The sequence below is a fragment of the Aquarana catesbeiana genome, linkage group LG11 (genome assembly GCF_042186555.1).
Source record: "Aquarana catesbeiana isolate 2022-GZ linkage group LG11, ASM4218655v1, whole genome shotgun sequence".
Taxonomy (NCBI): domain Eukaryota; kingdom Metazoa; phylum Chordata; class Amphibia; order Anura; family Ranidae; genus Aquarana; species Aquarana catesbeiana.
Genome location: NC_133334.1, coordinates 24,304,814 through 24,448,992, shown reverse-complemented (window position 1 = coordinate 24,448,992; position 144,179 = coordinate 24,304,814).

Here is a 144,179-nt window from a genome sequence, read left to right as displayed (position 1 = left end):
CACACCCACACACCAGACACACAATAAACGATAGCCTGCCACCACCCAACAGTTTGTCCGCAGACTGGTCTGCTGAGCCACCACACACACAGATCTCCACCTGGAAGATCTGTTAGCTTACAATCTGCATGCAATCTGCCAACACACAGTGCAATTGCATACCGATTGGTACGTCACTTAAACCGAGTACTTAGGCACTAAAATACAACAACCTCTCCAGAGATATGAGTCCTAGCTTAGTACACAGAAGTCACTTATTAATTTTATCATTTAATATCCCGAAAGTGGGCAGTGCATATAAGATATACAAAGAAAAAGGAGTTACCAAAAAAGATACAAAAAATGCAGAAAGACACACCAATGGCAATTTGCTATGAAAATAAAAAGGGATAAAAACAGAAATAAACTTTACCAAGTAAATCTTTCCGTTAGTAGAAGCATACTGGAACATATGGGAACTCCCCAGTTTCGAACTGGCTTCGTGGAAGAACGATGTCCATATCTCAGGCTACCCAATTTATTGAAATATGGATGCGGGCTGGACTTTAGCCCTTGGCCAATCAACCCTGGGGGGGTGTTCCTGTCTCAGCCCACAAATGTTTTGTGTTCTGAAATGACCAGAGTCACATTGGCCCAGAACGGCGCTGATTGCTGGGTCATGGATAGGATTTCCGATACCAGCGCATCATGCCGATCGCAACAGTACCAATCACTGCCTGCCTGCCGCAATCAGGCGCCATATAACGGTTTTGGGTGGTTCTTTAGGATTCCACCTCTGCTAAACATGCAGAGTTACATGTACACGTAACCCATCAGGTGTACGATCCAAAGGAATTATTTTCATCTCTCTGCCGTTAATATTTTAGCTTTTATGAGAGATAAAAATGGTTCCTTAGATCTCTCGATATTAATCAAAGCTTACAGACTGTCCGGAGCCTTGTGAATGCCCCCTGCAGATCTGTGTGGCCAAGATGACTAGCTGTTTCCTTTGAGCCTCAGGAAGGTGGCAATCTATGTTTACTCTAATGGGAGCTTTTATTGGCATCTAGGTGTCACTTAGATCCTAGAAAAAACTAGCTCTGTCCTTTCAAATGCTAATGAAAGAACATATGTGCATGACTGACATAGAATACTATATTTCTAATAACCCAGAATTAAACTACATCTACAGATCACACCACATCTAGTTAAGGCAAAACTATCCTACGCTTATATTTTCGTCACAAGTACCTCTTGTTTTCAGCGTGGAACTTTCATTCCTGCCCTGGGGATCTCATCGTAAATTCCTTCTGACAGTGAGAGAGGACGTGGGTTTTCTTGTGGGCCACCGACTGTTCCAGAAAGCTTTGATTGCAGCTGACAACAGACTTCTAGAGGGATGGAAAAGCTAAATATTTTACTAAATCTTTGTGACGAGCTGCATATTGTGCTGCTGCTGCAGGTAAAAAAAAAAAAAAATTATTATGGGTTGCATTATGCTGCAAGGAGCCGGAGAGAATACAGAGTGCCTAGTGAGCATGGAGAACCAGCGCAACCTGCAGCTCTGAAATTGGTGGAGACTTCGGCCACATTTACACTTGTTAATGCGAGGTACAACGTAGTACAGCGATGTACTTTGGGGTGCATTGCCATACATTTTTAATGGCATCTTACTGAATGAATGATTTGTAAAGCGCTGCAAATGCGAACTGAATCGCCTCAAGGCGCTGGATGCATTCTTTGTTGCCAGCTTCTTAGAAAAGGAAGGTCTTTAGTTTTTTCCTGAAGGCCTGGTGGTTTGCTTCCATGCGGATGTTGGTTGGAAGAGCATTCCATAGTCGAGGTCCTTGGACTGCGAATCTTCGTTCTCCCTTTGCTTTGTAGCGGTATTTGGGAATGATAAGAAGGTTTTGGTTAGCTGATCGAAGACTGCGATTCGGTGTGTAGTGTTTTATTTTCTCACGGAGATATAGTGGAGCGTTTCCTTGTATGCATTTGTGGGTGAGGCAGAGGGTCTTGAATGTGATTCGATTCTTCACGGTTAGCCAGTGTAGGCTCTTTAGGGATGGGGAGATGGATTCCCAGGGTTTTTTTCCTGTTAACAGTCTTGCCGCCGTGTTTTGGATGAGTTGTAGGCGCGCAAGCTGATATTGGGGTAGTCCTACGTAGAGCGAATTTGCGTAGTCGAGTCGGAAATTGATGATTGTTCCCACAACTGCCGCTTTGTCCTCTTCTGGGATGAAGGGGATGAGTCTACGTAGCTGGCGGAGGAGATGGTGGGATCCACTCACCACTGATCCTATTTGTGCATCCATTGTCATTCCTGAGTCAAAAATGACTCCAAGACTCTTGGCTTTGGTGCTTGGAGAGATGGTCTGTCCGAGGATGGTGGGAGGTGTCCACGGAGTCTTTATTTTGGCATTTTTGTTAGCTTGTAGGAGAAGAAGTTCTGTTTTTGATCCGTTGAGTTTGAGGGAGCTAGTGGTCATCCAGTCATCTATTAAAGTGAGGCATTTCTGTAATTGCTGATGAAGGTCTTTTTGTCCGTTGATGCGAAGGTAGAGTTGGGTGTCGTCAGCGTATGAGTGGAAGCAGAGACCGGTTTTCCTGATGATATTGAAAAGTGGACGGATGTATATGTTGAATAGTACTGGTGACAAGGGTGAGCCTTGAGGGACTCCACCGGAGACTGCCCGGGTTTCCGAGGTGAATGTTCCTAGTTTCACTGTCTGGGAGCGATTCTCTAAGAAGGATGTAAACCATTTTAGAGCAGAATCTGTAGCTCCTGCAACTTCAGCGAGGCGGACAAGTAAAGTATTGTGGTCCAATGTATCGAATGCTGCGCTGAGGTCTAACAGTACCAGGAGACTCTGTTCTCCGTCGTCTGCTGCTTCAAGGGCGTCGTCCCATATTTTGAGAAGTGCTGTTTCTGTGCCATGGCCTGGGCGGAAGCCTGATTGCAGAGGGTCCAGGAGTTGGTGTGTGTCCAGGTGGTGTTGTAGCTGCTGTACTACTGCTTTCTCTATAATCTTGGAGATTGGGTTGAGGCTAGTTATTGGTCTGCGGCAGTTAGGGTCCTTAGGGTCGAGATTGGGTTTCTTTAGCAGGGGTTTGATGATGCCTTGCTTGAGGGAGGTTGGCACAGTCCCTTCTTTGAATGATTGATTTATGAGATGTGTTAGGGTAGGGGCCAAGATGTCGGAACATTCTTTAAACAGTTTAGTGGGGATGATGTTGTTCGGTGATGTGCTGTCTCGAAGGCTTCTGATGATGTTTTTAGTCGTGTCTGTGGTGATTGGGGACAAAAAGAAATTCGGTGGTTGAGTGATGTTCGTGTCGATATCCTCTTTTTGCTTTGGTTGAGTGAGGTTGGTTGTTATTTTCTGATGGATTGATTTCCGAATGTTGTCGATTTTGACGATGAAGAAATCTGATAACTCATTGCAGAATTCTTGAGTATCGTTTGCTGGGGGTCTAAGCAGGCCGGGTTCATTGACTGAGCAACTATTTTGAAAAGTTCCCGCGGACGGTTTAAGGCGGATGAGATGGTGTCTGAGAAATGTTCTTTTTTGGCTTTGAAGATTGCCTTGTGGTATTTCACAGTGAGTGCTTTGTAGTTAGCATGGTTTTCCTTGGTGGAATTTCTTCTCCATGCTCTTTCATGTCTTCTACATTCTTGCTTGAGTAGGGTGAGAGTACCATTAAACCAACTCGAGTTTTTTTTGCGGATGAGTGTTCTGCGTTTTGGCGCCATGGAGTCTGCTGTTTGTAGTAATACATTGTTTAGGGAGTTGAGTGTTTGTTCTGTTGAGAGGTTTGAGTTTAGCAAAAGAATTTTGCTTGATAATGTAGTTTTGAAGAGATCAGAGTGAAGTTTCTTCTGAGATCTATTCCAGTGTGTTGCTGTTGCGCGTTTCTGTTTTTGGAGGATGGTGTTAGTGGTGATTTTAAATTTAATAGCATGGTGGTCCGTCCATGGTAGTGGAGTGTTGTCAAATACGTTGATGTCCATATTCTGCTTGAAGATGAGATCTAGAGTGTGTCCTGACCCATGCGTGGGAGAATTTATCAATTGTTGAAGGCCAAGTTCTTCCATTTGGTTGAAGCAGGCGGTTGCGATGGAGTCTTGGGCAGAGTTTGCCCACAGGTTAAAATCCCCAAGTACCAGCAGGTTTTTGGTTTTCAAGGTGTGTATTGAGAAGAATTCAGTGAGCGGCATGAGGAGATTGGTCTTTGGTCCTGGTGGTCTGTAGCATAGTAGTATGTGAATGGTGTCTTGAGGTGTTGTTTGAAGATGCAGTGAGAGTGTTTCCATGAAAGGCACTGAGTTCTGTACGTTTGGTTTGGTGAACCCAAGATGTGATTTGAAAATCACTGCTAGGCCTCCTCCTTTTTTTCCGATTCTATGGTCGATTAGGATACTGTAGTTCTCGGGCACCAGTTCAGTTAGGATGGTGTTGCAATCGGATGTTAGCCAGCTTTCTGTAATGAAGAGGCAATCTATGTTGTTTTCAATGACGAAATCGTGGATTTCCAGCCTGTGCTTGACTGCAGATCTGGTGTTGATCAGGGCGCATGCTAGTTGTTGCAGTTGGATCGGTGTCTCCTTGCATTTCCTGGTTGATTGTGGGTTGGTCCTTAGTAATTGTTCTTTTTTTAGTCTTTTTTGAGTGGCGGTCAGTAAAGTTGCAGCAGTGTTTCTTAGCCTGTGGAGGGTGTCTGCTGTGTATTTGAAGTTGCACATGATGCAGGGGCGGATCCAGAGTCTAGTCTCGGGAGGGGCACTGCCAGAAAATATATTTTTTTGGGGTACATTTATCGGGGAAATGGCTGGTGTTGGCGCTTCAATCATCACGGCACCATGGTTGTTATGATGTCAGGATGATTGAAGCGCATTATTACTATAATTACATTGTTATAAAAAATTAAATAGTTTAACTCACCATAATGCAGAATCAGTGGGAGCCCCGAGTGTGTCACTTGCCACGTCACCTGTCACTAGATGCAGATTGTCACTTGCCACGTCGCCTGTCACCAGATGCAGATTGTCACTTGCCACGTCGCCTGCCACGTTGCAGATTGTCATTTGCCATGTCACTTGCCACGTCGCCTGCCACTGTGCGGATTGTTACTTGCCATGTCACTTGCCACGTCGCCTGCCACGTTGCGGATTGTTACTTGCCACGTCGCCTGTCACCAGATGCAGATTGTCACTTGCCACGTCGCCTGCCACGTTGCGGATTGTCACTTGCCATGTCACTTGCCACGTCGCCTGCCGCATGTTGCGGATTGTCACTTGCCACGTCACCTGTCACCAGATGCAGATTGTCACTTGCCACGTCGCCTGTCACCAGATGCAGATTGTTACTTGCCACGTTGCGGATTGTCACTTGCCATGTCACTTGCCACGTCGCCTGCCACATGTTGCGGATTGTCACTTGCCACGTCGCCTGTCACTTGCCACCTGCTAAGGTGGTCTCTTGTGTCCCAGAGACAGGCAGCAGAGAGATGATGTAATCTCTCTGCTGCCGCAGCTGCCTGCATGGAGGGGGGGAAGTTGAACTGCAGGGATGCAGGGCAGGGCCGGGCGGTGAGAGATGATGTCATCTCTCTGCTCCCCCACCCGCCGGCTCCCTGATTGGCCAGCAGGCAGCAGCCCGCCCACAAACACATTGAGCGGCGGCTCTCTCTCGCCTATGGAGCCGCCCGGCGGCTCCCTCACTTACGGAGCCGCCCAGCAGCTCCCTCAGTCACCGAGCCGCCCAGCGGCTCCCTCAGTCACCGAGCCGCCCAGGGGCTCCCTCAGTCACCGAGCCGCCCAGCGGCTCCCTCAGTCACCGAGCCGCCCAGCGGCTCTCTCAGTCACCGAGCCGCCCAGCGGCTCTCTCAGTCACCGAGCCGCCCAGCGGCTCCCTCAGTCACCGAGCCGCCCAGCGGCTCCCTCAGTCACCGAGCCGCCCAGCGGCTCCCTCAGTCACCGAGCCGCCCAGCGGCTCCCTCAGTCACCGAGCCGCCCAGCGGCTCCCTCAGTCACCGAGCCGCCCAGCGGCTCCCTCAGTCACCGAGCTGCCCAGCGGCTCTCTCAGTCATGGAGCCGCCTGGCTCCTCTTTCACTCACGGAGCCGCCCGGCGGCTCTCTCACACACCCTGCTCTCACAGTCACCTGCATTTCTCGGAAGGGGCAATTTCCCCGTTGCCCCCCCCCCTGGATCTGCCCCTGACATGATGAGGAAGACGGTGTTGCTATTAGGAAGGGTGTTCTGATGGTGGTACTGATGTGGTGATGATGCACTTGCGGGGGGATGGAGGGGTCTGATGGCTACCCACTGCTTCTGGAGTGGAGTGGCAATGGGCTAGTATAGGTGCGGAGGTACTTGAGGAGGTACGGCTGCCTACCCCCCTGTCGTTGATCCAGAGGAGGCGAAAAACTTACTGCACATGCATGCATAAAATAAACCTACCTAACTCACAACATGGGAAAAAAATAACACATGGGGCAGCTCTTCATTTCAATGGGTTGTCCTATGTGCAACAACCCCATCAAAGAAGCTCATTTACCTTTTTTGGGTGTTGAGCTTCAAGCGTGACACGCATTTTCCTTGCGTTTTGTGAAATTGTGCACTTTAATGTGCATTTTATGTGCGTTTTATGTGCGATCAATTGTTAATGGCACCCCAAAGGTGACATGCAGACGCTCACTTTTGCATCCAGCAACTAGCCTGACAAACGCGTCAAAACGCGTGGTTAAAAAATGCGCAAAGCTCATCACCCAAAAAGTTACACAAGCTACTTTGGTGCGAGTATTGCACATAGGGCAGCCCATTGAAATAATTGCAAAAGCACACTTAAAAACGCGCGTTTGGGTGCTAGGTGTGAATATCAGCTTTATGAAAATGTTTTGAGCCAATCTGGCTGTGCAATGAATTTGACATGTGATAGCCTATAGAATTCATAATGCAGTAACCCTATGTAAACATCCCTTGTAATAGAAAAAAAAAGCATGACAGGACCTCTCAAATATGAGATCTGGGGTCAAAAAGATTTACACTAAAATGCAAAAAAAAACCCCAAAAAAACAAAAACAAATGTCATTTAAAAAATTTTTTAAAAAAAAGGCCCTTTAAGAGCTATGGGCGGAAGTGATATTTTGACGTCGCTTCCGCCCTGCAATGATCTGGAGACGGGTTTGGGCCATCTTCCTCTCACTCCATGTCAGGCCAGGAGAAGGATTCGTACACCTCAGCGGCTGCCGACGGCTCCGGTAAGTGGCGTAGGGCACCGGAGAGCGGCGGAAGGGGGAGGCCCTCTCCCGCCGCTGAGACCACTTTTATCTTGAAGAGGACCGCTGGCTGAAGAAGGGGATCCCGGGGGTTATGGCAGCTGGCTGCTGCCATAACAACTATCATCCTCTTCAAAATACCAACATAACGAAGCTGTGCGGTGCGGAAGTGGTTAAAAGAAATTACCGGGGTTATGGTATCTAGCTGCAGCCATGACCAGGGTATTTAACGTCAAACTCATGACGTATACTGGATTTACCGTTAGGCAAGTGGAATAGCTTGCAGCTCTTTGAATTATGTTATTAAATGAGGATCTTTGCACCCATTAAACTTTCCCCGTGAAGTTTTCCTTTTTCTACAGACAATAAAGCTGCATCTTGCTCCTTATTTATTCTGAAATCTACTTTACTGCCCCTCCCCCCCCCTCTTTTGGTTTCTGTACTCTTCATTAAGTAAACTCGAAAAATATTCATCTGTATTCTTGCAGGCGATGTCGTCTTTTGTGGCTGCCGCTCGATTCATTATCACAAGTCAGCAATATCATATATTATTCAGCTCCCATACACGGCGGCAGAAGGCCTGACATTCCTTTTCAATCAGAAAATATTCATTGTCTTCGTACCGCTGTAAATCTTCATCTATGGCTGCTTCACTTCCTCCGCCGGTTATTTATTACTGACGAATTCTAAAGTATTCCCAGTCACTTTTTTTTGGGGGGGGGGGGGAGATGCTCCGACATTGGCGCCTTGTGGCCGGGTAGCTTGTCCCAATGTCACATCGATTTAACTCCTTATAGAACTTCGGGAACTTTTACCTCTCATTCCTGAAAATCTCATAAATAGTTACAATATTTGTTTATATGTATTTATCCATTTTACGGCCCATTTACCCAGTACTGTGCATGTTGGCGCACACAGCGATATATTTGCTTATATATTTTGTAGTGTTAATAAAGAAAGAAGCTACCCCCCCCCCCCCCAATGAACTGGGACTTTAACTGCAACTAAAGTACAAAGATATAAATATATTTTATTCAACAGAATGTACATATATACAAATGTTAAATATATAAACCAATAAAAATTGATAACAATGATGATGGAATTCCCATAAAGGTCCAAACAGCCCCATTTATGTCTATATATTTTGTAGTGTGGGTGTTGGAGAAGCCCATTTAAAGGGTTACTTCCTTTCTGTGGGAAAAAATAAAATCAAATAAAAAAAAAAAAAGATATATGTACTAAAAAAAATTTGAAGGATTGCTGCACCAACATTTATTAAAATAACATGCAAAAAAGTCCACTAAAGCGGAGTTCCACCCAAAAATGGAACTTCCGCTATAAGTGAAGCTGACCCCCTGACATGCCACATTTGGCATGTCATTTTTTTTAGGGGGGGGGGAGCGGATACCCAGTTTTTGTGGGCACACAGCTCCCACTTCCTCCCGGGGCTCTGTGGTGCCAGAAGAAAGTTCACCTCTCCCACCTCCCTCCCTGCAATCTTCTGGGACATGTCAAAGATCCCAGAAGATTGCTCGGCCAATCACAGCAAGCGGTGCGGCTCGCCCAGTCAGAATGCCGGCGCCGCAGAGAGGAGCGGGGCTTCGTTCGCCCGCATGGATGGACCGTGGGACAGGTGAGTGTCCGATTATTAAAAGTCAGCAGCGACACTTTTTGTCGCTGCTGACTTTTATATGGGTGAAACTCCGCTTTAGTGGTATTCCATCATTACAGTTTCGGGCCAGGGACATGGCCCGAGGGACTGACCGCAGACATTCCTGGCCCACGGCAACCATCTTCTTTGTGTCAGGCCGGGCCCCAGCGCGCAGGATGATCATATGGAGGGGGCCCCATCCCGACCCGGCTCCGGTAGAAGGAAGGAACTAGGAAGCGTTGAAGCAGGCCCAGTGCGCTCGGCACGCCCACGTAACGTCATTACAGTGTTCGCTCTTGGTGTTTGTTCCCTCACTCCTGATGAATGCAACCTAGGGGTAATGGGAGATCACATGCCCCCCAATACCCAGAAGTAATTTTCCTCAGGGCTTCCACAGATGAACAGAAAGGTGGAGAAGCATATCAATGGTAGGTAGGTGGGTTGGCCACGAGAGACTTGAGCATTCGCTCTGCACTGATAACCCACATCCAGTCCGGGCCTTTTCTGGCACTTCTTGTTTACATGTAACAATCAGGTTTTTTTGCCAGAAAATTGCTTAGAACCCCAAACATTATATATATCTTTAAAGCAGAGGCCCTAGAGAATAAATTGATGGGTTTTGCAATTTTTTATGTCACATGGTATTTATGCAGCGGTTTTTCAAACACAATTTATTTAAAAAAATACGCTTTTTGGAATCTTAATGCAAAAAAAACAAAAGTAAATAGATAGCAAACATGTTATGCTTTAAATTTGCGCATGGCCATGCAATGGAGACAAACGACTTACATTTTACTATCCATAGGCGATGCTTTAACCACTTCAGCCCCGGAAGGATTTACCCCCTTCCTGACCAGAGCACTTTTTACAATTTGGCACTGCGTCGCTTTAACTGCTAATTGCGCGGTCATGCAATGCTGTACCCAAACGAAATTTGCGTCCTTTTCTTCCCACAAATTGAGCTTTCTTTTGATGGTATTTGATCACCTCTGCCGTTTTTATTTTTTGCGCTATACACGGAAAAAGACCGAAAATTTTGAAAAAAATTGATATTTTCTACTTTTTGTTCTAAAAAAAATCTAATAAACTCAATTTTAGTCATACATTTAGGCCAAAATGTATTCGGCCACATGTCTTTGGTAAAAAAAATGTCAATAAGTGTATATTTATTGGTTTGCGCAAAAGTTATAGCGCCTACAAACTAGGGTACATTTTCTGGAATTTACACAGCCTTTAATTTATGACTGCCTATGTCATTTCTTGAGGTGCTAAAATGGCAGGGCAGTACAAAACCCCCACAAATGACCCCATTTTGGAAAGTAGACACCCCAAGGAAATTGCTGAGAGGCATGTTGAGCCCATTGAATATTAATTTTTTTTGTCCCAAGTGATTGAATAATGACAAAAAAAAAAAAAAAAATTACAAAAAGTTGTCACTAAATGATATATTGCTCACACAGGCCATGGGCATATGTTTAATTGCACCCCAAAATACATTTAGCTGCTTCTCCTGAGTATGGGGATACCACATGTGTGGGACTTTTTGGGAGCCTAGCCGCGTATGGGGCCCCGAAAACCAATCACTGCCTTTAGGATTTCTAAGGGCGTACATTTTTGATTTCACTCCTCACTACCTATCACAGTTTTGAATGCCATAAAATGCCCAGATGGCATAAACCCCCCCCAAATGACCCCATTTTGGAAAGTAGACACCCCAAGCTATTTGCTTTGAGGCATGTTGAGTCCATGGAATGTTTTATATTTTGACACAAGTTGCGGGAAAGTGCCAAATTTTTTTTTTTTTTTTGCACAAAGTTGTCACTAAATGATATATTGCTCACACAGGCCATGGGCATATGTGGAATTGCACCCCAAAATACATTTAGCTGCTTCTCCTGAGTATGGGGATACCACATGTGTGGGATTTTTTAGGAGCCTAGCCGCGTACGGGGCCCCGAAAACCAATCACCGCCTTCAGGATTTCTAAGGGCGTGAATTTTTGATTTCACTCTTCACTGCCTATCACAGTTTCGGAGGCCATGGAATGCCCAGGTGGCACAAACCCCCCCCCAAATGACCCCATTTTGGAAAGTAGACACCCCAAGCTATTTGCTGAGAGGCATGGTGAGTATTTTGCAGCTCTCATTTGTTTTTGAAAATAAAGAAAGACAAGAAAAAGAATTTTTTTTTTTTTCTTTTTTCAATTTTCAAAACTTTGTGACAAAAAGTGAGGTCTGCAAAATACTCACTATACCGCTCAGCAAATAGCTTGGGATGTCTACTTTCCAAAATGGGGTCATTTGGGGGGGGGTTGTGGCACCTGGGCATTCCATGGCCTCCGAAACTGTGAGAGACAGTGAAGAGTGAAATCAAAAATTTACGCCCTTAGAAAGCCTGAAGGCGGCGCTTGGTCTTCGGGGTCCCGTACGCAGCTAGGCTCCCAAAAAGTCCCACACATGTGGTATCCCCGTACTCAGGAGAAGCAGCAGAATGTATTTTGGGGTGTAATTTCACATATTCCCATGGCATATTTGAGCAATATATCATTTAGTGACAACTTTGTGCAAAAAAAAAAAAAAAAATTGTCTCTTTCCCGCAACTTGTGTCACAATATAAAATATTCCATGGACTCGACATGCCTCTCAGCAAATAGCTTGGGGTGTCTACTTTCCAAAATGGGGTCATTTGGGGGGTTTTGAACTGTCCTGGCATTTTATGCACAACATTTAGAAGCTTATGTCACACATAACCCACTCTTCTAACCACTTGAATACAAAGCCCTTTCTGACACTTTTTGATTACATGAAAAAATTATTTTTTTTGCAAGAAAATTACTTTGAACCCCCACACATTATATATTTTTTTAAAGCAAATGCTCTACAGATTAAAATGGTGGGTGTTTCATTTTTCTTTTTTCACACAGTATTTGCGCAGCGATTTTTCAAACGCGTTTTTTGGGGAAAAAACACACTTTTTTAAATTTTAATGCACTAAAACACACTATATTGCCCAAATGTTTGATGAAATAAAAAAGATGATCTTAGGCCGAGTACATGGATACCAAACATGACATGCTTTAAAATTGCGCACAAACGTGCAGTGGCGACAAACTAAATACATTTTTAAAAGCCTTTAAAAGCCTTTACAGGTTACCACTTTAGATTTACAGAGGAGGTCTACTGCTAAAATTACTGCCCTCGATCTGACCTTCGCGGTGATACCTCACATGCATGGTGCAATTGCTGTTTACATTTGACGCCAGACCGACGCTTGCGTTCGCCTTAGCGCGAGAGCAGGGGGGACAGGGGTGCTTTTTTTTTTTTTTTTTTTTTTCTTTATTATTTTTTTGCTTTTTTATCTTATTTTTAAACTGTTCCTTTCATATTTTTTTTTTTTTAAATCATTTTTATTGTTATCTCAGGGAATGTAAATATCCCCTATCATAGCAATAGGTGGTGACAGGTACTCTTTTTTGAAAAAATTGGGGTCTATTAGACCCTAGATTTCTCCTCTGCCCTCAAAGCATCTGACCACACCAAGATCGGTGTGATAAAATGCTTTCCCAATTTCCCAATGGCACTGTTTACATCCGGCAAAATCTAAGTCATAAAATGCTCGTAGCTTCCTGTTTCTTAGGCCATAGAGATGTTTGGAGCCACTCTGGTCTCTGATCAGCTCTATGGTCAGCTGGCTGAATCACCGGCTGCATTCTCAGGTTCCCTGTTGAGACAGGAGAGCCAGAGAAAAACACGGAAGACGGGGGGGGGGGGGCATTCCCTCCCACTGCTTGTAAAAGCAGTCTAGAGGCTAATTAGCCGCTAGGATTGCTTTTACATGAAAGCCGACCGCTGGCTGAAAAGAATGATACCAAGATGATACCTAAACCTGCAGGCATCATTCTGGTATAACCACTCAAAGTCGTGAATGGCGTACCTGAAGACAAAAAAATGGTTAACAATAAAGCACAGTAAACGGTAAAGTATAAAAAATTGCAGACCTGAAAAACAAACATGATAAAACATAATAACAATAAAACATTGCAGAATAGAATACAGTAAAAAAGAGCAGAACAATAGAGAGAATAGAGAGAGAGAGAACAATAAAACGACAACTATTTTTTTTTATTTTATATTTTTGTATGTGTTTTTTTTTTTTGTGTTTTTTTTTTTTGTAACTAACTTTTATAACTGTAACCGGTTCCAGGTTCGGGTCTCTCAAAATGTGATGTCATCTTTGGAGACCCTGTGAAAGTGTGTCTAGTCTGTGCAATGCTGTACCCTACGCTAATACTCAACTAGTGTATGGTAGCGTTCAAAACATTCACCAATGCAAAGACCAGGATTGTCAGGACAGGAGGGACAATAATAGCGGGTGTCACGCCTATATCCGCGCTTGCTGCAGACACGACATCTTTTTTGGGGGGGTTCGTTGGGTAGGGGTACTCGGGAGGACATAAAGAAAATGCCTCTCATGCAGCCGACTGCATTTGGTTGGGGATGTGAATGGGGGAAGTACGGGCGCTGCAGAAGTGGTGGGTTCCCAATTAGGATTGGCGAATGCAGCAGGAAGGGCACTATGGGCACGACGGGCCTGTGTTTGTCTTCTTGGTGGCAGCGGGACACTACTTGTGCTTGCCACCTCACCAGCTTGAACTGCACTTATGGGACTCGCCACGTCACCAAGTGTTACTGCAGTGCTGGTTTGACTATGACCAGGGTGTACTAGGCCGCTGGTGCTTGCCAGTTCACCAAAACGCTACCAAAAAAACTGTTAGCGATCGCAGGGATCAGGCCTGACTCTGCGAACGCTGCAGTTATGCGTTTAGTGTTTTGTAAGTGACAGTGATCGATCGATACTGCACTTGGGTGGGCTGGGCCGGGCTGGGCGGAGGGGCAAAACGCAGGTGCTAGCAGGTATCTGGGCTGATCCCGTTAACACTGCGTTTTTGGGAACCCTAAACTGCTGGGGACGCTAGTATAGATCTGATTGGATCAGGTATTGATCCGATCAGATACTATACCACTAAGGGAGGTGTACGGTGCGTGCGTGGGTGTTAGCGCGACTGGCGCTGACCTGATGCTGCCTGGGGCTTGCCAGTTCACCAAAACGCTACCAAAAAAACTGTTAGCGATCGCAGGGATCAGGCCTGACTCTGTGAACGCTGCAGTTATGTGTTTAGTATTTTGTAAGTGACAGTGATCGATCGATACTGCACTTGGGTGGGCTGGGCCGGGCCGGGCGGAGGGGCAAAACGCAGGTGCTAGCAGGTATCTGGGCTGATCCCGCTAACACTGCGTTTTTGGGAACCCTAAACTGCTGGGGACGCTAGTATAGATCTGATCGGATCAGATATTGATGTGTTCAGATACTATACCACTAAGGGAGGATACGGTGCGTGCGTGGGTGTTAGCGGTACTGGCGCTAATCTGACGCTGCCTGGGGCTGGTGCTTGCCAGTTCACCAAAACGCTACCAAGAAAACTGTTAGCGATCGCAGGGATCAGGCCTGACTCTGCGAACGCTGCAGTTATGCGTTTAGCGTTTTGTAAGTGACAGTGATCGATCGATACTGCACTTGGGTGGGCTGGGCCGGGCGGAGGGGCAAAACGCAGGTGCTAGCAGGTATCTGGGCTGATCCCGCTAACACTGCGTTTTTGGGAACCCTAAACTGCTGGGGACGCCAGTATAGATCTGATTGGATCAGATATTGATCCGTTCAGATACTATACCACTAAGGGAGGCGTATGCTGCGTGCGTGGGTGTTAGCGGTACTGGCGCTAATCTGACGCTGCCTGGGGCGACGCATATCACCGCCGGGCGATCAGGGGGCTAAACCTTTATTCGGTAATAAACGGCGGGTGCCCTGACACTATGAAAAATAAACAAACTAACCAGCGTCACCCGTAACGGTTATACGGTGATCAGTGGTGAAAGGGTTAACTAGGGGGCAATCAAGGGGTTAAAACATTTATTAGGTAGTATATGGGGGTCCCTGTCGCTATAAAATGCTGACGGCGAACCTAAATATTAAGTTCCTAACTAGCGTCACCAGTGACACTAATACAGCGATCAGAAAAATGATCGCTTAGCGACACTGGTGACAGGGGGTGATCAAGGGGTTAAAACTTTATTAGGGGGGGTTAGGGGGGTACCCTAGACCTAAAGGGGGGTAACACTCACTGTCCTACCACAGTAACTGTCACTAACTGACACCCTGCAGTAATCAGAAAAAGAAAAAAAAAATACTGCTTGGTGTCAGTGTTACAGGGAGGGGGGAGGGGTGATTGGGGGGGGATCGGGGGGCGATCGGGGGGGGGATCGGGGGTGTAAAGTATGCCTGGCATGTTCTACTGTGTGTGTGTGTGAGTGTTGGTGCACTTACATGTCTTCTCTCCTCGGCGCTAGAACGGAAACTGCCGAGCCGAGGAGAGATGACATCACATCCTCTGCCTGTGTGTACTATACACAGGCAGGGGATGTTCCTCATTGGCTGGGAGCGATCGCGAGGGGGGGGCCACGATCGGATGGTCTCCCCCTCGTCTCTCATCGCTCCTAGCCAAAAGCCGACCGCCGCTGGCACCGGGGGGGGGGGGGGGTCCGATCGGACCCCCCGCCCGCGGGAAGGCAATCACGTATGGGTACATGATTTTGCCTGTCCGTGCCATTCTGCTCACGTATATATGCGTGAGGTGGTCGGCAAGTGGTTAAAAGCCTTTACCGGTTACCACTTTAGATTTATAGAGGAGGTATAGTGGAACAATTTCTGCCCATGATCTGATGTTCGCGGTGATACCTTACATGTGTGGGACAATCGCTGTTTGCTTAAGTGCGGGACTGATGCGCGCGTTCACCTTTGCATGCGAGCCTGTGGGATGGGGGCACTTAATTTTTTTAAAATTATTAATGTATTTATTTTTATACTGTTGCTTTCATTTTTTTTAATCACTTTTATTGCTATCACAAGGAATGTAAGCATCCTTGGGACATAAATAGGCATGTGACAGGTACTCTTTATGGAGAGATTTGGCGTCTATAAGAATTATAAGCCGTTAAAAGCATTCAAAACACCAAGTACGGTGATTTTGAATGCTTTTGATTTTTTTTTTAAATGTCGCAGCTGACATCCGAGTAAAACCAGAAGTGATGAGGATGAGGAAAAATTCTGGACAGCCGCACTCCAAAAATGTGCCTTTATTTGTAGAAATTATGATAAAAAATACATGCCACAGCAGAACGGACAGAAGGGCTGGCGCGTTTCACACTATCAAACAGTGCTTAATCATAGCTATCATAGATCTATGATTAAGCACTGTTTGATAGTGTGAAACGCGTCAGCTCTTCTGTCCGTTCTGCTGTCCGTTCTGCTGTAGCATGTATTTTTGATCATATTTTCTGCGAATAAAGGTGAATTTTTGGAGTGCGGCTGTCCAGAATTTTTCCTCATCCTCATTGCTATATGCATTGCCAGCACCTGTGGCTTATAATTTAGAGGAGAGGTTCGTTCCAATCTGATCTACCTGGAGCGATGATATCCCTGTCCCTATAAAACCAGAAGTGATGATAGGTCATCACTTCCGGGTTACCACAGCGGAGAGGCGATCAAAGCCAATCCTGGCTTTTTCGGTATTCCAACCAGCCGGTGGACGCGCCAGCTGGTCGCTCGGGTCTCCCAGTGGGAAGGCAGCGAGAGGGGGGGGGGGGGCGTCCCCTCCTGCTGCTTGTAAAAGCAGTCCAGCAGCTATCTAGTCACTAAGATTGTATTTATCAGAGAGCCAACCGCCGGCTCTACAAAAACGGTACTGGGGTGATGCCTGCGTCTGCATCCTGTTATAACCACCCCAAATCCAGCGACATATGGGTATGTCGCTAGTCCGGAAGTGGTTACACCATCCCTATCTCTCACCAAATTGCACAACAGCAATCTCAAGTTTATAGGTTTTGAAGGAAGGGTATAACTCTGAAATGCATTGGCTGAATTTGTACACACAGTTGCCAAAAAAATTAAATATAAGGTTCAAGAAGAGTTTATTCTTCATGGTGCTTCTCATCCACCATTACCGATGTCAATTGTATGTACTCCCCCTTCCCTGCTAGTATAAGGAAGCAAAATGACATCCCCATTTATTCCTACAATGATGGACATCGCCCTTGCTCCATAACACTGGCAGACCTGTCTTTTCCATAAATCAGATAAATTCCTAAACAGTTAAAGGTGTTTTCATTTTGTATTCCCTGAAGCTTTACTGCCTGGTGAAACCACGTCTGAAAAATGGTCTTATGTGTTACAAATGAGGATGGAGGAATCAGAGATTATCTTTAATCATGTTGCAAGCTGAAGGTCATTCCTGAGCTGGACAGCTCATAGCCGCATGCAGAAAAATGTACTTGCAATCCCAGCAGAATTTCTGTGATTTGCCGCCATGGGCCAATTTTACAAAGGGCCGTCCTGTGGAGACCACTAATTTCCATCACTTGTGCCGGTGGCAGGTCGGAGTGGTTGTTTGTAAACAAGTTAATCTCAGCCATACCTGGTCTGTAAAAGGGCCCTCAATGTTTTTGTATCATTTACTTCCTTTTCATGAAGCAGGGTTATTTTATTTTATTTTTTCATTCAAAAGATGAAATCAGGCTTGCAATCGGAGTGCCTGTCTAATATGTTGATTGGAAGGAAGAAGAAGTGCACATTTGATCTTTCAGGAGGGAGAGAGCTAATGGTGATATTGATTACTAGAGATGAACTTGGGTTCAGTCTGAACCTAAGTTTGCCTGAATCTGAATTTAGCTGTCATGGCCAGGCCAATAAACTGTGAGCGGTAGATTTCCTGCCCCACATATGACATATACATAAAGGGGTGGATGCTCAAGACATCAATAACCTAATTATGGGCACATTTTATTTTGTGAACGAGTAGAGGTACTGTCAGGACCTGGATCACCTGCTAGCGGCACTGTGGTTCCCTGGAGGGAAGGTTGTAGTACCAGTGTCCACCAGCGGGTGTCTCCCAGATGCCAGTAATCAATCTCCATGTGATGCTGGCTGCTGGGAGGATATTTAGTTCCTCTACTACTCTTTTTTTTGCGCTTCAGTGTTTTGCCTGCAGGCGAGCCAAATGCATGCTTGCTTTTAAATCCTGAGCCTGATTCCTGCCTTGCATCTATGCCCTGCTAACTGATTTTTCTCTTGCTCTTCAGCCTGTACCCTTTTGCCTTTTACTTGTTCCCCTTGTTTCTGATCCCAGTCCTGGTTCCCCTTCCTTCCTTGCATCTCTAGTTTTACCGTTGTGATCTGTGTTCCTCATTTTATACATTGCAAATATTGTATTATAGTTAGGTTGTTAGGTATTTTGTCTTTGGGTTACAGTTCACTACACATGTGCAGAACTGAAAAATTTGTTTCGTTTTGGATAGATTAGTTGTGTTACTAATTTCATTTCATTGATTCGTTTTGGAAATTGGTTTAGTTTAGTTAAATTTCGTTATGTTTCCAAATTATGTAACGAATTCCAAATTTTCGGAATGATTTGTATTCAGAGCAGTCGAAAAATAATTGGCCAATTCGAATTCTGTGTGAAGAATAGCTGGTTGTTAAGAAGGGACCAGGAAGCCGGCCATTGTGTCCTTAACAAAGATGACTCATCAGCTGTCAGTGGGCTTCCCCGCTGAGAGCTTAAATGTAAACAAAAGGGCCCCCCTGCCCCAAAGTACCCCACCATGACATGTGGCCTGGTATGGTTTGGGGAGGGGGGGCACTCCCTCGCCCTCCCCCCTTTTTGGCTTGCTGGGCTGCATGCTCGGATAAGGGTCTGGTATGGATTTTCGTATGGGGCCCCTCTTAAAATCCGTACTAGACCTGAAGGACCTGGTATGCAGTGGGGGGGACCCCATGCCTTTTTTTTCTGACTTTTCTATTGTCGCCATTCTTTTGTCTACATTCCAGCTCTCAGTGGGGAAGCCCGCTGACAGCTGATGAGTCATCGTTTTTTAAGGACCGCTCCTTAACGACCAGCTATTCTTTACACAGAATTCAAATCGGTTGATCATTTTACGACCAATCTGAATTGGAATCGTTCCAAGGATTTGGAATTTGTTAGAAAATTTATAAACAAAATTAAATGAAACAAGACTAAAATTAATTCCCAAACTAATCAACTAAACACAATTAGTAATATAACAAATTTATCCGAAACAAAACAATTTTTTTCCCCGTTCTGCACATGTCTACTACCAGTTCCTCAGTACATGGCTTCTTCAAGTCCAAGTCCTTTTTCGCCTCCCCCTACTTCCTGTGGCATAATTTCCTGTCCTGAGCTTCACGAACCAGTCCAATAGGTTCATTAGCATATCAATAGGGGAATCTTAGCTTCTAAACAATACATGATCTTAAAATGTTATTCCATATTTATGCTATAAAAATCACTAAAATAGCCATGGCAACAAAAAAAAAAGGCCAGCAGGGAAATGCAATTTTTCAGCAATTTTAAACCATTTGACCTTTGTACATGTCAGTGCTTTACAAAAAAAAAAAAACACTGCTTCTGGCTGAACGGAATTAAAAAAAAAAATGTATCTTTGCATTGGTACATCTTCCCTAGGGCAGCAACCTGAATGCTTATATTTTGAATCTTTTCCTATTAGCTCAGAAGATGGGCATTTTTGATTTGACAGATTTGGCTCTTATTGACTTCAATGAGGTTGGGGTTCAGTTGAACCCTACTGGAACCGAACCGAGGGCAGTTTGGCTCATCCCCAAGAAAGACATGAAATAAATAAATAAATCTTTGAGAGGCTCCTGAAAAGTGGAAAAAAGTGAGATACAGGGCGCTCTAGGTAAAAACCATCCTGAGAGTCCAAAGGCTATGACTCAATGAAGACAAGGGGGCAGCGGACAGGTGTCTATGTGTGGCAATTGTCTACAGTGGTACACGTCAGCAGCACTTCATGAGAGAAGCAAACTCTGGTGAAAGATAAAGCAGAAAGAAGATGCTTCTAAGGGCAAGAAAAAAAGACTTTAATAGCCCATATCGGTTAAAAACACTTACAAGAGGAAATAGGTGTATAGGCTTATCATAAAATGGAAAGCGTACAGTGGGAGGTGCTCCCTCGGTTATCCCGCCAACGTGTCTCCTGTCTGGTCAGCGGTGTGGAGTTGCGTGTCAGGCACCCTGAATGATCCTCTGCGCTGCCGGAACCAGCGTGGAGCGCAGTAACCGGATGTGACATCAGGAGGGGCGGTGACGCGTTTTGGAGCATGCGCACTGGCTTCTCCTGACCCATGAAAATGGAGCCAGTGTGCATGCTCCGAAACGCATCACCGCCCCTCCTGACGTCACATTCAGGTTACTGCGTTCAACGCTCGAGGACTATTCAGGGTGCCTGACACGCGACTCCACAACGCTGGCCGTCCAGGAGACTCGTTGACCGGATTACCCAGGGAGCACCTCCCGCTGGATGCTTCCCATTATATGATGAGCCTATACACCTATTTCCTCTTGTAAGTGTTTTTAACCGCTATAGGCTATTAAAGTCTTGTTTTTATTGCACTTTGAAGCACCTTCTTTCTGCCTAATCCTGAAAAGTTGAGAATGCGGCAGCTCCATTACTTGGGTCACCATGACACACTTCATTACAAAATGTGTCTGATCATTAAAATGGATATTTTCCTGCTGACCATCTCAGCATCTTTAAAATCCCCCTTTGCCTTTGGGGAGCCACTTCCGAAGGCCACGTGTCCTCATTACGATGAGGGTTCCAGGGCAAATTCTCATTAGCCTGATACCTAGTTCACTTAGCGATCCGGAATGGTGTTCTGCGGCAGCAAAGTATTAATAGAATCCCCCCACCCCCCCACCCTCGTTTCCCGGTATCACGACTTTAACGGACGGCCTGTTACATAATCTTTTCCAGGATCCGTGCTGTCAGTTTAACGTTCATTGATATTAGGAACAGCTGGAGCTCTCTGAAGAGTGTTGATGCAATAAAATAATATAATATCGCCTGAGACATTTATCTTGTCATGTTTATATTGCTCCTGATACATTTAGGACATGCTTCATCCGAGCTGTGTCTGGTACCTTGCTGCAATGTAGTTTTTATTTCTGTACGAGGTATGAAATTTAACATCAAGCGTTGGCCTATTTAAAGGAAATGGGTTGTGGTTTTGTAGATATTTTATTTATTATGATCAGGACTAAAGGTTTATTTTTTTCTTTTTTTTTTTTTTAAGTCACACAAATATAAAAAAAATTGTATATGAATAGTTATGAGCTCAAGGTTGGGTTTGAACCAGGATGGATATAAATCAATGATTTTTTTTTAAATTTAAAAAAAAAAAAAGCAAAAAAAAACCAAACGTATTTTTTTTATTTAAATCAGATTTTTTTTATTTAAATCGATTTTTTTTTAAAGATTTTTATCAAATTTATTTTAATAAAATCCTTTAGGCGTAAAAATCTAAAGATAGTTTTCTTTTTATGATACATTAATTATTTAGTTTATTCAGCATGAAATGGAGATTAGTTATGTAGCATGAGGCTGTATATTCTTCATTATTTACATTTTTGGTAAACTCATTCAATGAATCCGAGCTCTGGAAGCTGAGATAACATGCACTGCATTCACATAATCTCACAGTAACCGTGAGATAAACAAAAGTTCAGGAATATTCCTTTATCCCATTGTTTTGCAAAGCTATGTACACTACAAACTGTATGACTGAATCGGTTCTGATATCACTGTTTTACTAACCTGAAAGCTTATTATTCTAAATAGGAAACCTTCATTTTGTTTGCAAATATTAAAGATACTAACTACCAGCAAAAATAAGTCCTGACATTTAAAGAGCACCTGTCATTTCAGATCCATCATGGCAGCGCCTGTTAGCGGGCATCCAATCATCCGCTGCCGCCACGTCCCTCACCTTGTTGTGTCACTGCCGCATCACCAGCCACCTGATTAAAGTGAATGGGACTGTCGGTGAGTCAACAGCGGGTCAGAGGAGGAGCCACTGCGGGACAGAGATGACAGTTGCTCTTTAAAAATTATGATTGAAATTAAGTTGATTTAAATCAAGCCTTTTTACTAGTGATTTAAATCATAATTTAAATTGTGATTTAAATCAACTTGATTTAAATCAAATCCGCCCCTGGTTTGAACACAAGTTCGGACTGAACCTTCACTATGTACATGTTCGAACGTTGAATGTCAAAATGTCAAATGTCAAATGTATAATAGAGGTATTTCTTCTGCTATTTTACATAACAGCTTCCCTCTGTCAATAGCTGTTAAAGAGGCTGATGGGTGCAAGCACCACCAAGTCCTTAATGATCTGTCACATCTCCACCCCCTTTCATCTACATAGCCTGGAGTCCCCAGCTTTATAAGCAAAATACTCTTCAGGGTTGGTATGATTTTTAAAGTGGTTGTAAACCGTAAAAAAAAAAACCTGCAAGACAAAGGCATAATGAGCTAGTATGCACAGCATACTAGCTCATTATGAATTACTTACCTGAGATCGAAGCCCCCGCAACGGTCCTCGTTCACCGCTCCAGGGGCCGACAGTGCTCCCGGAATTACTTCCTGGTATCGCGGGCTCCATTTGCTTCAGTGCACATGTGCCAATGATGTCTGCACATGCAAATACAGGGAATATCTCCTAAACCGTGCAGGTGTAGCTACAGGTAAGCCTAATTATAGGCTTACCTGTAGCAAAAAGTTGTTGTAAAGGGTATACAACCACTTTAAGGGTCACCTCACACATAAAAAAAGACCTTGTGAGGTCCCTTTACTCATTCACTTAAGGGAGACAGGATGGTATCAGGGTGACCCTAATTGTTAAAGAGGGCTTCCTCACCGGCTGACCCCCATAACCACTGGACCAGGGTTGTGGGGAAGAGGCCCTTGTCCTCATCAATATAGGGACAGGGTACTTTGGCAAGTGGTAATCCCCCCTGGCAAGGTACTTAAGGACATGTTGCCTGGTATGGAGAGGAGGGGAGGTACACACTTATCCTTTCCCCTTTGCTGGCCTGTCAGGCTGTATGCTCAGAAGAGGGTCTGATATGGATTTGTGGTTGGGATCTGATAATCTTCTTTATTTTTTGGTATTGGGTCCCTCTTAAAAATTAAAAATTCTTAAAATTCACATCAGACCTAAAGGGCCTGGTATTAAGTAGAACCCCATGCTTTTTTTTTTTTTTTGCAAGCCCTCCATTAAAATCCATACCAGACCCTCAACTTGGATTCAAAGCTGGTATTGATAAATGCAATCCCTGATCATTTGTTTGCAAACAGAACTAAGCAGCCAGGAGCTGTCATTTTATGAAATTGAATATGAAATCAAAGTGCCACACTGAAATACACTGCATGCCCAATACCAGGAATGACGCCAAGCTGCCTATTTACAGGAGAACAATTATATGTGCTAATCACTGGATGTTCCTCAGCTACCCCTGACCAATGTTCCTGCTCTTGTTGTCTGATCTCCTGTTGCTGACCCGGCCTGCTCCTGACCTTGCTTTGTGGATTCTGGACTCTAACCTTGGCTTGCCTCTGACCACACTCTGCTGTCTTCCTAATATCGACCTTAGCCTGCTGCTTGACTACTCTTACTCCTGCTCCTTGTTTATGACTCTGGTTTGGTTACTGACTATGTACTTGCTGACCCTGGGTTGCCATATATGACCATGTCCTTGATCTCAGCTGGTACCTGCATCTACCTCTGACTGTGCGTCCTCACAGTCTCTGTACCAAGCTTCCGAGGTCCAGTTTCCTGGTGCCTTCCTGAGGACCGCCATCCTTGGTCCTTCTCTTGGGTGCCTGCACTGATGTTGACTACAGTCCAGAGACTACTGCTACCCGCTACCTGATTACCGCACCTGTGCTTCTTTGTGCCCTATGCCCCTGTTCCCACACTCAGGGTAACTCAGACCAGAGCCGCAAGGGGAATTCCTTTCATCACTTCGGCCTTCAACCAAGGTACATTACTTCAAGCATCCAGGTTTTTATTGTTTTCGGTATTTCTGCTATGGAGATTCACTTCTGTAAGTTGTAATCCACACATGACAATTGTTAACAATGATGGAAAATCCAAAATTTTAGGTTTGCTCTAGAACAGGAATAGAGGGGAGACTTGTCCTGTTGTGTTTCCAAGACAGATAGTAAAAGAAAAATAACTCAACAAGAGTTTCAAGTATTCCCTACTTTATCCAAAACTGAAAACCAAAGTTTAGACTTTAGGTATACCCTAATGACTTGCATTCATATGCTAAATTTTTCAAAACATTTAGTTGACCGCCAATCTAACATTGGCCGCAAGATACCACGGTGAATATTACTGCACCCTGGAATTACCGATGAACAAAAATAGAAACTTAGATGTTGGATGAAAGGCAGTAAACGTTTTATAAAAGCAGCATATCTCTTAACAAGCGTTGGGCAGTGAAGAACCAGCGATTGATCGTCAAATCGAACGCTCGTCGCTTCATGTCCATGCCCGAGGAAGTTTCAGATCAACCCAGAAATAAGTCAATACGGCTACACGTTATTCTCCGCAGACTCGATGCTTTCATCTCCGAAAAAAGTCTTTGTTCTGAGAAAATACGAGTATTTTGTTGCTGGGGTGTCAGAGGTTAGTTGTCTAATGGCATGTTTGGAAAATAAATCAGGAAGGCGTAACATTTTGTAACACCCCCACCCTGTACCCAAATCCAAGCATTATTACAGAAACCCGAATTTCCGGCCTTCTTTCCTTTTGGAGCACGGTGTTACATCCCAAGCAGGAGACGCCTATTTCCCTAATGATATTAGCTTTAAATATCTCATGCCTTCAACCGTGTCACCCCGGCGGTTTGCGGCTTCTTTGGCTCGCTGACATCTGAGGCAAAGTGTATATTAATGCTTCCTTTTCCTTTGAGGGACCCTGACAGGCCAGCACGCTGTAATTACGGGCTGCGAGAAAGGCGTGAAAAGAAAATGGAGGAAAATATGTCAGCCGGATCAAAGGAACACCTGATGTTAATTATAACAAATGCTAATTTAAAGTAGAAGGTTGGTAAGAATAAGACTGAGGATTAAGGATGAGCCGAATACCCCCCCCCCCCCCAGTTCGGTTCGCACATGAACACCGTTAAAGTCTATGGGACACGAACATGATAAATCAAAAGTGCTAATTTTAAAGGATTATATGCAAGTTATTGTCATAAAAAGGGTTTGGGGACCCGGGTCCTGCCCCAGGGGACATGTATCAATGCAAAAAAAGTTTTAAAAAAGTTTATTCGGGAGCAGTGATTTTAATAATGCTTAAAATGAAACAATAAAAATGAAATATTCCTTTAAATATTGTGCCTGGGGGGTGTCTATAATATGCCTGTAAAGTGGCGCAGTTTTCCCGTATTTAGAACAATACCACAGTAAAATGACATTTCTAAAGGAAAAAAGTAATTTAAAACTGATCGCGGCTGTAATGAATTGATATTGATAAAACTCCTTGAAAAAAATGGCATGGGTTCCCCCCCAGTCCATTACCAGGCCCTTTGGGTCTGGTATGAATATTAAGGGGAAACCAGAACCAAACTGAAAAAAAATATGTGGGGGTGCCCCCAAAATCCATACCAGGACCTTATCCGAGCACGCAACCTGGCAGGCCGCAGGAAAAGAGGGGGGAGAGCGCCCCCCCCCTCCTGAACCGTACCAGACCACATGCCCTCAACATGGGGAGGGTGCTTTGGGGTCTGACCCCAAAGCACCTTGTCCCTATGTTGATGGGGATAAGGGCCTCATCCCCATAACCCTTGCCCGTTGGTTGTGGGGGTATGCGGGCAGGGGCTTATCGGAATCTGGAAGCCCCCTTTAACAAGGGGACCCGCAAATCCCGGCCCCCCCATGTGAATTGGTAATGGGATACATTGTCCCTACCATTTCACAAAAAAAAGTGTCAAAAATGGTAAAAAAGACAAGAGACAGCTTGGGACAAGTCCTTTATCAAAAGATAAAAAAATAAAAATGTCCCGCGATGTAAATCCACGCCGCACGATGGACCAAAAATGGAAAAAAAAAAAAGATGTAACAGTTCCGCCTCCATGGGAGGCTCCCGCCGAGTGACGCTTCTTCTTGGTGACAGCTGTTATATAGCTGAGGGCGGGGCCACCCGGGGACGTAAACTGGTAACCCCGCCTCCTCTGATGCCACGGGGGTGGTTTCATCTGTTTACCTCACCGAGTGTCCCCACCCTCAGCAATATAACAGCTGTCACCAAGAAGAAACGTCACTCTGCGGGAGCCTCCCATGGAGGCGGAACTGTTGCGGCTTTTTTTTTTTACAGTCCGTCGGGTGGCGTGGATTTACATTGCGGGACATTTTTAGTTTTTTATCTTTTAATAAAGGACTTGTTCCAAGCTGTCTCTTGTCTTTTTTTCCCTTTTTGACACTTTTTTTGTGACATGGTAGGGGTACAATGTACCCCATTACCAATTCACATCAGAGGGGACGGGTTCTGGGGGTCCCCTTGTTAAAGGGGACTTCCAGATTCCAATAAGCCCCCTGCCCGCATACCCCCACAATCAATGGGCAACGGTTGTGGGGATGAGGCCCTTGTCCCCAGCAACATGGGGACAAGGTGCTTTGGGGTCAGACCCCAAAGTACCCTCCCCATGTTGAAGGCATGTGGCCTGGTATGGTTCAGGAGGGGGGGGGGCATTCTCTCATCCCCTGATCTTTTCCTGTGGCCTGCCAGGTTGCGTGCTCGGATAAGGGTCTGGCATGGATTTTGGGGGGGACCCCTACGCCATTTAAAAAAAAATTTTGGAGCAGGGTTCCCCTTAAAATCCATACCAGACCCTCATGTTTGGTATGGATTTTGGGGGGGACTGCTACGCTTTTTTTTTTTAAATTTGGCGCAAGGTTCCTGTCAGGGCTGGCTCACCCCTTCCTTCTCTGAGCTGGCCGCTCAGCTATTGGCTAATTGCCAGCTCTCTTCTCTCTCCACAGTTATCAAGCTGTTGTGGATCTGCTCGTCAGTCCCGCCTACTTAAAGACGTCCAGCTCACTTCCTTCCTGCCTTCGCCTTGGTCACCTCACAAGAAACCATCTCCTGTGTTCCTATTTAAAGACTGGCTTTCTGACATTCCTTCTGGCTCCTTATCCTGCTTGCTGTTCCTCTACTTGGATCCCTGACTTCTGGCCTGGCTGATTACCCAATCTGGTTACTGGACTCTGGCTTGGCTGACTACCCGATATGGTTACTGGACTCTGGCTATGCTTGACTACGCTTAATCTATTTACCTTTTAATTTTTATTAATAAACAAGTGTGATTTAACTGTACTTCTGTCTCGGTCTGGTTCATGGTTTTTGACAGTTTCCCTTAATTTCCATACCAGACCTGAAGGGCCTGGTATGGATTTTGGGGGGACCCCCGTGCTATTTTTTTAAAAAAAATTTTAGTTCAGGGTTCCCCTTAATATTCATACCAGACCCAAAGGGCCTGGTAATGGACTGGGGGTGGAGGAACCCATGCTGTTTTTTTCAATGAGTTTTATCTATATTGCCGAGAACCGACAATTCATTACAGCCGCGATCAGTTTTAAACGACAGTTTTTCCTTTAGAAATGTCATTTTGCTGTGGTACTGTTCTAAACACGGGAAAAATGTGCCACTTTACAGGCATACTATAGACACCCCCCAGGCACAATATTAAAAGGAATATTTCATTTTTATTGTTTCACTTTAAGCATTAAAAAAATCACTGCTCCCGAAAAAACGTGCGTTTTTTAAAAAAAAATTTGCATTGATACATGTCCCCTGGGGCAGGACCCGGGTCCCCAAACACTGTTTATGACAATAACTTTCATATAAGCCTTTAAAATTAGCACTTTCGATTTTCTCATGTTAGTGTCCCATAGACTTTAACGGTGTTCCGATGGCTTTTGAATTTGCCCCGAACACTGCATATTGTTTTCGGTGTTCACCGAACATCTGAACAACCAAAGTTTGGCCCAAATTTATGCTCGGGCTGAACCGTTCGCCCATCCCTACTGAGAATACTGACTGTACAGTGCTATTAAAAACATTCAAATTTGTCTTCTTTCCAATTTTCTTTCTGCACATTTTTTTAGCGCCGTTGATTAGGATAGGTCCCCTGTTCTTTGCCTCAACCTTTTCCAGAAAACCTCAGCCCCTCTGGCACACCAGGTTGAGTTTACAAACATACAATATCACAGGAAATCACTGAAGTTAATACTTAGTATTCAGGAGTAGCACTATATCAAAGAAAACAGACATCAAACCTAATATATTCAGAACAATTCACAAAGAGTTAAATAACGCTGAAAAAAATGTGGTGGATTCATCAATCGGCGAACCTCCTGCATGCTCTTGCATGCTCTTGGCCTATGATGTCACAAGGGGGCGGGGCTCTTAGCTAATTACCCACTTGACCACTGGGCACTTAAACCTCCTTCCTAACCAGACCAATTTTCAGCTTTCGGTGCTCTCACATTTTGAACAACAATTAATAAGTTATGCAACACTGTACCTATATGAAATTTTTGTCCTTTTTTTTACACAAATAGAGATTTATTTTGGTGGTATTTAATCACCGCTGGGTGTTTTGTTTTTTGCGCTATAAAAGAAAAAAGCCAAAAAATTCTGTAAAAAAATGCATTTTTCTTTGTTTCTGTTATAAAATTTTGCAAATTAGTAATTTTTCTTCATATACTTTGGCCAAAATTTATACTGCTACAAATATTTGGTAAGAATAACCCAAATTGGTGTAAATTATTTGGTCTTTGTGAAAGTTATAGAGTCCACAAGCTATGGTGCCAATCTCTGAAAATTGATCACACCTGAAGTACTGACGGCCTATCTCATTTCTTGAGACCCTAACATGAAAAGAAAAGTACAAATACCCCCCAAATTACCCCTTTTTGGAAAGTAGGCATTTCAAGGTATTTAGTAAGAGGCATGGTGAGTTTTTTGAAGTTGTAATTTTTTTTCACAATTCTTTTTTTCTTTTTTTTTTTCCACAAAATTGTTATATTAGCAGGGTATTTCTCACACACAGCATATGCATAGCACAAATTACACCCCAAAACACATTCTGCTACTCCTCCTGAGTATGGCAATACCACATGTGTGAGACTTTTACACAGCATGGCCACATACAGAGGCCCAACATGCAGGGAGCGCCATCAGGCGTTCTTGGAGCATAAATTACACATATCATTTCTTGACTACCTCTAATGCCCCGTACACACGGTCGGACTTTGTTCGGACATTCCGACAACAAAATCCATGGATTTTTTCCGACGGATGTTGGCTCAAACTTGTCTTGCATACACACGGTCACACAAAGTTGTCGGAAAATCCGATCGTTCTGAACGCGGTGACGTAAAACACGTACGTCGGGACACTATACGGGGCAGTGGCCAATAGCTTTCATCTCTTTATTTATTCTAAGCATGCGTGGCACTTTGTCCGTCGGATTTGTGTACACGCGATCGGAATTTCCGACAACAGATTTTATATCCTGCTCTCAAACTTTGTGTGTCGGAAAATCCGATGGAAAATGTCCAATGGAGCCTACACACGGTCAGAATTTCCGACAACACGCTCCAATCGGACATTTTCCATCGGAAAATCCAACCATGTGTACGGGGCATTACACTTTTGAAGGCCCTGGAGAACCTTGACAATGGAAACGCCCCAAAAATGACCCCATTTTGGAAAGAAAACAACCCAATGTATAATCTATGAGGCATATCGAGTCTTTTGAACATGTAATTTTTTTCTACAGGTTTTTGGAAAATGTGTAAAGAAAATGAAAACGCTTTTTTTTTTACACAACGTTGTCCATTTACACAATATTTCTAACACATAGCATGTACATACCAAAAATTACACCCCAAAATAGATTCTCCTACTCCTCCCGAGTACGGCGAGGACTTTTCCACAGCATGGCCACATACAGAGGACCAACATGCAGGGAGCACCATCAGGTGTTCTAGGGACATAAGTTTCAAATCTAATTTGACTCCCTATTACACTTTTGTGAGGCACTGTAGTGGCATGGATGTGGCATGGATGATAACTGATGTGGCATGGATGAGTACGGATGGGTATGGCTGAGTATGGCTGGGTATAGATGGGATGGATGGGTACGGCTGAGTATGGATGGGTACGGCTGAGTATGGATGGGTACGGCTGAGTATGGCTGGGTATAGATGGTATGGCTGAGTATGGATGGGTACGACTGAGTACAGCTGGGTATGGCTGAGTACGGCTGGGTACGGCTGAATATTGCTGGGTATGGCTGAGTATGGATGGGTATGGCTAATTATGGATGGGGGTGGATGGGATGGCTGAGCATGGATGGATGGATGGATGAGTATTGCTGAGGATGGATGGATGGCTGAGCATGGATGGATGGATGAGTATGGATGAGGATGGATGGATGAGTATGCTGAGTATGGATGAGGATGGATGGATGAGTATGCTGAGTATGGATGGGTGAGCATGGATGGATGGATGGGTATGCTGAGTATGGATGGGTGAGCATTGATAGATGGATGAGTATGCAGAGTATGGATGGGTATGCTGAGTATGGATGGTTATGTTGAGTATGGATATCATGATTGACGTTGGATTTACTTCAGGGGAAATTTATTTTTTACATTTTATAATAAAGAAATTGTCATAAACTGTGTGTTTTTTTCTGTTTGACACTTTTTTGGTGAATGAGTAGGGGGTACAGATGTACCCCCTACTCATTCACATGGGGGGGCGGTTTCTGGGGGCCCCCTTGTTATGCCGAGTATGGATGGGTATGCCAAGGATGGATAGATGGATGGATGGGTATGCAGAGTATGGATGAGTATGCCGAGTATGGATGGGTATGCATGGCTGAGTATGCAGAGTATGGATGGGTATACATGGCTGAGAATGGATGGATGGATGGATTTGTCACTGAGCAGCGCTGTGGGCACTACACATCCAGCCCACAGCGCTGCGGCCACCGATCTCTCCCCTCTCTGCTCACACTGGACGGAGAGGGGAAAGAGGAACCGGATTTCACGCTGGTTTGTTTATGTGATTGCTCCGTCAGATCGCCGCAATCAGCGGCCGTTTACCATGATGCGCCGGGTCCAAAGGGATGTGCTCGGGTGCGCGCCCCAGGGGGCGGACGAGAGCGGGATTCTGGGAGGACGTCACTGTACGCAACCGCCCTGTAGCCGTCATTCGGCTATGGGCCGGTTGTTAAGTGGTTAAGAACTGTCAGATGGCGGAGCAGGCAGTTGTTTTGGCCGGAGGTTTTTTTTTCTCCTTCTTCGGGTCTGGCAGTGCGGCGGGCATCGTGATTGATGTTGCATCTACTTCAGGGGAAATTAATTTTTTACATTTTTTAATAAAGAAATTGTCATAAACTGTGTGTGTGTTTTTTTTTTTCTGTTTGACACTTTTTTGGTGAATGAGTAGGGGGTACAAATGTACCCCCTACTCATTCACATGGGGGGGGGGGGGGCAGGATCTGGGGGCCCCCTTGTTAAATTCCAGATTCTGCGGGTGAGCAGGAGTAAAGTTTAATCTATTGAGTGCTGGAACTACACTTTCTGGGTCCCACTTAGCTCTCACTAGTTACTCCTATTGACCTCCATGTCACTTCTATGTCCTGTAATTATGTGGGGGTTAACAGGAGAAACCAGTGAGAGCTCAGGGGGACCCAAGAGATTGCCACTTGGGTTCCCAGCAGATGATTTCTAATGAACAGGTGGCCAGAGAAAAGTGTATATCTCCTTTTACAGGTATTACTTTAGAAGATACCCTGTCACCATGATCCACATATTCTCACCTTCGCTGGTGGAGTGGGTTTTAAAGAAACCCGGTCACTGTTATATTGCTACATGTGGTGGGGAACAACTGTACACTTTACCTATTCCTGGTTGGTTCCTGTAGGCTCAATGAGACACTATAGACATAGTATCCTCCCCTAAATATTGGTTCAGTGGCCTAATCAGCACCTCCCATTAGCCTATTTCATACCTTCCTCAGGCTATACGACAATTGAACCCCAATAGCATTACCAATCCATGTTTATTCACAAGCACTAAGCCGATGATCACAGAACAAATTCCTCATCTATATGGTGCCCAGGATTAACCAAGAAAATCTATACCCAGCATGTTTCTTTCTGAGTCCCCTCAGCACTCTGTACTATCCCCTTTCAGTGATTTACATCCCACAGGAAGACTCCTTGTGAGGAGGACAGGAACCTTTTCAAATCTGTAGGTCACATACACACCCATTCCCCAGCCAGGTAACAAACCATGATAGCAAATGCCTTTCCAAAACACTGCAATGGCCTTAACAACACTTCAAAAGACACAATTCAAAGTTATTTATAAAGGTCACGCTCTGTGACACTGACACCATCAGTGCCAATGGTAACCAGGACTAATAAAGAGGGTGAAGCCCCCCGAGTGCAGACACAGACAGCAAAAAAAACATAAAGAAATCTCAGAGAGGCATTTGGAACAATGGAGGTAAGTGATACAGAACTGCCAATGGTCAATCAATCCAATTCAATTTCATAAGGCACAATGGTCCTGGTGGGGCTGCTCTTGCCAAACATGGTGCCCCAACTGGTGTATCTCTCTCTATCTCTCTCTCTCGGCAGAGTCTATTTAGGACCCTTGCTCACCCGTTTGTCAGGGACAGTACTTAAAGCAGGGAAAGGTTCAAGAGGAGTAGGGAAAGCGTAGAGACTATGCCAACCTTCCTGGAAAGCCTCCCCTTTGAGTATGGCCCAGTCAGGCTGCATTCTGCTCTTTTTGTCAGATGCTTTCGGCATCTCCGGGTCTCCAGTCTTCTGTTCCTTCACTGTTGCACTTTGTAAGTGGTCCCAGTCGGGTTGCCTGCCTGCCGGGCCTGTTGTGCACTATTAAAATTTTATTACAATATACTCCTGTTACTGCACATAGGCCCTCTGTTCTGGAGTCAAAAGGTTTAGGTCTCATTCCAGCTATCCTAAAACCCTGTTGAAGTAGATACTACAAAAGACCTAAATGTGTGGAGGTCTATCTTCTTTCTATATACCCTGAGACCTTCCCAAAGTATTTTTTTAGGCTCTTAATGTAAGAAGTGTGTTGGATGCCGAAGATTCTTCGGTTCTTGAAGAGAGAAAAGATCATAGTCACCACCCATTAGACCAGTAAGTATTAATATTCTACTTTTGCAGGGTGCCTTTTATTTTTTTTTGCTGCCAGCAGAGCCTCTTTAAAATAATTTTGCTCCTCAGCGTATTAAAATACAAGTAGCCTTGGACTTCATGCTATTTTATCACCTTCCGCCTGCATTAGAAATGAAATTTCACATTCCAGAATGGAAACTGATTTTGCTGTCAGTTGGTGCCGCGTCTCCTCCACAGCCTGAACTGCCCGATATTGTATTTGGATAATCACTGTATTTTCTGCTGTGACCGGTCCAGACGTCTCATCCTTCTTAAATAAACCCTTCTCTCACATTTCTTATGCTCTTTGAAATTCTTCAGCAGTTCCATTCAGGCTTCAGGCGGAGATGAGAGTCGGAGGATCAGAGAGAGGAATCACTGAGTCTGCAGCATGGAGATGTTATCATCCAAAGGAAGACATTTTAAAGCCCAACCTCAGGTTTTGTGTCCCCTTCCCTTGCCCCCAAACCCTTCCCCCCTTCCCCAGCCATATTTATTTTTTTTAAATATTTTTTGTATATGTACAAGAATTCTATGGGTCTTCAGGCTGTCGACATGGTCTTCTTCGTCCAGTGGTTGGTGGATTCTAAATAGTGGGTGCATTACGAATTGGTAGGTGGGTCCTGACTGGTACCACATCGTGACTTGGCACCATTCTCTGCAGTATTTTTCTGTAGGCCTTGGGTGGCTGAATGACTTACCCCCACGGGACGGATCCTTGAGGCTCACAGAAAAATTTCTTAATGACGGAAGGCACTAAGAAAAAATTAAACTCAAGAGAGGACCAACACTGGGTGACTGGAGAAAATAGTCTACAGGGGATAGTGTTAGGGATAGGGCAGGTACTGCAGTGAAGGTTGCTTTTTTGTTCAATAAATCCTGGGTTGGCTTTTTTTTAATCCTTATAGAAAACTGGAGTTGGACTTTAAAGTAGGACTCCAAAAAGCCCAATTGGCAACAACTCAAACAATTTATGTCCAGCTAGAGATGAACAAAATGGGAGTGGTGCAACTCTGGAAAAACTCTGGAATGAGTGGAGTTTAAACATTTTATTGATGTCTATATTCTCATTGGGATGATTCACCCCCTTCTATGTGTCCTACAATGTGCCCTGGGAGCCCCTAATACTGGAACTCTCTGATTTCGGCTTCATCTAGAAAGTTGGCACCTAATGCCCCGTACACACGGTCGGATTTTCCGATGGAAAATGTGTGATAGGACCTTGTTGTCGGAAATTCCGACCGGGCTCCATCACACATTTTCCATCGGATTTTCCGACACACAAAGTTTGAGAGCAGGCTATAAAATTTTCCGACAACAAAATCCGTTGTCGGAATTTCCGATCGTGTGTACACAGATCCGATGGACAAAGTGCCACGCATGCTCAGAATAAATAAAGAGATGAAAGCTATTGGCTACTGCCCCGTTTATAGTCCCGACGTACGTGTTTTACGTCACCGCGTTCAAAATGATCGGATTTTCCGACAACTTTGTGTGACCGTCGGAAAAAATCCTAGGATTTTGTTGTCTGAATGTCCGATCAATGTCCGACCGTGTGTACGGGGCATAACTCTACCTTCTCCCCCTTCCTGAGCTTTAATAATTGAGTAGCCAAATAATAAGAGGCAGGCGGAAAGGGTGGGATCTGCCTGACTAAAGTGATGATTACAAATAACGGTGTTATGTTCCATTAATGGGTTTGAATATTGCATGCACTTGGGAGAACTCTAAAATGGCACTGTTGCCAAAATTATTTTTTTTTGGAATCTGAAACGTGTCCTGGGCACATTCCATATACCAAATATTTAATTGTGGTACTGTAAAGGTGCCATTTTCGAGTCCTCCCAAGTACGTACCATATTTGAGAACTGAAGATAGGAGAGATCTTTGAGCCCTCATAATATGTTGGCTGTTGTATATTTCCATGTTTTGAATGAACACCGATATTAAAAGACATTGGGCTCTTGGTTTCTTGGTCTGGTGCTCTCATTATACTTTTTATACTTGTGTTCCAAACTTTGGGTCCTCTAGTTAAGAGATACCCCTGTTTGTGTGGAGAGCAGCCTCACTGGAGCTATTGCACCTCATATGAATTGACCTTCCTGATTGATGAGTCAAATCCATTGCCAGTGATATTATTGCTGGGTCTAAAATAAAGTATTCGGAAAAAAACAGGTTTTATTTAAAAATGTTATTAGCATAATTATGGGGGGGGGGGGTGGAGGAACCAGCGGAGGCAAAAATGTAAGAGGATTGAACTTCAGCTTTAAATTAATTTACTTTTGCTGCTGGCTGTGTTATTTGTCATTTAAGTTATTAAAAACCTGATTTGTGTCATCTATAACCCGTCAATCATTCCCCTTGTCAGAGGTCTGAGTGGGAGACGGTTGGAGTTCTCTCAGACTTAGCGATGTGACATTTTCCGCAGATTCCTCACAGCAGGGGGGGGCTGAATCGCGGCAAATACATCACTGTCTGCGCCCATGTGCTTCAAAATATACGCCATTGCTCATCGCTTATTAATTATTCGGCGACAGACGATGTGAACATCTGTAGGGATAGGGGTCACCACCGCGGCAGCTTTTCGAGAAATCACCTGTGTTTATCCCCGGCTAATCGACAGCGGCGCTGATAACGAGGGACGGGAACCAAGGTGGATTTAATTTAATTTTATGTAAAGCAGATGCTGTGACATACAAGGACACAATCGGTTATTGTCATACAATGGAATCAAAGTAAAAAAAAAAAAGAAATAGGTTTGAGTAGGTAAAATGGCCACAGTCTAGCTCTAGTAGTGATCAAAGCCACCAATGGGTCCTCGTGAAGGAACAGCTACTGCCCGAGTTCAAGCACACACTGTGTATAAGATACAGTGCTGTGAAAAAAGTATTTGCCCTTCCTGATTTTTTTTTTTTTTTTTTACCATATTTGTCACACTTAAATAATTCAGATCATCAAACAAATTATAATAGTACACAAAGATAACCTGAGTACAAAATGCAGTTTTTAACCACTTGCTTACTACTTGCTTAAACCCCCCTCCTGCCCAGGCCAATTTTCAGCTTTCAGCGCTGACGCACTTTGAATGACAATTGGGCGGTCATGCTACACGGTCATGCTGCACTGTACCCAAATGAAATTTTTATCATTTTTTTTCACACAAATAGAGCTTTCTTTTGGTGGTATTTAATCACAGCTGGGGTTTTTATTTTTTGCTAAACAAACAAAAAAAATGGAAAATTTTGAAAAAAAAAAAAAAATTGTTATAAAATTTTGCAAACAGGTAATTTTTTCCTTCATTGATATGCGCTGATAAGACAGCACTGGTGGGCACTAATAGGCTGCACTGATGGGCACTGATAGGCACAGATAGGGTGGCACTGATAGGCACAGATAAGGCGGCACTGATGGGCACAGATAAGATGGCACTGATGGGTGGCACTGAAGGGCACTGATAGGTGTTACTGATAGGTACCATTGATAGATGGCACTGATGGGCACTGATAGGTGGCACTGATGGGCACTGGTAGGTGACACTGGCAGCACTGTTGATGAGGCACCGATTGGTGACACTGATAGGTGGCACTGTGGGAATAGATGGGTGGCACTGTGGGCACTGATGAGTGGCACTGTGGGCACTGGTAGGTGGCAGAGTTGTGCACTGGTAGGTGGCACAGGTGGGCACAGATGAGCTGGCGGCAGCTCTCCTTGATCGGTACCAATGTCCCTCTGACAGCCGCCGGTGATCTGCTTTTTTTTTTCTCCTCACGCTGAAAAAATAGCCAATTACCGTCTCTGTTTACATCACATGATCAGCTGTCATTGGCTGACAGCTGATCACGTGGTAAGGGGTTCGGGATCGACCCCTCACTCCGATCTGTGATCAGCCGAGTCTCATAGACTCGCTGATCACAGAGCGCGCCGTGTGCGCCCTGCAGGGGGCGCGCAGGCTGCTCGAGCACGGGAGGACATCTATTGACGCTCCCCCGGCAAAGTAGGTTTGCGCTGTAGCCATCATTCGGCTATAGCGCGGTTCTGAAGAAGTTAAATGATGACTACATTTATTAAGGGGAAAAAAAGCTGTCCAAACCTGCCTGGCCCTATGTGAAAAAGTAATCGTCCCCCTCTTGCTAAATCATGAATGAACTGTGATTAACCACAATTTTTTGGAAAGCTGAGTTAATTTTCACTTGCCACACCCAGGCCTGATTACTGCCAGACCTGTTGAATCAAGAAATCACTTAAAGCGGAGTTCCACCCTGAAAAACATTTTTACATTTTCACAGTCCTTTACTAGTAATAAAAAACATTTGGATAGAAAAAAAAAAGTTTTACCCACCAGAAATGCCCTGTTGCTATGTGGTTGCTCCTAATCTGCCACTTCCGGGTCTGCGGCACTCCGCAACACTTCCTCCCTCGCCTGTGCTCCTGGGAAATGTGAGTCTTCATTTCCCAGGAGTCAGTGGGCAGTACTGTGAGAAAAAATCCCGTTATTTCCCGACAGGACATCACGTGATTTAAGGTGGATCTATCTATGTTGCCAAGACAACGGGGCGGGACCTTCCTCCGTCGCCGCCCGTTGTTATGGCAACTTGCTAACAATCGGGGCTACGGCCTCCTGCGCATCGCACATGCGCGAGATCGAGAGGTGCATGCTGGGTAACTAATCGCTTATCCAGGAATAGGATATATATACTTTATTTTGTTAATGCATTATGATGGGATGCGTTAATAAAAATAAAATTCTGTGGCTGGAACTCTGCTTTAAATAGAAGCTGTCTGATAAAGTCAAGCACGCTAAAAGATCTCAAAAAGCAACACATCATGTCGCGATCTAAAGAAATTCAAGAACAGATTAGAAACAAAGTAACTGTATCAGTCTGGAAAGGGTTACAAAGCCTATTCTAAAGATTTGGGACTCAAGCAAACCATGGGGAGAGCCAATATCCACAAATGGAGAAAACGTGGAACAATGGTGACCCTTCCAAGGAGTGGCCTACCAAAATTGCTCCAAGAGTAGGATGACAACTCATCCAGAAGGTCATAAAAGAGCCCAAACCAACATTTAAAGAACTGCAGGCCTCACTTGCCTCAGGTAAGATCAGTGTTCATGATTCAACGATAAGAAAGAGACTGGGCAAAAATGGCGTCCATGGGAGAGTTCCAAGGCCAAAGCTACTGCTGACCAAAAGGAACACAAAACCGCTTCTCACATTTGCCAAAAAACATCTTGATTATCCCCAAGACTTTTGGGCAAATATTCTGTGGACTGATGAGACAAAAGTTGAAGATTTTCTAAGGTGTACGTCCCGTTACATCTGGCATAAAACTAACACAGGATTTCATAAAAAGAACACCATACCAACGGTCACACATGGTGGTGGTGTGATGGTCTGGGGCTGCTTTGCAGCTTCAGGACTTGGACGACTTGCCATCATTGATGGAACCATAAATTCTTCCCTCCACCAGAAAATCCTGAAGGACAATGTCCGGCCATCATGATGTCCTAAATCCAAGTCTGTGTGACAGACCAAGGGGGTTTCCAGCATCTACCTGAGCCACGGCTAGTTTAAATGGGCCCCTAAGTCCTCGAGGACCCTTGGGCAGCTGCCTGGATGACTTGTCTGCCACTGCCTGCAGCGATTGCCACGCGATTGGGAATAGGCGGGCAAAACCGCGGCGATTCTGCACGTAATTCCAAAGCGTGAAGTGTGAATGGAGCCTTAAAAAGCAATGTGTCCGTTGTGTTAACACAAATGGGCCCTTGAGGACTCTGCACACCGTTCTGCAAGCAATCTCAATGGGGTCCTGATCTCTTTGCTGCCTGTTGTAGTAGGAGAAGTTCACCCCGCAGGAGGCCACCTACAACTGAAATATAATTTTTGGATAGACCAGTCCTTAAAAAAAAAACGTTTTAAATCCTCTAAATTTTAATTTGCTTCTGGCGACTTTTTATGGTTGATAATTTTTTTTATACAGTGCAGTTTAATAAGAGGGGAGAGGAAGTCATGTGTAATTAGGAGTCAGCGGGTGAGATGACATGGAACCTTCCTTGGGGGAATATCGGTGATACTAATAATGACACGATTTTACCGGGATCGGCACAAAAGTGGAAACGTTCGCTCTCCGGGGACGGCGGTTGTGCCCTCTCTCCGGGCGCACCGATCATTTCGGATCTGCCAGCTCTGTCTGCCGGGCATAAATAATGGAACGTATTAACCTTGGCTATTATTACCGCCGCTCATCCATGCGTTAACGCTTACGAGGATTGGGAAATGGGAATTCGCCTGTGGGAATCTTGTTTACAGCTGTTAGCTAAATTCCGAGCGGATGCTGACTTTATTTGCATGCATACTCCGCGGCTTTCAATTACGGCTAACTAACCCGGAATCTGTCGGAGCTCTGAAGAAAACTCCAACCATCTTCAGGCTCTTTGCTACACAAGAGTTTTATAGCCAACCTTAAAAATATAAAAAAAAAAAAAAATGGCCAAGATTAGCTGTTTAAAAAAAAAAAAAAAAGATGTGTATTTATATAATTATTTGCATAACTGCAAAACTGCAAGCACAATAGTTTTGTGTGAAAGAGTGCAAAATCGAATGTTAACAGGCTATTTTCTCTCCAAGTCAAATGTTATTCATTCCTACAGAATAGAGTGAATAGGGAAAATACCACTTTATGGCCACTAGATGGAGCTAATCTCAGGAAATAAGACCTATATATATATATATATATATATATATATATATATATATATATATATATATATACACATATATATATATATATATATATACACATATATATATATATATATATATATATATATATATATATATATATTTTTTTTTTTTAAAGTGGTTGTAAAGGCTGAAGGTATTTTACCCTTCTTGCGTTCTATGCATGAAGGTAAAAAATCTTCAAGGTGCAGCTCCCCTCGCAGCCCCCCAATACTAACCCGAGCCTGATCCAGCGATATGCACGAGAGCCAAGGTTCTCCCGGGACTCTCTACCCTGATTGGCTGAGACACAGCAGCGGGAGCCATTGGCAATAACAGCCTGTGAACCAATGAGGGGAGGGGGAGGAGCCGCAGCTTTGTGTGTGAATGGACACGCCTCCATTGCAAGCTGCTTGCTCTGGGGGCACTCGGCAGGAGGGAGGGGCCAAGAGGGACCCGAGAAGAGGAAGATCTGGGCTGCTCTGTGCAAAACTTTTTTTTTTCTTTTTGCCTTTTATAGGTTGAACCAGATGGACTTGTGTCTTTTTTTAACCTAACCATGTAACTTTCTTTCCTGTAGTAAATGTTGCTTGCAGGACAGTGTTCTCTGGAATTGTTACATTGTATCTCTTGATACAAAGATATATGCATTTTCTATGCTCCTCAGCTCCATCTAGTGGCCATAATGTGGTATTTTACTGCTGCCCATAGTGAAAAAACACCAAAAAATCATCGAAAAGTAGCGATGTTTTTCTATGTTTTGCTATTGAGGTCACGATTGCACAAGTGGCTGCATTATCTAACAAGTTCAAATACTTCAGCACAGATTTTTTTTTTATGTTTTTGAATGAAAAAGCATCACCTAAAGAACATTGGATTTTTGCCCAGTTCACACTGAATGGATGTGCATGCAGATTTACTGGATGAATGGCTGTGATTTTTTTTTTTAATAGACCACCTGGTGTCACTGCCCCGCCTCCTGTTGTTCTATTAACTAAATAGTAAAGCCCACATTGGGTTCTCCGTTCTGTTCTCTAAGTACCCCCCCAACTAATGTAAAGATTAGCCACTCCCACTGCAAGTCTAATTTATACTTTCATCTGGCAAATTTCAGCTTATTACAGTGGCTGAAATAGACAATAAAAAGTTACTATTTTTAACCACTTCCCACCCAAGGTACGTCATATGACATCATGGACTTTCAGTGGTGATATCTGAATGATGGGTGCATCTCCAGGCATCATCCAGATACAATTTTTTCCGCTAGCGATTCTGTGCACCGTAAGAAATATCATAGCGGCAGTTCAACCGCTTGATCGTTCTTACAGGCGGCGGGAGGGGATGCCCCCCCCCGCCGCCCTCCTGCCGCCCTCCGGTGCTTCTCCGGTCTCGCCCGTGCGATCGGTGATCCAGAGAACAAATTGGCCGGGGGACTCGGCTGGAAAGGCCGAGACAGTTTATTTATTTTTGATCTCAGTCTTTCCAGCCTGGAAGAGAGACCCCACATCTCTCCATAAAGAGGACCTGTCATGCACTATTTCTATGACAAGGGATGTTTACATTCCTTGTAATAGGAATTAAAGTGATCAAAAGAAAAAAAAAGAAAACATTTAACAGAAAGTGTAAAAATAAAAAAAACAAAAGTAAAATAAAGAATAAAAAAAATAGAATATTTAAAGCACCCCCGTCCCCGCGTGCTCGCGCACAGAAGCGAACGCATACGTAAATCGTGCCCACATATGTAAATGGCGGTCAAATCACACATGTGAGGTATCACCGCGAACGTTAGAGCGAGAGCAACAATTCTAGCACTAGACCTTCTCTGTAACTCTAAACAGGTAACCTGTAAAAAAATGTAAAGCGTCGCCTGTGGAGATTTTTTAAGTGCCAACGTTTGGTCTCATTCCACGAGTATGCGCAATTTTAAAGCGTGACATGCTAGGTATCGATTTACTTGGTGTAACATCCTCTTTCACATTATACAAAAAATGTGGATAACTTCACTGTTTTTTTTTTTTATTATTCATTTTTTTTTTTTTAAAATGCTGCGCAAATACCGTGTGACATAAAAAGTTGCAACAACCACCATTTTATTCCCTGCTAAAAAACATATAAAATGTTTGGGTGTTCTGAGTAATTTTCTAGTAAAAAAATGATGATTTTTACATGTAGGAGCGAAGTGCCAGAATTGGCCCGGATGGGAAGTGGTTAAAGAAATCCACCACTGAACTAAAAAGGGTGGTTCATATATTTCTTTAAGTTTTTTAATATAGTTGAATTGTAGAAAATAACAGCCAGGAAGAAGGTTGCGCTGAATTGTTATTACTGTTAATTGGAATGAAGTGCTTTTTCTTTGTCACGGCTTATTTGATATTCTGTTTGGGCCGGCCAAAATAAAGATAATTGAGATTGTGGTTCACAATGCCGGCTGACCTCAGATCAGATTAATTACTGCCGGTGTCATACACAGAAGCATTATAATTACTTTAATTACCAGCAGTTTATAGGTGCTGTTTGTTATCCACCCTTTGTTCCTACTTTTCTATACAGCCTCTTAGTTTAATAATAATAATAATAATGAGAATGAGAATAACAAAATATACATCATGAAAATAGGATTTTACCAAAAGCTGCAATCTACAGTAGCTCAGCCTGCAGCCCATTGTCACTCTATTGACATTCTTTTTGGCTCTTCACCTCCAGAGGGCGCTGTAGATGACATGGTCTGCTTATTCTATCCAATAGGGTACTAGTTTCCTGCCCATTGTCACTCTATTGACATCCTCTGTAGCTCTTTACCTCTAAAGGGCACTGTAGATGAGATGGTCTACTTATTCCATCCAATAGAGAACCGGTTCCCCACCTATTGTCACTCTATAGACATCCTGTTTGGATCTTCACCTCCAGAGGGTGCTGTATAAGAAATGATCTGAGCATTCTATCCAATAGAGAACCAGTTCCCCACCCATTGTCCTGTTTAGCTCTTCACCTCCAAAGGGCGTTGTAGAGGAGATGATATGATCGTTCCATCCAACAGAGAACCAGTTCCCTTTCCCATTCTCACTTTATTGACATCCTCTTTGGCTCTTCACATCCAGAGGGCACAATATAAGAAATGATCTGATCATTCCTTCCAATAGAGTTAGCACTTCCCAGCCCATTGTCACTCTATTGACATCCTCAATAGCTCTTTACCTCTAGAGGGCGCTGTGGATGAGATGATCTGCTTATTCCATTCAACAGAGAACTAGTTCACCACTAACTGTTACTCTATTGACATCCACTTTAGCTTTTTGCCTCCAGAGGGTGCTGTAGAGAAGATGATCTGGTTATTCCATCCAATGAAGAGTCAGTTTCCTGCCCAAGAGCAGCACCCTATCCAATAGAGAACCAATTCCCTGCAGATTGTCACTCCGTTGACATCCTCTTTGGCTCCTCGCCTCCAGAGGGTGCTGTAGATGAGATGATCTGCTTATTTCATCCAATAAAGAACCAGTTCCCCACCCTAGAGCAGCATCCCATCCAAAAGAGAACCAATTCCCAGCCCAATGTCACTCTATTGACACCCTGTTTGGCTCTTCACCTCCAGAGTGCGCTAAATAAGAAGTTATCTAATCATTCCATCCAACCGAGTACCAGTTCTCCACCCATTGTCACTCTATTGACATCTTTAGGGCCTCCCTTCCCTCCAGAGGGCGCTGTAGAGGTGATGATATGATCATTCCATCCAGTAGAGAACCAGTTTCCAGGGGCTTACTAAACAGCCAAAGAGGATGTAACAGGGGAGCAAATCTTCTCCACTCTATTCTAAACTAGAGAAAAAAAGGTTTCTCTTTAGTGATACTAGCTGGGCAGTTCAGTGATGTGTGCCGGAGCTGTGTAAGTCTCAGGACTGCATTGACAGAAAAACAAATCCTTTGGCAGGTAAAACAGCTCCCATATATGTAATTCATCTGTGGATTTAGCTGTTCGCTTGGATTTAAACCTGCTATATATATGGGCAAAACTGAAAATTCAACCACAGAACATATATTCCTAATAATGGCTGCAATAGCCCACTGTGACCAGCTGGAGGAGCAAGCAAGTGCTTCTTCTGTGCACAAGAAAAAGCATCTTTGCCTTTTTTTTTCCGTTTATAAAACTTTTGTGCCTCGGTTTATTATATCGAAGTATTTCTTCCACCCTGCATAGCGTGCGCGTTTCTTCCCCCGCTCTCCACAATTAAAGCCGCTTAAATTCAAGCTCATTCTTCTCCAAGTGATTGCTGAAATGAGTTTTCATTCAATAAGAAGCAGTAAGTGAAATGTCTTAAAAACTGCGATGAATAATATATCATTTATACCCGCGTGCGTGCACATAATGTATGCCTGCGCCGGGACGAGGGAGCCGTAATCTCAGCGCGGTAGGATTGGGGGCTGCGGCGCGGCCCGGCCTATTCTTCTCCATTCTGGCTGCTCGCGCAGATTAGCATATCAAATTGGATTTCATTTCTTATTTAAATGAGCTAAATTCTCTAATACGCCCGTGTGCGGCGAGGACGGCTAAGTGAAAGATTTCCGCAGACAGCTCCATATCTGGAGGGGAAAACGCTGTCAGTTCTTAGCCGTCTCCTATCTCTTCGGGGTCCTCGGCTCCGCTACTTCATCGCTTCCGACTGAAATTTTAATTCACTGTGACCTCATTTTGTCAATTCCAAATCAGAGAGAGTCATGGAAGTCACCAACAGAAGTTCACTGGCTCATTTACATCTCCGAACTATCTATCTACACCATATCTATCTATCTATCTATCTATCTATCTATCTATCTATCTATCTTCTCTCCACTCTTCTCTTTCTTCTCTTCTCTCTTTCTCTCTCTCTCTTTTCCTCCTTATCCCTCTTCTCTCTCCCTCTGTCTCTTCTCTCACTCTTTTTTCTCTCCCCTTTCTCTCTCTCATTTGCTTTCTTTTTTCCTCTCTCTCCATCCTCTCCTCCTCTATCTCTGTCTCTCTCTTCTCTTAATTTTCTCGTCGCTTGTTCTCTCTCTCCTCTCTCTCACTCCATCTCTCTCTTTTTCTCCATCTCTCTCTTCTTTCTCCCTCTCTTGCTCTATCTCTCTCTTTTCCCCTTTCTTTCTCTTCTCTCTATCTCTCACAGCACTTTCCTCTCTACAATTTTCCTCCTCCTTCTCTCATTTCTTTCTATTTCCCCTTCTCTTGTTCTCTGTCTGTTTCCCCCTTTCTCTCTCCTCACTCTCTTCTCCTCTCTTTCCCTCTCCCACAATCCACCCATCTCTCTCCCTTTTTCTCCCTCCCCTCTCTCATCTTTATTTCCCCATCTTTCTCCCCCCTCTCATTCTCTCTCTCTTTTTTTTTCCTCTTTTTTTCTCTCCTCTCTCTTCTTTATCTCCATCGCTCTCTTCTTTCTCTTTTCGTTTTCTTCTCTCTCACTCTCCCTCTAACTCTCTCTGTTCCTCCTTCTCCCTCTCCTCTCTTTTTTCCCCTCTCTCTCTCTCTCTCACTTCACTTTCCTCTCTTTTCTTTTTCTCTCTTCCTCCTTCTCTCTCTTCTCTCAATCTCCCTTTGTTATCTTGTTTTCTCTCTTTTTCCTCTTTCTCTCTTTCCTCTCTCTTCTCTATCTCTCTCCCCACTTTCCTCTCTCTTCTCTTCTCTCTTTCCCTCTCACAATATGTACATCTATCTCCTTCCCCCCCCTTTTCTCTATCTCCATTTCTCCCCCCCCCCATCCTCTTTCTCTATTTACCTTTTTGTCTCTCCATTCTCCTCTTTCTTCTCTTTTTTTATTTCTCTTTTCTTCCTCCCTCCTCTCCTCTCTCTCCCTTGCTCTTTTCTCTCTATTTTACACTCTTCTCCTTATCTCAGCGTTCTTTCTTTCTCCTCTCTCGTTCTCCCTCTCTCTTTTTTTCTCCTTTTCTCCCTCCTCTCTCTTCCTTATCTCCCCTCAAGTAAAATTAAATAAAACCACTTAACATAAGGTGTCCTCATCAGAGCCCCCTTTTATATCAGATGTCCCAATCAGAGTCCCCCTTTACAACAGGTGTCCCCATTAGCATCCCCCTGTAAATCAAAGTCTTCCTTTACATTAGATGTCCCCATCAGAGTCCCCCTTTACATTAGATGTCCCCATCAGAGTCCCCCTTTACATCAGATGTCCCCATCAGAGTCCCCCTTTACATTAGATGTCCCCATCAGAGTCTTCCTTTACATTAGATTTCACTAGGGATGAGCTTCGTTTTCGAGTCGAACCCATGTTCGACTCGAACATCGGCTGTTCAATCATTCGTCGAATTGCGAACGATATGGGCCGTTCGCGCCAAATTCGTGTGGCGCGTCACGGCCCATAATTCACTGCGGCATCGCAGTGCATTGCTGGCTGATGATTGGCCAAGCATGCACTATGACCCGCATGCTTGGCCAATCACAGCGCCGCCTGAACAGAGAGCCATAATTGGCCAAAGCCAAGGAGGCTTTGGCCAATTATGGCTCAGGGGATTTAGTACACGCCCCACACTATATAAGGCCGCCTGCACGGCGGCCCTGTGTAGTGTGTGTTCCGGCGTTCATTGAGAGAGAGAGAGAGACAGACAGTGACATTTGATTTGAGTTAGATAGATTAGGCAGAACAGTCAGTCAGTTAGCTGCACTTACAGTGTATTGTGTATATATATGCATCCCAGGTGTTGCATATATATATATATATATATATATATATATATATATATATATATATATATATATATATATATATATACATATATATATATATATATATATATACACTGTATTCAGTTTAGCTAGATCCTTTCTTGTTATCTTCCTACTGACAGGCAGGCTTGTCTTGTTACAGTATTTACAGCTACCTGAAGAAAATTACTGGTGTTCTTTTGATCCTATTAGTACCACAGTCAGGCAGCTAGACTATTTACAGTTAGTGCAGTGCATCCTGCTCACAGTGTTCAGCTAAACCTACAAGTTAGTGTGGTGCATCCACCTCACAGTGTTCAGCTAGATCCGTTCCTGTTATCTTCTTACTGACAGGCAGGCTTGTCTTGTTACAGTATATACAGCTACCTGAAGAAAATTGCTGGTGTTTTTTTTATCCTATTAGTACCACAATCAGGCAGCTAGACTATTTACAGTTAGTGCAGTGCGTCCTGCTCACAGTGTTCAGCTAAACCTACAAAAGTTAGTGGGGTGCGTCCTGCTCAGTGTTCAGCTAAACCTTCAAGTTAGTGCGGTGCGTCCTGCTCACAGTGTTCAGCTAAACCTACAAGTTAGTGGGGTGCATCCTGCTCACAGTGTTCAGCTAAACCTACAAGTTAGTGCAGTGCGTCCTGCTCACAGTGTTCAGCTAAACCTACAAGTTAGTGGGGTGCGTCCTGCTCACAGTGTTCAGCTAAACCTACAAGTTAGTGTGGTGCGTCCACCTCACAGTGTTCAGCTAAACCTACAAGTTAGTGGGGTGCGTCCTGCTCACAGTGTTCAGCTAAACTTACAAGTTAGTGGGGTGCGTCCACCTCACAGTGTTCAGCTAAAGCTACCTGTAGAAGGTTGGTGGTGTTCTCATACTACAGGCAGTTGATTTTGCTAGCTGCAGTATCAGTATATATATATATATATATATATATATATATATATATATACATATCCCAGCTTAGTGCAGCTACAGGCCATTAGTATGTCTGGAAGGCCAAGAAGGAGAGGCAGACAGTCACAAGCCAATAAGAGAGGGCAAGCAGGCTCTGTGTCTAGTGCTGGTCATGGAGACGGTGCATCCTCATCAGCACGTGGCCGTGGGACACGCTTGGGCTTTTTTTCGGCAGCTGGCCGTGTTGAGCCACAACATGCGGAAGACTTGGTCGAGTGGATGACCAAGCCGTCCTCATCCTCCTCATCCTCTCTCATCCATGCCCAGGGTACTTTGTCTGGCAAAGCAGCGGCCTCTTCCCTCGGCTCAATGTCATCAGTGACTCCTTCCCTAGCCCCACCATGTCCTCCTGAGGAGTCCCTCGAACTGTTTGACCACAGTGTTGGGCACATGCTCCAGGAGGATGCCCAGCGTTTGGAAGGCTCTGATGATGATACTGAGCTCGAAGAAGGCAGTAACATGAGCGCAGACAGAGGGGGCGCCCAAGAAGGACAGCGATCTGGCAGTCATGCTCCCCCTGCTGCAGCATACTGCCAGGTTTGCTCCAGTGATGAGGAGGGAGGGGATGATGAGGTCACTGACTCAACGTGGGTGCCTGATAGGAGAGAGGAGGAGGAGGCGGCACATCACCAACGAGGCAGGATGCCCTCCAGGGGCCAGCCTAAGGGCAGCACATTGACTGCATCACACCCCAAAGCTCCACATGTGCAGGGCGCTGCAGTCTCTGCGCGTTATTCAAAAAGTTCTTTGGTGTGGGCCTTTTTTGAGACGAGTGCATCAGATCGCACCGCTGCTATTTGCAACATATGTCTCAAGCGTATCTCGCGTGGCCAAAACATCTCCCGCTTGGGTACCACATGCTTGACCAGACATATGTTGACCTGCCATGCAGTTCGTTGGCAAGCGTATCTAAAAGACCCACACCAAAGAACAAAGAGGACCTCTCCTTGCTCCTCATCAGCTGAGATCTCCAACCCCACTATACCTTCAGTCGTCTCTGAGACCTGCACTGAGAGGAATGAAGGTGTAGAATTAGGTGTGTCACAGCCAAGTACTTGTGGGCAATCTGCTTTTGGTACACCAACGTCAGATTGTACCAGGCAAATTTCCCTGCCCCAGCTGCTGCACCGCCGAAAGAAGTTTGCTCCCAGCCATCCACATGCGCAGCGGTTGAATGCTAGCTTGGCAAAATTGCTAGCACTTCAACTGCTGCCTTTTCAGTTGGTAGACTCTGCCCCCTTCCGTGAGTTTGTGGAATGTGCGGTTCCTCAGTGGCAGGTACCTAAACGCCACTTTTTCTCACGGAAGGCGATTCCGGCTCTCTACCGGCATGTGGAAGGCAATGTCCATGCCTCGCTGGACAGGGCGGTCAGCGGTAAGGTGCATATTACCGCTGACTCATGGTCCAGCAGGCATGGACAGGGACGTTACTTAAGTTTCACGGCGCATTGGGTGACTCTGCTGGAAGCTGGGAAGGATGCAGGACAAGGTGCAGTAGTGTTGGAGGTTGTTCCGCCACCACACCTCCAAAATGCTAATGATTGTGACACACCTCTCTCCTCCACCCCCTCCTCTTCTTCTTCCTCCATCCTGTGCTTTGTCCTCGGAACCAGCGGTGCTCCGTAGCCATTCAAGGGGCTACGCAAGTACGCAGGCCAAAAGATGCCATGCGGTGCTTGAGCTGGTGTGCTTGGGGGACAGGAGCCACACTGGGGCAGAGGTTCTGTCAGCTCTGCAGGGGCAGGTTCAGAGGTGGTTGACGCCACGCCAACTTAAGGCAGGAATGGTGGTTTGCGACAATGGCACCAACCTCCTCTCTGCCCTCCGACAGGGACAAATGACCCATGTGCCCTGTTTGGCTCACGTCCTTAACTTGGTGGTGCAGCGGTTCTTGGGCAGGTACCCGGGCTTACAGGATGTCCTGAGGCAGGCCAGGAAAGTCTGTGTGCATTTCCGCCGGTCATATAATGCCAGTGCTCGGCTGACGGACCTCCAAAAGGAGTTTAACCTGCCCAAGAACCGCCTAATCTATGACATGCCCACCAGGTGGAACTCAACGTTGTGCCCCTGATGATGTCATTTCTGACGAAACGGCTGTAGGGTAGACAAGCACGCACGGACTGGGCATGCGCGAACTTTCGTTTTCCACCGGAGTTGTTTTATCATTCCTTGCAAGGATTTTTTGTATTGTTGAACGCCTGTATGGCATTTTAATAAAGGAACCAATAGTTTTACTACACTATCGGAGCATCTCCTTCTTTCTTCCTGGGTATCCATTACCGCTGGGATCGGCTCTCCTCCATGGCTGACTGATCTGAGATCAACCATCTAGCGCTTTACAGCAGGATCCATCCATAGAAGGGACAGCATCCAAAGTGGAGATTGATTCATGCCTTTCTTTAAAGGCTGTCCGGTAAGCCTTTAATTTTTCTGTTGACGGGTCTTACAGCAGTGGAAGTCAGATATGCAGAGCGGTTTTTCACATGTTTCATGGACGTTTATTCATATTTTGGTTTTGCTTGATTAGAAATATTCACGGACATTATTTTAGTAATAGTATGTGCACAGTTTTATTTGCACATAACAAAATATTTTTCACTGTATATCTTTCACTGTTTATATATATCCAGCGCTGCGCTCTTTATATACATTTTTAGTGGTGCCCCCTATCAGGGTTATAGCGTATAGCTGCAGGATACTTCTTCACAGGTTTATATGGTATATTTGTACACCTTAGCACAATATATATCTCTTCACAGATTTATTTTTTATTCACAACAATTTACACCTAGCGCAAATTTTTCCTTTTGGAACTCAACGTTGGCCATGCTGCAGTGGCTGCACACGCAGCAGAGGGCCATCAATGAGTACCTGTGCGACTATGGCACCAGGACAGGGTCAGGGGAGCTTGTTTTTTTTTCCCCACGCCAGTGGGCCATGATCAGGGATGCATGCACTGTCCTGTCACCATTTGAGGAGGCCACGAGGATGGTGAGCAGTGACAGTGCATGCATCAGTGACACTGTCCCCCTTGTCCACCTGTTGGAGCACACGCTGCGTGGAATAATGGACAGGGCACTTGAGGCAGAACAGAGGCAGGAAGAGGAGGACTTCCTTAGCTCTCAAGGCCCCCTTTATCCAGACAGTGTTTCTGCATGCCCGCCAATCACACAGGAAGAGGACGAGGAGGAGGAGGAGGAGGAGGAAGATTGTGTCAGTATGGAGGTGGAGCCTGACACTCAGCATCAGCAGCAGTCTTTAAGGGATCAGTCCCAAGAAACACATGGACTTGTACGTGGCTGGGAGGAGGTGGCTGCGGACCATGTCGTCCTTAGTGATCCAGAGGACTCCGGACCGAATGCCTCAGCAAACCTACGCTGCATGGCCTCCCTGATCCTGCAAAGCCTGCGTAAGGATCCTCGTATTCGTGGTATCAAGGAGAAGGACCAATACTGGCTGGCAACCCTCCTTGATCCACGTTACAAGGGTAAGGTTGCGGACCTTATCTTGCCATCGCAGAGGGAGCAGAGGATGAAACATCTTCGGGAGGCCTTGCAGAAAGGTCTGTGCAACGCGTTCCCAGAGACTGGGAGGTTACAAACTCCTGTTTCTGGACAACGTGTTGCTGAGGCTTCGGTCAGTCAAAGAAGGAGCGGGGGAGAAGGTGGCTGTCTGACCGATGCGTTCAGACAATTTTTTGGTCCGCAGCCCCAAGGTATGATCGGTTCCAGCAACCATCGCCAGCGTCTGTTTTACATGGTGCAGGAATACCTAGGGGCAAGATCAGACTTGGACACCTTTCCCACCGAAAATCCTCTGGGTTACTGGGTCTTGAGGATGGATCACTGGCCAGAGCTTGCACAGTATGCAATTGAGCTACTGGCCTGTCCTGCATCCAGCGTTCTTTCGGAACGCACATTCAGTGCTGCTGGAGGCTTTGTAACCGATCACAGGGTGCGTCTGTCCACCGACTCGGTCGATCGACTGACCTCCATAAAAATGAATCAGTCTTGGATCACCACCAGCTACCAAGCACCTGATGCTGTAACCGAATAATTTTTTTTGAAATCTCAGATCCCTTCAAAGACTGCCTATGCTGATGCTGAGTGACTATCCCTGAGTAATTATCCTCTTCCTCCTCAATCATCACGCTGATAGCTTGAAAGAACATTTTTGGTTCTGGGCGCCACCACCAATGCCTAAGGCACAATTTTTCAGCCCCTGTTTAACAGGGGCGTGTGATTACAATTTTTGATGCAATACTTTGCAGCAGGGCTCATTCCTGCGTTCCAACTAGAGTGTCTGTGAGGGGTTGCAGTGTTGTGGCACCAGCACCAGTGCCTAAGGCCCAATTTTTCTGCCCCTGTTTAACAGGGGCGTGTAATTACAATTTTTGATGCAATACTTTGCAGCAGGGCTCGTTTCTGCGTTCCAACTAGAGTGTCTGTGAGGGGTTGCAGTGTTGTAGCACCAGCACCAGTGCCTAAGGCCCAATTTTTCTGCCCCTGTTTAACAGGGGCGTGTAATTACAATTTTTGATGCAATACTTTGCAGCAGGGCTCGTTCCTGCGTTCCAACTAGAGTGTCTGTGAGGGGTTGCAGTGTTGTAGCACCAGCACCAGTGCCTAAGGCCCAATTTTTCTGCCCCTGTTTAACAGGGGCGTGTAATTAGAATTTTTGATGAAATACTTTGCAGCAGGGCTCGTTCCTGCGTTCCAACTAGAGTGTCTGTGAGGGGTTGCAGTGTTGTGGCACCAGCACCACCACCACCAAAGGCCCAATTTTTCTGCCCCTGTTCAACAGGGGCATGTAATTACAATTCTTGATCTAATATTTCACAGCAGGGCCCATTTCTGCACCCACCAAGAGCGAGTGAGGACTTACAGTGTTGTGGCACCAGCACCACCACCACCAAAGGCCCAGTTTTTCTGCCCTTGTTCAACAGGGGCATGTAATTACAATTCTTGATCTAATATTTCACAGCAGGGCCCTGTGAGGGCTTACGTTGTTGTGGCCACAACAACACCTAAGAGCCAAATTTATGCTGAGTATATAGGGCAGGCCCCTACTTTCAAACATCTAACTTACAAACGACTCCTACTTGCAAACGGAAGGAGACAACAGGAAGTGAGATGAAATCTACCCCTAGGAAGGGAAATTCTCTCCTGTAAGAGTTAATATGGGAAAAACATTTCTCCTTTCCACTGATGCTTTCCAATCCTTGTTCCACAAAAAAACCCAAATTTTCAAAAAACATTTGTCATTGGGACAAAAAGTGAGGTGAAATCTTCTAAAGAGGAGGAAAGACAGCAAAACAAATGTCACAGGGGTGATAACCCTTCCCTATGTTTTCCAAAAAGCTTAAAAAAGATTTTTTGGCTGGAGCTAAACACGTTAAAAATGTACCCGTTCAAAATGACAAACAGATTCTACTTAACAACAAACCTACAGTCCCTGTCTTGTTTGCACCGCCTGTATACTGCTGTTCAGAGTATATAGAGCCTTGTGGCCCCACACCTTTCCTTATTTTAATTTGGGTACGGGGTTCCCCTTAATATCCATACAAGATCCAAAGGGCCTGGTAATGGACTGTGGGGTACCCATGCCGTTTGTCTCACTGATTTTCATCCATATTGCCAGGACCCGACATTACATTAAACCCGCAAGCAGTTTTAAATGAGATTTTTTACTTTAAAAATGACATTTAGTGCAGGGACTGTTCTAAACACGGGAAACACGCGTCACTTTACAGGCATACTATAGACACCCCCCAGGTACGATATTTAAAGGAATATTTCACTTTTTTTTTTTTTTACTTTAACCATCATTAAAATCACTGCTCCCGAAAAAACGGCCGTTTTTAAAAGTTTTTTTTGCATTGATACATGTCCCCTTGGGGCAGGACCCGGGTCCCCAAATCCTTTTTAGGACAATACCATGCAAATTAGCCTTTAAAATGAGCACTTTTGATTTTGAACGTTCGAATCCCATAGACGTCAATGGGGTTCTAACGTTCGTGTGAATTTTCGGTCCGTTCGCAGGTTCTGGTGCGAACCGAACCGGGGGGTGTTCGGCTCATCCCTAGATGTCCCCATCAGAGTCTTCCTTTACATTAGATGTCTCCCTCGTACTCACAGCTCTCACAGCAAGTCGCCTGTCATCCACCTTCGGACCAGTCGGGATGAGTCAGAGAAATCGGAAGTGACAGCGCGGGACCCGCCAATCACACATCACAGCAGGAAACAATGCTATAGAGGGAGTGTTCAGGGCACAGAGCTCTGCGCTCCGAGGACTTTCTAAAGGAAGCCACTAGAGCTTCTTGTTTGCAATCACGTGATTGCAAACGTGTCATGCTTCCCATAGCAGCTGTGTGTCCGGTGCCCTGCACACACTTAAAAGGCCATTAAAAAAAAAAAATTCAGCGATTGCAGAACGTCATGCTTCCCATACACCTTTGTGTCCGGCATCCCGCACACACTTAAAGGGCCATTATTATTATTTTTAAATGTAATTTCTTTTTTTCATGATGAGTAGCTTTGAGGGGGCGGTGCCCCTGTGCCCCCTATGGATGGGCCGCCACTGCCCTCCAATCTGACCACACTCCCAGATCCCCCCAACCCTCCAGTCTGATCACACCCCCAGATCCCCCCATCCCTCCACTCTGATCACACCCCCAGATTCCACCCCATCCCTCCATTCTGGTCACGCCCCCAGATCCCCCCTCATCGCTCCATTCTGATCACACCGCCAGATCCCCCCCATCCCTCCATTCTGATCACACCCCCAGATCCCCCCATCCCTCCACTCTGATCACACCCCCAGATTCCCCCCCATCCCTCCATTCTGATCACACCGCCAGATCCCCCCCATCCCTCCATTCTGATCACACCCCCAGATCCCCCCATCCCTCCACTCTGATCACACCCCCAGATTCCTCCACTCTGATCACACCCCCAGATTCCCCCCCATCCCTCCATTCTGATCACACCGCCAGATCCCCCCCATCCCTCCACTCTGATCACACCCCCAGATTCCCCCCCCATCCCTCCATTCTGATCACACCGCCAGATCCCCCCCATCCCTCCACTCTAATCACACCCCCAGACCCCCCCATCCGTGCAATCTGATCACAACCCCAGATCCCCCCATCCCTCCACTCTGATCACACCCCCAGATCCCTCCACTCTGTTCACACCCCCAGATCCCCCCCATCCCTCCACTCTGATCACACCCCCAGATCGCCCCCCCATCCCTCCACTCTGATCACACCCCCTCCATCCCTCCACTCTGATCACACCCCCTCCATCCCTCCACTCTGATCACACCCCCTCCATCCCTCCACTCTGATCACACCCCCTCCATCCCTCCACTCTGATCACACCCCCTCCATCCCTCCACTCTGATCACACCCCCTCCATCCCATCACTCTGATCACACCCCCAAATCCCACCCCCATCCCTCCATTCTGATCCCACTGCCAGATCCCTCCACTCTGATCACACCCCCAGATCCCCCCCCCATCCCTCTACTCTGATCACACCCCCAGATCGCCCCCTATTCCTCCACTTTGATCAAACCCCCAGATCGCCACCCATCCCTCCACTCTGATCACACCCCCTCCATCCCTCCACTCTGATCACACCCCCTCCATCCCATCACTCTGATCACACCCCCAAATCCCACCCCCATCCCTCTACTCTGATCACACCCCCATATCTCCCCCCCATCCCTCCACTCTGATCACACCCCCAGATCCCCCCCCCCCATCCCTCTACTCTGATCACACCCCCAGATCCCCCCCCATCCCTCCACTCTGATCACACCCCCTCCATCCCATCACTCTGATCCCACCCCCAAATCCCACCCCCATCCCTCTACTCTGATCACACCCCCATATCTCCCCCCCATCCCTCCACTCTGATCACACCCCCAGATCCCCCCCCCCCATCCCTCTACTCTGATCACACCCCCATTTCCCCTAGATCCCCTCACTCTGATTACACCTCCAGATCCACGCCCATCCCTCCACTCTGATCACACACACCCCCAGATCCCTCCACTCTGATTACACCCCCACATTCCTTTAAATTAATCACACCCCCAGGACCCCCCCCATCCCTCCACTCTGATCACACCCCCAGATCCCTCACCCCATCCCTCCACTCTGATCACACCCCCAGATCCCTCACCCCATCCCTCCACTCTGATCACACCCCCAGATCCCTCACCCTATCCCTCCACTCTGATCACACCCCCAGATCCCTCACCTCATCGCTCCACTCTGATCACACCCCCAGATCCCTCACCTCATCCCTCCACTCTGATCACACACCCAGATCCCTCACCCTATCCCTCCACTCTGATCACACCCCCAGATCCCTCACCTCATCGCTCCACTCTGATCACACCCCCAGATCCCTCACCTCATCCCTCCACTCTGATCACACCCCCAGATCCCTCACCCTATCCCTCCACTCTGATCACACCCCCAGATCCCTCACCTCATCGCTCCACTCTGATCACACCCCCAGATCCCTCACCCCATCGCTCCACTCTGATCACACCCCCAGATCCCTCACCTCATCCCTCCACTCTGATCACACCCCCAGATCCCTCACCTCATCGCTCCACTCTGATCACACCCCCAGATCCCTCACCTCATCCCTCCACTCTGATCACACACCCAGATCCCTCACCCCATCCCTCCACTCTGATCACACCCCCAGATCCCTCACCCTATCCCTCCACTCTGATCACACCCCCAGATCCCTCACCCCATCCCTCCACTCTGATCACACCCCCAGATCCCTCACCCTATCCCTCCACTCTGATCACACCCCCAGATCCCTCACCTCATCGCTCCACTCTGATCACACCCCCAGATCCCTCACCTCATCCCTCCACTCTGATCACACCCCCAGATCCCTCACCCCATTGCTCCACTCTGATCACACCCCCAGATCCCTCACCTCATCCCTCCACTCTGATCACACCCCCAGATCCCTCACCTCATCGCTCCACTCTGATCACACCCCCAGATCCCTCACCTCATCCCTCCACTCTGATCACACCCCCAGATCCCTCACCTCATCCCTCCACTCTGATCACACCCCCAGATCCCTCACCCCATCGCTCCACTCTGATCACACCCCCAGATCCCTCACCTCATCCCTCCACTCTGATCACACCCCCAGATCCCTCACCTCATCGCTCCACTCTGATCACACCCCCAGATCCCTCACCCCATCGCTCCACTCTGATCACACCCCCAGATCCCACCCATCCCTTCAATTTGATCATCACACCCCCAGATTTCTCCACTCTGATCCCACCCCCCCCCCCCCACATCCCTCCACTCTGATCACACCTCCAGATCCCTCCACTTTGATCATGCCCCCCAGATACCCCCCTCCCCCATCACACACAATCCTATCCCCCCCCCCCCCCAATCCTGCAGCACCAGGGTTGGCTGTGTCCCACACAGGCAGGAGAATTTCTCCAGCAGAACCTGACCTCCTTTTCCTCTGGCATCCCCAGAGCCTGACCCCCCCCCCCCCCCTGCACAGCATGGGGCTCATTGCCTGCACACCCCACCGCTCCGCCCTCCTCTGCATACTTGGATCCATTCTTTCTGCTTTCTTGGTGACAGCAGTTAAACAGCAGGTAAACTAAAATCTCCACGCAGCGCCCTCTCTCCTACTGGGCACAGCGTAGAGGTTTTAGTTTGCCTGCTGCCTGGTCTGCCTTATGGTGGGCACAAGCCCTGTCTGTGCCCCTGTAGCCTCCCTGGCGGTATTCCCGAGTGTGGCTCGGGGTTAAAATTCAGTACCATTAGCGGTAACCCCGAGCCACACTCGGGATCGCATTGCAGGATCCTGGGGCGGCTTTACTTACCTTGTCCCCGGGATCCTGCGATGTCCCCCGCAGTGTCCGAGGGCTCCGTCCTCCTCCGAAGCCTCTCCGTGCCAGGCTCCGTTCCCTGCGAGCGGCGCGACGCACGGGGGCGGAGCCTGGCGGCAAATTCAAAAAAATGTCAAAATCATAACACATACAGTACTGTAATCTTACAGATTAAAGTACTGTATGAAATGATTTCACATCCCTTTTGTCCCCAGTGCTCTGGCCCATGCCCTGCATGCAGTTTTACATGATATACACTGTTTTTTCTGCCTGGAAACTGGAGATTGTCCATAGCAACCAAAAAGTGTCCCTTTACGTCAAAAGTGGCTTTAGACCAGCTAGAAAACAGCGATAGTAAATTAGAACACTTGCAGAATTGAGCGATAGTGAATTGTGTGGAAATTTATTTTATTACTATTTTTTTAAATTTTTTTTAATTATTTATTTTTATTTATTATATTATAATTTATGTTTTTGTGTTTCAAACTTTATCATACCCGGGATATCTACTAGAATCTGGTTTGGACAGATTTAAGTGTGTTATTGTTAAGATTTACAGACCTACAATATAAAACGCCAAATTTCCATGCAAAATAATTGTACCGCTTTCAGCACCTAAAATCCGAAAGAATCATACCGCCAGGGAGGCTAAATGTTGCGCCCAGGGCGACCTCACCAACTGCCCCCCTCCTTCCAGTTCTACGCCTCTGCCCCCAGGCTGACACCCACCCATTAAGGCATGTTGAGATTTGCATAACTCCTCCCAAGAGTCAGCCCACCGCTTGCATCAGGACTGGGGGCTCTTGAGAGGAGTACAGAGGCCGGGAGCTGCGGTGCTTCAGGAAGCTATGCCAGCCCCTCCCACCATCTATAATCTGCCTGCATTGCATAGAGAAGCACAGAGTCCCAGATATTATAGCAACAGGGCTTTTTTTTTTTAAGAGAATAGATTCAGGAACTCCCCTCTTCAAGTCATCCCTTGTCTTCGCCCCCTATCCACCTCTGAGCACCTCCCCTTGGTTCCATCCTCTACCCACCTTCCAGTACGGATCTTTTTTAGAGAATACAGAACCAAGTATCATTTTGTGGTGCTAAGTAATTTATATAGATTTTATTAATAAGCATTAAGATATACACCCTTCTTTCAACAATAGACCCCCCGCAACAAAATGCCCCTTCAGTAACAAAAGATCCACCCCAGCAACAATAGATCCCTGTCAGCAACAACAGATCTCCCAGAAACCAGCATCAATAGACCCTCCAGCAGCCAGCAACAATAAACCCCTCTCTCATCAGTAGATCCGTCCCAGCAACAATTGGCCCCCAGCAACGATAGATCCCCCATCAGCCAGCATCAATGGACCCTCCAGTAGCCAACAATAGACCCTTCCCATCAACAATAGATCTCCCAGCCTCCAGCACACCCCAGCACCTCTTGCCATTACATAAATTCAGTGCAGGAGGTGCGGGAACTGCATTCCCCCACGTTCCTACTGAAAAAAAGCCCTGGATAGCAATAAAATAAAATAAAATATGATAGGTCTAAAATAAGGAATGTTCTAAAAATAGAAAGGTTTTATTTAAAAAAAAAAAAAAAAAAAAAGATACATTGGTGAGATTATAAATGAGGAAGCAGGGAAGGCACACTCTAATCTGATTAAACCTTAGCTTTATAAATCCAGCATCCCCTTTAATAAGGAAAGCACAGCTTCCGTCACATAAATCAGCTGCTCCATATCGTCCCGTCTTCCGGGGTACTAACAGAGTCTACAGTAGTAATGAGTATAATAAGGCCAGTGATTCCTCCCCGGCTCACTGATTACCACGCTATCGCAGATCGCACAGCAATGTCACATTCGCCTATTTCCTATTCAGTCCCCGTTGGAAGGACGTGTTGCCAACAGAAACGTCTCTCTGCCCCGATGGTGACCGCCATTAAAGGAGGGGGGATTTCTCCTTGTCCTGACTGTTATTGCCGGAGTCTGGTGGAAGGAATTCACACCCGATTAATTTCTGCTGAACGGAGTCTATTTTGGTAGACGGAGCATATGGAGAGGATTTGGAGGTCGTTACGAGTCCTTCAGGTGTTGCTGAAACCTTCGTCTTGAAGCCGCAAGACTATTTATTCTATTCACAAACATTCTGAACACTCAGCGCCTTCCTGAACTCCTTTTTATACCATAAATTTCCATATTCTTGGCTTAAAGTGCATAGAAAACCCAAGAATAACATTGAAATATGTTGCAGCTTACCTGTCCTTAAAGTGGAACTTCGCTCTCTCAATCAACATGAACTATTTTTAACCAGTTCCAGTGAAGTCTGGGCCAGTTCTGATATTTCATACATGTAAAAATCAGCATTTTTTTTGCTAGAAATTTACTTAGAACCCAAAAACATTATATATATATATATATATATATATATATATATATATATATATATATATATATTATTTAAGCAGAGACCATGGAGAATAAAATGTTTGTTGTTGCAATTTTTTTTATGTCACACAATATTTGCGCACCAAACGCAAATTTTCAGGAAAAAATCCACTTTAGTTACTTGCCTACCGGGCACTTTAACACCCTTCCTGCCCAGGACAATTTTCAGCTTTCAGGGCTGACACACTTTAAATGACAATTGCGCGGTCATACAACACTGTACACATATGAAATTTTTATTTTTTTTTCACACAAATAGAGCTTTCTTTTGGTGGTGTTTAATCACCACTGGGTTTTTTATTTTTTGCTAAACAAAGGGAAAAATAAACATTTTTCATAGTTTGTTATACAATTTTGTGCTCTGATGAGGCTGCACTGATGGGCACTGATAGGCGGCACTGATGAGGCAGCACTGGTGGGCACTGATGAGGTTGCACTGATAGGCGGCACTGATGGACACTGATAGGTGCCACTAATGGGCACTGATAGGCAGCACTGATGGGCACTGATAGGTGGTACTGATGGACACTGATAGGTAACACAAATGGACACTGATAGGCAGTACTGATGGACATTGATAGGCGGCACTGATGGACACTGATAGGTGGCACTGATAGGCAACACTGATAGGTGACACTGATGAGGAGGCACTAATGGACATTGATAGGTTGCACTAGTGGGCACTGATAGGCAGCACTGATGTGCACTGATAGGTGGCACTGATGGACACTGATAGATGGCACTAATGGGCACTGATAGGTGGCACTGATGGGCACTGATAGGTGGTACTGATGGACACTGATAGGTGGCACTGATAGGCAACACTGATAGTGACACTGATGAGGAGGCACTGATTGGAAGCACTGATGGGCACTGATTAGCAGCACTAATGAGCAGTGATTGGCAGCACTGGTGGTCACCGATTAGCAGCACTGGTGGTCACCGATTAGCAGCACTGGTGGTCACCGATTAGCAGCACTGGTGGGCACTGTTGGGACTGCACTGATAATCAGTGGCCTGGTTATCAGTGCAGATGCTGATGAAAGATGAAATTCTAAACAGTGCTGATGAAATATAAAAAAGTGCATTTTATATACAACTATATAGATCAGACCAAAATGAGGGACAAATGAGGATGAATGAGGGACTGAGGGACATTGCTCCAAATCCGGGACAGTCCCACGAAATCAGGGACAGTTGGGAGCTATGATATTGCATGGACCCAACCGTACCATATTGCTCTGGTTTCAATTCTCTGCAGGTTTGAATGTAACAAAATGTAACAACATGCACATTTTTATGAATTTATTGTTGATGCATTCATTTATTTTTTTAAAGGTGGATTATACCTTTAAGTAATATCAATAGCTGACGTTATACATTAACATTTCATGTCTGATCTGTTGCAGAGCCGTTCGGCTTTGTAGATGGCCGGAGAACATTACAAGCTGTGGAGCTCCATCGTATCTCATCCATTAAGGCTCCGTCAGCCCCTCTAATGCTTCCTTGGCTCCATTCCTCCAAGCTCTTTCCCGGGACACATACACTCCCCTCACCCCAATGTCACAAATGGATTTTGGCTTTCAGAGAGGACACCTGGCCGCATTACAGGGACACTAAATATAAATTGTTGGCTGGTTTTGGCAAAAGTGGATTCATTAACATTAATGGGAAAACATGAAAGTTTTAGGAACCTGAATTAGTATTAAAGTTTTACTAAACCCAGGACCCTGCATTCTCTATATCTGGTCTCCCACAGTACACAGAACATGGAGATGCAATTATTTTAGTAATTATAAACTGCTAAATACCTTTTCTCATCAGCGGTATATAGCAGTCTTATGACTTCTATCAGTGTCTGGTTAAAGCTTGTAGGAGTTTTCATTCCCTTCTGACTGTCCTATGAGGATGGAGGACCCCTGACCCTCTGTCTCGACAGTGCTGATTGGCCCTGTGCTGATCACATGCACTCTCCCAAGAAAAAAAAAAAACTCTCTAGCAATACAAACCAAACTGAGCATGTGCAGAGTGCCCCCAAGGCTCTGTTCTATCAGGAGATGGATCGGGGACTGTGGAAGAAGGGGAGGATCAGAGAAGACAGGATCAAACAGCTTGTTTACACAATGCAGAGGATTAACCCCTTAGGTTCCACAGTGAGTATAACAAGCATTCTTTACTGCATATACAGACTGATTTTACTGTTGTAGGTTTAGGAACACTTTAAAGCCTCTGCATTTTTAGTGTAACACATTGAGCACAATATTATGAACATTCCCCAGTAAACTGTTTGTTACCCCAGCACTTGCCGTTTACAATTTTCACTGCTGCTGGCTAATGTTCTCTCAGTGCTGCTCCCCTGAACGTCTGGTCATCACAGGAAAGAGTTAACAGTTTGCAGAAGAGAGGAGGGAGGAGCAAGGGAGTGCTTTGCCATCCTAGTCTATGGGGCTGTGTGTTTCTATTGGTGCACACAGTGTAGGGAGAAACAATGCAAGGGTGGCTCTATGGGATGCTACAAGCGAAAGGAGCCATCCTGAAAAAGGAAACCCCAGAGCAGTGGTCATGGCACCAATTTAAACGGGAACATAGGCAAGGATTAAAAAAATAAAGAAGCTACATATTTAGTGAATAAATCAAGGGTGTAATATCGCTTTAAGGCCTTGCTTAGACTAGCGGTTGGGAAGGGGCAGTAAAATCACATGGTTGAACCACGGTTTTACTGCCCATCCCGATCCTACCCCAACATTATGCTGCAAAGGCAGCAGCTGGGGGGGGGGGGGGAGCATGCCTAGCATTGCGGCGTGGCAAAAATGAGCCATCACATGCTTCCCTGACTGCCTTAACCGCTTCAGCCCCGGAAGATTTTACCCCCTTCCTGACCAGAGCACTTTTTGCGATTCGGCACTGCGACGCTTTAACTGACTATTGCACGGTCGTGTGACGTTGCACCCAAACAAAATTAATGTCCTTTTTTTCCCCCACAAATAGAGCTTTCTTTTGGTGGTATTTGATCACCTTTGCGGTTTTTATTTTTTGCGCTATAAACAAAAAAAGAGGGACAATTTAAAAAAAAACGCATTATTTTTAAATTTTTGCTATAATAAATATCCCCCAAAAATATATTAAAAAAAAAAATTTTCCCCAGTTTAGGCCGATATGTATCCTTCTACATATTTTTGGTAAAAAAAAAAAAAATTGCAATAAGCGTATATTGATTGGTTTGCACAAAAGTTATAGCGTCTACAAAATAGGGGATAGATTTATAGCATTTTAATTACTTTTTTTTTTTTTTACTAGTAATGGCGATGATCTGCGATTTTTATTGTGACTGCGACATTTTGGCGGACACATCGGACAATTCTGACACATTTTTGGAACCATTGGCACAAATACAGCGATCAGTGCGATTAAAAATGCATTGATTACTGTAAAAATGTCACTGGCAGTGAAGGGGTTAACACTAGGTGGTGGTGAAGGGGTTAACTGTGTTTCCTGGGAGGTGATTCTAACTGTAGGGGGAGGGGACTAACTACAGGAAGTGACGGATTGTGGTTCCTAGCTAATAGGAAACACACGATCTGTCACTCCTGTCAGAACAGAACAGGGAAGTGTGTGTTTATACACACTTGTCCTTGTTCTGTGTCTCCTGGTCATGATCGCTCGTGGCTGGTGGTCAACGCGACCATCGGCCACGAGCACCGGCACCCCCGCTGTGCAGCGGGCGCGCGCCTGCTATCTGGACCCCGCGAGATCGCGTACAGTAACGTGATTTGACGCAGGGGAGCGCCAGCCTGCCGCAGCTAAGCTGCGGCGGCTGGTCCGGAAGCGGTTAAAGTAGACGCGTGCCAGCGCCAGTATATCCTAATAGAACCCCCCCCCATGCATCTGCTAACACGCATGTTTTTCGCATGTGGCGTAATTTTGCAAAAGCGTCAGGAATTTAGTTTGCACATTTCTCTTGAAATGAACGGGCTGCCCTAAATGCGACTCCCGTAAATGCAGAAAATGAATGTGCATTCTGTCACCCTGTGTGGTGTGAACTGAGCCTCAACCCTAACCACACCCATAAGGGTAATCCTTAATATTATGAGCTCAGGGGAGTGGGAGCTCTACCAGAGGACATCTCGTGGAACATACAGGAGAGGGAGAGGGAAAAGCGAATTGTGCATAGAAACAAGATACAGGAAGAGAAAGGTGCTGTACTATTAAAAATCTTACAAACATACAACTTGATAAAAACATATTTACATACATACAGAATATATATATATATATATATATATATATATATATATATATATATATATATATATATATATATATATACACAGTAAAAAAAAAAAAAAATCAGCTTACTTCAGCATTGGATATCAAACAGAAAATGGCTTATTTTTTACATTCCTCCACTCCTCTGTCCAGGCCTTGCGCCGCCACCTGTCCTTCTCAAGACCCCAAATCTTTTGAACCTGACACTGTGCATGCCAGGTGAAAAAACAGACTACTAAACTGAATAGAAAAAGTGTCTCAAAATCAGGGTCAATCTGAAAAGCCCCGTATGCCCATTTCGCATACGGGAAAGGAGTGTAGTCTCCCTGTGTGCTGTTCCATCTACAGTGAGGACTCTGGAGGGCTGTCAGAAACCATGAACCTGAGAGACGAGACAGAAGTACAGTAAAATCACACTTGTTTATTAATAAAAAGGTAAATAGAGTAAGCGTAGTGAAAGCATAGCCAGAGTCCAGTAACTGGATCGGGTAGTCAGCCAAGTCAGAGTTCAGTAACCAGATCGGGTAATTAGCCAAGTCAGAGTTCAGTAACCAGATCGGGTTATCAGCCAGGCCAGAAGTCAGGGATCCAAGTAGAGGAACGGCAAGCAGGATAAGGAGTCAGAAGGGATGTCAGCAAAGCCAGTCTTTAAACAGGAACGCAGGAGATGGTTTCTTGTGATGTGACCAAGGCGAATGCAGGAATGAAGTTAGCTGGAGATCTTTAAGTAGGTGGGACTGACGGGCAGATCCACAACAGCTGGTTAACTGTGGAGAGAAATAGGAGCTGGCAATTAGTCGACAGCTGAGCGGCCAGCTCAGAGAAGGAAGGGCTGAGCCCAGCCCTGACAGTGGCTCCCTGTTATGAAGCACTACAAGTTACCATGCATTGGCCCGCAGGGTTAAAGTCACTGCTCATGGGTCCCATTACATAACACAATTACACCACCAGGCGCTCGCCAAAGAACCAAAGAAAAATCCAAGAGAGTGGTTTTCCAGTTGTGCTGATGTGATGGTAAAAACTCTGGGGAGGAAAAAACCTGCTGTAAAGAACTTTTGCTGAACAAAAGTGTTTGGAGACCCATAAAACGCAAGTCAGTATTTGGAGTGGTCAATCCTTGATGCCGAATCTTCACACTACCTGAATGTAACGTACCTGGTGGTGGAGCCTGAAGCTTCGAGGAAGGCCTCTCTTACAGCCCTGGCTTTAGAGTCCCTGGAAAGGTGACAGGGAACACCGGAGCTCTGAGTGGCACGAGAGCCTGGAAAGTCTCTCGCTGGCAGGTGCTGGCGTACATCTGGAACGCAGGGATAACAGGACTGAACTGGTGGAGGAACAGGAGCCAGTGAATAATGCAGATAGGCTGGTGTGGATGCAGGATAGGCACAAAGCAGAGTCCGACAGTCCGGGTTAGCAACTAGCAAGCAGATCAGGTTCAGACGGCAAGCTGGAGAGTAGTCAGGAGACAGGCCAGGGTTGGTAACAGCAGAGCAGATGAGCAGAAAGAGCAGGTTCCAGGAACAAGCCAGAGGTCAGTACAGGAGGCGTTCAGGCAGAGTCAGAGGTAGGATCAGGTTGGCAACAAAAGAACAACAGTGTCAGGGCTGGGCTCAGCCCTTCCTTCTCTGTGCTGGCCGCTCCGCTGGCTAATTGCCAGCTCCTATCTCTCTCCACAGGTACTCAGCTGTTGATGATATCCTGCTCGTCAGTCCTGCCTACTTAAGCCGTTCAGGCCAGTGGATCTTGGCCTTCACCGTAGTCAACATCATAGAAACTCTCCTGCGATCCTGTTCAAGACTTGCTTTGCTGACATTCCTTCTGTCCCCAGATCCTGCTTGCTGTTCCACTACATTGATCCCTGACTTCTGGCTTGGCTGACTTTCCGTTCCGGTTACTGAACTTTGGCTATGTTTTGACTATGTTTGTTCTTTTTACTTTTATTATTAAACAAGTGTGATTTAACTGTACTTCTGTCTCGGCCTGATTTCATGGTTTCTGACAAACAGGAACTGATAACAGGAGCGTAATAGACCAAATGGCACTGACACGCTGCACTAGTACAGTTTAAATAGCTCCAATGAGCACTCGCGCATTCACATGGGCATGCACACCCGTTTGCTCATGCACGCGCTATCCAACCACGGGCAGGATTTCTTAGACTTGTGTGTCTATGCACACAAATATTCCTTTCCTGACACTGAAGTCCAGCTTTAATTTAGGTTCAGATCTGTGCGCTTCCAGAACATGTGCAAAATAATTTGTTTTCCTGACATGTGAAACGCGTTGCCTTGTAGCAGCCGCACATCAGTGCCATTGATTGTTAATGGCAGCCCCACACATCTGCTAAAACGTGCATTTTTGATCAGCCTCATGTGGTTAAAAGCGTGTTGCACTTGCGGTGCTATTCATTGTTAATGGCAAGAAGACATGCGTTTTTGTGTGTGACAACCTCGCGGTCAAAAAGACACGCAAAGCTCAATGCCCGAAAAGGTACATGAGGAGCAACTGTAGTGCATTTGTCACACACAGGGCAGCCCATTAAAATGAATTGGCTGCCCTATGTGCGTAGCATAAAAAATATGCACGAAATGAAATGCTGGGCAGGAACCTAAAGTAAGGGACTACTATTTTCTTTCATATAGGGTAACCTATTGAAATTAAAGGAGTTGTAAACATTAAGGTGCAAATGTAATGCATTAAGGTGCAAAACCTTTTGTGCTGCAGCAGCCCCCCAACGCCCCCCTTTTTCTTACCTAACCCCGATTGTTCCAGCGACAGGGATGAGCTCAGCAGCTCCAGCCGGTGTCTCGGGTCCTCATTGGATAGATTGGCTCCCGCTGCTGTCAATCAAATCCAATGACAGGGGGCGGGGGGCCATGTCCTGCTGTCTGTGTCAATGGACGCAGCAGCAGGACTCAGGAGAGTGCCCGCACAGGTGCTCCCATGGAAAGCGGCTCTCCGTAGGGGCACCCAATGAAGGGGGGGGACCAGGAGCGCCAATGGAGCACCCCAGAAGAGGAGGATCGGGGCCGCTCTGTGCAAAGACCCTGAACAGAGCAGGTAAGTGTGACATATTTGTTATTTAACCACTTGCCGCCCGCCCTATTACAGAATGACGGCGGCAAAGTGGTTTGATATTCCTGATCGGACGTCATATGACGTGATCAGAAATATCGAGCCGCTGCGCGCCCCCGGGGGCGCGCACCGCGGCGATCGTTGTTGCAGGGTGTCAGTCTGACACCCTGCAACACCGATCTAGGTAAAGAGTCTCTGACGGAGACTCTTTACCACGTGATCAGCCGTGTCCAATCACGGCTGATCACGATGTAAATAGGAAGAGCCGGTGATCGGCTTTTCCTCACTCGCGTCTGACAGACGCGAGTAGAGGAGAGCCGATCGGCTGCTCTCCTGACAGGGGGGGGGGGTCTGTGCTGATTGTTTATCAACACAGCCCCCCTCGGATCCTACCCAGGACCACCAGGGAAGCCGCCCAGGACCACCAGGGAAGCGATCCACACAAGGACCACCAGGTATGCCCATAGACCACCAGGGAAATGCCACTGTGTGCCCAGGCAGCTGCCAATCTGTGCCCAGGCAGCTGCCAGTCAGTGCCCACTTCAATGCCTACCACTGCCAGTGCCACCAGGTATGCCCATCAGTGCCTCATATCAGTGCCGCGTATCAGTGCCCATCAGTGCCACGTATCAGTGCCCATCAGTGCCACGTATCAGTGCCCATCAGTGCCCAGCAGTGCCGCCTATCAGCGCCACCCTATCAGTGCCCAGCAGTGCCCAGCAGTGCCGCCTTTTATTGCCCATCAGTGTCGCCCATCAGTGCCAACCAATGCCACCCAGTGCCACCCATCAGTGCCGCCTATCAATGCCCATCAGTGCTGCATATCAGTGCCACCCATCAGTGCCGCCTACCAGTGCCCATCAGTGCCCATCGTCAGTGCCCGCTCATTGGTGCCACCTCATCGGTGCCGCCGTATCAGTGCCTGTCAGTGCCGCCTTATCAGTGCCCATCAAGTGAAAAAGAAAACTTACTTATTTACAATTTTTTTTAACAGAAACAAAAGCAAAACTTTTATTTTTTTCAAAATTTTCGGTCTTTTTTTATTTGTTTAGCAAAAAATAAAAACCGCAGAGGTGATCAAATACCATCAAAAGAAAGGTCTATTTGTGGGAACAAAATGATAAAAATGTAGTTTGGGCACAGTGTAGCATGACCGCGCAATTGTCATTCAAACTGCGACAGCGCTGAAAGCTGAAAATTGGTCTGGGCTTGAAGGTGTCTAAGTGCCCTGTATTGAAGTGGTTAAAAAAAACCCCGAACCTTTACAATCACTTTAACCACTTACGGACTGCCGCACACCGATATACGTCCTAAGTTTGAAGAGCAATATCGTTGTTCTGGCAGCAGCTAGCTGGCATAACCCCGGTATCCTCTTCTTCAGCCGGTGGTCCGCTTTCCGATAAGAGTGGTCTCTGCAGCAGATTCGCCGTGAGATCACTTTTATCAGCGCCCCCCTCCCTCTGCGCTCTGGTGCCCTCCGCCGCTTACTGCAGCCGTCGGCAGATTGGATGTTGCTCCTTGCTTGGTATGGAGATGAGTGAGGGGAAGATGGCCCCCACCCGTCTCCATAACATTGCAGGGCAGAAGTGACGTCAAAATGTCACTTCCACCCATAGCTCTTAAAGGGCCATTTAAAAAAAAAAATGTAACTGACAATTTTTTTTTTTTATTTTTATTGCATTTTAGTGTAAATATAAGATCTTTTGACCCCAGATCTCATATTTAAGATGTTTACATTCCTTGTAATAAGAATAAAAGTGACAATTTTTTTTTTTAAAAGAACAGTATAAAAATAAAAAATAAAAGGTAAAATAAATAAGAAAAAAAATAAAAAATTTGAAATGCGCCCCGTCCCGCCGAGCTCGCGTGCAGAAGCGAACGCATAGGTGAGTAGAGCTCGCATATGAAAACGGTGTTTAAACCACACATGTGAGGTATCGCCACGATCGGTAGAGCGAGAGCAATAATTCTAGCCCTAGACCTCCACTGTAACTCAAAACATGCAACCTGTAGAATTTTTTAAATGTCGCCTATGGAGGTTTTTAAGGGTTAAAGTTTGTTGCGATTCCACGAGCGGGCGCAATTTTGAAGCGTGACATGTTGGGTATCAATTTACTCGGCGTAGCATTATCTTTCACAATAAAAAAAAAAAATTGGGCTAACTTCACTTAATTTTTAATTCAAAAAAGTGTATTTTTTCCAAAAAAAGTGCGCTTGTAAGACCGCTGCGCAAATACGGTGTGACAGAAAGTATTGCAACGACCGCCATTTTATTCTCTAGGGTGTTAAAAAAAAAATGTATAATGTTTTGGGGTTCTAATTAATTTTCTAGCAAAAAAAAACTGTTTCTAACGTTAACAAATCTCAAAAAGTGGCTCGGTCTTTAAGTGGTTAAAGCCCATGTCACGTTATTACATAGCAGGAACAAGCGTTCCCGCTACACGATTTTGACAGCGCGATCTTCGCGTGATTTTGCACGCCGCATAGGACAGCCCATTCACTTGCATGTTCTTCACCTGAAAAGACACTCCTGTTCCTTTTTGGGGGGGGGGGCCCGGGGGCACGCTTCACGCGATTTTGAAAGTCGCTGTTCGCAATGATTGCCATGTGATCCTGTTGCGTGGCATTGCGCTTGGGGTGCCGTCAAAGGACGATGGCACCCAAAACCACGCCATGCGTTGGGCTGCAATTGCCACACGACTTGGGATCACGGGCAAGATCATGGCGATTCTCCCAAATCGTGTGATGGGAACGGGAGCTGGCGGTTTGACCTACATGCGATGTGCCGAGCGCTCAAAAAAAATGCTTGGAGACGCACGCGCCATTGCACATGTAGCCTAAAAAATCTCTTCTTTTCTGATCCTTTCTTTTCACAGCTGCCTATATCTCTGTGCTGGGAGCTCTGCGCCAAAACCCCACCAGTACCGATCGGCTACGGAAAGCTAATGTGCGGACAAAGACACTTTACATTCTGCCTACCGCTGCTTTGCAGTAAAACTTCTTTCCAGGAACAGAGATAACCCTCCGCTACAATGCAGCAAATTACTTTGTAGCAAAGTTGTAAGTTAAAAAAAAAAAGATACAAAAAAAGAAATAAAATTAGAGAGAAGCCTGTCTGGTCCTGAAGGAATAACCCCCCTCCCCCCCCCCCCCAGGCCGGTCTAGCGAAACGTAAGTTTTGACAATGCCAAGTTGTTCCTGTGAGTCGGGATTCACTGACATATACGGTAAATAACTCGCCTATCTTTGCACCGCACGCAGCTGAACCGCCGTTTCCTGCCTGCAGCAATGTCACCGAGCCCGCTTTCAACGCATAAACGGTTGGCGAGCCATCGGGGCTCTTTTGCAGAGGCCGGTATCCTGATGAATATGTTCTGCTGGCTTTTTTTTTTTTTTTTAAACATGCAAGGCAATAAATTCAACCTTATTCCGCCTGGCCGTATAATCGGCGTCAGGTTTATTAGATGTGTGTCCTTACCGAATGCTTATTTAACGCCAGCGCTTTTCCCAAGCAAATTACGCTCAATTTTTATTACATACACGCGGCACTAATGGGCACTGCGATGGCATGTGTGTGTGTGTATATTTATCACACTATGGGGTCCTGCTAATGGCCTGTGAAGGCGCTGGTGGAGGAGCATGTCTATAAATATTGGATGAGACCTGGATTAATGGCGTGGAGTGGCGGATAAAAACACCATTAAATGTTTGTTTTTTTTCGAGATGTTGAAGAAGAATTTTAGGCAAATGTTTTAAAATAAAAAGAATATGCCTTAAAGCCAGTGGCGGCTGCTGCTCCATTATTTTGGGGGGGGGGGGGCAAACAAACCACCCGCCACCCCCTCCCGTTTGGTTGGTCGGTCTGGCAATCGCTCACCTGTCCACCCACCAGCCCTCCCATCTAGGTTGCCGGCAGCTATGGTGGCTTCCCCTGCGTCTCCTCCTCCTCAGCGGTTTCCCCCCTGCGTCTTCTCCTCCTCGGTGGCCAATACGGTCGCTTCTCCTCTTGGCCAATTGGGTCTTAAGACCCGCTTCCTGATTGGCCGGGAGGAGAAGCAGGAAGACAATAGCGAATATTAATTTGCTATTGTCACACAACTGTGTGGGCTCAGGGCGTAGTGCTCTGCGCCCCGAGTCCACCCTTTTTTTAAGCCAATTAGAGCCTCAGGCTCCAATCATGTGCTTCGAAGAAAAAAAAACCTCCTTGAAATCCATGCGTCCGGTGCCCTGCATGTAGATTAGGGACAGGGTGCATTGATTAGGGAGGTGGCGCCCATGTGCCCCTAAATGAGCGACCACCACTGCTTAAAGCCCAACTGAATACAAAGTCTCCAAAGCCTTACAGTTTGCTTTCTTTAGAAAGCAGCCACAGCCTGTGAAAAAGCCTGTCCTCTGCCAGCATGCTGTACCCAGGGTTGCCACCTGTATGGGTTTGACCCGGACAGTTCGGGTATCACAACTTGTGCCAAGGTTTCTGTCCACCATGTATAATGTGTGTGTTTGTGAGGCATTGAGGGTGTTTCATGATCATCGCCAACAGATGTGTTCCCGCGAGGGGCCCTGTTGCAAAGTGGTGTCTTACAATCAATAATTATACAGAAGAAGAGCTTGTCTGTAACGTCACTTCCGTGACATTATTTGACGGTTTAAAAAGAAGAGCTTAAGAAGAAGGATTAAGGGGTGGAGCCGGTTTTAGTGTGCTGTTTTGTCGTAAAAGTGTTGGAACGCATATGGCGGCGTCGCGCATGGGTCGCCATATGTGACACTAAACAGGCTCAGAAGAACACATAGTCTTACTTTTCAGCATTAAGCAGCAACAAAAAAATAGATACAATGAATGCAAAAAAAAAAACAAAACAAAAAGATTTAATAGTCAACTGGTGCGGTCACTACTTGAAAAGACATCTTACTTTTTTTTTTTTACTAAGGGCTCTTCTTTAGTTTTCCTCTGCTAGACGGACCCCATGGAGTCTTTCTGGAGTCAGCTGGAAGTTGACGTTAAGCTCTCTGGTCACTTAGGCAGTTCCCTCGTCTGTTTTTCCTCTCTGCGTAATAATGTTGGCTTTGGCTTTTAATATTTGATTTAATTTGAAATGCTGTGTTCAGTGTGTTCAGGGTGCACTTATTTCCTTGTATTATACAGGCCTATTTGTGCGTAAAATATCATCCGCTGGCTGTGCCACGCTCACTTACAGCTCTCCTTACATAACCCGGAAATGTCAGGCTTAAAAACTCTCTTTAAAGAAGAAATAAAAAAGAAATATACAACATATTTTTTTGTAAAGTATCTATTTTACACCCTATTCACTATACTGTAACCGGTGCTGATAAGGAAACATGCCATGCCTGTCTGCAATGTCAGCTGCTTTCCATCATCAGGTCAGGTGGCATTCAGGCAGGGTCAGCTTGCAGGCAGTTGCAATTAGCCACTTTCCCACTAGGTGGCTCCTCACCAGAATAGCATCTGCCCCCCCTACAGGTAGAGCCCTCCTACAGTGATGTCAGGGGTTAGGCAGCATCTACTGTACATACATTATATTGCCAAAAGTATTGGGTCGCCTGCCTTTACACGCACATGAACTTTAATGGCATGCCAGTCTTAAGCATCTTACACGCGATCGGATTTTCCGCAGACAAAACCTCAGACGATTGTCAGAATGGCGTTGGCCAGGAACTTGTCTTGCATACAAACGGCAAGGAATTGTTGGCCAACAAACACAAACATAGTGACGTACTACGTGGTTTTTCAGCTCTTTTGGGGCACCCTTTGGGCTCCTTCTGCTAATTTCGTCTTAGTAGAAGTGTGGTGAGTGTTGATTCTCGCTTTTCATTTTGCATTTTTCAGTTTGTTCCTGAAAGGCCGTTCATCAACCAGCCATGTTGCGGAATCAGAGGCGATAACTTGTTATTTATTATTGGCCTTGGAGTTATTGCTTTGACCCAAGTCCAGTCCAGGAACAGGAGGAGGAGGATTTCTTGGACCAAAAATTGGTTGGTTTATTAATCGTGACCAATTATGTCATATGCCTTTGCTGCGGGAGCTCCAGGAGAATAATCCGGATGATTTTCGGAATTATCTCCGGATGACGGACCCCTGCTTTCACCAACTCTTGGCATTGCTGCCCCCCTATATTAAGAAGCAGGACACATGCATGAGGCTTTTATTTTATGTTTTGGTTGAATAATAATGATTTGATTTGTTATATTTTCTATATTTTTGGATGCATAGAATGCACTTTTTGGTTAAATTCTATTGGCAGATATCATATCTAATTTTATTTGTTTTCTTTTTTTAATGCACAATAAAAAAAAAATGTGTAGAATAATACTTGGCTATGTGTTTTACTTCAAATGACAGTTTGGGAGTCGGCAGTTACATTTTTAAAAAAATACAATGTAAAATTAACAAGGGACACCAACATAGTTGTATCTTTGATCTTAAAAACTACGGGATAATGGTGTTGTGGTAACTTGCATAAAAAAAAAAAAAAACAAGCATAATAATATTATTCTTGACATCAGTAGAAAAAAAAGCCTTTGAAAATTTGTTTGCAATAACGAGGCCTACAGCAGGAGGAACAGTGTTCTAGCAGGGCTGGGGCAGGGGGTAGGGACTTGTGCTCTTGGCCCCAAATACAATTGGCGGTAAGTCGCCATTTTGCACTGCAATCGATCGATCCCAACCTCCACCACCTCTGCGGCTCTGCCTCTTACTGATCCCATCCCCCCACCACCACCACTGATCTTGTAGTGAAAGGTGGTTCTACAAAGACTTGCAGCTGAATACAATGCAAACAAAAAAATGTAAAAAATGTAAATCATTTATCATTTTCCTTCCACTTCACAATTATGTGCCACTTTGTGTTGGTCCATCACATAAAATCCCAATAAAATACATTTACGTTTTTGGTTGTACCATGACAAAGTGTGGAAAATGTCAAGGGATATGAATACTTTTTCAAGGCACTGTATCCTACACAGTGTAAATGTTTTTTTAAAACGATGCCTGTAAATATCTTATCTCCGATCTGTTCTGGCTGGTCACGTGGCCTCCGTTCGTTCTCCTCTTCCATCTAAGGTCTACAGTGGGAGGGGCTGAGCGGCCAGCACTATGGTCATGTGACCTCCCTGGCTGATGTCAGAAGGGGATCTCGGCCCCTCCTGCTGTAGCCCTTCGATCGGAGGAGGAGAGCGGCCAGAGGTCATGTGACCGGCTGTAAAACATCTGCAATAAGGTATTTATAGGCATTCTTTTATAAAAACGTGTCCACAGTGTAGGATAGTTGGTAAAACAGAAGGGCTGGCAGTAATATTTCTTTGTCTTTACAATCACTTTAAGTAACAGTGTAGTGTATCACTATTCCTATTGCATACCTTGTCCATACTCATTTGCTAAGAAGAAAACAGTGACTTGAAAAAGTATTCATACCCCTTGACATTTTCCACATTTTTCATGTTACAACCAAAAACGTAAATGTATTTTATTGGGATTTTATGGGATAGACCAACACAAAGTGGCACATAATTGTGAAGCATAGTGGTCACGTGACCTCCCAGGCTGACGTCAGAGGGGGATCTCAGCCCCCCCCACGCTGTAGCCCGTAGACGAGGAGGAGAGCGGCCAGAGGTCATGTGACCGGCCCGAACAGATCAGAGATAAGGTAGTTACAGACAGAGGGGGACTGTTCACACTGAGCTGTTTCTTTTTGCCCCTGGCAAGTCTTTCCCAGCATTATTCTGATTAGAAAACTGTAACTGATTCCCCATTGTTCTTTGAACATTAAACAGAACCAAAGCATTGCAAAGTAGAACATTTGTGAACAGCGTTTATTAAAACTGCTTAAATAACAGCTGTGAGTAGGATCATTAAACTGCAGAGAGCGTTAGGCGAATGTCTGGTTCAATTTTTTTCATCATACAGATAGCCAAGCATTTTGGGGGCCTTAACAAACCCCCCTTTGTCAGGGCTTGTGAAGGTATTGGATGGAAGAAAGCTGGACAGAAAGTGGGCATCCTGGTCAGAGGCAGCTCTAGGCTTAGACATGAGGCCCTACTAATGGGAAAAAAGCGACAGACCCCTATCAATTTCCCGCTCCACCCTAACATCCCAAAAAACAAACATGCACATAGACTTATCTTAAAAAAAACTATCTATCTATATCTATATATATATATATATATATATATATATATATATATATATATATATATAATGATAATGTATACATAATAAACTGGTTAACACTCACTGATTGGTTGTTACAGGTTAGTGCACATCATTACTGCTCACTGATTGGTTGCTAGAGGTTACTGCACAATATTACCACTCAATGATTGGTGCTAGAGGTTACTGCACATCATTACTGCCCATTGGTTGCTAGAGGTTACTGCACAACATTACCGCACATTGGTTGCTAGAGGTTACTGCACATCATTACTGCTCACTGATTGGTTGCTATAGATCACTGCTCATCATTACCACTCACTGATTGTTTGCTAGAGGTTACAGCACATCATTACCTCTCACTGGGTGGCATGGCAGTATTGTGGTGTGTGATGCAACTGTTGGGGTACAGTTGTTTGGATGACAGGATGCAGTCTGGGATGATAGTGTCAGCATTGGGGTGAGAGGCTCAAATCTTACCTATAATGATAGGGGTAGGGTGATAGGATGCCAGAGGTGGGGTACAGGGGGATGTTGGGGATAAAGATGACAGGTGGTGGGGTGGTAGGATGCCAGAGGTGGGGTAGAGAGGGATGATGGGGATGTTGATAACAATGGGCGGGGTGGTAGGAGGTCAGCATAGGGGAATAATGATGGCAGTGCGTGGGTAGGAAGCTGGCAGTGGGGTATAGGGGGGAGGATAAGGATGATGGGGGTAGGATGGTTGGATGATAGTGGTGGGGTAAGGGGGAATGATGGGGATATTGATGACAGGCGGCAGAGGTGGGGTATGGGGACGATGATGATGATAGTGGGTGGGGTGGTAGGAAGCTGTCAGTGGGGTAAAGGGGGGTGAAGATTACAGGGGGTGGGGTGGTAGGAAACAGGCAATGGGGTACAGGTGGGATGATGATGATGGGGGTGGGGTGGTAGGAAGCTGGCAGTGGGGTACAGGGGGGGTGAAGTTTACAGGGGGTGGGGTGGTAGGAAACTGGTAATGGGGTACAGGGGGGATGCACCAAGGGAGCGTGTCTGCGGGTCCCGCGGACTCTATGTCCGCTGGTGGCCCACGATCGTGGCACGGAAAAGCAGAAGGGGAAGATAAACAGGGCATTTCCCTGTTCTGCCTAGCAACATGACAGGGATCTACTGCTCCGAGTGATCTGGAGCAGTGATCTCTGTCATGTTCTAGTGAGCCCATCCCCCCCTACAGTTAGAACATGCTGAGGGAACACAGTTAACCCCTTGATTGCCCCCTAGTGTTTAACCCCTTCCCTGCCAGTGACATTTACACAGTAATCAATGCATTTTTATAGCACTGATCGCTGTATAAATGCCAATAGTCCCAAAATAGTATCAAAAGTGTCCGATCTGTCCACCGCAATGTCGCAGCCATGATAAAAATCGCAGATCGCCACCATTATGAACTAAAAAAATTATTAATAAAAATGCCATAAATCTATCCCCTATTTTGTAGATGCGATAACTTTTGCGCAAACCAATCAATATACGCTTATTGCTTTTTTTTTTTTTTTTTTTACCAAAAATATGTAGAAGAATACATATCGGCCTAAACTGTGGAAGAAATTAGTTTTTTTTATATATTTTTTGGGGATATTTATTATATCTAAATATACTAAAAAAGTAAAAAATATTTCTTTTTTTTTTTTTAAATTGTTGCTCTTTTTTTGTTTATAGCGCAAAAAATAAAAACCACAGAAGTGATCAAATACCACCAAAAGAAAGCTCGATTTGTGGGAAAAAAAGGACGTCAATTTTGTTCGGGTACAGCGTCGCACGACCGCAAAATTGTCAGTTAAAGCGACGCAGTGCCGAATCACAAAAAAGGGCCTGGTCAGGAAGGGGGTAAATCCTTCCGGGGGTGAAGTGGTTAAAGCACATCCCCCACAGTTAACAAACACCAGGGGCGTTGCTAGGTCTACAAAAGATCTGGGGCTAGAGCCCATAGCAGCATAGTAAAGAAAGTCATGCGCTTGGGCGGGCATACACATGTATATACAGTATTATACGTGTATGTGTGTGTGTGTATACATCCCCAGAGAGCCCCCCACTTATATCAGGGTCCCCAGAGAGCCCCCCTTTACATCAGGGTCCCCAGAGAGCCTCCCCCTTACATCAGAGTCCCCAGAGAGCCTCCCCCTTGCATCAGGGTTCCCAGAGAGCCCCCCTTACATTAGGGTCCCCAGAGAGCCTCCCCCTTAAATCAGGGTCCCCAGAGAGCCTCCCCCTTGCATCAGGGTCCCCAGAGAGCCCCCCACTTACATCAGGGTCCCCAGAGAGCTTCCCCTACCCTTGGGGACCCCTGCAGAGACTCGGGGCTATGGGCCCCGGATACGGGGCTATAGCCCCAAAATCCACCCCCTAGTGATGCCACTGACAAGCACCCCCTACCCTTTGTTCGCTCCTGATGTTAACCCCTTCCCTGCCACTGTCATTAGTACAGTGACAGTGCATATTTTTTTAGTACTGATCACTGAGCACACCTCCAGGATTTGGAGCTCCCAGAACTCTCAAGAAGACTGTAAGAAGTACGCACACCCACCTCTGGGTGCTAGTATTTCATTCCTGGGGCCAGTTTAGTATGGTTATTGTGCTTACAATTGTAAGATGTCTTTTATTTGTTGGCTGGTGTTGGAATTCCAACAGCACCATTCGGTAAATCACGCCTACAACTCCGCTCAGTGACTCTGCAACCTCCTCCCTCTCCTTGCCGGCAAAAACATGATTAACGCAAAGGGTTCTCTCTTCCAGCGGGTGTCACCAAGTGTTTGTTGATATTTAGAGGTTGAACTATTTAATGAGTCGCAGAAAGCCACTATGTCAGAGTCCTAATTTACGAGATCATTAAAATGAGGACGCGCAACGAACTGCTAGCTGTGTTTTCAAGCAGAAAATGTGCGCTGGGCCAAAAACAGGATGCCAGCTGGGAATAGATGGGACCCCAAAAAAGAGCAGATACCAACCATCTGCGTATCCCCAGGGCACTGTCTGTCTGTCCTTAAAGTGCATATACAGCCCAAAATTTTCTTTTTCCTTTTGGATGTACTAGAGAAGGGAAAAAACAGAGGTAAGTTTATTTTTTTGCTGTTTGCGCTCCGTTGGGGAAATTTTATTTCGTTTCTTGTCCTGGAATTGCAACAGGAAATGAGAGGAAACCTTTCCAATATGAAAGGAATTGTCCTCTTAGACAGGTGTTAAGGCCACAAGAGAAGACATACCCAAATCTTATCTACTGTAAAATTCTGAATTTCCCATCACTTTCTACGCTTGACAGTAGTCCCCTGGACAACTGGAGAGGGTGAATCTCCCCAACAGGGACACAGACAGCAATAGAGTAAGGCCCCTTTCTTAGAGGCTGGATCCAATTTTGCTCAGCAGGGGATGACAGCCCTTATGTCGAGCAGGCATGGACACAGCCCACCCTGCTCTATGTTCAGCCTGATGTAAACGGACCGGCTGTTTGTAAACAATGCCCTCCGATCCGATCTGGCCAGATGGATTTTTTTTTGCTGGATCAGATCAGGCCTGGAGGTAGCCGGGTGTAGACGGACACAAGTTTGTTTACATCTGACTGCCCATAGAGGAGAATGGAGGGTCCATCGGGCCTGGCTGAAAAACAGACAGCTGGACCCGATCGGACCTTTCTTGTGAAAGGTCCTAAGGCAAGGTTGAAACCTTAGTGAGCTTATTTACTAGTTTATTACCCAGCATGCCCCATCACCCGCCGGGGCACGCTAGATAGATGATGTCACAAGGGGGCAGGGTCACCCGTTGATGTCATCAGGTGACTCCACCCCTTAGCTATTTAAGAAATGTCAGATGGAGGAGCAGGCAGTCGCTGGGAGTGTTCATCGAGGCCAGAGGTTTTTTGTTTTCGGGTCTGGCGGTGCCATTCTCAACCAGGGTTTTGTGGAACCCTAGGGTTCATCCAGAGGTTGCTAGGGGTTCCTTGAGGAATGAACAATTTCTACCTCTTAGATAAGTAACCACTGACACAATGATCTTTTTAGCTGTTTGTAAGGTGGGGGTTCTTCCCAAAAGCCTCTAATGTACCATGAGCTTTAGATACAGCAATTATTAGTAGGGGTTCCCTAAGACCGGAAAGTTATATCAAGGGTTCATTCATGTTAAAAAGGTTGAAGTCTGCTCTAGGACTTCCCACTGATTAACTCTCCTACTCAGCAACTGGTGCTTCAGATCCCCTTGACCATATATAGTAGCTGCTCAAACCAACTGCATGAGCACGGGTAAGGTTTTAGGGTGCCTGGGAACTCTCTGAATGCCAACCTTCCATGTGTTGATCCTTCAGTTGGCTTTTGTTTCTACCTAAAACCCACTAGGACACCTTATGCACTGTAAAGTTTATCTCACAGCAGACACCTGGATGTTGTGGTAGGTCTTGGTAATGGGAACAGATCTCACCATCTGAATCACCTAACATGATTAAATCTACACACAGTCACTGACTTTCCAACACTGGGGTCATTTACTCACACAGTCACAGGATCATTGGTTGCCTCCGTTCCATATCCACCAGGCTTTTCCCAGTGAGGGAGATGTGGGCTTACACCGCCATAGGACAGCTGGACTCACCAACTTCCTCCTGACTCTCTCAAGTGAACTTCTCCAGACCCAACTTGATTCCAGGACTTAAAGAGGAGTTCCACCCAGGGGGTCCATTAAAAAAAAAAAAATTAAAAGTCAGCAGCTACAAATACTGCAGCTGCTGACTTTTAATTGGACACTTACCTGTCCCAGGGTCCAGCGATGCTGGGGATCGAAGCCACGCTCGCTCCCCCCCCTCCGTTCGCCGGCGCCAGCATTTCAACTGTGGGCGCCGGGCTGTGGCTTCACAGCCTGGCACCCACTGCGCATGCGCGAGGGGCGCCGCGCGCCGTGATTGGCCGCTCAATCACCTGGGACCTGTAATGGGTCCCAGATGATTGACAGGAGGGAAGGAGCAGATCCGAGCCCTTCCTGTGCCGAGGGGGAAGTGATGTCACCAGCCCAGGCAAAGGAAGAGGCAGACTACGAGGGACCACCTAGCAACAGGCATTTAGAGGTAAGTAAAAAAAAAAAAATATCCCATTTTTTTTGTTTTTTTTTTAGAATTTTTCAGGTATTTTTGTTTTTTTGGGTGGAACCCCACTTTAAGCTTGCAAATAAGCCCCCCAGCTAGGCCTAGCTGGGACCTCAATGATTCCCAAGGCTTCTCTAGCACTCCTGCCCCAAGGGCAGAGCCCCGACACAGAGGGTCTCCTCCAGCAGTACTGGACCCAGGAACACTGCACTGCCGCCTCAGAAAACACAGTCACTTCCAGCGCTAATAGGTCTTCCAAGGTGTGGAGTAACAGATATCAAATAAAATGGTGGTGTGAAAGGTATATAATGGTATCCAAAACTGGGTGAATGATGCCTTCCTCAGATGGGGTAATCCGAAAGGAACTACAAGAAAAACAGAAATGGAAGGTGCGCACACCTAGTGCATTACCAAAGGTAATTTAATAATAAAAATGTTTTATATAAAAGGGGGTACTCACAAAATGCAGCTGACAAAAGGCCATAAAAACAATGCATGGACATGCACAGAACACGGGGTACAGCCTAGCTCTGAGGAAGGGGGTGCGCCCCCAAAACGCATCAGCTGTACCCTGTGTTCTGTGCATGTCCATGCATTGTTTTTATGGGCTTTTGTTAGTTGCGAGTACCCACTTTTATATAAAACATTTTTATTATTAAATTATCTTTGGTAATGCACTAGGTGTGCGCGCCTTCCATTTCTGTTTTTCTTGCACTGCCGCCTCAGGCCTGATACTATTTTTTTGGCCCTCCAACCACCTACTGGGCACGCCTCCTCAGGGATTGGCTGAAGTTTCATAAATATTCAGGCTGCCTGCTCTATTATTCATCATACTATGAATCTAGAATCCTCTAGAATACAGGGGGGAAGTAATCAGAGCAGCAGCCTGTGAGACACTGAGCAGGCCTAACCAATCAATGCCTGCTCCACTGATTACAGAGGAGCTAGCTAAATCGACCTAGAAGCCCACACTACACTAGGTGGGTGCTACATAAATAAAATCAGATAATTAAGAAGAAGTTGAATCCAAAATATACTTTAGCGTCTCCAGTTTCAGACAGAGTTAACCAAATGACAAAATTGCTTTTTGTGTATTTTTACGCCTCAGGAATACAAAGCTCCTTCAGCAGATAATTACATTTTTTTCCCCTTCCAAATTTATTAAAATAATGAAAAAAAAACTGTATACAACCAGTAGATTTACAGGCAAGCCTTCATTATTTGTTCCCTGTAATACGCCGCTGTCTGACGGCTCTCCCCCTGGTAAGAAAACAACACGCATTAACGTTTTTATTTGCCGATCTTATGAAAACATTTCTTGATCTCCTAATTATGTCGTTTTGTAGATGCAATCTTTCTCTTGAATTTACAGGCCGCCATTCGTATAAAGTGGGGTTTTTGGAAGGCTGCAGGTTTTTTTTTTGTTTTGTGAGCATCATTCCGCTTTATGTAACTTTCTATTAAATGGAAGTCGAAGGGAAAACCTATTTTGTGGAGTTATGATGGTGATAAAGTAATGGTTTATTTAAGTGCGTCGAACGGAATAGGGGCACGTGTTAGCAACTTAGCTGTAAAATGGGGAGAGATTTGTCAACAGACCAACTAAGTTTCTTCATAAGAGGAGTTATAGAAGGCCAGACGTAAGCGTGAATCCAAAAATGTAGGGTTTATTCACACCACGAAGTCCATGGGAGTGTGTGCCTTTTTTGCATGTTCCAGCATGTCGCATTTTAGACCTATCCATTATTTTCAGTTGGGCTGCCCTACGCTCATGAAACATTCGCAGCACCACCCCAGTAGGGGTTGCAGAAGACTGGGTTCCACACTCGTACACAGCCAGGCAAGTAGCATTTTCAGCTTTCATTCAGACGCAAAGAACAGTCTTTGAGCTTTGTTTTTGATGTTTTATTAGGGGTGATAACTTGGATGGAAAATGGGAACTATGGGATACCCAACTTGATAGCAACAAAAACCAGGGACAACTTCCTCCCTATGTACAACTTAACCCCTTCCCGACCAGCCGCCGCAGTTGTACTGCGGCAGGTTGGCTCCCCTGGACGAAACGACGTTACCTTACGTCGCTTCGCCTTTTGGCCACTAGGGGGCGCGCGTGCCCGCGGCTCGCTACTGGAGCCGATGCGAGTGCCCGGCAGGCGGGATGACCGCCGGGCACCCACGATCGGTCGTGGCAGAGCGAGAACCAGGATCTGTGTGTGTAAACACACAGATCCTGGTTCTCTCAGGGGAGAGTAGACAGATCGTGTGTTCATACTAAGTATGAACACCGATCTCTTTCTCCTCCTAGTCAGTCCCATCCTCCCCCCACAGTTAGAACACACCTAGGGTACACAGTTAACCCCTTGATCGCCCCCTAGTGTTAACTTCTTCCCTGCCAGTGACATTTATACAGTAATCAGTGCATTTTTATAGCTCTGATCGCTGTATAATTGTCAGTGGTCACAAAAATGTGCCAGAAGTGTCCGATCTGTCCACTGCAATATCGCAATCCCGATAAAAATTGCTGATCACCGCCATTACTAGTAGAAAAAAAAAAAAATAATAATAAAAATGCCATAAATCTATCCCCCTATTTTGTAGATGCTATAACTTTTGCGCAAACCAATCAATATACACTTATTGCGATTTTTTTTTACCAAAAATATGCAGAAGAATACATATCGGCCTAAACTGAGGAGAAAATTTGTTTTTTGTTTTTTTAAATTTGGGATATTTATTATAGCAAAAAGTAGAAGATAATATGTTTTTTTCAAAATTGTTGCGCTTCTTTTGTTTGTAGCGCAAAAAATAAAAACCGCAGAGGTGATAAAATACCACCAAAAGAAAGCTCTATTTGTGGGAAAAAAAGGACGTCAATTTTGTTTGGGTACAGCATCGCACAACCGTGCAATTGTCAGTTAAAGCAACACAGTGCCGTATCGCAAATAATGGCCTGGTCATTGAGCAGCCAAATCTTCCATGGGCTGAAGTGGTTAAGATATGTTTTTTTCACTCCCGGACACTGACTGGGAGATCCTGCATCTCTGAACCATGAGAACAATACACTCTTCTAAATGGGAGAATCTTGAGGTCTCCACCCATAACACAAGTGGACACTAATGAGAGGTACTTGATGAGGGAGTGGGGTGCTCCTCACCCAAAGGGATTTGGTCAGAATCCATGCAATATACAAACAAGATATTTGGGGGCACACCCTAAAAGATGCATTAAAGATAGTGCAGCCATAAGACCATACAATAGAAGAAAATATTACAGTGCACACATGCAAAAAAGACATTTACCTCCAGCAAGGATAGTTTAAAAACACCCTTTGGGTGAGGAGCACCCCACTCCCTCATCAAGTACCTCTCATTAGTGTCCACTTGTGTCATAGGTGGAGACCTCAAGATTCTCCCATTTAGAAGAGTGTATTGCTCTCATGGTTCAGAGATGCAGGATCTCCCAGTCTATGGATAGTGTAGGACCCACTGATCATGGGGTACTTTGACGCAGTAAGTGGGCTTAGCACCATATAGCAATATGGTGTGACCAAATCCCCATATTTTTGATAATGTTTTTTGAAAATGTTTAGGTGTTTTTAAACTAGCCTTGCTGGAGGTAAATGTCTTTTTTGTATGTGTGCGCTGTAATATTTTCTTCTATTGTATGGTCTTATGGCTGCACCAGCTTTAATGCATCTTTTAGGGTGTGCCCCCCAAATATCTTGTTTGTATGAGTCTTTTTGTTCCAAGCTGCGAGAATGCTTCTCTGCAGGGGCCTTGAGTGAAACTGGGCAAATGAAACAGCCTCGAAAGTGGCAACCATCTTTCCTAACAGTCTCATACATAGCCGAATGGATGGACTCTTTTTGCTTAATACTAAGCGGACTAGAGCACTTACGGCCTTGACCTTTGGCTCTGGTAGAAACACCCTGCCTTGAGTGGTGTCTATGATCATGCCTAGATACTCCAACCTTGTTGAAGGTTGCAAAGAAGACTTTTCTAGGTTGATTATCCAGCCTACTCTTTCCAAATGTCTTACTGTCTTGAAGACAGCGCGGTTCAGGTGTGCCACCGATTGCTCTATGAGTAGCAAATCATCTAGATAAGCTACCACAGTTATGCCCTGAGCTCTTAGATTTGCTAACAGACAGGCCCGGATTTACTCCCTTTGCCGCCCCAAGGCCGGGCCCTTCAATGCCGCCCCCCCCCCCCCCACACCACCAGAAAGAGCCCCCAGACATAATACGGTCAAAGACTGCAGACATGATACAAGAGATGGTCAGAGACTGCAATCATAGTACAGGAGATGGTCAAAGACTGCAGACATGATACAAGAGATGGTCAGAGACTGCAGACATGATACAAGAGATGGTCAGAGACTGCAATCATAGTACAGGAGATGGTCAGAGACTGCAGACATGATACAAGAGATGGTCAGAGACTGCAGACATGATACAAGAGATGGTCGGAGACTGCAATCATAGTACAGGAGATGGTCAGAGACTGCAGACATGATACAGGAGATGGTCAGAGACTGCAGTTCCTATGGACATTAGTAGATAATGGCCGATCGGCCCTCTCACCTGACCCAGCGATACAGCAATGCTTCCCCTGATCAGGAGTCAGCTCACTCTGAATTGCCCGTGGCGACTCCGTTGGGTAGCACCCAGATCTGTATTCCTGCAATGACTCCATTCCTTTCTCCACCAGGGATGGCGCCAGGCTGTGTGGCTTTCCCTCTGGTGGCGCAGGGCAGCGGGGTTCTCTCTCTGATGGTGTTCCCTCAGCACTGCCCTCTCCCTCTGGAGCCCTGGGTGTACTTTCCTGGGTGTAAACCACCCCAGGACAAACTACCCCCTTCCATTAGTACAGACCCCCCCAGGACAAACCCCCCACCATTAGTACAGACCCCCCCAGGACAAACCCCCCCCTCCCTTCATTAGTACAGACCCCCCCAGGACAAACCCCCCTCCCTTAGTACAGACCCCCCAGGACAAACCCACCCCCCTCCCTTAGTACAGACCCCCCCAGGACAAACCCACCTCCCTTCATTACTACAGACCCCCCCAGGACAAACCCACCTCCCTTCATTAGTACAGACCCCCCAGGACAAACGCCCCTCTATTAGTACAACCCCCCCAGGACAACCCCCCTCCATTAGCACAAACCCCCCCAGGTCTACCCCTCTCCATTAGTACAACCCCCCCAGGTCAACCCCCACCCCCTCCATTAGCACAGACCCCCCAAGGACAAACCGCCCCCCCTTCATTAGTCCAGACCCCCCAGGACAAAACCGCCCCACCTTCATTAGTACAGACCCCCCACGACAAAACCCCCCCTTCATTAGTACAAACCCCCCAGGACAAACCCCCCCTTCATTAGTACAAACCCCCCAGGACAAAACCCCCCCTTCATTAGTACAAACCCCCCAGGACAAAACCCCCCCTTCATTAGTACAAACCCCCCAGGACAAACCCCCCCTTCACTAGTACAGACATCCCAGGACAACCCCCCCTCCATTAGTACAAACCCCCCCAGGTCTACCCCCCCTCCATTAGTACAAACCCCCCAGGACAAACCCCCTCAATTAGTACAAACCCCCCCAGGAAACCCCCCTCTCCATTAGTACAACCCCCCCAGGTCAACACCCACCCCCTCCATTAGCACAGACCCCCCAAGGACAAACCGCCCCTCCCTTCATTAGTACAAACCCCCCAGGACAAACCCCCCCTTCACTAGTACAGACATCCCAGGACAACCCCCCCTCCATTAGTACAGACCCCCACCAGGACAAACCCCCCCTTCACTAGTACAGACATCCCAGGACAACCCCCCCTCCATTAGTACAACCCCCCCAGGACAAACCCCCCCTTCACTAATACAGACATCCCAGGACAACCCCCCCCCTCCATTAGTACAACCCCCCCAGGACAAACCCCCCCTTCACTAGTACAGACATCCCAGGACAACCCCCCCCCTCCATTAGTACAACCCCTCAGGACAACCTCCCCTCCAAGTGTGTACAATAGATAGAACAGATGGAGACAGGCACAGGCTTGGGCGGGACTCGGGAGTGAGAGACAGAGGAGAACACGCCCCCCCCGCCGCACAGAGACCAGCCGCTCCGATCTTCGGCGGCTGCTCTCCTTCTCTGACAGGAGGAGGGAGGGGGGACGGGCTTGAGCAGCGAAAAAGACAGCGGTGGCGGCGGTGACCTGCGGAGGGAGCCGCCTCAGTCTGGACACAGAGAGGAGGAGGAGGGAGAGGAGCACTCTAGCGCTTCAGCGCCCCCACCTCTCTGGCGCCCGGGTGCACTGCATGCTGATGTTAGTGTGGGGGGCAGCGCCGCCCCTGTACCACTGCCGCCCCGAGGCCTGGCCTCGGTGGCCTTGTGGGAAATCCGGCCCTGCTAACAGAGGGTCTAGAATTTTTGTAAAAATTTGAGGAGCTGTAGCGAGACCAAAAGGAAGGGCCACAAACTGGAAATGGCGCTGGTCTACCGCGAACCTTAGATATCTTTGGTGAGTGGGAAAAATTGGCACATGAAGATATGCATTCTTGATATCTATTGATGCCATAAATTCTCCCCCCTGCAGGGTGGAGATCACCGAACAAATTGACTGCATTCGGAAGGATCGAATGTGTAGAAACTGAATCAGATCCTTTAGATCTAGGATGGGTCTGACATCTGCATTTGGCTTTGGAACTTTGAAGAGATTCGAGTAGAACCCTGAACCCTGATCTTTTGGGTTCATTTCTACTATCACTCCCTGGGATAGTAAGTGATCTAAGGCCAGTAGCAGCGGTTCTCGCTTTACTGGATCTTTGGGAACTCTTGACCTTAGGAAACGAGCTGGTGGAAGCTCTAGGAACTCTATTTTATAACCTAGAGATACTGAAGAGACCACCCACTTGTCTTGAACCTCTTCCCGCCAGGCTCCTGAAAACTGTAGGAGCCTTCACAGGGATGTTTTGGGGCTCTGCTTGGCAGGCTTTCGTCCCCAAGCCTTTTTCTGCCCTTGGGTGTGACCCTGGGCCTTTCCTCTGAAAGTAGATTGGGAAGGCCGTCGCCACTGCTTAGAGCCTGATGTTCCAGGGGAAGGGGAAAGAGACCGTTTGAATGGTGGACGTTTACTCCTCTTAACTGGTAGGAGTGTAGATTTACCATATGTAATTTTTTGGATAAAATTATCTAGGTCATCCCCAAATAGGCGTTCCCCTTTGAATGGGAAGACAGCTAAATATCTTTTGCATGAAAGCTCTGCTGCCCAACTTTTAAGCCAAAGGGAACTGCGCATGTGTACCAACAGGAGAGACAAACGAGATGCTTGCTGGGCAGAATCCAGAATGGCATCAATCATAAAACACAGCACCTGTGGAAGGTCTGCATAGTTCTCCACTTCCTCACTAGGAAGGAGGCCAAGCATCTGCTTAACCTGTTCCTTGAGGAATTGACACACCCACAGTTGTGACTGTAGGTTGGACTACAGCGCCAGCCATGAGAAGGAGGCTTTTAATAAAGTTTCCAGCTTTTTATCAGTTGGATCTTTAAACACCTGAGCATTGTCCAAGGGACAGGTCAGGTTTTTATTCACACAAGAGACAGCCGCATCCACGGATGGGACCTCCCACTTCTTGGGGAAGCTTTCCTCCAGAGGATAAAGCATAGAAAACCTTTTAGGAGGAGTAAACAGTTTATCGGGATGTCCCCAGTCCTCATACAACAATTTATCCATTAAAGGATGAATTGGAAAGGAAGAGGCAGTCTGTGGGATCCTTCTAACCCCCAGGGAAGAAACAGAGGATGTAGCGGCCTCAGCAGAGGGCATTTTAAATGTGGAACGCACTAGTTCAGTATAATATTAGACCCGCTTCTTGAGTGCCTGAGAGGAAGAAGCTCTCCCCTCTTCCTCTGAATCCTCAGACTGCTCTTGATCCCTATCTCCGGATAGGGATCTCTCCTCATTGTCAGAAGATTCATCTGAAAGAGAAAGTGCAGCAGAGGGAGGGGATCTACCCCTTCTTTTGCTATCTTTTAAGGAAGCTGAAATAAAATTCATAATTCTTCCCTCAAAACCCTCCAATGTAGCCCTAAGGGAATCCACTGTGACATACGCTGGGGCTGTAACATTAGGAGAGGCTGCAAAACCTGACAGGGGCACTGACTCATCCTGTGAGGCTGGCTCCAGTCTTGCAGGGGGGGATGGTAATCTGCAGGCATCTTTAGGACCCCTAGACACAGGCGGTGACTTTCTTGTGCCTTTGTTAGCTCCCCCCGAGACCCCAAGCTACAAAGCAGAGGTACTAGTACATATGCAATCACTGTTGTGCTAAAAGTCTCACAATACACATATATGCTTAATACTGCACTAGGGATGAGCTTCATGTTCGAGTCGAACCCATGTTCGACTCGAACATCGGCTGTTCGCCCGTTCGCCGAATTGCGAACGATATGGGCCGTTCGCGCTAAATTCGTGTGGCGCGTCACGGCCCATAATTCACTGCGGCATCGCAGTGCATTGCTGGCTGATGATTGGCCAAGCATGCACTGTGACCCGCATGCTTGGCCAATCACAGCGCCGTCAGTAGAGAGAGCTGTAATTGGCCAAAGCCAGGGTGGCTTTGGCCAATTATGGCTCAGGGGATTTAGTACACACCCCACACTATATAAGGCCGCCTGCACGGCGGCCCTGTGTAGTGTGTGTTCCGGTGTGCTGAGAGATAGAGAGAGAGAGAGAGACAGTGTCATTTGATTTGAGTTAGATAGATTAGGCAGAACAGTCAGTCAGTTAGCTGCACTTACAGTGTATTGTGTATATATATGCATCCCAGGTGTTGCATATATATATATACACTGTATTCAGTTTAGCTAGATCCGTTCCTGTTATCTTCTATCTAGACTATTTACATTTAGTGCAGTGCGTCCTGCTCACAGTGTTCAGCTAGATCCGTTCCTGCTATTTACATTTAGTGCAGTGCGTCCTGCTCACAGTGTTCAGCTAGATCCGTTCCTGTTATCTTCTAGACTATTTACATTTAGTGCAGTGCGTCCTGCTCACAGTGTTCAGCTAGATCCGTTCCTGCAATTTACATTTAGTGCAGTGCGTCCTGCTCACAGTGTTCAGCTAGATCCGTTCCTGCTATTTACATTTAGTGCAGTGCGTCCTGCTCACAGTGTTCAGCTAGATCCGTTCCTGTTATTTACATTTAGTGCAGTGCGTCCTGCTCACAGTGTTCAGCTAGATCCGTTCCTGCTATTTACATTTAGTGCAGTGCGTCCTGCTCACAGTGTTCAGCTAGATCCGTTCCTGTTATCTTCTAGACTATTTACATTTAGTGCAGTGCGTCCTGCTCACAGTGTTCAGCTAGATCCGTTCCTGTTATTTACATTTAGTGCAGTGCGTCCTGCTCACAGTGTTCAGCTAGATCCGTTCCTGCTATTTACATTTAGTGCAGTGCGTCCTGCTCACAGTGTTCAGCTAGAGCCGTTCCTGCTATTTACATTTAGTGCAGTGCGTCCTGCTCACAGTGTTCAGCTAGATCCGTTCCTGTTATCTTCTAGACTATTTACATTTAGTGCAGTGCGTCCTGCTCACAGTGTTCAGCTAGATCCGTTCCTGTTATTTACATTTAGTGCAGTGCGTCCTGCTCACAGTGTTCAGCTAGATCCGTTCCTGTTATCTTCTAGACTATTTACATTTAGTGCAGTGCGTCCTGCTCACAGTGTTCAGCTAGAGCCGTTCCTGCTATTTACATTTAGTGCAGTGCGTCCTGCTCACAGTGTTCAGCTAGATCCGTTCCTGTTATCTTCTAGACTATTTACATTTAGTGCAGTGCGTCCTGCTCACAGTGTTCAGCTAGATCCGTTCCTGTTATCTTCTAGACTATTTACATTTAGTGCAGTGCGTCCTGCTCACAGTGTTCAGCTAGATCCGTTCCTGTTATCTTCCTACTGACAGGCAGGCTTGTCTGGTTACAGTATATAAAGCTACCTGAAGAAAATTACAGGTGTTCTATTTGATCCTATTAGTACCACGGTCAGGCAGCTAGACTATTTACATTTAGTACAGTGCGTCCTGCTCACAGTGTTCAGCTAGATCCGTTCCTGTTATCTTCCTACTGACAGGCAGGCTTGTCTGGTTACAGTATATAAAGCTACCTGAAGAAAATTACAGGTGTTCTATCCCAGCTTAGTGCAGCTACAGGCCATTAGTATGTCTGGAAGGCCAAGAAGGAGAGGCAGACAGTCACAAGCCAATAAGAGAGGGCAAGCAGGCTCTGTGTCTAGTGCTGGTCGTGGAGACGGTGCATCCTCATCAGCACGTGGCCATGGGACACGCTTGGCCTTTTTTTCGGCAGCTGGTCGTGTTGAGCCGCAACATGCGGAAGACTTGGTCGAGTGGATGACCAAGCCGTCCTCATCCTCTCTCACCCATGCCCAGGGTGCTTTGTCTGGCAAAGCAGCGGCCTCTTCCCTCAGCTCAATGTCATCAGTGACTCCTTCCCTAGCTCCACCATGTCCTCATGAGGATTCCCTCGAACTGTTTGACCACAGTGTTGGGTACATGCTCCAGGAGGATGCCCAGCGTTTGGAAGGCTCTGATGACGATACTGAGCTCGATGAAGGCAGTAACATGAGCACGGACAGAGGGGGTGCCCAAGAAGGACAGCAATCTGGCAGTCATGCTCCCCCTGCTGCAGCATACTGCCAGGTTTGCTCCAGTGATGAGGAGGGAGGGGATGATGAGGTCACTGACTCAACGTGGGTGCCTGATAGGAGAGTGGAGGAGGAGGAGGAGGAGGAGGAGGAGGCGGCGGCACATCACCAACGAGGCAGGATGCCCTCCAGGGGCCAGCCTAAGGGCAGCACATTGACTGCATCACACCCCAAAGCTCCACATGTGCAGGGCGCTGCAGTCTCTGCGCGTTATTCAAAAAGTTCTTTGGTGTGGGCCTTTTTTGAGACGAGTGCATCAGATCGCACCGCTGCTATTTTCAACATATGTCTCAAGCGTATCTCACGTGGCCAAAACATCTCCCGCTTGGGTACCACATGCTTGACCAGACATATGTTGACCTGCCATGCAAGCGTATCTAAAAGACCCACACCAAAGAACAAAGAGGATCTCTCCTTGCTCCTCATCAGCTGAGATTTCCAACCCCACTAGACCTTCAGTCCTCTCTGAGACCTGCAGTGAGAGGAATGAAGGTGTAGAATTAGGTGTGTCACAGTCAAGTACTTGTGGGCAATCTGCTTTTGGTACACCGACGTCAGATTGTACCAGGCAAATTTCCCTGCCCCAGCTGCTGCACCGCCGAAAGAAGTTTGCTCCCAGCCATCCACATGCCCAGCGGTTGAATGCTAGCTTGGCAAAATTGCTAGCACTTCAACTGCTGCCTTTTCAGTTGGTAGACTCTGCCCCCTTCCGTGAGTTTGTGGAATGTGCGGTTCCTCAGTGGCAGGTACCCAAACGCCACTTTTTCTCACGGAAGGCGATTCCGGCTCTCTACCGGCATGTGGAAGGCAATGTCCATGCCTCGCTGGACAGGGCGGTCAGCGGTAAGGTGCATATTACCGCTGACTCATGGTCCAGCAGGCATGGACAGGGACGTTACCTAAGTTTCACGGCGCATTGGGTGACTCTGCTGGCAGCTGGGAAGGATGCAGGACAAGGTGCAGTAGTGTTGGAGGTTGTTCCGCCACCACGCCTCCAAAATGCTGATTGTGACACACCTCTCTCCTCCACCCCCTCCTCTTCTTCTTCCTCCATGGCCTCTTCCTCGGAACCAGCGGTGCTCCGTAGGCGTTCAAGGGGCTACGCAAGTACGCAGGCCAAAAGATGCCATGCGGTGCTTGAGCTGGTGTGCTTGGGGGACAGGAGCCACACTGGGGCAGAGGTTCTGTCAGCTCTGCAGGGGCAGGTTCAGAGGTGGTTGACGCCACGCCAACTTAAGGCAGGAATGGTGGTTTGCGACAATGGCACCAACCTCCTCTCTGCCCTCCGACAGGGACAAATGACCCATGTGCCCTGTTTGGCTCACGTCCTTAACTTGGTGGTGCAGCGGTTCTTGGGCAGGTACCCGGGCTTACAGGATGTCCTGAGGCAGGCCAGGAAAGTCTGTGTGCATTTCCGCCGGTCATATAATGCCAGTGCTCGGCTGACGGACCTCCAAAAGGAGTTTAACCTGCCCAAGAACCGCCTAATCTGTGACATGCCCACCAGGTGGAACTCAACGTTGGCCATGCTGCAGCGGCTGCACACGCAGCAGAGGGCCATCAATGAGTACCTGTGCGACTATGGCACCAGGACAGGGTCAGGGGAGCTTGGTTTTTTTTCCCCACGCCAGTGGGCCATGATCAGGGATGCATGCACTGTCCTGTCACCATTCGAGGAGGCCACGAGGATGGTGAGCACTGACAGTGCATGCATCAGTGACACTGTCCCCCTTGTCCACCTGTTGGAGCACACGCTGCGTGGAATAATGGACAGGGCACTTGAGGCAGAACAGAGGCAGGAAGAGGAGGACTTCCTTAGCTCTCAAGGCCCCCTTTATCCAGACAGTGTTCCTGCGTGCCCGCCGATCACACAGGAAGAGGACGAGGAGGAGGAGGAGGAAGATTGTGTCAGTATGGAGGTGGAGCCTGGCACTCAGCATCAGCAGCAGTCTTTAAGGGATCAGTCCCAAGGAACACATGGACTTGTACGTGGCTGGGAGGAGGTGGCTGCGGACGTTGTTGTCCTTAGTGACCCAGAGGACTCCGGACCGAATGCCTCAGCAAACCTACGCTGCATGGCCTCCCTGATCCTGCAAAGCCTGCGTAAGGATCCTCGTATTCGTGGTATCAAGGAGAAGGACCAATACTGGCTGGCAACCCTCCTTGATCCACGTTACAAGGGTAAGGTTGCGGACCTTATCTTGCCATCGCAGAGGGAGCAGAGGATGAAACATCTTCGGGAGGCCTTGCAGAAAGGTCTGTGCAACGCGTTCCCAGAGACTGGGAGGTTACAAACACCTGTTTCTGGACAACGTGTTGCTGAGGCTTCGGTCAGTCAAAGAAGGAGCGGTGGAGAAGGTGGCCGTCTGACCGATGCGTTCAGACAATTTTTTGGTCCGCAGCCCCAAGGTATGATCGGTTCCAGCAACCATCGCCAGCGTCTGTTTTACATGGTGCAGGAATACCTAGGGGCCAGATCAGACTTGGACACCTTTCCCACCGAAAATCCTCTGGGTTACTGGGTCTTGAGGATGGATCACTGGCCAGAGCTTGCACAGTATGCAATTGAGCTACTGGCCTGTCCTGCATCCAGCGTTCTTTCGGAACGCACATTCAGTGCTGCTGGAGGTGTGGTAACCGATCACAGGGTGCGTCTGTCCACCGACTTGGTCGATCGGCTGACCTTCATAAAAATGAATGAGTCTTGGATCACCACCAGCTACCAAGCACCTGATGCTGATGTAACCGAATAATTTTTTTTGAAATCTCAGATCCCTTCAAAGACTGCCTATGCTGATGCTGAGTGACTATCCCTGAGTAATTATCCTCTTCCTCCTCAATCATCACGCTGATAGCTTGTAAGAACATTTTTGGTTCTGGGCGCCACCACCAGTGCCTAAGGCACAATTTTTCAGCCCCTGTTTAACAGGGGCGTGTAATTACAATTTTTGAAGCAATACTTTGCAGCAGGGCTCGTTCCTGCGTTCCAACTAGAGTGTCTGTGAGGGGTTGCAGTGTTGTGGCACCAGCACCAGTGCCTAAGGCCCAATTTTTCTGCCCCTGTCTAACAGGGGCGTGTAATTACAATTTTTGAAGCAATACTTTGCAGCAGGGCTCGTTCCTGCGTTCCAACTAGAGTGTCTGTGAGGGGTTGCAGTGTTGTGGCACCAGCACCAGTGCCTAAGGCCTAATTTTTCAGCTCCTGTTCAACAGGGGCATGTAATTACAATTCTTGATCTAATATTTCACAGCAGGGCCCTGTGAGGGCTTACAGTGTTGTGGCCACAGCAACACCTAAGGCCCAAATTTCTGCTGAGTATATAGGGCAGGACCCTACTTTCAAACATCTAACTTACAAACGACTCCTACTTGCAAACGAAAGGAGACAACAGGAAGTGAGATGAAATCTACCCCTAGGAAGGGAAATTCTCTCCTGTAAGAGTTAATATGGGAAAACAATTTCTCCTTTCCACTGATGCTTTCCAATCCTTGTTCCACAAAAAAAACCAAATTTTCAAAAAACATTTTTCATTGGGACAAAAAAGTGAGGTGAAATCTTCTGAAGAGGAGGAAAGACAGCAAAACAAATGTCACAGGGGTGATAACCCTTCCCTATGTTTTCCAAAAAGCTTAGAAAAGATTTTTTGGCTGGAGCTAAACACGTTAAAAATGTTCAAAATTACAAACAGATTCTACTTAACAACAAACCTACAGTCCCTGTCTTGTTTGCACCGCCTGTATACTGCTGTTCAGAGTATATAGGGCCTGGTGGCCCCACACCTTTCCTTATTTTAATTTGGGTGCGGGGTTCCCCTTAATATCCATACAAGACCCAAAGGGCCTGGTAATGGACTGGGGGGTACCCATGCCGTTTGTCTCACTGATTTTCATCCATATTGCCATGACCCGACATGACATTAAACCCGCAAGCAGTTTTAAATGAGATTTTTTCCTTTAAAAATGACATTTGGTGCAGGGACTGTTCTAAACATGGGAAACACGCGTCACTTTACAGGCATACTATAGACACCCCCCAGGTACGATATTTAAAGGAATATTTCACTTTTTTTTTTTTTACTTTAAGCATCATTAAAATCACTGCTCCCGAAAAAACGGCCGTTTTTAAAAGTTTTTTTTGCATTGATACATGTCCCCTGGGGTAGGACCCGGGTCCCCAAACCCTTTTTAGGACAATACCATGCAAATTAGCCTTTAAAATGAGCACTTTTGATTTCGAACGTTCGAGTCCCATAGACGTCAATGGGGTTCTAACGTTCGTGCGAACTTTCGGTCCGTTCGCGGGTTCTGGTGCGAACCGAACCGGGGGGTGTTCGGCTCATCCCTATACTGCACAACCTGATGCCGAGTAGGTGTCTTGGGTTAGCCTGGATCCGACCACTTAGCATGCTCACTGCCCACACTCTGTGTCCATCTGTTTACAGAGCTCTGAATGCTCTGGGCTTTTAAATTAGCCACCTGGCTTCTGCACACCTGCAGTGGAGGAAGTGAGCAGATTGGACACCAGCTTCACTGAGTGTGTATCTGAAAAGCACGTAAGTTTGCTCCTTACTCCCTCTAGTGGTGGAAATCAGGTAAGACATGCAACTACTCATTGAAGAAAATCCATTTGTAATATAAATATATATATATATATATATAGGATTAACTTCTCTTACCTGTCCCCGCCGCAGAAACTGCTGAGAACAGATAGTTTCCAGCCTTCACCCATCACGGCGGGTAGCGTTGTGCCAACCTTCAGGGTTTTTTGGGTTCCTACTCAGAGAAACCTCTTACCTGGACCTGTAGAAGACTCTGCCAGAAACTTTCGTGCCACTGTTTTAATAGTACACCAATAGTCCCTCAAAGAGAGACTTACAGGCAAAACCTCGCTTCTTCGGATGACGAGGCCTGGGTACCATACCATCTTGGGAGTCAAAATATCGGCCCGAGATATGAATCAGGTCAGCGTGGCCCTTTAAGCCCCCGCAGGGACCAAATTGGAGCTTTCTTCACAGCACATGTTTTACGTGACCAACCACCTTAGACACTGGTGAAAAAACTGAGGTCCTCCCCGTATGGGAGGGGTTATATAGGGGAGGAATTCTCCTTAATTGGGGTTAACCAGTGTCCAATCACCGATGGTGCCTATCTAATTACTATGTAATGAATACTCTGTGTCCCGTGATGTATGATCAAAAAAAAATATTTTCCACAATAAAGTTACAAAAGGAGACACACTGTACATTATATAATCTTTTTACAAAACGGATTACATGTTTTTACAACAACTTTAACCACTTAAGGACCGAGCCTCTTTATTAGATGTGTTGTTTACAAGTTAAAAACAGTTTTCTTTTGGTAGAAAATTACTTAGAACCCCCAAACAGTATACATTTTTTTTTCTAACACCCTAGAGAATAAAATGGCGGTTGTTGCAATACTTTCTGTCACATCATATTTGCGCAGTGGTACCTACAAGCGCACTTTTTTGAATTAAAAAATAAGACAACAGTTAAGTTAGCCCAATTTTTTTTAATATTGTGAATGATAATGTTACGCCGAGTAAATTGATACCCAACATGTCACGCTTCAAAATTGCGCCCGCTCATGGAATGGCGACAAACTTTTACAGTTAAAAATTTCCATAGGCGACGTTTAAAAAATTCTACAGGTTGCATGTTTCGAGTTACAAAGGAGGTCTAGGGCTAGAATTATTGCTTTCGCTCTACCGATCGCGCCGATACCTCACATGTGTGGTTTGAACACCGTTTTCACATGCGGGCGCTACTCACGTATGCGTTCGCTTCTGCACGCGAGCTCGGCGGGACGGGGTGCGTTTAAAAAATGTATTTTTTTTCTTATTTATTTTACCTTTTATGTTTTATTTTTACACTGTTCTTTTGAAAAAAAATTGTGTCACTTTTATTCCTATTACAAGGAATGTAAAACAACCATTGTAATAGAAAAAAAAGCATTACAGGTCCTCTTAAATATGAGATCTGGGGTCAAAAAGAACTCAGATCTCATACTTACACTAAAATGCAATAAAATAAAAAAAATTGTCAGTTAAAAAAAGAATTTAAAAAAATGGCCCTTTAAGAGCTATGGGCAGAAGTGAAATTTTGACGTCACTTCCGCCCTGCAATGTCATGGAGATGGGTGGGGGCCATCTTCTCCTCACTCGTCTCCATGCCAAGGAAGGCAAAGCATCCGATCGCCTCCACCGCTGCCGACGGCTCCGGTAAGCGGCGTAGGGCATCGGAGCGCGGCGGGAGGGGGGTGGCCCTCTCCCGCCACCAATAAACGTGATCTTGGGCCGAATCCGCCACAGAGACCACTTTTATCTTGAAGTGGACCGCCGGCCGAACACGAGGATACCGGGGATATGGCAGCTAGCTGCTGCCATACCAACGATATCCTACTTCAAAGTCAGGACGTATATCGGCGTGCGGCGGTTCGGAAGTGGTTAACTAGGGCTTATTTTCAGGCTAGGGCTTATATTGAAGCCATCCCCGAAAATAACACTTTCGGGGTAGGGCTTATTTTCGGGGAACTAGGGTACATTGTTTGATGTTACACCTATATTCATAAAATAAGGTATGTAATGAAAACTGAAACATTTTATTTAAAAAAAAACGTATTATCCAGTTGATAAGGTTGAGGAGAAGTTGGAAAGGCACAATATATATGCAGATTGAATTTTAGCTGTAAGAAAACTGTATACACAATGCCAAATATATATATATATATAATAGATTTATGGTTTTTCATATACTTTAAAATGATCGCACTAACATAAAATAAGTAAAAAAACGCAAAGCTTGCCTTTCAAAGAAAATTTCATCCACAGTCGATCAGTTAAGGTTCCTTCTTGGACGTTATTTGCTATCTGGGCAGACGGTGGATTTGGCTGAGTGTGTGCATCACGCAATTTGTTCTTTCCACGCTCCTCTGGTGAAATACTATCATAATCACACTAAAATAGAGAGACGTTTACTCAGCTGAGGCTGCTTTCACTGCAAAGATAAATACAGTTTAGTGCCACCATCCCAAATGTTATTTTCTAGCAAAATGCTGAAGGATGCCACCCGGTAATGATATGAGCTCACAAAAGCCGCAGAGGCCGTTATGGCGAGGAGGAAGCAACACTTGAATGACTCCGCTATATACTATGGGTTTTTTTTAGAAACATTTAAAAATTAAAACTCCATTTTACCATATTTCCTATAATACCCCGGACCGTTCCTAGAATCCCTTTATCATAATGTTCTGGTCAGAAGATTCTCCAAATTCATCTCTGATGGTCTGCTACAGACTAGGTTGCCTTTCAATGATGTCACCAGTCTCTAATGAAAGGATAAGCTGCAGTCTCATGTCACAGATCTCTAGGGAATTGATAAGCTGGATTCTCAATGATATCATCATGAGTCTCTAGTGATTGAATAGGCTGCATTCTCAGCGATGTCACTGGTCTGTAGTGACTGGATAGGCTGCATTCTCAGTGATGTCACCGGTCCCTAGTAAATGGATAGGCTGCATTCTCAGTGATGTCACTGGTCCCTAGTAAATGGATAGGCTGCATTCTCAGTGATGTCACTGGTCTCTAGTAAATGGATAGGCTGCATTCTCAGTGATGTCACCAGTCTCTAGTGAATGGATAGGCTGCATTCTCAGTGATGTCACCGGTCTGTAGTGAATGGATTGGCTGAATTCTCAGTGATGTCACTGGTCCCTAGTGACTGGATAGGCTGCATTCTCAGTGATGTCACCGGTCTCTAGTGAATGGATAGGCTGCATTCTCAGTGATGTCACCAGTCTCTAGTGAATGGATAGGCTGCATTCTCAGTGATGTCACCAGTCTCCAGTGAAGGGATAGGCTGCATTCTCAGTGATGTCACCGCTCTCTAGGGAATGGATTGGCTGCATTCTCAGGGATGTCACCAGTCTTAAGTGAATGGATAGGCTGAATTCTCAGTGATGTCATCAGTCTCTTGTGAAAGGATAGGCTGCATTCTCAGTGATGTCACCGGTCCCTAGTGAATGGATAGGCTGCCTTCTCAGTGATGTCACCGGTCTCTAGTGAATGGATAGGCTGCATTCTCAGTGATGTCACCGGTCCCTAGTGAATGGATAGGCTGCGTTCTCAGTGATGTCACCGGTCTCTAGTGAATGGATAGGCTGAATTCTCAGTGATGTCATCAGTCTCTTGTGAAAGGATAGGCTGCAGTCTCAGTGATGTCACTGGTCCCCAGTGAATGGATAGGCTGCATTCTTGGTCTTGTCATTGGGCTCTCAATTGATAGGATGCATTCTAAAAGATGTGACAAATCTCTAAGCACCCCCCCCCCCTTTTCTGCTCCCGGGAAAAAGCTGGGGGTGTAGTTGAGGAGAAAGTGCATGGTCTGCAGGAGGACCAAAGGAGGGCTGGAGTCAGCTGCTGAAGTCTGCAGCTTCAGCTTCTTCCCAGGAATTGAAAAAGCTAAAGAGGGGGAGGGGGCAAACGCAAGGCTCACTGGCCAAATCCAACCCACCAGGCCATTTCATGTGACCCTTACACCACTCCTGCAGCTGTGACACCCCTTCATCTCTGCCCCCACCTTGTCTCAGCAGTCAGCAGCAGAGAGGAGAACAGAACTCCTCCTACAGATCCTGTGCCTCTCTGTGCAGCCGCAGCACCCCCTCATCACCGCCCCCCCCCTGGTCTCAGCATTTCACAGGCCCTAGCAGCTGACTACAGCCCTTGACTAGTCCTAGTCCAGACTCTGCACTTTCTGCTTCCCAGCTACACCCCCAGCTTCTTCTCAGCAGCAGCACAATCTAAGGGGGGGTGTGCACTGTGATGTAAGTGAGTCTGGGGGACTCTTGACCTCTGATTGTGGGTTGGGGGGCTCTTAACATCTGATGTAAAGGGGGGGTTGGTGCTCTGGATGTCTATTCTTTCAGATACAATCAGCCCTTTGAGCAGTGGCGGCTGGTGTTTTTTTTTTTAGGGGGGGGGCGACAAACAGCCATCCGTCCCCCCCCCCATCAGGCGGGGCCCCCCCCCAGAGGACAATCGTGACATCAACGTGTAAACCATCTCACTGCCACTTACCCCGTCTAGGAAGCGGGCGGGCAGCATGTCTGGCAGCTTTCTTTCTCCTCCTGCTCCTGTAGTGTGGATCATGGCGGCTTCCACCATGCATCCCCCTCCTCCTCCTCCTCCTAGGCATCCAATAGGATCGCCTGGCCTTTCAGCCAATCGGGAAACGGGTGTCAGATCCTGATTGGCCGAGAGGCGACTTAGTGTTAGAAAAGCGAATATTCATTTGCTTTCCTAACACACCTGGGCTCCGAGCGCAATGCTCTGCGCCACGAATCCACCCTACTTTGAAGCCTATTACAGCCTCTGGCTTCTAATAAGGTGCTTAAAAAAACACCCCCGCCGCTGTAATTCATGCACCCGGCATCCTGAAAGGGGCCGGACTCACGAATAGGGGGTGGCAGCAGTGGCCGTGGATAGATTCATGCCATGCGATCCTGGCATGGACAGAGGGGGCGGCGCCTGTGCGCCCATAAAGGACGGGCCGCCCCTGCCTTTGAGGGCAACCATAATGTTGATGTGTCCCACAATGAAATTGAGTATGACACCCCTGCTCTAAGGAATAGGCCACCTTCTCGATGATGTCATCAGTCCCTAGTGAAGGGATAGGCTGACTTCTTTATGATGTCACCGCTCCCTAGTCCAATGGATAGACGGCATTCTTAGCAATAATGCATTCATAAAATGATCATACCATATAATGAAATCAAATCTCCAAACTATCATCTTGTCAGTGGACTGAGAAGTATGGGCTCAATCATTTGGCACAGTTCACACAGAGTATATCTCCTCGGTAGTTGGTTTATTAATATCTTGTAATTATCCCATTATCTTTTGATGACTAATCCATGCCATACTTAATTAAAAAATCACACCTAAGTCCAAGCTCCATTTATTGTGTAATTCTTTAAGTAATGAGCCTAAGCTGCCATGCACTAAATTAAAAGGGAGAAGATGATCCATTTAATCAGTTTCTAGGCACATAAATAATTGCAGTTTTATTGTGGCGTCACCTCCTGGACTTTTTTGGGTTCAGCAATTTGTCATTGTTTTAATAGACCATGTTAATGACTTGGACTTCAGTTTTCTGAGTGGTCCCGGCATCATGCGATACCGGGACAGCCATGCCCTGTCCGTGCAAACCTTAGCCAAAACTCGTGCACACCTAAGAACAAGCACATTTTAGTCATGCCAATCTGTTATGACTTTTTAATTAAAGTGTATATCAAGCCAAAATCTGTTTTCTTTTGACACCCCTGTCAAAGGGGTGCGCAGCGCGGCGATCGGTGGTGCTGTGTGTCACTCTGACTCACCACGTCTCTGATCATGGTAAAGAGCCTATGACGTAGGCTCTTAACTATTGTGACCAATAACAGCTGATCACAGCGGTAACCAGGACATGTCGGTAAATGACTTTCCTCTGTTCGTGCTGCCAGGGAGAGCTGATCGCCGGCTCTCCTGACAGATGGGGGGGGTCTGCGCTAATAATCAGCGCATTGATTATCAGCGCAGCCCCCATCAGAGGTGCCCACCAAAATGCCAATCAGTGCCCACCAAATTCCAATTAGTGCCCAAAGTGCCAATCAGTGCCCATCAAAAATCAGTAACGCATGTCGGTGCCCTTCACAGATGCCAATCAGTGCCCATCAGTAATGACAGTCAGTGCCTCATCAGTGCTGCCTATCAGTGCCATCTATTAGTGCCCATCAGTGCCACCCATCAGTGCTGCCTATCGGTGCCACCTATCAGTGCCCACCAGTGCTACATATCATTGCAGCCTATCAGTGCCCACCAGTGTTGCATATCAGTGCCGCCTATCAGCGATGCATATAAGTGCCTCCTCATCAGTGCTGCCTATTGGTGCCAATCAGTGCTGCCTATCAGTGCCGCCTATCAGCGCTGCATATAAGTGCCTCCTCATCAGTGACCATCAGTGCTGCCTTTTGGTGCCTATCAGTGCTGCCTATCAGTGCCCATCAGTGCTGCCTATCGGTGCCCATCAGTGCTGCATATCAGTGCCCACCAGTGCTGCATATAAGTGCCTCCTCATCAGTGCCACCTTATCAGTGTCACCTTATCAGTGCCACCTCATCGGTGCCCATCAGTGCTGCCTCATCTGTGCCCATTAGTGCAGCCACACCAGTGCCCATCAGTGAAGGAGAAAACAAAATTTTATAACAGAAACTAAGAAAAACTAAATTTTTTCAAAAATTTCGGTCTTTTCTAGTTTGTTTAGCAAAGAATAAAAACCCAGTGGTGATCAAAAGAAAGCTCTATTTGTGGGAAGAAAATGATAAAAAAAAAGATAAAAATGTAGTTTGGGTACAGAGCTGAGGCTGTCATTCACAGGCTGTGTGCTGGAGATCCCTCCCAGTCACCTTTTTTCTCTTGGTGTCAGGAAAACTTGTCAAAAGTCTCTGATAGCAGAGGAACAAAGCAGCAGACAGAAATGACACTTATGCCGCGTACACACGACCGGCCTTTCTGGCAGAAAAGGATAGACGGAAGCATTCCGATCATGTGTGGGCTTCATCTGACTTTTTCTTTCTAAAATTCTGACGGACCTAGAAATAGAACATGTTTCAAATCTTTCCGACGGAATCAGTTCCTATTGGGAAAACCGTTCGTCTGTATGCTATTCCGACGGACCAAAAACGACGCAAGGGCAGCTATTAGCTACTGGCTATTGAACTTCCTTTTTTTAGTCCTGTCGTATGTCATCACGTTCTACATGATCAGACTTTGGTGTGATCAAGTCCGTTTCAGCAGAACTCCGTCGGAAAGACCCTCGGAGTCTATTCTGATGGAAAGTCTGGTCGTGTGTACGCGGCATCAGTGCTCCTAATTGAGACAAGATATTTCATGTCTGAGGTTTACAACCACTTTACAACCACTTTAACTACCTCCCACCCACGCTATCGCTGTGTCCTTTGCTGTTCACTGATCGTGGGTAAAGAGCCAATCAGAGCGGCTCTTTACCATGTGACCAGCTGTGTCCAATATCAGCTGATCACAGTTTAAACAGGATTTGCCAGTTATCGACAGTCTTCTTTATTATAAATAATAAATGTTCATTTGTTTTGAAAGCCTGTTTCATGAGACTATTCCTTTTTCTAAAAAACATATTATTGTTTTAATATTAAATAAAAACCTTCAAACATATATCAAATACCATTTGGAAAATAAGTTTTACCAACTTAAAAAAACTGAGCAAGTTACAAGAAAAAAAAAAGTTAATATCACTTAAAACTATGGTTCCAGACAAATGGTGTACTGGTGTAGTGGTTTGGTGGTGTAGTGGTTTAGTGGTTAGCACAGTGGTGTAGTGGTTAGCAATTTTTCCTTGCAGCAAAGGGGTTGCTGGTTCAAATCCCGACCACTACATTATCTGCATGGAGTTTGCATGTTTTCCCTGTGCCTGTATGGGTTTCCTCTGGGTACACAGGTTTCCTCCCACACTCATAAGACATGCTGGTAGAGTAATTGGCTCCTGTCTAAATTGGCCCTAATATGTATATGTATGAATGTGAGTTAGGGATCTTAGATTGTAAGCTCCTTGAGCGCAGGGACTGATGTGAATGTATATGTAAAGCGCTGTGTAAATTGACAGTGCTATATACGTACCTGAATTAAATCAATAAGTTGATGTATTATTCCTAACTTAAACCTATGGTCTATAAACTGAAAAAATTGAGTAGGCTTTACGTGAACCTATGGTCTATAAACTGAAAAAAATTGAGTAGGCTTTACGTGAACCTATGGTCTATAAACTGAAAAAAATTGAGTTGGCTTTACAGTCTATAAATTGGAAAAATTGGAGTTGGCTTTACTTAAAACTATAGTTCCAGTCAAGTTAAGGTATGTATTCCTAACTTAAAAACACTATGGTCTATAAACTGAAAAAAATTGAGTTGGCTTTACTTAAAACAACAAAGTTGAAAACATGAAAAGTCTAATGAGTCAGACAAAAATAAGTTCAGTTGACAGTACTTAAAAAGCTGATGCAAATAGTTGCCTCAATTTTTTGAGTAGACCCAGCACAATATTTTTTACAGGGTAGTCACCTAGACACGCCTAGGTGACCCAAGTCACTGCCCACCCAAGCATTGCTTTCATTATTCAGGGATCCCACCCCACCTCAGACTGTCTGGCACCAGTCTACAACAGCCTATGAAACAAAGTCATACAATGTTCCAGCAGTCTGAAAAGTGGAATTCATTCATCTTCATAACTTTCTTGAGGGATATTGTTGAATTATATTTCTGTCCCAAGTGGAGAGGCTTCTCCATCTCAGTCTGCACAAGGGCCGCCATATTCCCTCTGACCATTAGCCTGTACAAGATTATTATTACACCTTTCCATTCACTCCAGAAGGGAAGCTTTACTTTCCTTATTCATAGAATTAATCCAAGCCTTGCTCTCAGCATCCATCATGTTGTTGTCCATCATTAGAGAATGATCTGCTCTCTCCATGGGATCAGAGGCTGAACTAAGCTCTTCACCATGATCTGACCGGAAGAAGAAGACAAAATTCCCGGTCTCCTCCATGGGCCATAATCAGTGGGTAGGAGGCTTGCCCCTAGTCCCTTCCAAAAGCCTCTGTCCCAGTTGGGTCTGTCACAACAACCTCTTTCTGGTTCACTTGTTGGTTTCCCAGTGCATCCTGGGCTATCTCATACCTCCAAAACAAGGCAAAGTTAACTCTGAATAAATGCCCCTCAAATGCTGCAGGTGCTGTTAGCAGGCTTTGTCATAGACTTCTATGGAGGCTTTGGAGACGCTTTGAAGCACCAAGAAATGTGGTATAATTTTTGAGGCAAAGCAAACACAACAGTGTGAACAGAACTGTAAGCTAACCATTTTATTTAGTGACAGGGGCTTTTGATTGGCATTCTGAGTCCTTTAAAAATGTGTGTCCAATGCCACATTTTGAAGCAAGTGTAAACAAGCCCCAAGTGATTGTAAAGGTTACAACTGTGAAATGATACAAAGACTAAAAGTGACTAAAAGTGAAGTTTAAAGTAAAGCTTCCTAAAGTACTGCATTTCAGTTAATTGCGATGTTAATCTCTTCTTGTATCCATTGATGGCTCATATCCGCATATACCATCCACAAGCTGGCATTGCTGCCACATTGCATTCTCATATTCCGTTGCCTAGTTCAGGCTCTTTGTCACAAAGCCTCAGAGTCAAAGTTTGTTATTAATGTTTTTTTCCAAGCCTCTGGCTCTGCTTGCTTGCCATTTGCACAGCAAAAAAACAAACACGAGAAAACAACCTTTATCAGCCGCAAAAAAAAAAAACAAAAAAAACCTGGAGCTGCATATTTTGCTCACGTCCTCCGGGCGGTTTGAATTTTCTTTCCTCAGCGCAAAGTCAAGCCTAGCGGTCTTCTTGTAGGACCTTCATAAATAGATGTCAGGATCATGAGGGCATGTTTGCTCCGTGTGTTTGTGCCTTTTTGACAGATACAAATTGCTTTGGAAGCATATTTAATACATAGTCAAAAGGGGGACCTTCGCAAAAAGGCACTCCAGTGTACATTGGGTAAACACAATATTCTGGGGAAAAAAAAAATTAAATAACACTTGAAGATCATGTGACTGGCCAGACCAGAGCACGTGCTTTACCCAAGGGCTGTTTATTTTATCTCATGATCAACAATGCATACAAAAGACAGGGGGAAAAGAAATTCCCAAAGAATTCTTCAGGGAGGAACTAGCCGGTATTAAAGGTAAAACAATATCTTTATTTGAAAACTCCACATAATACTAACGATTTATAAATATATAATAATAACAAACCTCCACCACATACATCTAAAAAATTAGACAATTGTCTTAAGGACACTGGTGGCCACCACAATCAGACATAAAGGCCTCTCAGACATCAAACACTGCTAATTCTCTATGTTGGGTCCTAATTCAATCATAATTGATAGGGAGCAAAGTAAGGGCAACACGGTAGTTCACTCAGTAATCCAAACTGGATATAAGTTGATATACAGGGTCCATGCATACGGACTCTAGTCAAAAGGCTTTGGAGATTAATAATCCCACTCTGCATGCAGAATATAAATTTTCCTGAAGATTGAGTCCATGTAGACTGAATTGAAGTAAAAGGATCCCCTCTAAGATATAGAAAAATATGTAGGCAGCCCACTTGACGGTATCAGCTGGGGACGGGCTAATGGATTCTACCTGGTACAGGTGAGTGTATATGTGGGTAACTCTCAATGGATCAGATACATCTCACCACTTCTCCAGTCATCTGAAGTCTGCCTTGTTCGGGTCCTAAAAGGAATTGGTGACCAATGATCAACAGAATGTTTAAAGAAGCCAGGAATTCATACCCCAAAGAGGCGACGAAGGGCAGTTTTTATCCAAGGGGCTTTCAAAGTTGAGTGGTCTATGGATGGGCAACATTTGCTCTATGCAATGGGGGATCATAGTGTAGCTCCCTCTTAGTCAGGCTGCTAGGGAGATTTAGTTTTTATCTTCACTGTAGTGACACCTTTCTATATGTCCATGGTTGTCCAGCAGGATAGAAAGAAATGCAAACTTCCTGCTTATCTATTGAGTTCATAGAATATGGTTATGGTTGGGTTCCAATTGATTGGTGTCTGTTCCACAAGTGAGAGTTTCTCATACAGGCTTGGAGCGGTGACATCTTTCTACATGGCCATGGTTGTCTAGCAAGATAGCAAGAAGTTGCACATACACACTTCCTTCTTATCTATTGAGTTCATACAGTATGATTATGGTTGGGTTCCCTTTGGTTGGTATCTGTTCCAGAGATGGGGGTTTCTCATACAGGCTTGGAGACGTGACATTTTTCTACATGCCCATGGTTATTCAGCAGGATAGCAGAAAGTTGCACATTCACACTTCCTTCTTATATATTGAGTTGATATAGTATGATTATGGTTGGGCTTCCTTTGGTTTGTACACCATTCCAGAGGTTTTTTTTTTTCATATAGCCTTGGACCAGTGACCTCTTTCTACATGTCCATAGTTATCTGGCTGGATTGCAGGAGGTTGCACACTTCCTGCTTATCTATTGAGTTCATAGATTTCGGGTATCATTGGGTTCCCTTTGGTTAGTACCTGTTCCAGAGGTGGTAGTTCCTCATTCAGGCTTTGAGCGGTGAGATCTTTCTACATGTCCATGGCTGTCCAACAGGATAGCAGTAAGTGATGCCGTGTACACATGAGCGGAATGTCCGACAGAAAAAGTCAGACGGGAGCTTTTCATCGTATATTCCGTTCGTGTGTATGCCCCATTGGACTTTTTACGTTGAAAATTCTGATGGACCTAGAAAGAGAACAAGTTCTAACTTTTTCCAACGGAACCAATTCCTATCGGGAAAACCGCTTGTCTGTATGCTTTTCCAACTTACCAAAAACGATGCATGCTCTGAAGCAAGTACGAGACGAAGGTATTGGCTACTGGCTATTGAACTTCCGTTTTCTAGTCCCGTCCTACGTGCTGTACGTCACCACGTTCTGGACGGTCGGAATTTGGTGTGACTGTGTGTATGCAAGACAGCTTGAGTGGAATTCCGTTGGAAAAACCTTCAGAGTTTAATCCGACGGGAAAACCGGTCGTGTGTACAGGGCATTACACATACACACATCCATCTTATCTACTAAGTTCAAAGAGTATGATTATGGTTGGCCTACCTTTGGTTGGTATACCGTTCCAGAGGTGAGGATCTTTCTACATTGTCCATGGTTATCCATATATAGCAGGAAGTTGCATATACACACACACTTCCTGCTTACCTATTAAGTTCATAGAGAACGATTAGGCTTCCCTTGGTGGGTACATCAAGTTCCATGGACGGGGGTTTCTCATACAGGCTTGGAGAGATGACATCTTTCTCCATGTCTAATGCCCCATACACACGGTCGGATTTTCCGACGGAAAATGTGTGATAGGACCTTGTTGTCGGAAATTCCGACCGTGTGTGGGCTCCATCACACATTTTCCATCGGATTTTCCGACACACAAAGTTTGAGAGCAGGATATAAAATTTTCCGACAACAAAATCCGTTGTCGGAAATTCCGATCGTTTGTACACAAATCCGGCGCACAAAGTGCCACGCATGCTCAGAATAAATTAAGAGATGAAAGCTATTGGCCACTGCCCCGTTTATAGTCCCGACGTACGTGTTTTACGTCACCGCGTTTAGAACGATTGGATTTTCCAACAACTTTGTGTGACCGTGTGTATGCAAGACAAGTTTGAGCCAACATCCGTCGGAAAAAATCCTAGGATTTTGTTGTCGAAATGTCCGAACAAAGTCCGACCGTGTGTACGGGGCATATGGCTTTCCAGCAGTTTTACCTAAGTACCTTAAAAACAGTAATGAAAGGTATTGCTATTATTTTAGAAGGAGGGGTAAAACAAGGCAAGACCTTTGACTTTTCCAGTAAAATTGACATTTGGGTGTCACTTTAGCTGTCTGTATCTTTGGATCTAGTTGTTGTCTTTAAAGGTCAGTTTGCTGAAGGCATCTTTTACACGTTTTAATTTTTTCATCAAGTGCCAATTTGTATGTCAGTTTCCAGCTTTGTTAGTTGGCCCAGGGTGTTTGGCACTAAGAGGTGAAAACTGACGTGTGTGCAAGAAAGTCTCAGACCTAAGATCATTTATGAGTATTTAAAGTGAGCCTGTACTTTGCTTATGATAGGCAAAATATGAAGTTTTCTTTACAGACTATAAGTAGGTTGTACTTACTTGCCATTTACTCCCTTGTCCCCTCACCTGTGAGCTGCCAGAACTGCAATCCGAACTTACATTGGCTCCCTAAGTCACCATGTAACAGCACTCAGCCCTGGTATTGGTTGCCCAGCCACTGTGTAAGGACATTGTGCCCACCGTTAGGCTAAAACATGCACATATTTGTGGACATAGAAGTCTAAGTGCAGGTGCTTCGTTGCACACACGAATGAGCCGATACGTGTACACACATGCACTCACATACACTGCCACCAAGCAGGCTATTTAAATCTGAACTCTCCACAAGCTCCTTGCTGAATGGTCATCAGTCTTGCTCCTGTGTGCCTGATCCTGATACTCATTGTGATCCCGTTATTGACCCAGCTTCTCCCTGACCTCACTTTCAGATTCCTCTTGTCTGCTTAAGTTCACTGTCTATCTCTGCTACCGACCGCATCCTGGACTACTGACTATGCTTCTGCGCAGCAAATTGCCCACTCGTTGCTGACCTTTGCCTGTCACTGATCCTGCCTACAACTTGGCGTCTTTCATCTTGGCTGTTACTAGACCAGGCTTTGAGACCCAACTCCGCTTTTAACTGTACTTGGCACATCTATAGTGCACTACCGGCTGTACCCCTGCTCCCTAGATGCCAGCACTCCCAAGTTGCAGCCCACACTGTCAGCACCCTGGCACCCTTTGCCTTTCCAGCAGCTCTAGAGACCCTGTCTCAACTTCAGGGGTGCTCGCACAGGAACTGTGTAAGTGGCCACCCTCGATATCTCGTGCACCGTATACAGGTACGTAAAACAATGATAGACACAAGTGGAGTTAATCTGAAGACCATCCCTAGGCAATCTGATAGGGAAGAAGAGAGAGGAAGGTAAGCACTAACCTATGATCCTTTCTTAGAATTGAACTGGCTGCATTGCCTAGTATGAACAAAATACTGCTTGACTTTAACCTAACACCTACATTTTGCCCGCATTCTCCACTAATTCCCTTAACTTAACTTTTAAAATTAACCCCTAGACTAAATCATAATATTTAAAACCTAATTCTTGTTTTTTTTTTTTTCAAAAAGGTAAACATTACATTTTTCTGTAGAAGTTTAAAGCGGAGTTCCACCCATAATATAATGTTTACATCAATCAGCAGCTTTCTGCATGAACAACAACATTTGGGCCATCATTTTTTTTTTTTTGTCTGCATTGTTGCCATGGGGTCCCTTCTAATCTGCCACTTCCCGGGCCGGGCGATTTACATCATATCCCGTGGCGCCTGTGCTCCACGAGACGTGCGTCATCGTTTCCCAGGAGTCGGTGGGCAGCGCCGAAGGATAGCATCGTGTTCTTTCAAAATAGGAAATTACCCGATCAAAGGCGCATCACACTGTCAGCGCTACGCCCATCTTTCAATGCGCATGCGCAAGATCGGGAGGTGCATGCTGGGTAGCCAGCATGCACCTTATCCCGGAAGAGAGTCCTAGTGGGCTTCACATGCCCACAATCAAGAAGGAATTGCTCAGGAAGACGTAAATAAGGTAAGTAAATTATAAAAAAAAATGTACTGGGAACGGGATTGAAATATACTGTATATTATCACATACAAGCAGAGAGGATGCCGAAAAAAAAAAAATATGTGGGCGAAACTCCGCTTTAAATGAAAAAGCGGCAATATCCAAACCTATCTCAAATGCTAATCCCCTCAGACTCACAGCTTCGGATGGAGGGGGCAAAGTGTTTCAAGGCAGTTTTCTCTTTGTCATGCCTCAACAAAAAGGAAACTCCCTTGAAATGCGTTGCAACCCCCTCCACCCAACGTATGCTCCAGTTAGAAGAGCAGACGGCAGCAGAGAACCCTGTTCCATGCCAGTGAGCGATATTTCACTGTCCGGTTCTGAAGCCTCTCATTAAAGCGGCGTTCCACCCGTTTTTTTAGTTTATTAAAAGTCAGCAGCTACAAAAATAGTGTAGCTGCTGACTTTTAATAAACAGACACTTACCTGTCCCATGGTCCAGCGATGCGGCCGCCCGGAGCCTCTCTCCTCTCCCCCTCCTCTCTGCGGCGCCGTCATAGCAACTGTGGGCACCCGGCCGTGACTGCTTACGGCTCCACGGCCGGGTGCGCACTGCGAATGCGTGAGTAGCGCTGTGCTCTGCTATTGGCCAGGCAATCTTCTGGGACACGTCATGTCACAGATTGCTGGCAGGGAGGGGTCGCCCAGGGCGAGACGAGGAGTCGCCTAGGCGGCCGAGAAGAGGAAGAAGGAAGTGGGACAGGAAGTCCCATCAAAAAGAAGTTGCCCACTCCCCCCCAAAAAAAAATTACATGCCAAAAGTGGCATGTAAGGGGGGGAGGAGTGCTTAAAACGGATCTCCGCTTTAATACAAACACAGCCAGAGCTCAGTGCACTTTTGTTTTCTGTATTCATCTATGCCAGATACCAGCTGATAAACAATGAGTCTGCTATTATTTTTGTATAAAAAAAGAATTAAACAGCATATTCTTGTATTATCTGTTTTTAATGGAGTCCAGATTTAAGAACACGAATTAAAGGGGGAGTCCACCTTCTTATGATATGGAAAGCCCTTTGAACTCTGCAATAATGGCCCAAAATAAAAATGTACGGAAAATAAACTAAGGAGATTCAGTAATGTTAGCGGTGAGAGTATGTCATGTTCCGGGTGATAATTCCAGGAATTTTTCCTTGACGCAACTTTATCACACAGAGAAGAGAAGGCCGTAGTTTGTCACTGCTAATTTTCCACACATTTCTTCCAGCTCGAAAGATCAAATATCGCCCGCGGCAAGAACAGAGCGCCGACCCGTTCAGGAACCCAGAGATGAATTGCAGAGTGTTCTGTGGTGGAGGGGACATGTTACTACAGATTTGTTGGCCATTTCAAAGGATAAGATAAAAAAGGAGTTTGTTGCTACATATAGTACATAGAATCACCTGAAAACAATAAAAAAGAAGCCAACAATCGACTGAGTATAAAGGGGCAATACAGAGGGCAGATGATCTTACAGTCTAATATATAAAACTTTTTAAAGGTGAACTTTCATCTTCTTATAATTTGTCTTCCCTGGTCCCTCCCTCCTTCATTTCATTTTCATCACATACACTAGATTGCCAAAAGTATTGGGACATCCCTCCAAATCATTGGATTTGGGTGTTCCAATCACCTCCATGGCCACAGGTGTATAAAATCAAGCACCTAGACATGCAGACGGCTTCTACAAACATTTTTGAAAGGATGGGTCGCTCTCAGGAGCTCAGTAAATTTAGGCGTGGTACCAGTGCAATAAGTCCATCCATGAAATTTCCTTGCTACTAAATATTCCACGGTCAACTGTTAGTGGTGTTATAACAAAGTGGAAGCAATTGGGAACAACAGCATCTCAGCCATAAAGTGGTAGGCCACATAAAATGACAGAGCGGGGTCAGCGCATGCTGAACCTCACGTTGCGCAGAACTTGCCAACTGTCTGCAGAATCAATAGCTACAGACCTCCAAACTTCGTGTGACCTTCAGATTAGCACAACAGTGCGTAGAGAGCTTTATGGAATGGGTTTCCATGGCCGAGCAGCTGCATCCATGCCTTACATCACCAAGTGCAATGCAAAGCGTTGGATGCGGTGGTGTAAAGCATACCGCCACTGAACTCTAGAGCAATGGAGACATGTTCTCTGGAGTGATGAATCACGTTCTCGGTCTTATGAACGTGTCTGGGTTGCCAGGAGAACGGTACTTGTCTGACTGCATTGTGCCAAGTGTAAACTTTGGTAGAGGGAGGATTCTGGTGTGGGGTTGTTTTTCAGGGGTTGGGCTTGGCGTTCCTGTGAAGGCGTCGGCATAACAAGACATTGTGGACAATTTCATGCTCGCATCTTTGTGGGAACAGTTTGGGGATGGCCCCTTCCTGTTCCAACATGACTGCGCACCAGTGCACAAAGCATGGTCCAGAAAGCCAGATGTGTGAGTTTGGGGTAGAGGAACTTGACTGGCCTGAACAGAGTCCTGACCTCAACCGATAGAACACCTTTGGGATGAATTAGAGCAGAGACTGCGAGCCAGATTTTCTCATCCAACATCAGTGCCTGACCTCACCAATGTGCTTCTGGAAGAATGGTCAAACATTCCCATAGACACACTCCTAAACCTTGTGGACAGCCTTCCCAGAAAAGCTGAAGCTGTTATAGCTGCACAGGGTGGGCCAACTCAATATTGAACCCTACGGACTAAGACTGAGATGCCAATAAAGTTCATGTGTGTGTAAAGGCAGGTGTCCCAATACTTTTGGCAATAAAGTGTATCTTATTTTAGACCCAGTGATGTCATTACTAGGTCTCTGTGCCCAGCTGTGCTATGATGGCGTGAGTCTACATCTCCTTCACTAGGAAGAGCCTGGTGGATATCAGCAGGAGGCAACTGATGATCCTGTGGCTATGTGAGTACGCGACACCAGTGCTGATGAGTAATGATCGTGTGTAGCTTTTAAACTTTGGAAAGAGTACAGGTCATCATTGGCATAAAAATAAAGCGTGGTGCTGCGCTAATCCAGCAAGGAGATAATACAGAATAAAAAATAAAATATAAAAACAAAGTGACGGTGCTAATGGTATATACACTAATCCAAGGACACAAAGTGATGCAAGTACATAGGCGTGCGCACAGGGTGTGCCAGGTGTGCCCAGGCACACCCTAATCACCCTGTGCAGCACAAATTCCCCCTACTGCCCTGCCCCCCCCCCCCCCTGTGCCCCACAGTGCTTCTGGCTTCCCTCCTCTCCTCTCCTGCTGACTGATGCTGCAGGGATGAGTGGGGGAAGTGGCCGGTAAACATGTGGTTTACTGGCCCCTTCTATTTTTGAGTGAACATTGTGAGTGATCGATAGTGCGTGTTTGAGCTTTGTGGTGCACACCCTAATGCAATAGGCTGCGCACACCTATGTGCAAGTATACCATAAAAGTAAAGTGACAGTGCTTCTGATATCATACTAATATTGAATAGCAACTAGTGACTGTAGCATAACGAATAAATCAACACACATGTGACCAAAACATGTGACAAATAATAAAGAGTGTGTAAGGGTGCAACTTACAACCCCAATCAGTGAAAATAATACCAATGGATAGGCTAAATCTTGAGATGTGCCTGTTAGATACAAACAGTGCAGATATCTAAAAGAAAAACTAAGATAGAGTGCAAATGTACAATGTAAATAATATCATACTGTGCATGCCATGCACACAGCAAGCAAACACTAAAAAAAAAAGTGACTAGTGCAGAAAAACACAAAACCCTTGTGACTATTAGTTCAGAATGTCCAAATAGAGTGAACATATGACAGTCCTCCTTTAAGGGGTGAGGTGGCTGGAACAAATCTACAGTGGTGTTTCCTCTTCGTGCAACAAACCACACACTTATAAGTAGTGGCCCCTTACCTTTTACCGTTTACATATGTGGGTGTGGGGGCGCTTTAACTTTTTTTTTTTTTAAACTGTCTCTTAAAAAAAAAATATTTTTATCACTTTTATACCTATCACAAGAAATGTAAACATCCCTTGTGATAGAAATAAGCAGTGACAGGTCTTCTTTATGGAGAGATCTGGGGTCAATAAGACCCCACATCTCTCCTCTACAGTGTAACGCATTCGATTTAAAAAAAAAAAAAATATATATATATATATATATATATATATATATATATATATATATTGATCCAATGCTTTGAAAAAAATGGCCTTGTTTACATTGGGTTGGAACCAGAAGTGATGTCTTGACGCCGCTACGGTCCTCCCAGACCATAAAGATGAGCGGAGGCCATCTTTCCTCCGCTCATCTCCATTACCAGCTGCCACAACCGCTGGATCAGTTCTCGGGGCTACCGATCATTCAGGTAAGCCTGAGAACCACCGGGAAAGCGGGCGAAGGGGGCATCACTTCTAAAAGTGATCCAGCAGCGAATCCTCTGCTCGGACCATTGCTGCAACCATAACCCTGGTATTCCACTTCCGACCGAGGCTGTCTTTTTGTCTATGGCTCAATCAGCAAGTGGCGAAAGAGAGGTCTTCCCTCCAACATAGGGAGAGTTCGGAGGCTTATGGTGACCCTTTGTCCCTGACGGTAATATTGTGTAGGACAAGCTTAGAGATACCAACTCAAGCCACAAAGTCAACACGTGAAGTTTGGAAATACTTAGTAGAGGGGTGAAGAGATTCTGAAGCTGGATTCTAGCAGAGAGAAACAGGTAACATGGTTGGTGAAGCTCTCAGTAAATAATAGAAGAGTAAAAGTAGTATAAATATGGAATATTTTTCATGTCCTTGTATCAGGCTTGGGTTGATGTGAAAAAAGTTAAATGGGGCAAAAATCCTCTGTAGGTTTTTAATTTGTAAATTGCTATTAATAATGCATGATGTCTTCTTATCACGGCTTCTTTAGATGGAAGTGATGTTGGTGATTAGGTGTTAAGGGATTTTCCGTTAATGGAATATGGAGAAGACATGTTTCCTGCTGAGGAGATTTTATAATCTTCGACTTGATGGAAATTACTTTTTAAAGCAGAATCTCGCCAATCAAGCGTGAACGAAACGTGCTCGCGAGCGGCACTCCCCATTCTGCACAGTTCTCGGAGTGATTTGTGTCAACGTAAAATCATCTGTTGATTGTGATGGCCTTTTGCTCTAAATATTTAGGGGGGTTAGAAAATGTGGGTGGGGTTAGACATCCACTAGGAAATTATAGGAAAGGCACTTTAAAAATGATATGCGAGAATGCTAGGTTGACCTCTATGGACTTTGGTCATCTTTCTTAGTTTTATTGTATTTATTTTATTGAGTTATTGTCAGGAACATCGTGCCAGCTGTTGGATTCAAGCACATGGCTAACCAGAAGGGCGCACCTGCACATTACAGCGTGTGCACAAACGTGTTTGCACATCCACCACAGACATTAGCACCAAGAAGGCTATTTAAAAACTAAGTCCTGCATAGGCTAATTGCGGAATTGTCTTCACCTGTATTCCTGTAACCCCTGATGTCTGATCCTGATGTTAGGTTCCTTTGGTAGTTAGCTGTTGTAGAAGGCCAACTCTGGGTTACCCAGAGTGTGAAGTCTAAGCCCCAACCTGCTTCTTCACCTGGACCCCTGAAGGTGGGAATGGACTCACAGCAGACTGGAATTAGGTCGCGGCGCCCAGGTAGGCCCAGCTGAAGATGCGGTGACCATTTGCGTGTGAAGAGTACAAATGGCAGGAGAAAGAAGAGGGTCCAGAAAATGAGCCAAGGTTAGGGCACGCATCAGACGGCCAAAAACGGTAGATGAAGCCGGGGTCATTACACAGAAAGTCAGACACAGAATACAAGTAATATGCAGGAAACAGGAGCATAGAGGAACTACCTGGATAGCAAGGATAACCTGCCACAAATTTGTGGTAGAGTTGAATTGTAAGTCTGTTAATTTGCTGCACATTTTCACTGGCAATTTGAAAAGTGTACAGTTTGTTGCAGAGTACTTGAAGCACAAGTTCTAGTTGACACTTTTCCAATTTGTAGCAGATTTGCACGGCAAATCTCTGGCAAGAGCAAAGTTGCAGTGATGAGTCTACAGCAAGAGCTCTGCAAGTCTACAGAAAATTCAGCCACAGTGACCCCCTGTGGTGGGATGACTATTGCACAACATAACTGAACCAGAACTTGCAGCAGACTTGCAGAATGTTTGCAAAGAATGTTGATCTGGAGTCATGCAATGCGGACTTGCTGCAATTGTGCAACAAACTCATGAAGCTAGGCAAGTCTAGCAATAGCTTAGCAAGTCATTTTCAAACATGCAGCACAATTGCTTGCTATCTGGGTAGGAAGTTGCTCAGGCAACGTGAGCTGCACTGAGCATGTCTATATATAGAAAAGTAGACTGTGAGGTGGACCAGGAAGTGATATAAGGGAAAGGGATATAAATCCACAGTAGAGCAGGCAACGCCCATAGGTGAACACAGAAGCCAGCAGCACATGTGAGTAGAACCACAGGTCCAGCAGAACCAATGCAGCAAAGAGGGAAGAAACTACAGGCTAAACTGTGACACCCGAACCACGTGCTTATCCTTTGTCACTGATCTGGCTTCTGTTTGACCTGCCTTTGGACTTCCCTTGCCTTTCTGTGGTTGCTGATTACCTCCATTACCAACTTCAGTTTGGACTCCCGAGCAAGTCTCTGCTTACTGACTTTGTACCTCGCTGCCTACACATTGCGGACCTCTGCCTGTTCCTAGCCTTGATTCTGCTTATGATTCAATGCTTGGCTTCTACCAACCCTGTCCCGTGACCTGAACTTGGTGCATCTTTGATGCATTACCAGCTGTACTCCCAAACATCTGATATCAGCACTCTTGCATGCCAGTCACCAGTTTCTGTACCAAGGTACTTGTGCCCTTTCATCATCCTTGTAGATCTTGTTTTAGTTTCCAGGAGTGCTTGGATGGGAATTGTGCCAGAGGCCACCCTCGTAATCATGGGTTACTCAAATAGGTAAGGGACGTTATTTATGTATATGGCATATACCTAATCGGTCATGGAAGCTTGCAAATCAATTTTCCTACAGTGATTAGAGAGAGGTCAAATTTTGGTGAAACCTTGTTGAGCTAGCAGTATCTTCTTGGATTGTGAGAGGAAATTAAAGTGCCGGGGATAGGCCACACAAACATTAGTGAACATACATATTCCATCAAGATAGTGACTGTAGTGGGGACCGAACCTAAGATATCAAAGATAGAAAAGTCTTACTGGTGTAGCACTCACCCACCTCCCACCCCCAGGTGCCACTGGAAATAACTCAGCTCTACCTACCAGCCAGGTGCCTGACCTCACAAATGCGCTTCTGGAAGAATGGTCAAACATTCCCATAGACACACTCCTAAACCTTGTGGACGACCTTCCCAGAAGAGTTGAAGCTGGTATACCTGCAAAGGGTGGGCCAACTCAATATTGAACCCTACGGACTAAGACTGGGATGCCATTAAAGTTCATGTGTGTGTAAAGATGGGCATCTCAATACTTTTAGTAATATAGTGTATATCCAGCCTAAGGCAGGGCACTACACTTAGGGTTGCCACCTCATCCCTTTAAACCCGAACACAAATGAATTACACAGGTACTGAGGCTAATTAAAGGCAGCTAAGGCACCAAGTCAGTTTAATTACCACCTTAATCGGCCACAGAACCTGTGTAATTAATATGTGTTCGGGTTTAAATGGATGAGGTGGCAACCCTAACTACACTGGATTGAAGCTAGGTGCCAGTCAACCCCGAAGAGGACAGGACTTCAGAGCAGTGAGCCTGCAGGGAATGGTGCTGGAGAGGAGGTGAGTATTGCAATAATGCCGCGTACACACGATCGGAATTTCGGCCCGCAAAAGACCGATGAGAGTTTTTCATCGGAAAATGCGACCGTGTGTACGCTCCATCGGTCTTTTGCTGGCGGAATTAAAGCTAGCAAAAGATTGAGAGCACGCTCTCAATTTTTTCGGTCTGGAAAAGTTCCTATCCGAAAGTGCGATCGTCTGTGGCAATTCCGACGTGCAAAATCCCTACGCATGCTCGGAAACAATTCGATGCATGCTCTGAAACATTGAACTTCATTTTCTCGGCTCGTCGTACTGTTGTACGTCAGCGCTTTCTTGACGGTTGTAATTTCAACGAACTTTTGCGTGACCGTGTGTATGCAAGGCTATCTTGAGCGGAACCCCGTCGGAAAAGCCGTCATATCTTTTTTCCGACGAGAAAAGCTTCAAGAAACTATTAGATAAGTACCTGAATGACCACAACATACAGGGATATACAATGCAATACTGACATATAATCACACACATAGGTTGGACTTGATGGACTTGTGTCTTTTTTAAACCTCACCTACTATGTAACTATGTAAAACTGATCATGTGTACGCGGCATAAGAGTTGCTTTTTTGTTATTATAAAGCCTGGGGTGTATCTATTTTGTTAACTATTGGGCTTTAAAAGAATCTGTTGCTATGCCCCGCATAGGCACAAATTTGCTATAAGGGGCTGAACAACAGATCTTTAGGATCATGGCATAAATGGACAAGCTCCTATTATCGGAATGCATTTATTTGCTCATATAATGAGCTAATAACACAATTATGCAAAGTGCTATTTTCCTGGTGCTAAACACAACTTTGGCTAGTAAAATCCGAAGCATACAATCCCTTTTAATTGCAGCTCTGGGGATTCTGAGCAGCTTAACGAACTTCTTGTCCCACTTGTCCCGAAATCTTTCCATTTGATGTTTTGTCTGGTGTCCCTCCCAAATAAAAAAAAAAATCTGTGACTGGCTCTTGCTATAGGCAAATAATCTGGATAAAAGCCTTCCTGCCTGCGCTCAAAATTCCTTTTGATCTTTTCCGTAAGAAAAAGAATCTTCGGTTTGGAGCGGGAGTAGATAAGAGAGAGTAATTGGCATATTACAAGGAGCTCTCACCGGTTCACATTGTAGGAGATGGTGACTTGCAAAGCAACATTTGCATAACAAAAAATAAAAATAAAAAATTAAATACTTATTTTATTTGGGCTGACATCAAAATAATTTGCATCAAAAAGGACTTAATTAAAAGAAACGTGTGCAATTTTTATTATGTTGCACTTTAATGAGTCCTGAATTTCAGAGTTTGGTTGTACGGCAGTGTTCTGTCCCACTTAGGTATGCAATTTTTTTATATTGAATTGCATCAGGTTTCTATTGTTCTGTAGTATTCTGACATCTAGTGGCATCCTCCGTATTGCTCTTATCTGAAGTGAAATTATGTTGGATTCAACTTCTGGGTCTTGCTGAAGAGTTAAGATGTCTGTGGATGGTGGCAAGTCAGCAAGGTGACCATACTGTTTGGACAGACTGGATCTAAGGAGGTATGTCAATGCATTAAGAAGCATTTGAAACAGAACAGGCAGCATATGTGACTCGCTCAGTGGTAGACACTAGTGAACAGGGGTGTTGTTAGGTTCCTAATAGACTCAGGGCACTAATAGACTGGCCAGCAATTTCTGCTTCTGCATTAGTTTCCTTACACAGATCCACACAGGAAAGCTCAATTTTTAAACCAGTCAAGGCTGTTATTTTATCTAAAGCCCCGATGAAGGGAGCGTTTTTCTGACCCCTGACACGTGTTGGAAGTTTTTTTATTTTATTTTAGCCACTTGCCTACCGGGCACTTTCACCCCCTTCCTGCCCAGGCCCATTCTCAGCTTTCAGAGCCGTCGCACTTCCAATGACAGTTCATGCAATACTGTACCTATATGGCATGACCAAGCCACAACATACATTATCTCACAAAAGTGAGTACACCCCTCACATTTTTGTATATATTTTCTTCTATCTTTTCATGTGACAACACTGAAGAAATGACACTTTGCTACAATGTAAAGTAGTGAGTGTACAGCTTGTATAACAGTGTAAATTTGCTGTCCCCTCAAAATAACTCAACACACAGCCATTAATGTCTAAACCACTGGGAACAAAAGTGAGTACACCCCTAAGTGAAAATGTCCAAAGTGGGCCCAAAGTGTCAATATTTTGTGTGACCACCATTATTTTCCAGCACTGCCTTAACCCTCTTGGGCATGGAGGTCACCAGAGCTTCACAGGTTGTCACTGGAGTCCTCTAACACTCCTCCATGATGACATCACGGAGCTGGTGGATGTTAGAGACCTTGCGCTCCTCCACCTTCTGTTTGAGGATGCCCCACAGATGATCAATAGGGTTTAGGTCTGGAGACATGCTTGGCCAGTCCATCACCTTTACCCTCAGCTTCTTTAGCAAGGCAGCGGTCGTCTTGGAGGTGTGTTTGGGGTCGTTATGTTGGAATACTGCCCTGCGGCCCAGTCTTCGAAGGGAGGGGATCATGCTCTGCTTCAGTATGTCACAGTACATGTTGGCATTCATGGTTCCCTCCATGTACTGTAGCTCCCCAGTGCCGGCAGCACTCATGCAGCCCCAGACCATGACACTCCCACCACCATGCTTGACTGTAGACAAGACACACTTGTCTTTGTACTCCTCACCTGGTTACCGCCACACACGCTTGTCACCATCTGAACCAAATAAGTTTATCTTGGTCTCATCAGACCACAAGACATGGTTCCAGTAATCCATGTACTTAGTCTGCTTGTCTTCAGCAAACTTTTTGCGGACTTTCTTGTGCATCATCTTTAGAAGAGGCTTCCTTCTGGGATGACAGCCATGCAGACCAATTTGATGCAGTGTGCGGTGTATGGTCTGAGCACTGACAGGCTGACCCCCCACCCCTTCAACCTCTGCAGCAATGCTGGCAGCACTCATACATCTATTTCCCAAAGACAACCTCTGGATATGACGCTGAGCACGTGACCTCAACTTCTTTGGTGGACCATGGCGAGGCCTGTTCTGAGTGGAACCTGTCCTGTTATACCACTGTATGGTCTTGGCCACCGTGCTGCAACTCAGTTTCAGGGTCTTGGCAATCTTCTTATAGCCTAGGCCATCTTTATGTAGAGCAACAATTCTTTTTTCAGATCCTCAGAGAGTTCTTTGCCATGAGGTGCCATGTTGAACTTCCAGTGACCAGTATAAGAGAGTGAGAGCGATAACACCAAATTTAACACACCTTCTCCCCATTCACACCTGAGACCTTGTTACACTAACGAGTTACATGATGCCGAAGAGGGAAAATGGCTAATTGGGCCCAATTTGGACATTTTCACTTAGGGGTGTACTCACTTTTGTTGCCAGTGGTTTAGACATTAATGGCTGTGTGTTGAGTTATTTTGAGGGGACACAAATTTACACTGTTATACAAGCTGTACACTCACTACTTTACATTGTAGACAAGTGTCATTTCTTCAGTGTTGTCACATGAAAAGATAGAAGAAAATATTTACAAAAATGTGAGGGGTGTACTTACTTTTGTCAGATACTGTATGTCATCACCCAATGTGATAATGACCACTATGCGCGGAGTCTTCTTCCCGGTGAGCTCCGGCAGCGCCTGCCGTACCTTCAGCCGGGTAGGGTATTCACATCGCATGCGTCGCTGGCGTCAGCGGCTGCATGCAAAGTGAATGTCTCCTAAACTGTACAGGTTTAGGAGATATTCATTTTACCTACAGGTAAGCCTTATTATAGGCTTACCTGTAGGTAAAAATTAAAAAAATGGGTATACAACCACTTTAAAGCGAAGTTCAAGCCACAAATATTTAAAAAAAAAATACAGTGTTTGTAGCTGCTGACTTTTATTAACCACCTGACATCCGGCCGTAGCCGAATGACGGCTTCAGCGCGGATGTCAATTCCCGGGAGGCCGTCATATGACGGCCTCCCCTTTCCTCGCTCCCCGTGCGCGCTCACGAGCGCGCAACGGGGAAATTCTGTGTTGGCCGTGTCCCTTGGACACAGCCAATCACAGATCGCTGTAAACGGCCAATCACAGCTGCCGTTTACAGCGCGATCGCTGCCTCCAATGAGAGATGATCTAAAATGTAAACAATTGAGATCATCTCTCATTGCCGGTTCTCTCTCCTCACACAGAGACAGCGTGTGAGGAGAGAGAGAAACTGTCAGCGATCTGTGAGTCTGTATTAACATTTACTGTGCCTACAGTGCCCACAGTGCCCATCAATACAGTGCCCATCAACACAGTGCCCCATCAATACAGTGCCCCATCAATACAGTGCCCCATCAGTACAGTGCAGCATCAGTACAGTGCCAATCGGTGCCCACCTGTGCCAAATCGGTGCCCACCTGTGCCAATCGGTGCCCACCTGTGCCAATCGGTGCCCACCTGTGCCAATCGGTGTCCACCTGTCTGCCCAGCGGTGATTAGTGTCCAGCTGCACATCTGCACAATCAGTGACCACCTGTGTCACCTCATCAGTGCCCACCTGTGCCACCTCATCAGTGCCCACCTGTGCCACCTCATCAGTGCCCACCTGTGCCACCTCAGTGCCCACCTGTGCCAATCAGTGCACATCTGTGCTGCCTCAGTGCACATCTGTGCTGCCTCAGTGCACATCTGTGCCGCCTCATCAGTGCCCATCTGTGCCGCTCCATCTGTGCCGCTCCATCTGTGCCGCCCCATCTGTGCCGCTCCATCTGTGCCGTCCCATCAGTGCCCAGCTGTGCCACCTCATAAGTGCACATCTGTGCAATCTCAGTGCACATCTGTTCCACCTCGTCAGTGCCCACCTGTGCCGCCTCATCAGTGCCCACCTGTGCCGCCTCATCAGTGCCCACCTGTGCCACCTCATCAGTGCACATCTGCACATCTGTTCCACCTCATAAGTGCACATCTGTGCAATCTCAGTGCACATCTGTTCCACCTCGTCAGTGCCCACCTGTGCCGCCTCATCAGTGCCCACCTGTGCCGCCTCATCAGTGCCCACCTGTGCCACCTCATCAGTGCACATCTGCACATCTGTTCCACCTCATAAGTGCACATCTGTGCAATCTCAGTGCACATCTGTTCCACCTCATCAGTGCACATCTGTTCCACCTCATCAGTGCCCCTCTGTGCCACCTCAGTGCCCATCTGTGCTCATCAGTGCCGCCTCATCAGTGCAGGCTTAGCAACCATGGCCAAAAGAAGCTTTTCCGTCGAGGAGGCGTACCAAATACTGTCCCAGGCCGACGAGAGCAACGGGGAGCTCTCTTTTTCAGATTCCCTTTCTGATTCCGAGTCGGACATAAACTATGAGCCAGTCCTCAGTAGTGAAACACTGAGTGACTCAGAGGAGGAAGAGATTCGGCCCGCCAAACGAAGGCGTTCTGGTGGGGAGGCAGTGGCATCTACCAGCACGGCAGTCCCGTCCACCAGCACGGCAGTCCCGTCCACCAGCACGGCAGTCCCGTCCACCAGCACGGCAGTCCCGTCCACCAGCACGGCAGTCCCGTCCATCAGCACGGCAGTCCCGTCCATCAGCACGGCAGTCCCGTCCATCAGCACGGCAGTCCCGTCCATCAGCATGGCAGTCCCGTCCACCAGCACGGCAGTCCCGTCCACCAGCACCGCAGTGCCTCGGCAAGAAAGGCCAAGGACCCAAGCCAGCCTTCCCTATGCCCTGCAGAACCCCTTGTGGCTTCCTCCTAATTCAGGAGAAGCCAACATTCCCCCTTTCACTGCCCAGCCAGGAGTCCAGGTGAACACGGAGAATTTTTCCCCAATAGATTTTTTTAATTTATTTTTTACCGAGGACATGCTGTCAAGTATTGTGGCCCAGTGCAACCTTTATGCACATCAATTCATTGCAAATAATCCAACATCCTACTATGCCCGTCCCTACGAATGGAGAGACCTAACGGTGGTGGAGTTGAAGGTTTTTTTAGGGCTCACATTTAACATGGGACTCACGAAAAAAAACACTTTGCTGTCCTATTGGTCAACCCACCCCCTCCAACACCTGCCAATATACTCCAAGGTGATGCCCAGAAACAGATACCTCATGATATTGAGGTTTCTTCATTTCAACGACAATACCCAGTGCCCTCCCCGAAATGACCCAAACTATGATAGACTTTTCAAAATTCGGCCACTTTTAAATTATTTTTCTGCACTATTCCCCTTGCTGTTTACCCCAGACAAAAACATATGTGTGGATGAGTCCCTTCTTAAGTTTAGTGGCAGGCTTAAGATGAAGCAATATATTCCCAGTAAAAGGGCACGCAATGGGGTGAAGGTATACAAATTATGTGACCGAGTCACAGGTTACTTGTATGCCTTCAAAGTGTACGAAGGGAAGGACACCCAGCTGCAACCCCCTAATTGCCCAGACTACTTGGGATCAAGCGGGAAAATTGTTTGGGATCTCACATACCCCCTACTGGAGAAAGGCTACCACCTGTACGTAGATAACTTCTACACATCTCTGCCCCTTTTCCACAACCTGCATCGGATGAAGACGCCTGCATGTGGTACCATCAAAAAGAACCGGAAGGGCTTTCCTCAAAGTCTGGTCAATAAAAAATTGAGAAAAGGAGAAACGGCGAGTCTACGAAACAACGAGATTTTGGCAGTGAAGTGGAGAGACAAAAGAGATGTATACATGTTGTCTTCAATCCACGATGATACCTTCATGGAAGTCCCCAGAAGAAATGGCCCCATACAGAAACCTAAATGTGTCTTTGACTATAATTTGTTTATGGGGGGAGTCGACTTGAATGACCAGATGCTGGAACCGTACCTTGCCACAAGACGGACATACCATTGGTATAAGAAAGTCGCAATTTATTTTTTTAATTTGGCCATCTACAATTCTTATGTCATTTATCGAAACTCCACCCAAAACCCCAAACGCTTCCTTGGCTACCAGGAAGACGTTTTCACTGCCCTTACATTCCCGAACGGCCCCCCAGAAAATATCCGATCTGATGTTCTAAGTCGACTCTCCGAACGCCACTTCCCAGATAAGATCCCTCCCAAACCAACAGGCCAACGACGGCAAAAAAAATGTAAGGTGTGTACCAGAGCTGGATTCAGAAGAGACACATCTTATTATTGTGCACAATGTCCTTCTGAACCAGGCCTCTGCGTAGGTGAATGTTTTCGTCGTTACCATACTTTAGTAAATTATTAGTAAAGTATGGTAAACGTAAGCCTCCGTTCCTGCAATTTACCCTCACACCCCTTATGCCACTGCCTCCTCTGTAACTGACCCTGGCTTGTTATTTGACCACGCTTTTGCCTAACGATTCTGCACATACCTCTGCCTGATCTGGAACTGACCCTGGACTGTTATTCGACCATGCTTCTGCCCAACGATTCTGCACATACCTCTGCCTGATCTGGAACTGACCCTGGACTGTTATTCGACCATGCTTCTGCCCAACGATTCTGTACATACCTCTGCCTGATCTGGAACTGACCTTGGACTGTTTGACCATGATATTTGCCTGCCTCTTGGACTGATCTTGTACCCTGCAACTGGACTAGTGGGATTCAACACAGGGGTCTCACATATGTGAGGGGCTCCAGAATTGTTTTTCTGGATGAAGAAAACAATTTATTTTGTTTTCTCAATCCTAGATTAGGGTCTGGAGACTCGGAGGCTTCAAAGAGATTTGGGTGGGAGAAGCCTCTACCCCTGTCCCCATTCTGTCCTGAACGAGGCCCTACTTCTGCCTGTAGGACTTACTGCCGTCACGCCTCTGCCTGTTGCACTGACCACACCACATGGACCTGCCTACTACCAGGACCAATATTTTTGGCACTGCGGACAATATCTCTGCCTGCACTGACCCTGGACTTTATATGGACAGTAACCCTGCCTGCTGCCTGGACAATTGTGTTCGCCGCTGCTGACCAAGTCCCTGCCTGCTGCCTGGACCAGTGCTTTCCTCCTGCGTACAACTGCGCTACTACAACCACAGGTAATCTTTTTTGTTTACGCTTTGCTCAGCATAATGTATTTTGGGGTGTAATTCTTGGTATGTGCATGCTATGTGTCCCTGGAACACCTGACGGTGTTCCTTGCATGTTTGGCCTCTGTATGTGGCCAGGCAGTGAAAAAGTCCCACACATGTGGTATCGTAATACTCAGGAGGAGTAGCAAAATGTATTTTGGGGTGTCATTTTTGCTATCTAAATGCTATGTGTTGGAAATATCTTATAAACGGACAACTTTGTGTAAAAAAAAATGTGTTTTCATTTTTTTCCACATTTTCCAAAAACTTCTGGAAAAAAATAAACCATTCAAAAGACTCATTATGCCGCATAGATTATACGTTGGGGTGTTAGCTTTCCAAAATGGGGTCATTTTGTGGGTGTTTCCATTGTCCTGGTGCTCCAGGGCCTTCAAAGGTGTAACAGGTGGTTGAGAAATGTGATGTGTAATTTATGCTCCTAGAACACCTGATGGTGCTCCATGCATGTTGGGCCTCTGTATGTGGCCAGGCAGTGAAAAAGTCCCACACATGTGGTATCGTAATACTCAGGAGGAGTAGCAGAATGTATTTTGGGGTGTCATTTTTGCTATCTAAATGCTATGTGTTGGAAATATCTTATAAACGGACAACTTTGTGTAAAAAAAAAATGTGTTTTCATTTTTTTCCACATTTTCCAAAAACTTCTGGAAAAAAATAAACCATTCAAAAGACTCATTATGCCTCATAGATTATACGTTGGGGTGTTAGCTTTCCAAAATGGGGTCATTTTGTGGGTGTTTCCATTGTCCTGGTGCTCCAGGGCCTTCAAAAGTGTAATAGGTGGTTGAGAAATGTGATGTGTAATTTATGCTCCTAGAACACCTGATGGTGCTCCATGCATGTTGGGCCTCTGTATGTGGCCAGGCAGTGAAAAAGTCCCACACATGTGGTATCGTAATACTCAGGAGGAGTAGCAGAATGTATTTTGGGGTGTCATTTTTGCTATCTAAATGCCATGTGTTGGAAATATCTTATAAACGGACAACTTTGTGTAAAAAAAGAGTTTTCATTTTTTTCCACATTTTCCAAAAACTTCTGGAAAAAAATAAACCATTCAAAAGACTCATTATGCCGCATAGATTATACGTTGGGGTGTTAGCTTTCCAAAATGGGGTCATTTTGTGGGTGTTTCCATTGTCCTGGTGCTCCAGGGCCTTCAAAGGTGTAACAGGTGGTTGAGAAATGTGATGTGTAATTTATGCTCCTAGAACACCTGACGGTGCTCCATGCATGTTGGGCCTCTGTATGTGGCCAGGCAGTGAAAAAGTCCCACACATGTGGTATCGTAATACTCAGGAGGAGTAGCAGAATGTATTTTGGGGTGTCATTTTTGCTATCTAAATGCCATGTGTTGGAAATATCTTATAAACGGACAACTTTGTGTAAAAAAAAATGCGGTTTCATTTTTTTCCACATTTTCCAAAAACTTCTGGAAAAAAATAAACCATTCAAAAGACTCATTATGCCGCATAGATTATACGTTGGGGTGTTAGCTTTCCAAAATGGGGTCATTTTGTGGGTGTTTCCATTGTCCTGGTGCTCCAGGGCCTTCAAAGGTGTAACAGGTGGTTGAGAAATGTGATGTGTAATTTATGCTCCTAGAACACCTGATGGTGCTCCATGCATGTTGGGCCTCTGTATGTGGCCAGGCAGTGAAAAAGTCCCACACATGTGGTATCGTAATACTCAGGAGGAGTAGCAGAATGTATTTTGGGGTGTCATTTTTGCTATCTAAATGCCATGTGTTGGAAATATCTTATAAACGGACAACTTTGTGTAAAAAAAAATGCGGTTTCATTTTTTTCCACATTTTCCAAAAACTTCTGGAAAAAAATAAACCATTCAAAAGACTCATTATGCCGCATAGATTATACGTTGGGGTGTTAGCTTTCCAAAATGGGGTCATTTTGTGGGTGTTTCCATTGTCCTGGTGCTCCAGGGCCTTCAAAAGTGTAATAGGTGGTTGAGAAATGTGATGTGTAATTTATGCTCCTAGAACACCTGATGGTGCTTCATGCATGTTGGGCCTCTGTATGTGGCCAGGCAGTGAAAAAGTCCCACACATGTGGTATCGTAATACTCAGGAGGAGTAGCAGAATGTATTTTGGGGTGTCATTTTTGCTATCTAAATGCCATGTGTTGGAAATATCTTATAAACGGACAACTTTGTGTAAAAAAAAATGCGGTTTCATTTTTTTCCACATTTTCCAAAAACTTCTGGAAAAAAATAAACCATTCAAAAGACTCATTATGCCTCATAGATTATACGTTGGGGTGTTAGCTTTCCAAAATGGGGTCATTTTGTGGGTGTTTCCATTGTCCTGGTGCTCCAGGGCCTTCAAAAGTGTAATAGGTGGTTGAGAAATGTGATGTGTAATTTATGCTCCTAGAACACCTGATGGTGCTCCATGCATGTTGGGCCTCTGTATGTGGCCAGGCAGTGAAAAAGTCCCTCACATTTGGTATCGTAATACTCAGGAGGAGTAGCAGAATGTATTTTGGGGTGTCATTTGTGGTATACACATGCCATGTGAGAGAAATAAGCTATTACAATGACAATTTTGTGGGGAAAAAAAAAAAAAAAAAAAAAATCTAAATTTTGCAAAGAATTGTGGGAAAAAAATACAACTTCAAATAACTCACCATGCCTCTAACTAAATACATTGAAATGTCTACTTTCCAAAAAGGGGTTATTTGGGGGGCATTTGTACTTTCCTGGCTTGTTAGGGTCTCAGGAAATGAGATAGGCCTCAGTACATCAGATGTGATAATTTTTTTATGATTTGCACCATAGCTTGTAGACTCTAAAACTTTCACACAGACCAAATAATTTCCACAAATTTTTGGTTATTTTTACCAAAGATATGTAGCAGTATAAATTGTGGCCAAAATTTATGAAGAAAAATTACGAATTTGCAAAATTTTATCACAGAAATTAGAAAAAATGTGTTTTTTTTCAAAATTTTCGGTCTTTTTTCATTTATAGCGCAAAAAATAAAAAACCCAGAGGTGATCAAATACCACCAAAATAAAGCTCTATTTGTATGAAGAAAAGGACAAAAAAATCATTTGGGTACAGTGTTGCATGACTGAGTAATTGTCATTCAAAGTGTGAGAGCACTGAAAGCTGAAAATTGGTCTGGATAGGAGGGGGGTTTAAGTGCCTAGTAAGCAAGTGGTTAAAGTGGAGTTCCACCCACTTTTACAACTCTTCAGCATCCCTCACTAAACTGTGCACTGTAAACAAATTGGATATTTTTACATTTTTTTTCTCAGCACCTACTGTATATCTGCTGTATTCATTTTTCACTTCCTCCTCCCTGGCCATGGCCCGTCGCATCATTTCCTGTTTGCAATGCCTTCTGGGAAGGGGCGGCAACTTTCTCTGACACTGCTGTTGCTATGGAAACCTGACCTGAAACCTATTACACTGCTTGTGCTGGACATGAGAGTCAGGAAGAAATACAGTCTGGCTTCAGATGCCCACACTTAAGATGGCCACGGCCTGCTGTAAGTTTATAAAATAACAAACTACTGCTATAAACTAACAAAACAGACCTTAGTTTACAGGCTAACTTTACTAGAATACATTAAGCTTTTGTATTATACAGGTATTTTTACTTAAAAAATATAATTTCGGCTGGAACACCACTTTAAGGACACTTACCTGTCCAAGGAGCCTGCGATGTTGGCCCCCTGAGGCCATTCCATCCACCGGATTGGGTGCAGGTGCCGCCATTCTAACTAAGGGAAACCAGCAGTGGAGCCTTGCGGCTTCACTGCCGGTTTCCTACTGCGCATGCGCGAGTCGCGCGGCTCTTTGTGAATGGCCAGCTTGAGTGTCAAAAGGTGACGCCATCGTGTCTGAAACAGGAAGTAAGTGCAAATTAGCTGTAATTGAACACCAGAGCTGTTGCTCATTTGGGGGCTTATTCATCTATATATATATATATATATAGACAGTGATTGACAGTGATTGTGGGTGACCAGCACCCCAGACGATGCCTGTTTAGGCAAAACGCGTCGGAATTTATTGCTGGTGCACAGTTATTGTCTCTTTTTCAAGCGCTTGTATTCCTATTGGCAAATGTAAGTGTAATACTTATGATTTTATCTGGAATAAATATCCTATACAGTATTACGCTATGTGCCCTATCTCTTTCCTTTATCTATGGTTTGGCTGATTTGCATCTGCATGTAAGCTGTGTCTACTCTGCTGAATTCAAGGGAACGTCCATCCAGACGCTGTATTCCATACATTGAATTGGTGCCTCATTGGTTACCTTCCAAGCTTGATTGGCTTGTCAGGTGTACACCTGTACAAGTCCAATCTTTCTGGTAAATGACTAGTACTTTCGATGGTGGTCTTTTCATGGTTATTCACCATTGACTTTGATGTCTGCTCAAGATTTTAATGATCGTCACATGCTTGTTTTGGATCACTCACCACAGGGATTCACCATTATATGTGGCCCCTTCTCATCACATATGGACATTTATTTTTATTGATCTTTATACTGGTCATATGTCACTTTATTTATTGTATATTTATGTCACTGTTCACATATTATTTCACTTCTTTTATTGTGACATCATTGTCGACAATTACATTCTTGATGTTTATTTGTTTATAGCGCTGCACTCCCCCTCCCTTTTTTTTTACCATTTTATTTACATTGTCGTGTTGGCTGCTTTTTCACGTTTTTTTTTTTTTTGACAGCGCGGTACTCTTTGTGATTTTTTTTTTTTTAGCACTGGTAGGCTATACATCACTTGCAGAGACAATGAACAGTCTTTTGCGAGTTTTGTTTTTGTTGTTTTATTAGTTAGTTAGTTATTTTTTAGAATTTTCAGATTTCGTTCTTTCGAATTTTCAGATTTTCTTTCTTTTCGAATTTACGAAATTACGAATTTTCTAATTTACAAATTTATGAATTTACGATTTTTCGAATTTATGAATTTACGAATTTTCAAATTTACAAATTTTCTAATTTACGAATTGCGATCAAAACAAATGACCCGAAAAAAAAAAATGAATAAAACAAAAACAAACACATTTTTCAGCAGTGCACATGTCCAATTTGCATGCAATAGCACCAACAGTGCTGTCCCGTGGGAGCGCTCCCGGGCACAGTGACCGGGGCTCACGGAAAAAGCCGATCATGGCGGCCAACATGGCCATAAGCCCCGCCCCTGGCATAGTAAACCCCTTAAAGGGCCGGTGTCAGCCGGAGCCAAGGGGTTAACAACAACAGCAAATTATGGCAACTCACCACTGGTCCAACAGTATTTATAGACTGTACAAGTAACTGCCACCAACACAAAAAAATGAGTAGAGGTTGACGTTTTGAAGATGCACAATGTCAGTGTGAAACTCGTCAACCTCTACTCATTGTCTGAGTCCCATGTCCTGGTGGTCTCCAAATATACTCATGGACCAGCGGTGGTGTGACTTCAAATTCTTTTCGTTTCTACGCGCGGATGCGAGCGGGGGGCTAGCACCCAGCCCACCCAGACCTTTGGATATAATACTTGCCTAGAGCAGCGTATTGCTCTCTCTTCCCAACTCAGTTTTGTACCTTTCTCCTGAACATAATGCTAAAAATATAATAGCTGCTCTCAGAGCTATTTAGAAACAAATTGACCTTCCTATGTGCTGGGACCAATTCTATTTAAATTGTTCATAAACGACCTGGAGGATGGGGTAAACAGTTCAATCTCTGTATTTGCGGAGAATACTAAGCTAAGCAGGGCAATAACTTCTCCGCAGGATGTGGAAACCTTGCAAGAAGATCTGAACAAATTAATGGGGTGGGCAACTACATGGCAAATGAGGTTCAATGTAGAAAAATTTAAAATAATGCATTTGGGTGGCAAAAATCTGAATGCAATCTATACACTGGGGGGAGAACCTCTGGGGGAATCTAGGATGGAAAAGGACCTGGGGGTCCTAGTAGATGATAGGCTCAGCAATGGCATGTAATGCCAAGCTACTGCTAACAAAGCAAACAGAATATTGGCATTAAAAAGAGATCAACTCCAGAGATAAAACGATAATTCTGCCACTCTACAAGACTCTGGTCTGGCCGCACCTGGAGTATGCTGTCCAGTTCTGGGCACCAATCCTCAGGAAGGATGTACTGGAAATGGAGCAGCAACAAAGCTAATAAAGGGTCTGGAGGATATTAGTTATGAGGAAAGGTTGCGAGCACTGAACTGTCAGAAACCATGAGCCAGACAGAAGTACAGTAAAATCACACTTGTTTATTAATAAAAATAAAAAGGTAAATAGAGTAAGCGTAGTCAAAGCATAGCCAGAGTCCAGTATCCGGATCGGGTAATCAACCAAGCCAGAGTTCAGTAACCAGATCGGGTAATCAGCCAGGCCAGAAGTCAGGGATCCAAGTAGAGGAACAGCAAGCAGGATAAGGAGCCAGAAGGAATGTCAGCAAAGCCAGTCTTGAAACAGGAACGCAGGAGATGGTTTCTTGTGATGTGACCAAGGGGAAGGCAGGAATGAAGTGAGCTGGAGATCTTTAGGTAGGTGGGACTGACGAGCAGATCCACAACAGCTGGTTAACTGTGGAGAGAGATGAGAGCTGGCAATTAGCCGTCAGCTGAGCGGCCAGCTCAGAGAAGGAAGGGCTGAGCCAGCCCTGACATGAACTTATTCTTTCTGGAGAAGAGACGCTTGAGAGGGGATATGATTTCAATTTACAAATACCGTACTGGTGACCCCACAATAGGGATAAAACTTTTTTGCGGAAGGGAGTTTAACAAGACTCGTGGCCACTCATTAAAATTAGAAGAAAAGAGGTTTAACTCTAAACTACGTAGAGGGTCCTTTACTGTAAGAGCGGCAAGGATGTGGAATTCCCTTCCACAAGCGGTGTGTCAGAAACCATGAAATCAGGCCGAGACAGAAGTACAGTTAAATCACACTTGTTTAATAATAAAAGTAAAGAGAACAAACGTAATCAAAACATAGCCAAAGTTCAGTAACCAGAACGGATAGTCAGCCAAGCCATAAGTCAGGGATCAATGTAGTGGAACAGCAAGCAGGATCTGGAGCCAGAAGGGATGTCAGCAAAGTAAGTCTTGAACAGGGTCACAGGAGAACGTTTCTGTGATGCTGACCAAGGCAAAGGCAGAGATCCTCTGGGCTGGATGGCTTCAGTAGGCGGGACTGACGAGCAGGATATCATAAACAGCTGAGTCACTGTGGAGAGATAGGAGCTGGCAATTAGCCAAAATCTGAGCGGCCAGCTCAGAGAAGGAAGGGCTGAGCCCAGACCTGACACGGTGGTCTCAGCGGGGAGCATCGATAGTTTCAAAAAGGATAAGGAGCAGGATAAGGAGCCAGAAGGGATGTCAGCAAAGCCAGTCTTGAAACAGGAACGCAGGAGATGGTTTCTTGTGATGTGACCAAGGCGAAGGCAGGAATGAACTGAGCTGGAGATCTTTAAGTAGGCGGGACTGACGAGCAGATCCACAACAGCTGAGTAACTGTGGAGAGAAATGAGAGCTGGCAATTAGCCGTCAACTGAGCGGCCAGCGCAGAGAAGGAAGGGCTGAGCCCAGACCTGACACGGTGGTCTCAGCGGGGAGCATTGATAGTTTCAAAAAACTATTAGATAAGCACCTGAACGACCACAACATACAGGGATATACAATGTAATACTGACATATAATCACACACATAGGTTGGACTTGATGGACTTGTGTCTTTTTTCAACCTCACCTACTATCTAACTATCGGTTGTAGGTACAAAATGACGGTGAACAAAATGGATGCTGAAGCGAAGCCTTCCTGTCCTCTGTAAACATTTTCTTGGCTCGTTCCATGAGTCTACTGGTGAGACATAAAGCATTCCTTCCTAATGAATATTCCATGTATGGATTTTTTTTATCCATGACCTGTTCCTTTCTACTGAGCGGGAGAAAAATGACTGGCGTATAGAAAAGGCCGCCAATGTTCCTTGAGGAGAGAGAAGCAGCCGTGAGAGGAATTCTCTCCGTCATTTTGACATCTCAATAAGGAAAAACAGGGTCGTTGTAATTTCCTGAGCGCCGTTACCTTGTAAGATGGATAAACGTGACTGAACATTTATAGAACAGGCTTTCGGCTTTGCCTGGATTGTACAAGTTAATTGATGGCCTGTTCGGGGGCCTCGGGTTCCTGTACTGTCACATTCACAGGCTTCCTGTCCGCTTCACAAGAGCGTAAGCACCCCGCGGGGGGGAACGTTTGTTATATGATGGCACAATGTTTCTTGCGGGGGTGGGGGGGGGGGTTTGCGGGAGTTGCTGGACAGCTCCAGGCCCGTGTGTGAGCGCCGCCCTATAGGAAGTTGTTACATTGTATCAGTTATCCACAGCCAATAATGGTGCAAGCTGTTTCCACCTAAGAGCTAATTTGATACATGTGAAAAAAATTTATTTTAGTATAATCTGCTCAACTCTGTACACTTTTGTGGAAAAATATAGCAACAAAAAAAGAAATATCGTATATAATTGCTACCCAAGCCATGTTGTAATTTAATGTTATTAAAAATGGACTTTATCTTCAACCACTTGCCTACCGGGCGCTTTCACCCGCTTCTTACCCAGGCCGATTATCAGCTTTTAACGCTGTCACACTTTGAATGACAATTCATGCGCGGTCATGCTACACTGTACCCAAATGACATTTTTATCATTTATTTCACACAAATAGAGCTTTCTTTTGGTGGTATTTAATCACCGCTGGGGGAGGGGGGGTTTATTTTTTGCTAAACAAGTGAAAAAAGACCGATAATTATGCGGTTAAAAAAAAAAAAAAATTCAAAGTTTGTCATAAACTTTGGTGGCAATATTAGTGCATTCTCATAAGTGCCTCCTAATCAGTGCCCATTAGTGCAGCCTATGAGTGCCCATCACTGCGGCCTGATCAGCGCACATCAGCGAAGGAGAAAAATTACCTGTTTGCGAAATTTTATAACAAACTGATTTTTTTTTTTTTCTAAATTTTCAGTCTTTGTTTAGCAAAAAAATAAAAAAACCCAGTGATGAAAGAAAGCTTTATTTGTGTGGAAAAAAAAAGATAAAAACGTCATATGGGTACAGTGTTGCATGACCGCACAATTGTCATTCATAGTGTGGCAGCGCTGAAAGCTGAAAATTGGCCTGGGCACAAAGGGGTGTGTAAGTGCCCGGTAGGCAAGTGGTTAAACCCAAAATTAATTATTTTTTTTACCACTACTATTCCTTTTATACTGGCTTCTGAAATTCACAAATGCAGCATTTGGATGAAAGGTTTAGTGCTGGGAAACACTTTTTGAAATATAAAAAGTGCATTTTATATACAACTTTATAGATCAGACAAAAAAGAGGGACAAAAGAGAAGGAAAGAGGGACTTTTTTTTTCCAAATTAACCACTTCAAAACCAGCCTCGTTTTGGATTTTAGGTGTTTAAGAGTTTAAAACAGGTTTTTTTGCTAGAAAATTACTTAGAACCCCCAAACATTATATATTGTTTTTTTTCTAACACCCTAGAGAATAAAATAGCGGTCATTGCAATACTTTTTTTTGCACCGTATTTGCGCAGCGGTCTTCTAAGCGCACTTTTTTTGGAAAAAATTCACTTTTTTGAAAAAAAAAATAAGACAACAGTAAAGTTAGCCCAATTTTTTTTTATATTGTGAAATATAATGTTACGCCAAGTAAATTGATACCCATCATGTCACGCTTTAAAATTGCGCCCGCTCGTGGAATGGCGTCAAACTTTTACCCTTAAAAATCTCCATAGGCGACGTTTAAAAAATTCTACAGATTGCATGTTTTGCGTTACAGAGGGGGTCTAGGGCTAGAATTATTGCTCTCACTCTACCGGTTGCGGTGATACCTCACATGTGTGGTTTGACCACCGTTTTCATATGCGGGCTCTACTCACGTATGCGTTCGCTTCTGCGCGCGAGCTCGTCGGGACAGGGCGCTTTAAAATTTTTTTTTTTTTTTTTATTATTTATTTTACTTTATTTTATTTATTTTTTCACTGTTTTTTTAAAAAAAAAATTTGGATCACTTTTATTCCTATTACAAGGAATGTAAACATCCCTTGTAATAGAAAAAAGCATGACAGGTCCTCTTAAATATGAGATCTGAGGTCAAAAAGTCCTCAGATCTCATATTTAGACTAAAATGCAAAAAAAAAAAAAAAAAGTCGTTTAAAAAAATGACACAAAAAAATTGTGCCTTTAAGAGAAGTGGGCGGAGCCGTCGTAATGACGTCGCTCCGGCCGTCACATGGTATAGAGACGGGTGGGGGCCATCTTGGCCTCACTCGTCTCAGTACCTCAGCAGTGACAGGTCCCGATCTCCTCCGCCGCTACCGACGGCTCCGGTAAGCGGCGGAGGGCGCAGGAGAGCGGCGGGAGGGGGGGTGTCACCTCTCCCGCCGCCGATAACGGTGATCTCGCGGCGAACCCGCCGCAGAGACCACCGTTATCGTGTACAGAATCGCCGGCCCTAAAGATGGATACCTCGGTTGTGGCAGCAGCTGCTGCCGTTACCGAGATATCCATCTTTAAAAAACAGGACGTCAATATACAGTGGGCGGTCGGGAAGCGGTTAAGGACAGTCCCTCGAAATCAGGGACAGTTAGGAGCTTTGATGAATCTGTTGCAAATGTTCTTACCTGCCAGTAATTGCTCTTCCTTTTGCAGGCTGATAAAACAAAGACACTGCCATGTAATTAGGTGCAGGGTTGTCAGCCTGCTGTGTGAGCCCCTGGAGTTGTCTATTGGGGCAGCCCAACAGCCAACTGAAGGACTGCTGAAAGTAGTGTGACAACGCTGTCACTAGTTGAAATGGTTTAGCATTGTCAGACTGCAACAGGAAGTGCCGTTCTTGGCGGGATCTCCAGGTAAGAAAATTTGCATCAGATGCAAAAAAATTATTTGCTTCAGAAAACTGTATACAGTGAGACATTGTACCTTAACATACTGAAAAAAATACATTGTAGGGTGCTTTTTCTTTTTGAGTATTTTTTTTTCCTGTCTAAAAGAGCATTTCTTAGTCACTTCCTGTTATAGGGTGACAACGCCGACTTGCAGGATCTACCTGCAGGCACAGTGTTGTCACCTTCATCTGTGTGCTACAATGAAGCTAGAAGGGGTAGGGAGGACTATAACAAGGGCTACTCCATACAAACCCTACCTCCCCATAAGGAAGTGTATGGACTATTGCGGTACCCAATGGAAACATACAGAATAGATACAAATTTAAATTTATTGAATTACAAATGATAAAAATAATAATATGCATCGACAATGTGAAGACATTGGAACACAATCCAGGAGAAAAGTAACCTTGGAATTTATTTGAAAGTGTGTCTAAAGGTAAAATCTTTCTTTTTTTTAGAAATACACCAAAGCCGGAGTCCAAATGCGATCCACAAAGTCTTTATTGATTAAACTCCAGGCAAAAAGACACTTCGGCTTACAAAGCCTTATTCGTAGCTTTTTTTTAGTGTTGCTACTGTAGGGAAGGATTTATTGTTAACATGAAAAGAAACACGCTCAGCGCTTTAAACAATAATAGAGATAAAACAGCAGCACTCACGAATACCGAATACCAAAATATCTTAAACTATTGTGTACAAAAATGTGTTGCGCTGTTTACAAACATGTTACACAAAATATGACTTCCCTGCTTAGTTCCTCCCTACACGTTTCGTCCGATTGGAGATCTTCCAAGGGCCGTTGGATGTGAGAAGAATTGATTTTCACTTTGGACTTCTTTCAGCACATTTCATTTGGGACTTTTTTTGTTCTGTGGTCACTTTAAGATTTTTTTTGTTTAACTGATTTTTTTGACAGGCCAACACATTTTTATACACATGAATTTATTGTCTGTGCCCCCTCGGTGAAGATTCGCCTTTTTATTTGTCCTCTGACCATTATCACAGAAACAAGTAAAGTAAGGGGAAATCCAAATTTTCAGAGTTGTCACTAGATGTCAGGGCTGGGCTCAGCCCTTCCTTCTCTGAGCTGGCCGCTCAGCTGTCGTCTAATTGCCAGCTCCCATCTCTCTCCACAGTTACTCAGCTGTTGATATCTTGCTCGTTAGTCCTGCCTACTTAAGCCGTCCAGTCCAGAGGATCTCTGCCTTCACCTTGGTCAACATCACAGAGCCTATCTCCTGCATTTCTGTTTAAAGACTTGCTTTGCTGACATCCCTTCTGGCTCCAGATCCTGCTTGCTGTTCCACTACATTGATCCCTGACTTCTGGCTTGGCTGACTATCAGTTCCTGTTACTGAACTTTGGCTGTTTTGACTTTTTTACTTTTATTATTAAACAAGTGTGATTTAACTGTACTTCTGTCTCGGACTGATTTCATGGTTTCTGACACTAGAACAGGAGGCGAGGATAAGTCTTCCAATGGAGACACCCATTCTGGTGACATCTGTATAAAAGGGTGATTCATGTCACTTTTGGAAGAGATTTCCTTTCACCCCCTGTTTCATCTCAGGGGCAGGAAGTGATGACTTCCAACAGGACACAGATGGTAAAAATAGTCTATTCTATTTTCATCTAAAAAAAAAAGCAAAGTTTTGGCTATACATGTGTAGGCACGGGTTAGTGCCCCTTTTAGGAAGCTCCCTTTACTGGGTGGGTATGGTAGGTGGAGTTGTTCAGTCCTTTATATTCTAGAGCAATGATCTCCAAACTGTGGCCCTGGGGCCAAATGCGGCCCTTTGCCTGCCTTTATCCGGCCCTTGGGACACCACTCCTCCCACTGATATGAGACACTATTCTGCCAGCTCACTTCAACAATGAAGCACAATATCTCCCACTGACACCAATAATGGGGCACTATTCCACCCAATGATACCAATGATGGTGCACTACTCCTCCCCCTAAAATTTCCACTACCGAAAAAGTCTGAAGGACAATAAACTGGCCCTTTGTTTAGAAAGTTTGGAGATCCCTGTTCTAGAGCAAGAAAAGCCTGAGGAAGAGGGTGATGGGAAAGGCCTACCCCTAGTATACTAAGATGTAAACCTATATCCTGGAGGAAGTGGACCCTTCAGGGTAGGCCCAAAACAGACTCTTGTAAAGAATCCACCTATAAAGGACCTTAAGTAAGGAGGATGGAAGAGTGGGAGCGGCCATTTTATGTTAAAGGTGAAACTGCATTGTGGTGAATTGCTAATGTTGAAGCTAAAGTGCTGGAGGTGGCGTTTGAGCTGTAAGGAACTGTTAATATGCTTCAAAATCAATAAATAGCTGAACAAGTGGACATTCCTTGTTTCTGGAAGTAGGCCTCAGGCAAGGAGAATGTGAATGAACTAAATTGGAGGATTTTCTCCCATTACAGGTATGTGTATGTTGCAGGAGGACAGTAGGAGGTGCCCTTAGCCAGCATGGCCATTGCTGCTTATACTTGGCATAGTAAACAAGATAGGGTACATCAGGGCTCAAAATTTCAAGTCCTGAGCTACTAACCAGACCTTAAATGTTACTCGTCACCAGTTGCCCCACCCAACCCCTACCCCTAATTCCGCCCCTAAACACACCCTCGTAAATTATCTCATGAAATGACACTTAAATGTTTTATGCATAATTGAGTTACAAAAATAAATATGAACACTTTTATCAGTGCCTATCAGTTCAGCCTCACCCGTGCACATCAACGCAGCCTCACCTGTGCCCATCAACGCAGCCTCACCTGTGCCCATCAACGCAGCCTCACCTGTGCCCATCAATGCAGTCTCACCAATGCAGCCTCACCAGTGCCCATCAGTGCAGCGTGACCAGTGCCTATCAATTCAGCCTCACCAGTGCCCATCAATGCAGCTACACCAGTGCCCACCAATGCAGCCTCACCTGTGCCCATCAATGCAGCATGACCAGTGCCCATCAATGCAGCGTGACCATTGCCCATCAATGCAGCCTCACCAGTGTCCATTAATGCAGCCTTATCTGTGCCCATCAATGCAGCGTGACAAGTGCCCATCAATGCAGCCTGAACTGTGCCCATCTATGCAGCCTGACCTGTGCCCGCCAATGCAGCCTCACCTGTGCCCATCAATGCAGCATGACCAGTGCCCATCAATGCAGCATGACCAGTGCCCATCAATCCAGCCTCTCCTGTGCCCATCATTGCAGCATGACCTGTGCTCATCATTGCAGTGTGACCAATGCCCACCAATGCAGCCTCACCTGTGCCCATCATTGCAGCGTGACCAGTGCCCACCAATGCAGCCTCACCTGTGCCCATCATTACAGCCTCGCCTGTGCCCATCATTGCAGCGTTACCTGTGCCCATCGTTGCAGCCTTGCCTGTGCCCATCATTACAGCGTGACCTGTGCCCACCAATGCAGCCTCACCTGTGGCAATCATTGCAGTGTGACCAGTACCCTCCAATACAGCCTCATCTGTGCCCATTATTGCAGCATGACCAGTACTCATTATTGCAGCGTGACCAGTGCCCATCATTGCAGCGTGACCAGTGCCCATCATTGCAGCCTCGTCTGCGCCCAACATTGCAGCGAGACCTGTGCCCATCATTCCAGCCTCGCCTGTGCCCATCATTGCAGCGTGACCTGTGCAGAGGAAGATAGACGGCGGATCATCACAGAGCGGGGATTGCCTGCCGTAACAGCTTACATTAGAATTGCCATCCGATCGCCGCCACACACAGGCAGAGGGTCAGGAGGCGGGTGTGATGGCGAGGGGACGGCAATTCTAATGTAAGCTGTGATCCGTCCAGCTCGCCTCTTCCTCCACTCTCTCTTCCCCCGAGGGCGATCGCTGGGAGAACAGCTCCCATTCATCCTCACTTGCTGGCCTGTCCTCGCCCCCCCCCCCATCTCCCGCCCCGCTCAGAGGCAGCCCATGCCAGAAACCATTTTGCGAGTAGGCGAGTGGAAAATTTGAGGGCTGGGGTACATCACCACTGGGAGAAGATGCATCTTAGCAAACACAATATGCAGGGATAAGAGAAATGATTATCTACATGAACAAACACCCACACAGGTTGAACTGAATGGACTATTGTCTTTAATCACCCTTACCAACTATGTAACTATGTGTTGGCCTCTCCGGTTGGCGTAGTATCGGGGGGGCGAAGCTGAGGAAGGTGTGGACTGTGCTCAGTGTGAGATAATGAAAGCGTATAGTGGCAGTATGAGCACAATATGGCTGTGATGTATTCATGGAAGAGAGCTGCTGAGGAGGTGGATAAGCCCCAGTTTGCAATGCCAAGCTACAGAGGAATCACCATGCACACGAGGCTATGGGTGGTTATGCGGAAATTATTAGCTATTTTCCTCACCAGGCTCACAGTTAGGCAGGGGCTCCTTTAACTCTCTCCCCAGAAGCCCCTGGACAATCCCAGGGGATATACAGTAGGTTTCCTGATTTGCTAGCCTCAGGTGCTCTAAGAGGCCACAGTTGATGAGGCAGAAGTGTTTGGGCTTACCATCTTGCCGCCAAGTGTGCAACCCCCTACATTTAATTTCAGTGCACGGGCAGCCAGTCTGCAGAGCAATAGCAAGCAGCTTTCAAGTAAGACCCAGCCACTATAAAGAGCACTGCGCAAATTATTTCCACAGTACTATGAGTCAGTAGGCCTGCATCTCCAGCCACTTATCTGTGTTTTCAGCCTAGAGACTCCTCCAGTTGCTCACCTGTGGAACCAACCCCGGGATCCCTCCAGCCACTCACCTGGACTACCAGACCAGTCCAGGGGCCAAGCTTAAGTAACCCTTACTGTACTTTACTGTACAGCTTAATAAAACAGTGATTCCTTTCAATATTCTGTTTCCATAGTCGGACAGAGGCTAGGCTGCACTGCCACCAAGTGTTTTTACTGAGTAACAGAGACATTGCTCTTAGGAGCTCCTGTTTGCTCTACACACTCTTTTGCCCCGTACACACGATCGGACTTTCCGACAACAAAACCGTGGAATTTTGTTCGAAGGTTGCTGGCTCCAACTTGTTTTGCATACATATGGTCACACAAATGTTAGCCAACAATTACGAACGTGGGAACGTGGTGGTGTACAAGACGTACAATGAGCCGAGAAAAAGGAAGTTCAATAGCTAGTGCGGCTCCTTCTGCTTGATTCAGAGCATGAACAACTTTTGTGTGTCGGACTCGTGTACACACGATCGGAAATTCCGACAACAACGTTTTGTTGGCGGAAAATTTGAGAACCTGCTAGCCAACATTTGTTGGCAGACAGTCCAGCAACAAATGTTCGATGGAGCGTACACACGGTCGGACTTTCAGCCAACAAGCTCACAGCCAACATTTGTCGGAAAATCCGATCCTGTGTACGGGGCATTTGCCTTTCTGGCCCTGTTTGTGTTTTTAAGCATATTCTGCACCTATTTGGTGAAGTTCATCTTAAAAGCTACCCTCTGATTCATTTTTCAGATCCCTCTAGCTGTTACAATGCTTATTATGCTTATGTTTATTGCTGGACCTGTTGGGCACAGTTTGGTTAGCCATGAACTTTCTGTTTGCTTTATATAATGTGGTTTATTGAATATAGAGTGGTTGACCATGTGGTGCTTGCATGCTGTGGAAGTTATCTAATACATGCTGCTCAATGTATGAAACCTTCAAATAAGTTGATGCTCTCGGGATCCTCTATCCTGAGATCTTTCCTTTTTCATGAGCTGTTCTACAATCAAACACATATTTGCTTTCACCTACATTTTTTTGCCTGCAGTTGGGACTGCATTTGATCTGGCTCCATCAGGATTCCAACATGCACAGGAATTGTTGGAAGCACTTATGACTTATGCAGGGTTCGTTTCTACATCTACGTGTTCATATGGATGATGGCACTTTTGTTTATTCAAAAAGAGACACATGCTGCATTCAAAGCGGTAGTACAACATCACTACTACTTTTCAGATGGACTCTGATTTATTAATACAAGTACTATAGTGTACACTGTGTCCCGCAGTAACAGGACTACATTACAATATATTGAATCCAAGTACACACTACACATTACAGTAGAGATGAAAACAATTTGTTTAGTTTTGGATTCATTTGTTAAGTTAATCATTTTGTTTCATCATGTTCATTATTAGGGATGAGCCAGCGGTTCGAATTGAACGTAAGTTCGACTCGAACATCAGGTGTTCGTTTGTTCTAAAACGAACCGAACATATGGGGAGTTCGCGTGAAATTAGAGCGCCACAGAACACCCCATAATGAACTGGGAGATTGCAGTGCATTGCTGTATGATGATTGGCCAAAGCATGAACCCGACCTGTTGAGAGAGCCATAATTGGCCAAAGGCATGGTGTCATGGCCAATCATGGCTCAGGGGGACTAAGTCCACACCCCACACTATATAAGACTGCTTACAAAGCGGCCTTGTGTATTGTTGTTGGCCTGGACAGAGCGATAGCTTGAATTAGATTAAGCAGGCAGGTTATTCAGTTAGTGGCAGTGTATTTGATATATATATACAGTCAGTCTAGCACAGTGGTTCTCAACTCCTGTCCTCAGGACCCACTAACAGGTCAGGTTTGCAAGATAACTGAAATACATCACAGGTGACATCATTTGCTGCTCAGTGATTGCAGTATTCTAGTCTGCATCTACCCAAGGTAATGCGTAAATTCTGGCCTGTTAGTGGGTCCTGAGGACCGGAGTTGAGAACCACTGGTCTAGTATATATATATATATATATATATATATATATATATATATATATATATATATATATATATATAT